General features: G+C 45.8%; 6 protein-coding genes and 1 long non-coding RNA gene across 13 annotated transcripts; 3 read left to right on the top strand and 4 right to left on the bottom strand.

The window, feature by feature from the left end:
• Positions 1–17,634: 17,634 nt before the first annotated feature.
• Positions 17,635–20,504, bottom strand: C1QL2 (complement C1q like 2). Of its 3 annotated transcripts, none has more exons than XM_054168780.1 (3): positions 20,335–20,504; positions 18,915–19,671; positions 17,635–18,435 (listed from the first exon to the last, which is right to left on the bottom strand). In XM_054168780.1, coding segments are annotated over exons 1-3 (939 nt in total). In that variant the 5' UTR covers positions 20,337–20,504; the 3' UTR covers positions 17,635–18,255. The 3 variants fall into 3 exon arrangements, with proteins under 3 accessions (XP_054024755.1, XP_054024769.1, XP_054024762.1); XM_054168794.1 differs by lacking the exon at positions 20,335–20,504 and adding an exon at positions 19,989–20,084; XM_054168787.1 differs by lacking the exon at positions 20,335–20,504 and having other exon boundaries at positions 18,915–19,925.
• A 4,887-nt stretch (positions 20,505–25,391) lies between these two features.
• LOC128897991 (uncharacterized) lies at positions 25,392–28,109 on the bottom strand. The gene is made up of 3 exons (XR_008462655.1): positions 28,008–28,109; positions 25,905–26,023; positions 25,392–25,782 (listed from the first exon to the last, which is right to left on the bottom strand). It is a non-coding gene; the product is annotated as an uncharacterized LOC128897991 (long non-coding RNA).
• Positions 28,110–53,866: 25,757 nt separating this feature from the next.
• STEAP3 (STEAP3 metalloreductase) lies at positions 53,867–77,081 on the top strand. Of its 2 annotated transcripts, XM_054176583.1 has the most exons (5): positions 53,867–53,925; positions 66,317–66,800; positions 67,261–67,788; positions 69,347–69,511; positions 76,407–77,081. In XM_054176583.1, the coding sequence occupies exons 2-5, from the start codon at positions 66,318–66,320 to the stop codon at positions 76,695–76,697; spliced, it is 1,467 nt and encodes a 488-aa protein (XP_054032558.1). In that variant the 5' UTR covers positions 53,867–53,925; position 66,317; the 3' UTR covers positions 76,698–77,081. The 2 variants fall into 2 exon arrangements, with proteins under 2 accessions (XP_054032558.1, XP_054032562.1); XM_054176587.1 differs by lacking the exon at positions 69,347–69,511.
• Positions 77,082–78,238: 1,157 nt separating this feature from the next.
• On the bottom strand, positions 78,239–100,138 carry C2H2orf76 (chromosome 2 C2orf76 homolog). 3 transcript variants are annotated; one of them, XM_054176665.1, is made up of 6 exons: positions 100,021–100,138; positions 97,932–98,084; positions 96,304–96,354; positions 92,724–92,761; positions 92,511–92,592; positions 78,239–78,953 (listed from the first exon to the last, which is right to left on the bottom strand). In XM_054176665.1, exons 2-6 carry the CDS (start codon positions 98,062–98,064, stop codon positions 78,877–78,879), a joined length of 381 nt encoding a protein of 126 aa, XP_054032640.1. In that variant the 5' UTR covers positions 98,065–98,084; positions 100,021–100,138; the 3' UTR covers positions 78,239–78,876. The 3 variants fall into 3 exon arrangements, with proteins under 3 accessions (XP_054032640.1, XP_009902711.1, XP_054032633.1); XM_009904409.2 differs by lacking the exon at positions 78,239–78,953 and adding an exon at positions 88,270–89,373 and having other exon boundaries at positions 100,021–100,132; XM_054176658.1 differs by lacking the exons at positions 78,239–78,953; positions 100,021–100,138 and adding exons at positions 88,270–89,373; positions 99,737–99,964.
• A 159-nt stretch (positions 100,139–100,297) lies between these two features.
• On the top strand, positions 100,298–103,729 carry DBI (diazepam binding inhibitor, acyl-CoA binding protein). Of its 2 annotated transcripts, XM_009904408.2 has the most exons (4): positions 100,298–100,422; positions 100,536–100,653; positions 102,606–102,668; positions 103,422–103,729. In XM_009904408.2, exons 1-4 carry the CDS (start codon positions 100,414–100,416, stop codon positions 103,493–103,495), a joined length of 264 nt encoding a protein of 87 aa, XP_009902710.1. In that variant the 5' UTR covers positions 100,298–100,413; the 3' UTR covers positions 103,496–103,729. The 2 variants fall into 2 exon arrangements, with proteins under 2 accessions (XP_009902710.1, XP_054032614.1); XM_054176639.1 differs by lacking the exons at positions 102,606–102,668; positions 103,422–103,729 and having other exon boundaries at positions 100,536–100,922.
• Positions 103,730–111,233: 7,504 nt separating this feature from the next.
• TMEM37 (transmembrane protein 37) lies at positions 111,234–113,106 on the top strand. The gene is made up of 2 exons (XM_054176629.1): positions 111,234–111,306; positions 112,217–113,106. The coding sequence occupies exons 1-2, from the start codon at positions 111,286–111,288 to the stop codon at positions 112,787–112,789; spliced, it is 594 nt and encodes a 197-aa protein (XP_054032604.1). The 5' UTR covers positions 111,234–111,285; the 3' UTR covers positions 112,790–113,106.
• Positions 113,107–119,963: 6,857 nt separating this feature from the next.
• Positions 119,964–141,270, bottom strand: SCTR (secretin receptor). Its single transcript, XM_009904406.2, is given in 15 exon segments — positions 119,964–120,195; positions 121,267–121,308; positions 121,487–121,625; positions 121,713–121,804; positions 124,488–124,557; positions 125,105–125,165; positions 125,257–125,410; positions 126,568–126,700; positions 127,677–127,774; positions 128,070–128,173; positions 132,075–132,185; positions 135,828–135,954; positions 141,043–141,144; positions 141,147–141,206; positions 141,208–141,270. Coding segments are annotated over 15 exon segments (1,542 nt in total). The 3' UTR covers positions 119,964–120,009.
• Positions 141,271–141,731: the final 461 nt, after the last annotated feature.

The raw sequence follows: 141,731 nt of genomic DNA, 5'->3' as shown, positions 1-141,731 counted from the left end.
GGAGATTTAGCAAATTTCCTTATCTTATATCTAACATCTTCCCTGTTTAGGTAAAGCAGCTGAGGGGAAGGAAGGAAGGGTGGAAGTGCAAGAACCTGGCAAGAAAGCTACTATTGTAAACCTAGGTAGTGAGTGCTGCTGTCTTGATCACAAAGGGGAGCACTCAAAAGCAGAAATGATATAATCACTGAGCCCCCCATCAACTAAGTGCCACTTTCCTTTTTTAAGCTATTCTGGTTACAGTTGTCTTCAGAAAAGGGAAATAAAATATTCATTAAGAAAGACCCACAATCACAAATGAGGAATAGGACATTGCAAAGAGGACAAACACCACAATCTAAGTCACTTTCTTTGTTACAATCCTGGGATAAACAAAGCTGCTTAATAAATATTGATATTGTTTGTACATCCTGCCCTTAGAAATGAACAGCAGAGCAATGCTCTTGCACCTTTCCCTCTCTGGAGAGACACTAAGCTCTACATACATGCATGTATACACACTCCAAATTATTTTACAGAGAAAGGTGGGAAAATAAGTTGACAGCACCATTAAAATATCCATAATGGATTTTGGAAGTGTTTAGCAAACATCACTCTTTTCTCAGCTGTCTGTGTGACACCTAGGAAAACCAAGCTTTCCCAGAACAGAATAATCACCTTTCTTATGCTGGGACCAAACTTTTGCCCAAGGAGTTAACATAAGGTGGCTCTGGGGGTCCTCTTGGATAATCATTTTTGGCAGGACAGGGCTGCTCCTGGTCAGGGTGTACTGCTGTATCTCTAGAGGCTCCTTGGTAGACCTGAAGCCTGTTTGGTTTCCATCCCAAACTCATCTTTGCTTTCCTTGGGACATGCCTAGCAAGGCCGGTCAAGCTGGGCCTTAGTTTCATGTTTCAAGCAAGTGCCACAAATCCAAACATCCCTGTTTCTTGAAAAGTCCAAGATTCTTCAGTCACAGAATCATAGAATCAATAAGGTTGGAAAAGACCTCAAAGATCATCAGGTCCAACCTGTCACCCAACACCTCATGACTACTAAACCATCGCTTTAAGTGCCACGTCCAAACCTTTTTTGAACACCTCCAGGGATGGTGACTCCACCACCTCCCTGGGCAGCACATTCCAATGGATAACAACTCTGTGAAGAACTTTCTCCTCAATTCAAGCCTAAACTTCCCCTGGTGCAGTTTGAGACTGTGTCCTCTTGTTCCAGTGATGGTTGCTTGGGAGAAGAGACCAATCCCCTCCTGGCTACAATCCCCCTTCAGGTAGTTGTAGACAGCAATAAGGTCTCCCCTGAGCCTCCTCTTCTCCAGGTTAAACAATCCCAGCTCCCTCAACCTCTCCTCTTCTCTGTCTCCCACCTCTGTCCCATATAAAAGCTCATTCATTGCTACAGACTTGTCTTTGCTTAAAACTACTCTTCTCCAAAGGAGCTCTGCACCAGTCATCCCCCTATGCCGCCTCTACAAGAGGACACGGTGACATTCCTCCAGCAGTGTTTGGTCTTGCTCATTCCAGCTGAAGCTTTTTAAACATGTGTCAATGTTTATGTAAATATTGAAGCAGAGCTCCAAGGCAGGGAGGCTGAGCACCTCCCCTGCAGCCACAGAGCCGGGATGCAATGAGATCCCACTCACCAGACCGCCTCATCTGACGTCCTAGCACAGTGTTTCTTAATTCACAGCATGACCAGGAACACACAGACACCACCACAGCGGAGGCAAAGGCACAGTTAAACCACCTCCAGGCTCCACTCCTGCTGCCATCATGAGCCATCAAGCCAGTCCTAACTCCAGCAGGCATCTCCAGCACAGCCCTTGGGAGCAGTGGCTTCTTTCCCTCCTGTCTCTGCAAGCAAGGACAATGGTCCCCTGGCATCAAGGGTACTGCTACCATGTCAGATGGCTGTCTGCTGTCTGGACTCAGCTTTTTCCTTCATGCTGTCTTCTGCTGAGCTCCTGCTGTAGAAACCTGTGAAACAAGAGGGCAGGTGACACAGTGTTTCACAGGTTTCTACTGCAGGGGCTCGGCAGAAGATAGTATGAGGAGAAAATACTTGATCTGACAGAGGAATTGATCATTTCTTCAAGGATTTAAAAATAATGAGCATAATTCTGTCAAAGTCTATTGTCCCAAATGATGATGAAGTGCTGGATTTGGCAAGGTCCCATCAGGTCAGCATTAATGCAGCAACCTAGTCGTGAACAGGGGATGGTCACCAACAGGGTGACTTTATTGGACTTCAGTATGTGTGGAGCAGGTTTCCAGCACTCCTCCAAGGTCATTAGCCATTTTGAGTCTCAGGACCATGCCCTGATCTTCAGCAAACAGTTACATCTCAGCCATCAGCTCCAGCATCTGTGTCACAGCAGGGACAGCAGCTTTGGCTGGTTGCTCTTCACCCAGTGCCTCCTCATCAGGGGAGAAACTTGGCTGGTGAGTGAGGACACTCAGGACCACAGGCCTAGTTGCCCTTTGTCAGTCTGCTCTGATGGAAGTAGAGCAAGAGAGTGAGTTACACCAATCGGGACAGGGAAGGAGAGCAGAAAGCATTGGCTTGAAACACGCTGACATCCTTGCACAAACACATCTGGAGCTAGGAGCAAGGCACCTCCCACAGTCATCATGCAAATGACAGTACTGGAAAGTGGAAGCATTAGATAGGAATTCAGTGTTAAACCATGAATAAATCCAGTGGCACTCACTCAGTCCTGCCAAGGCTTTGCTGGGTACTGGAGACACTGGCACTTCCTCCCTGCTCCCCATCGGAGGAGGACGAAGCATTAATTTGTGAAGCAACTTTGTTCTCCTTCCACGTCTTTTTCTTCAGTACATGCCACATCTGTTTGCTTTCTCTGCCAGCGAGATGATGACATGAACAACTGAAAACTATCTTCTAAATGTGCACATCTCATTTAAACTACCTGGAGGTGTTTAATTATGGCTTAGCTCTGGCACACACTGCCACTGTTCCTGCATCTTATTTTATATAAGTGCCTGAGTGAAGCCCAAGGCTCTGTGCCCTCTCCTCTTCTGCACGATGGGGATTACACAGGGATGTAGGTAAAGGATATTTACAGTGCCCTCTGCCTCCTCTCATTCTCTCTAGCAAAATGCATTGCTTTGCATCATTTATTCTGTATACTTTTTGTCATCACTGTAGCAGCTTCTCTGGTGGTGGAAAGGTAATTTGCATTTAGCAGCCTCCCTTGAAGACAAAGCAAAAATTAACATACAGGTGTAGGTAGTACAAGAGGTAGAAGATAATATAACACTTTTCTCTCACACACTGACCATGCATCATTCCTCCTCAAGTTTTTGTCTGCAAAGCATTGGCAGAAGCCACGTGTGGATTTCCTCTGAAACAACAGCTGAGGGCAAAACCCCTGAGCCCAGTCTGTGTGCACAAAGCATGACATGAGCAAGTCCAGTGAGTGTCTGCACTGGCAGGCAATGCTTGATGCACCCCTCTTCCCCATCCCTATCCATGCTCTTCAGCGCTCTTCGTGCACAGGGCATTATTTGCTTTAGACCGATTTTTTGCAGGTCACAAACTCCACTGCTCTGATCTCTCCAGATCATGCTGGCTAGCCTCAATCTCAATGTGTTTGTTATCTCTCTAATTTTGGGGTGAGATCAAGGATGAAATTACACCTGAGAGATATGCACCATGAAGCCTAAGCACTGAAAACAGGGGTGGGGTTTTTCCTCTGGTTTAGTTTATCTGGCCAGAACCCTAGTGGGAATATTTTAAAAGGCTTTACCCTGAGGGCTGCCATGAACAGTTGGTTTTCCTACTCTGCACCAAAATTCAAGAATCACAAGGCTAGGACAGCATCAAATCTTTGCCTTTTTTTTCCCTCCCTCCCTGCTCCATTGCAATGTGGAACAGGCTAATGATGTTTTGAATGACAATCATTTTAATCAACAGACCATGTGGACTCCTTTTGAAGTAGGTGGGAGTCCTGCCAGGGGTTTGCCCACTCTGTCCAAAGCACAGCCTCACTTCCTCACTGTCTGTCTACAGGGACTCCCACTGCCCACACAGGCTAAAATAAAATCCTTTATCAGGGAATGTAATGACAGGAAGAGGGGCAAAGGTTTTAAACTGAAGAAGGATAGACTTAGATTAAATATTAGGAAAAAATTCTTCACTGTCAGAGTGGTGAGGCACTGAAAGAGGTTGTGGATATAGAATAGAATAGAATAGAATAGAATTAACCAGGTTGGAAGAGACCTTCGAGATCATCAAGTCCAACCTATCATCCAACACTAACTAATCAACTAAACCATGGCACCAAGCACCCCATGCCGACTCTTCCTAAACACCTCCAGTGATGGTGACTCCACCACCTCCCCAGGCAGCCCATTCCAATGGCAAACAATTCTTTCTGTGAAGAACTTCTTCCTAACATCCAGCCTAAACCTCCCCTGGTGCAGCTTGAGACTGTGTCCTCTTGTTCTGGTGCTGGTTGCCTGGGAGAAGAGACCAACCCCCACCTGGCTACAACCTCCCTTCAGGTAGTTGTAGGGAGCAAGAAGGTCTGCCCTGAGCCTCCTCTTCTCTAGGCTAAGCAACCCCAGCTCCCTCAGCCTTTCCTCATAGGGCTTGTGCTCCAAACCCCTCACCAGCTTTGTTGCCCTTCTCTGGACATGTATCCTCTCCCCTGAAGTGCCAAGCTGGAGCTTTGAGCAACCTGGTCTAGTGGAAGGTGTCCCTGTCTATGACAGAGGGAGTGGAACTAGATGATCTTTAAAGTCCTTTCCAGCTGAAACCATTCTGTGATTCTAAAACCATCCCATGGAGATCACACCCCTGCAGCCACTCCTGTATGGCCAAAGCTGCACCAAAAAAAAAGCAAATTTGCAGTGTGGTTATATGGGGCTGGAGATGCTTCCACTTCTCTGTTACAGATATATTCCTTTTACAGACACTGTAGTACTTGTACAGGCAGGGTTCAGTTGCTTGAACCAAAGCATGGGCTGCAGCAAAGGGTTCCCCTAACACAGAGCAAAGTGACTTGTGTTGCTCTTCAGGTACATGCTTACAGACACTCTTTGTCCCCAGGAGCTAAGGAGGAGAGTATGAGAAAGCTGGAAAAACCCAGGGGCAGGTGGCTGTGTCCCATTCTACAGAAGGAGGCAAGCAGCTAATGAAGCAATTGGGTAGCAGCTTGGATAGAGAGGAAGAGGAACTGCTGTGTGCAACAGATACCAAGTCTGGGAAATTCATCACTGCAGGACAATGGTGTGGACACCAGCTCCACACATGGTTTGGGAAGCATATGAATTCATGGAGGAAACTGAACAAAGTCATCATCTCAGGCTTAGAGCATCTGAGCCATGTCCCAGCAGGCTGGGAGTGGGTTTGGGAAGGTATCCCAAAGGCACACTCACTCTCCAAGGCCTCCAGAGGTTTGTTGTGACAGTCAGAGACCCAAATTCTGCTGTCTAAGACACAATAGCAGTCCAACCCCACCCAACTCCATAACTTCTGTACAGTAACCCTGCGTCATGGTCCCATCACATGCCAATGCAGGCAGCAAGGGATAGCAGTGAGCTGGGTACCCTCCCTCCAGTCACATTTTCATGGACACCAGAGCACAGAGGACAAAACCGGTATATGGTGGAGGAGGTGAGATGAGTGACCTAGCCAAAGAAAGGGTGATTTTTCTTCCTAGTGACACATATGGATCATGTTTTATTTCAGTTAGAGGTGGAAAGTCCAAATAGCTCTGTGAGTTATGAATAGCTCTACAGCAATGCATGCTGTTATCATCAAAATAAATGCGGTCCCTGTCAGGCAGGAGAGAAGCTTCCCAGAGGAGGCTGGTGGAGAACCCTTCACTGGGCAGAAAAGGCAAGCACCAACCAGTGACTGCTGTTACACCTCTGCTCTGCTAGTGTATTGCAAGACAATCAGCTGTGAACTACCCAAGCTACACATCCCATTCTGAATCTCGATGAGTGTCACTACTGGGCCATGAGGACGAGCTGCCAGTAGATCAGAAAAGCCTGCTGTTGGTCACTGCAAGTGACAACAGACCTGAGGTGCACAGGGGAAGCAGAAGAATCTGATAAGCTATTTCCCTGTGCCAAGCCTAACTCCTTCTTTCTGTGGCTCACCTTACTGACGCATCTAATAAGTTCACAAATCCAATCAATCATCAGGGAAGAGCCAAGTATTGCAAAACCACCAGGTGAGGAACTAAGAGGAAAAATAAACTTTCTTTTCTCCTTTTTCTTTTTTAATTTAAGCTCAGAGTCAATCTGGGAGAGAGATGTAATAAATATATTAACCAGCTGTACAGTGAGCCCAGCAATGGGCTGCTGGTTCTGCAGCACCTCTGCCAGCTTCATCTGCCGTGAATTCCTAATGCAATTGAATCTGATTTCACTTCCCAATGATCTCATTTCAGCCGCTGTCACATACCCCACCGCCACCCCACCGCGCGAAGCCGGTGACGGCAGTTCAGCCGAACGTCGAGCCAGCGGTGGCTGATAGCACTACATCCTCCTCTGGTGGGCTCGGCTCTGCCAGGCGCTCAGCTCCGCTCAGTTCAGCTGCGAGAAGCGCGGGTCCTCGTGGTGGCCATTGCATTGCCGGAGTCGGTTTGTGACTCTTAATGAAGTGTGAGTCAGCACGGGCACTCTAAACTGCGTCCTGAGGAGGATTAAATATAGAAACGCCAGCCCAGGATGGAAACGAGGATAGTCACACTGTTGTGAATGAAGTAAAAGCAAACTCAAGCTGAGACTTGAAAAACATGAACTTTCTAACAGTGGGATTTTCGGTTTTTCTCTTGAAAAAAATGATCGTTTTTCCCCCTTTGTGATCTCATCTGATAGGAAGGAAAATGAACAAAATCCACAACCACAATTATGCTGTGTTCACCTCTTTCTTTTTTTATATTTCAAGGCTTTTCTTTCAATGAATATTATTCTTTTTCACACGTAGAACTGGCGCATCTGGAAGAGCATTAGGACTTGGAGACCTCAGAAAGAGCCCCTCCAAAAAAAAGAGAGGTGCTGGGCAAAGGGGCTACAGGTAATTAAAGTGACAGGGATCCAGGGAGTCAGAGCTTTGAGATAAGCCTCTGAATCACTCACACACAGCCACTACTGGTGAATTACATGGGGGAAAAGCTTGGGGTTATGTTGGTTGTTTTTAAGAGATAACCTGCAGGTTATAAAGATGAAAAATACAGTAAAAAGTTCTGAAGCATCTTCACTGGTGGGGAGGGGTGGTGAAAGCAGTGAGTGTTAAGCTCTTCTCAGGCTCAGCCTCACAGTGCTGTGCTCTGGTACACCAGGCACATACATGCAGGGCTCCTGCAGCTCAGAGATATGTTTCTTGCATCTGTGGACTTCAAAGGGACCTGAATGCTAGATTCCTTTAGAAACCTGAACAGCACATCCAGGTTTCCATCTTCCTACCATACATGCAAAAATAACGTGCTCAGATTTGTAGAGGCCATGCCAAAAGAGCATTCAGAGTGCTGATAACACCTATGCACAGTCACCCAATAGGATTTGGGCAGGGATCCTGGGCAGCATGAGCTGTAGCAGCCTGGAGATACAAAAATAGGGATGATGCAGGGCTTAGCTGTAGAGACTCACTCCCTGCAAAAGCTCTTCCACCAGTACACCCTGCCTGCACTTCATTACCTTGTACACCTCCATCTCCTCCTCACCCCTACAAGGAAAGCTACTTGCCACGTGGCTTCTGTGCCACCACACCAAAGCAGACAGCCAAGCAGAGATGAGCACCAGCAGGAACATTTCCTGCACTCCATCCTCCAGCAGCAGCTGGCACCTCCCAGCCCCACTGACAGTGTCTACACTGGCAGCCCAGCCTGGCAGCACTTCCATTTCTTGTGGAGTGACCCTCAAGGCCATTGGTCTTGTCCAGGAGAAGCAAGATGGAAAAATCTAATAGGAAAATCTAACTATTCCAAAATGGCCTTAACAGAGATGCAGTCACTCCAGTCTGCAGAAAGTATCACCTGGGTCATGGAAACACACTAAACTTCATGTTTAGAGGGCTGTATTAGAGGCAAGCAGATGTGTATGTACAGAAGTCTGCAGACACACAGAGAAAGAAAGAGTGATAGAAAATCAATAGTGCATATGATCTTGAGGAGTCATCTGGCTTGGCTCCCCACCCCACCCCAGCCATGCTACAGCCAAATCTGATGGATGTCTAATACACTTTTAGAAATCTTCTGTGCTGGAGACTCACAGCCTTCTGAGGCAGCCTGCTCCCATGCTGCACCATCTGAAAGCTTCTCTTTCTGTGTGACCTTGCTACTGCATCTCAAGGCCATCTTTCTTCCTATCCAAGTGAGCAAAGAGAACACATTTCCCTCTCTCTCTTGCCATTAAGGACTATCCCCCTGTGCTCCCCACACCCCGTTCTTCAGGATGAGCAGTCCAATCCATCCCTCTTTCCTCTCAGGAGGAAAGCCCAGGAGGGGCCCTTAGAGGCTCTTCTCCAGATAGCACAGCAAAATATGTGCACACCTCAATATGTACACTGGCTTTTCTGGCACACACAGTTACCTCATGTTTAGTCAGTGATCCTCCATATCCTGAGAAACAGCTTCCTACCTACTGTTCTCAGGCATTCCCACATCTCCTCCATCTTCTGGGGACACATCCATGCCAGAGAGTGCCTCCAGGTCTCTGGGTAGACCTCTGGAATTTTCTCCTGTTTTTTCACATCCCTTTCCTCTTTTTTCGTCAAGGTCATTCTGATTTCAATCCCCTTCTCTGTCGTCGTGTCATCCACAGAGTTAACAGACAGGACTTTGACTTCGTCAGTCCCAGCACTAGCAATGACACTGAACACAGCACAGGACACACTTTGGCATCATCCCACTGTCCTGGCAACACACCATCCACAACTGGTCTCAGAGTACGTTACCCAACGGGCTTTGTAACCGCTGTACAAGAGATTCATACGTGAGAGTCATATGACTGATATTTGCAATATTCCCCCCATTGTTTTGAATGTAATCTGCTGCAGTTGCAGATCATTTTCTTATTTATCAGCAGTAAAAGAGAGAAAGGAAGTGGACAACTCCACATCTGTTACATTTGCAGCTCTCTCTTCATTACCTGATGCTGACTTTGGCACCTGCCCAAGGGATTGCTACCAACAGAGAAACCCGCAGGGAAACACATGGGAAATTACCAGGCCCTTCTGCCCCCCGAAGTCTTCTGTTCAAACCTTGTAGATATGGTGAGTTTAAACTGCCCAAGGGCAGTAACTGACCTCACTTTGCAGATAGGGGCCATCACTCAGTGTTACCCCAAAAAACTCTGTGAACCACAAGCCTTATTCAGAATACAGAATTAACTAGGTTGGAAAAGAACTTCAAGATCATTGAGTCCAACCTATCACCCAACACCCTCTAATCAACTAAACCATGGCACCAAGTGCCTCATCCAGTCTCATTCTAAACACTTCCAGTGATGGGGACTCCACCACCTCCCTGGGCAGCCTGCTCCAATGGCCAATCGCTCTTCCTGGGAAGAACTTCTTCCTAACATCCAGCCTAAACCTCCCCTGGTGCAGCTTGAGACTGTGTCCTCTCGTTCTGTCACAGGTCCCTCCCACCACCACTCTATGACAGCTAAGACAAATTTTCAAGAGCTCAGCTCTGCTGCTATTGATACTTCTTTTTCACACACAGTTCATGGATTTTCCAGGCCAGAAGGAGACTGTGATATTCACTTTTTTTGACCTCCTTAAGCAATCCAGATTCTTGTAGTTCACTCAGTGATTTCCAGGAGTGAATCAGCTGTTAAACACTTACAAATACTTCAGAATTTAGCTATTGCAGTGAATCCCTGCCTACCTGACAAGTTTGCTTTGCTATTGCTTGGAGAAAGTAGTTTGAGAAATCTGGTATGAGAAGCAAGGTCCATTTTCTAATTTAAAGTCTGCTGGAACACAGAGGTTTCCAGGGACTACAAGCCAATGGCTTAAATTCATTCCCCAAGCATCTTGCTCCCATGAAACAAACTACTTCCCATTTAAGACCCATTTAAGAAAGTAAAACTTGGCAATCCTATTAGTCCACTAACAGAAAAGTAAAAGGACTGCTTGTGGTTAGTTGTATGTATGTAGGTAGTGCAGTAACTCAAAAGATTAGCTTGGACCAGCTATCAAGGATTCTGCTTCCTTTGGAATTGTGCCTGGAATCGAAGATGCTATCTTCCAAAGATGAGATCTTCCAAAGATGAAATCTTCCATTCTCCAAAGCCACCATGCAGCTTCTGCACACACAGGGATCACAGTAGACTACAGTGCTCTCAACTGTACCTCCCTAGTAGGAAACGGAAGAGGAAATCTGAGTTGCAGTTCTCAGAAAACACCAACCACAAGTCGATTCAGTGGCTCTGTATTTGATTTGTACTGTTCTGAAGTAAAAGCACATCCATCCCATGCTCTGCTCCGAAGACCATACATATCAATACAGAGGCTCATTGATTATGCCAAGGCCAAATCAAATAACTTCACTGGAATTAAGAACAGTAACAAAAAAGCTCACCACCACGACATGCCAAGAAAAGACTAAACCTAACCTTGCTCCCACCCCACTAAAGCCACCTGCACCTGCTTTGAGGGAGATCAGACCAACCCCATAAAGAACACCTAGTAAAAGAGACCAGAGCTGTTACAGACCTGGGGAGGCTAACAAGTCCAAATGTAAGGAAAAACAGACAACAAAATCTCAATTAAGTATTATGAGGCAAAAAGACAATTATTCCTTACAATCTCCCCCTGATTTTGCTGCCCTAGGGAAAGGTGTTGGAAAGTACTTGAGCAGAACTTATTTTGATGTTGCAAATGGCAATTTTAGGCAAGGAGTCACTGCAGGGTTCAGTGGTCATGGACTCCTTTTTCCTGTCTTAGGCTGCCAAAACAGCCTGTTCTCTGGAAGAGAAAACATTACATCTCTGAGTAGCCTTCCTGTCTGTCTCATCTCCCTTCTCACAGCTTTGAACAACCTTTCTTTGAAAGATTATTTAGATTACCCCATCAGAAGTGACTTCAAGCTAAGACTTTTTAAAGACCTGCCTTGCTTTGATCTAAATAGACATTTTCTTTTACAATTATTTTCTCTTCATATCAGTTTGAGCCTTTTTTATCATAGAATCAATAAGGCTGGAAAAGACCTCAGAGATCATCGAGTCCAACCTGTCACCCAAGACCTCATGACTACTAAACCATGGCACCAAGTGCCATGTCCAATCCCTTTTTGAACATCTCTAGGGACAGTTACTCCACCACCTCCCTGGGAAGCCGATTCCAAAGGCCAATAACTCTTTCTGTGAAGAGTTGTGAACAGCTGTAACAACTTTCCTCTTTCCCACCATAATTTTGAAAGCAATAGAAAGTGCAAATAGCCATTGAGACACAGTGTATGCTGAACTGAGACATATTTCTGTGTGGCCTTCCTACCCCTCACTGCCAGCCAAGGCTTTGGTAGAACCTGATGCATGCAGCACTGTGACTCACCCAGCCTGTGACTGTTTAACTGGGATCACAGCAGTATTCCTACTATGCACAGCAGTGTCTTTTGAAGACGTCATAGTGTACACTGTCAACATGTAACAACACTATGCATTGTGAATTATGGAATTGCTGGAGTCAATGGGATTTTGCATATTAATGGCCAACACACCCAAAAAAAAAGACAAAGGAATTTATTGGCTTAATTAGTGTTTCAGCTGTAATAGCATTCAAGCTTCATTCTCATACAAATTGATAAACAGCAGCACAGTGCTGCTCCTTGAGGATGCTTTGCCTTTTGAGAGGGCTAAAGTTTATCATCCAAACTCTCTCAGCCGCAGCAATGCACTCAGCAGGATCTTGGAGGTGCTAAGCTTCAGAGGTATTTGACACCTCTCTTTCCTAGGCAGGTTGCTATATGATGGCAAAAGAAGCTCCTCCATCCTCTCTGCAGATGCTAAAGGTGTTTTCCCTGAAAGGTATTTATGTAGTGAAACTTACTGGACAGGACACAAATTGGAGCTGGACCATCTCCATCTCTAGGGTACAAAGACTGAGATTCATTATAATGCATCCCCAATAACAGGAACCAAATGCCACACCAGCAGTTTGAGGGTAGCTACATGTAATGTAATTAAGGATTGATTCTGACACATGAATGTTGAGAAAAACCAAGGCTGAGAAGAATTAGATCAGTGTACCTGGAAAGCAGACTTTGGCCCTCAGGCTCCCAGCTCCTGGGAAGGACAGTTCCATGAAAAATAAGATGCCAGGAGAAGGAGAAGCAAACATCAAGAATTCAACTGTATACCAAAACAAAACAGAAAGAAACCCACCTGGATCTGATCTCCATCACCTCACACATTCACATGCTGCAGCACAGCACGGCTGATGCAAAGTTTCAGGAACAGCATTACAATAATGAGGGAAGAGCAAGACACTGCCTGAAAGGCAGCTTCCTCCCCAAGGAGTTAAAACACTTTCTGCATTATCACACCATCGAAGCTGCATCTTCAAACTGTGATTGGACAAAGACTCGTTGTTCTTAAAGCCCGTGCTCACATCTTCAAACAAGGTATTCTCTTGGGCATGTTTCTCCCCCATCCTCAGCAGCAAACCTCTCATCTTTAGGATGGGGATCACATCAAAACACATCAGCAATAAGCAATTTGTTGACAAAAAGAAATGGCACCAAGAAAACATTCCAGCTGCATTCAGGACTGGGGGTGGATATTTGTTTGTTTGTTTGTTTGTTTGCTTTTCTAGATATGATCTGGCAGCTGCAAGCAAAGAGAAGAGCCAGGATCATGTGAATGTCCCCTCGCTGAGAGAAGCACAGCCAAAGGCTGCAGGCAAGCCACGCTCTCCATGTCACCGTGCTCACAGCACGCTGGGGGACATAATCCTGCATTAATAGGGAAGCAGATCACAGGGATCAAATAGGCCTTTTCTGTTTTCATCCTAGCTCATGCCAAAAACCAAACCAGGAGCAAACGCAACAGGGAGAGGGATACGCCATCAGCCCTCTGTGAAGAAAATTTGTTAGAATGCAGAGCTGTGCCAAACAGGGTAATGGTTAGTTCAGGCTACTTTTTAACTGGAAGAACCCAAAGAAGATGGGCATTTATGGCTCCTTCAAAGAGGAAACAGGGCCGTAAGTCACAGCTCCTTCCAAATTTCACTCTGCAAAACCTTGAGAGCAAGATCCTGGTGAGATCTCTGTGGCAATGGCCAAAACAGAGTGTCTCAGCACCTTCTGGGCTGTGACCTGAAACAACCAGCTGTCAGGACTTCAACCTGAAATAAGGGGAGAGAAGGGTCATTTCGATGTATGTTCAAGCCTGCAACAGCTTTTTGCCTACCCAGGAGGTAACGCCTCTGTCCCCCAGGCCTTTCCAGGGAACCAGCATTGCCCTCTACTGGCCTCTTCCAACTCATCCTTAAGGCCAGTAAGAAACGATCTGGTCATAAACCAAGAGGAAAGGGCTTAGATCCCTGCTGTAATCCCTCCTGTAGCCTTCAGAAGTGAATCTTGCTCAAGGGAGAATGGTAGGCTCAAGAAATAGTAAAGACCCTAATTCTCTTGTGGATTAACTTATGAACTAGCATGGGCTTGGTCTAGACAAATAGGCCTTCATTTGATGTTATCCATAGCTTATAATCAAGCTGAACCTCTTTCTGCCATTAGACATGAAACCAGCTGCAAGCAGGTTCTCATCTGTAAGTGCCAGGGTGTCCACACAGTCACAGTTTACCTCTCTCATCTGCAATTAATCTTCCAAGTCTCTGCATGATGCAGACATTCACAGCAAAAATGACCAACCTCCTTGTAGTCTCAAAGTCAGTGAAGATTCAGTTAGTCTTTATTTTATTCTGAGAGGCTCCTTTATCCCAGAAACAACACTAAGACACAGGATCTTAGCACTTTTTTTTTTCCCCAGAGTTCAGGAGAATCACAATAAAAGGAAAGGGAAAAAAAAGGAATTGGCATGCTACAAAAGGAAAAAAAAAAGGAAAGGAAAAAAGTATTTAACACAAACATATTACTTTAAATACATATTTACATTTTGCCTCTATTTGCCACTGGCCCCTTTAATATAATCAGTTTCTGGCATAAAGAGAAAAAATCATATGAGCATCCACCAAAACCACCCTTTGTACTTTGAGCTCACATATTAAATCCATCCAAGCACCGTAAGCCACTGAAGGAGAAAAGCAAGGAAATAAGCAACCATTAATTCACCAAGAAAAGTGCCCAGGACCAAAGCAGGGCTCAATGCACATGTGTAAAGCCATGAAGCACAAAGAGGAGCACTTTGCTTTTCTAACAGCAGAAGGAAGAGAACCCAAATGTGGGGCTCTGTTGCCCTGCTGCAGGGACCAGTGTGGCCACATCAACCCAGGTATCACACTACAAATGGATGGATGAGCATTAAGGAGAAAATGACAGGTCCAGGTCCGGGAAAATACAGACACCAAACTTTGTGTGGGGCATCAGACATCTAGCTGCTCTTGCAGCACAGGTATCCTCAAAAAACTCTTTCTGGGCATTGACTGGTGAAAACGTAACCCTAGCAGCTAACCTGCTTCACTCATTCCAAAGCAGGATTTCCTCACCCATCTTCTAGAGACTTGCCAGGAGCTCCCCAAGACAATGAAGGTCAGAAAAGAAGAACTGCCCAGCCACTAGCCCACTGGCTTGCAGGAGGGGAGAGAAACCTAAACAACCTTCTCCAGGGAATGGCCACAGACAAGGAATGTTTGACACCCCTCTCAGGTCTCTCAGCAGCTCCCCTATTTCCCTTTCCACAGTGTTTTATGGCTGTGTTCAATGTCTTTCCACTCCGTCTCTTGCAGGGATCCCTTTCACAGCCAGCGCTGCCAGTACACAGTACAAGGGTCAAGGATTCACATTAGTAACACAAAGATCAGGGATTTGCTGCTGCAATATCTGAATTGCTTTGCAAATATGAACCACATCTAGGGGTTTTTTTACCTTAACTTTTTTATTATTATTTTAACTTAGGCATGCAGCTAGGTACAAAATAGAAGCATCTTGTTGTCTAATATGCTGACCTTCCACTCCTTTCAGGGAGGTTTTCACATCACACCTGATCACCTCACTATTTTTAAAAGCACTTTCTTTACTCATCATGTAGAATAGCCACTCTGAGGGGTCTGACCTCCTGAGCAGACACTGGCTAATGGCTGTTTGAGAGGTCAGTGTCATTTGTGAAAGATGGTCCCAAAGCCAACCTCTGAGTACACATTCATTCTCCCCTAATGCAAACCACACAATCAGGGTATCCCCACTACAGATAGCCCCTTCGTTTTGTGCCATGAAACATACAGAACACATGGACCCCATCTAAGCAGAAGAGAGCCCAGCTGAAGCCCAGAGGGTCAGAAGCCCACTGAGGGTTACTTACTAGGCTCCTGCTCTCACTCACAGCCACCTGCAGCACAGGGACTGCCATCCCCATCTGCAGTGCTGCCTCTGCTTTCCTGGACAGCAGCACCACCAAGCACTAAAGTTTTTCATCTTCCCATTGCTTTTCCCTAGGTTACTTCAAACCAACCAACCCACACACTGAGCTAGTACCACGATGACCGGGATGGAGGAGCCTGTCCAAGCAGCAACCGCTGCAGATGCTGGGTGAGAGCCATCAACCCCCCACAGAGGCAACCTTAGAGGTCTCTGCAATGAGGAGAGGAAACAAAAAAGCCTGCGAGCAGCTGAGGGAGACATTCATTCTATCGATTGTGTAAACTGTCAGTGGAGTAGCAACGGGCACTTTTTTTTTGTTGTTTCTATCCTGGGGAATTATCCAGCCTGATAATTAGTACATAAGAGATAAGTGGAAAATGAGACATCTAGTGAGGGTGGTTCAAGCCTCCTCATGACATTGATAATGTGCAGATACATAGATCACTGTCGGGGCAAACCGCCACTGTGAGCCTGTGTCTTCCCATTGCCTCATCAATCCATCATCCGCTTAGCTCCTGACACCTTGGCAGGCACACACCACCAGCCCTGCATTTGAATTGCGAGGAGCAGGCTCCACCAGGGAATACAGATTTAAAAATCTAAGATTCAAATTTGTTTAAGTATTGTGAACAGCAATTCCCTTGCAAGGCATCTTCATTGCCCTTTTGCCAAGGGGGAACAGTTGGGTCTTTGTTAGAAGTACAAATTGCTTCTTAATGCAAAGGATAAAGCAGAGCCCAGGCACCTCCTTAGAATTCCTCCTGGCTCCTGCTAATGCTGCTGCATGTCAATTTTAATTTTTTGAAATTTAAACCGAGGGCTTTGTGTCTAAGCTCCATTTCATCGGAGGGGAGGGGAGGAATAGTCAAAAAGGATTACAGATCTGGGGGGAATTGAGGATCCATAGCAATTATACTTCATTTGGGCCTCAAACACTGGTTTTAATCATATTCTAAATAGTACAAATGGACAAGACATTAGAGATTGATAAGCGTCTGACACAAGCACCTGGTTATGAACTCTGCTTCCCTCAGCTGGGGGATGTTTGAGGATGGGATGAAGGGAGGATTTGTTTTTTCTCTCTGACCCTCCTCTTCCAGCCAACAAGAAGACAATACCCAGTGAGGATTAGGCAGGAGACAGAAGAGACTGTAAGAACTTGATCATCACTGAGCTGCCCCAAAGTGGGGCTGAACAAGCTCATCCTGGACGTGATTCCCCTTTCCCCTGTAGTGCAAGGGCAGGGGCAAAGCTCCAGCCCTGGCAGAGCCATCGCATCCTGGCTCCTGTCTCTTACCTGTGAAACTGCACTAACACTGCAAAAGGCAGTAAGCTGATAGGGAGGCAAGACCTTCAGGAGAGAAAAATTAAGTTGCAAGGCATTAAAATGAAAGTGCTTTTGTAAATCAACTTAGCTCTTTATCTTCAGCAGAGCAACCCAAATTTACCCATCCTGAGGAGGTTACCTGCTGGGGGGGATGAGGATAGATGCATCTCCTCCACCAAAGGCTCAGAACCACTCACACTAGTTACACATCCTTGTGCTTTTAAAAGGACACAGAGTGCCTGGAACTTACTGAAGGCCAGCAGGAGAAAACTTTTCCAAGTGATCTGTCAGTCTTGTTGAGCTTTCTCACCCAGCCTGTGAGGACCGACCTACAGTCAGGTATAGTTTCCAACCCACATATGCATGGCATGTGCAGGGGTTTAGACAGAGTCTTTGCCCTACTGCCTTCTTACATTTGTCAAGTGTTACAGACACACAGCTTTCCATAATCACTGATTAAACCACTTTTCCTGTACTGCACTAACCCCTGGATCAGGCTCAAACCCAGTAAATCTGTTTAGGAGATCCGCTCCACACCCCCACTTTCACCTCTGGATGACTGTGTGCCTTCTTTTTACAAAACCACATCAAGGTGAAGCTTTTTTTCCTCTCCTGCTCCTTGCCAGCCTCCTTGAACCGTAATCAAGACCAAGGCAAGGTGCCCCATCCTAACTTTAAATATTCCTGCAAAACCTAATGGACCAAAGTGACCCTCTGTTTCACCTCCCACCCTCCAGTGGCACCACCACAGCATTCCTTTGTGACACTGGAAGAGACAGACAGCAAGAAGGCATTGTCTAAAAACATAATTTAATGTGGTATTTGGGTGATTGTGGTCAATGACTGAATTCTTTTGCAGACAGGAACAGGTCTGACGTTAATGACACCGTCATTCACACGAGCATTGCATTGCACAGAAAAGAAAAGTTTACACTTGACCCCATACAAACAAAGCAGCAGAATTAAAAACAGTTATGGTTCGGTCCCACTTCATGAGTAGTTGATCTGAAAATTCATCATCGTAATTAATACTCATTGATGAAAAATTGTGACTGGTTCAAATTCCACGTGAGGCACAGTCCAAACTCTGGGCCCTCTTTCACCCCCAGGAACCACTTCAAGCTGCCGAGTTCCTCATGTGACACACAAAACACCAAGGCTGACAAAGGGGAGGAGGGTCAGAGCAATTGAGGGAGAGTAAGGGAGGGGATTGCTTTGTTTCACTTCTGTTTCATTTCCACAGGAGTAAAAAACAAACAAACAAACAAAAAAGTACAAAATGACAATGAAGCTAAAGTGACCTGTGGAGACATTGGACGCCAGCAGGAACAGCGGCACAACGGGGTACAGAAACACCAGCCAGCCCTACAAGTATCAGTGGTAGGGCCAGATGTGTGGTGTTGCTTGTTTTATGTTAATCAGGGTATAAAAGAAAGCCAGAGAAAGTGCTGTACTTATTGTTGTTGCCTCCATGTGCTTTGCCTCCATCCAGCTTGACATACACCTCATCGCCAGAGTCCAGGTGCAGCACCACACTGTTGCTGGCGTAGTCATAGTTCTGGTCTGCGTCCTGGGCGATGGCACTGGCCCGCACCTGGCGACACAGCCACAGGGCACATCAGCCCTCCAAGCCCCTCCATCAGTCCCCCAAGCCCCTGTTCCCCAGTGCCTCCATCAGTCCCCCGATCACCTCCTCCCCAGCACCCCCAACCCTTCTTCCCCAGTCCCTTCATCAGCCCCCCCCCCCCCAAGCATTTCTTCCCCAGCACCTCCATCAGCACCCCCAGAATCTCCACTACCTCCTGTGCCCTCCCTCCCACCCCATTTCTCGCTTCTTTTATGCTATCTCCTTTGCCCCATCCCGCTAAGAAAGTTTGCAAGCCGGTGGCTTGTAATCTGTGGCGGCTCTGAAGCTGCTCCCTGCCGCGCACCACCCCCGCTCCGACGGCGGGGAGGATGCTCCGGCTACTTCTTTCCCCGGAATCGGCGACGGCCGGTACCCGCGGGCGGCATCGGGGCCGGGGTGCGGATTGGGTGTACCTGGGGCGGGGAGGACGAGCGGCGGGGACTCACCTGCCCATTCTTGCAGAGGTCGGCCCACATGCTGGTGCCGTCGCCGCCGCGCATGAGGATGTGGTAGGTGAAGAAATAGATGCCGCGCACCTGGCAGGTAAACTTGCCGCTGGTCGGGTCGTAGTGGTTGCCCAAGTTGGTCACCACGTCGTCGAACTTGAGGACCTCGTAGCCTTCGTGGGGGCTCTTCAGCCCCACGTAGAAGGCGATGCGCGGCCCGCTGAAGGCGGCGCTCAGCCCGCCCGCCGCCTCGCCGCCCGCCGCCGCCCCGCCGCCGCTCCCACCGCCCGCGCCCGCCAGCGCCAGCCCAGGCAGCCCTGGCTTCCCCGCGTCGCCCCGCTCCCCCGGCGGGCCCCGCGGACCCGGCGGGCCCGGCTCTCCGGGGGGTCCGCGGGGGCCCGGCTTGCCCGGCCTCCCCGGCTCTCCCTTAGGTCCCTGGACGAAGGGCGGCGGGGGGTTGGCGCCCAGGTCCTGCAGGGCCTCCACGGCGGCTGTGCTGCCGGGACCAGGCGGTCGCCCGCCGCTGTACGGGTCGCAGATCATGCGGCAGGTGCCCATCATCTCGTAGTGGGCACCGCTCTCGGCGGGTGCCTGCATTAGAAGCAGGGGCACGGCGACGAGCAGGGCGACGGCCATGGCCAGGGCGAGCCCGGCGGCGGCCAGCAGCCGCCTCCTCCGCTGCCAGAGCCGGGCGGCGACGGCGCGCAGGTCCTCCTTACCGTGCGAGGCAATGGTGGCGCGGGGGACCGGCCGCTCCCTGCGGGGGACGGCAAGAAAAGGCGGTGAACCCCCCGCCGCCGGCGCCTCCCCGCCCGGCCCCCGCCTCAGCCCGCCCGCCGGCCGGCCGCTCGCCCCGCCATGCTGCTGCCGAGAGACGCCACCACCCCGCTCCGCTCCGAGGGGACGCGGCGCCCCGTCCGCCCGGCGGGGCTGGGCCGGCTCGGGGGCGTCGCCGCGGCGAGCGGGGGCCCGGCTCTGCCCCTCGTCCCCAAGGGAGGGACGGGCTCGCCCGCCCCTGTCACCGCCCCGACGTGTGGGGCACGGAGCCGAGCGGGGCGGGACGGGCGGACCCACCTGCGGGGCCGGGGCGGAGCCGCCTGGAGAACCTCGGGGGTCCGCCGCCGCTGCGGCCCACGATGCACCCGTCAGCCGCCACCAGCCCGCCCGCCGAGTCGGAGGGGAGGGGAGAAGCGGCGGGGCGTCCCGCACATGACCGGGTTCTCCAGCCCCGCGATGGCTGGCACTGGGAGGGGTGGGGAAATCCACCCCGCCCCACTGTCACCGGCGCTGGAGGAGTCCCTGCAGATACCGCCCAAACTGCGTCCCACTGAAACTGGGACAGTGAGGGGAGCGTCGCATTGTCCCGTTCACCTGTCACCCGAAACCCCTTTCTCCCTCCATCCCTTTCCCTGTGCCTTACATCCCGCGGCGGGACGGCCCCTGGGCGAATGCCCGGGCCGCGGCCGGACTCCCCGACGCGCCGGGGTGAGGTGCCCGCCGCCACCAAGCTCTGTCGGGCAGGCAGCAGTGTTTCCCGGGGCTTCCTCAGCCTCCCCCCGTCCAGCCTCGGCGGCACAAAGACAAACAGGACGGCATCGCGGGTGATTCTTGCTCCTCAGCGCATTCAAGTGCAATTCAAGTTTGCTACAGTCCCGGGTTCAGAATGGCAGGCAGAGACCGTCAGGTGGAAGTGGCACTCTGACGAGAAATGCCTTTAGCAGAGTTTAGGTTGGATCACAGCACTATATTTTGTAGCTTTCCCTGCCTAGTAATGGGTCCAAATCAAGGGGGGGTCGGGGGGCGTGGTGGTGGTGGGTGTTTCCCCCCAGTCGAGAATTCGTGATTAAATTGCCTTTGATTTTCAGAGTAAACGGTGCAAGTACCGCGGGAGCTCTCGCATCCTTCACTGCCTGCAGGGATCTCCCCTCTAGAGAGTAAGCTGTGATCATACCCACGCATCTTACAGCGGTGGGTTAAGCTTCGGTGCAGGGGAGGGAAAAAAAAAATTTAAAAATTAGTACAGTGATATTTCCTAAGGGCAACATTTCGGGGTCTCCCGCTTCCTTGGTGCATAAGGAGGGTGAATTTCCAGCGGGTTCACCGCGGCTGAAAGCAGTCTGTCTTATCTTAAAACAGGCAAAACTGCAGGTCGGAGGAAGCGAGCCGCTGTGCTTGATCCAGCGCTTGTTGAAGCTGATGGCCTGGAGGCATCGTATGCAAATAGTGACACACAGGCTTCTTCCAAGAACTGCAGAAATGCCCTGAAAGGACTTAGGACTCTTTTGTCAGCTCTCCTTGAAATTTAAGGAGAGGACATCAAGGCTTTCCCATCAGGAATGCAAGCACTTCTTGACCAGATCTCATCTCAGTTACATCCCGCTGCACATCCAGCATTTTTTCCTGGAATCATTCGGGGTTTGTTCTGCCGCTGAGATCAGGACTCATCCCTACCCCTCCAAGTCTCTGATTTTTACTTTTTTCCCCTTATCTACATATTTGACTCTCGAAGGGAAATTAATCTTGCAAATAACAACCTTTCCCTCAGAACTGTATAGACAGTCGTGTTAGAGCAACCATCTCTGTTACTTAGCACAATGCAGCTGAATGTTTTAGGAGATGAGATTGTGACAAAGATGTAAGTCCTCTTCCTCTCCTCTGAATTACCACTTGTATCCCACAGCGTTATTATAAGCCCCCACACTTGTCTAAAGCCTTGTAAAATTATTTCTGATAGCTGTTTCCGTTAACAGCCCTAGTATAATTTTCCATATATTAACTGTGCTAAGTACAAATAAATTCACAAATAAATTACACCGCTTCGCCGATGATCCCTACTTAACCTTCTGTTAATTTCCCTTTTGTTCTGGTATTTGTCACTAGCTCGGCTCTCCCCGTGTTTGTGAATCCTCACCATTCCCCCAGAGCTCTGCAAACCCCCCTAAAGTGGCTTTTTTAATCTCCTGTTTTCCGAAGGCAGCAGCTACAATGTAGCTTTTCTAACCCTTTTCTGAATAATTAAGTTCTTGTATCATTTGGGCCCTGTTTGCAACTTCCCTATTTGCATCAGCACACTTTTATAATGAGGTGACTGGTGCTGGGAACTATGTTCCAAATGGAGGCTCATCAGCCCCTTCTGCAAAGCCAGAATAATTTTCTGCGTCGGGGTCGGTTATACCCACGGATCAACAAGGACAGATGAAGAAGAAATGTGTTCTAACTTTCAGCAGGGCAAAATTGACACAATTCATATGTAAGGACAGCTGAGCACTTCAGCGAGCATGCAGACTGCAGAGATAACAGCAGTTAGGTTAGGTGTCAGATTCTAGCAGTTTTTGTTTGGGAATAATTTAATTGCTCCTTTGTGATGCAGGGAGAAGGAGTGATCACCTAGTTAATCCCCCCCATCAGATTGCTGTAAGACAAACACAGTGTGACTTTAATATATAACTCTGGTAGGATCTATGCTCCTGGAGACCTGGAGTTATGGGCTGATGCATCTTGCTCCCCAAGTAGCACCATGATCGATGAGGCAGCTGGCACCAATATACCAGTAAGTGTTAGGAACATGACAACACTCAGCTTACAAATTTGATACAGGCTGCCACCGTGCTGTTAGGTGCCTGCTTTGGGATGCACCACAGCAGCACAAGGAGCAGGAAATTACCAAATCAGCTAATCAGGCAGTGTCTGAAGTACTGCTTGCTCAGCAAGGAGGTACCTTTCTTCATTTGAGGTGACAAGCACCAGAACTCCTCTTAGAGTTAGGTGTTCCAAGTCTTTCAACAAGTGAGTCAGGTGGTGTTCCATTGCAGGCTGCTGAAGGATGGCAAGACTCAAGTGCTTCTGGGTGTACCCAGAGATAAAGGCATTCACAGAACACCCCTAGTGAAACACAAAGAGTGTCTGGACCTCAGTATTAGGTGATGGCTGAGCAGGAGTTTTGGAGGTTGCTGCCGTTAACTCAGAATTCCATTTTCAGCTGTGGTGCAAGGACTCAAGAACCTGACCACTGAGGGGAGTGTCAGGCACAATTCCAAAATTCAGACAGTGAAGAGCCCACACAGTTCACACTGAAGCTCCAAAATTTCAGGGGAACATGAAGGTAACATTAGCTACCTTCTCCTTAATTTCTGCTTCAATCCACAGTCACCCAGTTCAGGTTGCTAGATGTTTCTGGCCCATCAAATCTATCAGATCCATCTCTCACAGTCATTTCCAGAGCATGTGATAGATCAGGCCTCTCCCAACTATTGCATGTACTTGCCAATACATACTGGTAGTGAACACCAACCTGAGATGTTTGAGATTTGTTCCACTCTTTCACCATTTACCAGATCTGGAGCAGCTTTTGAAAACTTACAATTCCAGTTTGCCAGGAGAATAGTCGCAGCCTTCTGAGACCTGCAGGGTGTTGTGAGTTGGATCTTCTTCAGCTTCTTCTGTAGGATTTATTCTGCTGTAAGATTAATGAAATATTCACAGGGCAGAGGAAGGAATGATAACTCCTTGGGCTGGTTAGGGCTCCCTTCTGAGAAACACAAAGAAAGGTGGTGACTGAAGGAGCTCAGGGCTGAGCTTTCAATCCACACCTACCCCCAGGGCTGAGCCACCTTACATGGTGTGACCAGAGGTCATGGTCCAGGAGGTAAACACAGAACACTCCTCCAGGCTGCCACTAGTCATCTCTACAGGGTGACAAGGAGCTCACTTTGCTGCCTAAGAAATCCCAACTTGTGTTCCCGGGGAGGCTGCCACAGTCTTCCAAGAAGCAAGGTACCCAGGGGAGATGTGAAGACCAGAGGAGGGCAATACATGTCCTTATGTTGAATCTATGACTCCTTGCTTAAAAAGAATTAAAAAAGAATTAAAGATTCATTGAGGGGAAGAGCAAAGGTGAGTATAATTTTTAGTTTAGTGGTGAGAGCACCTACTTGATTTGGAGTTTCAGTCTTCTTCCAAGAGCTGTTTGTGAATTCCAGCCAGGAAAGTGAGGTATCAATGCAGTGTGAAAGAGAGCGGGTAGTTCTGGCATGCACAATTCCCCTTCCTGAAGGACCATGCCAGCTGTGGAGCTAAAGCCCCTTCTGCACTGTCTCAACTTCTTTTCTCTCAGAAGGTTTGATTTTTCCCACCCTTTCTCAGCTACACATTCTCAGCACAAACTTAGCCTGTGACCTGCCACATGGTTTTCTCCACAACCAGCAAGACCTGGACCAAATTCATAACCCTGGCAGAACCCAGCAGGAGTAAGACCCACCATGGTGGTGAGGATTCTAGGCATGCACACAAGTTAATATTTCAGGTTCTGGGAGACTGAAGGTAGGTAACTCTTGAATTAGGTGTCTCTAGAATTGGACAGGAGCTATGAGAAGAGGACACAGTCTCAAGCTGCGCCAGGGGAGGTTTAGGTTGGATATTAGGAAAAAGTTCTTAATAGAGTGATTTGCCATTGGAATGGGCTGCCCAGGGAGGTGATGGAGTCACCATCACTGGAGGTGTTTAGGAAGAGACTGGATGGGGTGCTTGGTGCCGTGGTTTAGTTGATTAGGTGGTGTTGGATGAGAGGTTGGAGTCAATGATCTAAGAGGTCTTTTCCAACCTGGTAAATTCTATTCTATTCTACTCTATTCTATTCTATTCTATTCTATTCTATTCTATTCTATTCTATTCTATTCTATCCTATCCTATCCTATCCTATCCTATTCTATTCTATTCTATTCTATTTATTTCAATGCTGGGTTTACCTACCTAAACTCTTCCTTCAGTTCCATTTTGGATTTGCCCCTTAACTTGAAAATGTAAGAAGAGCTGTACCAACTCAGAGCTCTTATTTAGCAAAAGTGTCAAGATCAGAGTCTACAGTGATACTTCCCCAGCATTTCTGTCAACCTCCAGCAATACATGGCTTAAGGACTTCCTGAGCCATACTAAAATGCTTCTAAGAAGCTGAAATCAATATTACTGGGAGTAAAGGCACAGACCTTGGCTCAGTACTCTCACCCATCCCAGTGAGTAGCTTTGTTTTCCTATCTTTTGTTGTGATGGGTGGAAGTTATGGATAACAATACTCTCTGATCCTCTGAAATGCTTCCTTCGTTGCCTTCCTCACATCACACGACTCACAGATCTTTCTCATTGCCAGAATTAATTATCTGGAACTCTATGTATTCAACAGCTAGTAAAACATGATATGTATAGTCCTTACTTTAGTCTTGCTGAAAGAGAATTTGAATCTGTTAATGTTCAGAATGTGTGTAATATTCTTTCCATTCATAAAACATAAAAGATAATGATACTGATTATTTTTGCTTAATGGAGGGAAGAGTTTAGAAATGGGTGGGCTTAATGCATTAACTGCCATCATTCCCCACAAATACTGGGCACTTCTGAGTGGGGATTTCCAACAGTACTCATTTTTAACAGCAGGATGCTGAATTTACTCCCATTTCGTGGAGGCAGTGTGTACATGGGGTCCTGCATGTCAGAAAAACACACTGTATTACATCACTCAAGGATACGAGCTGGCTCTTGCCTTTCTGTCTGTAAGGCTGAGTTGCAACAGCCCATGGAAAGTTGTGCTGCTGTAGCAATACATAAAATTTGGTCAAAATAGCCAGAATCATGGCCCCTGCACTGATACAGTATCTATTACAGGTCCTGCAGAAGAGGTTTGTGTACAATCCAAACAGACATTGCAGTTGCATAGACTTTGTGGTATGTATTGATCACTGTGAACTGCTGCTATTTGCACTTTACCATATCCACTTGCTGTGCATGGAAGACAAATTCTGCTGGCTCTCTCTTTGCATGTGGGTGTTTGGGCAAGTATATTTAGCTGTGACAAGGCTGCAGTTCACAAACCCCAGGCCTGTTGGAGAAATATGTGGAAAAAAATTGTGGAGAGAATCAGTGAAAGCCGAACCACAGAATCATAGAATGCTTTCACATCCCCAAAACAGATGCTGTTTACCAAACTCAGGAGAAACCAACCTGTATTTTCTGGAAAAGGTCAATCAGAGCAACTGAGCCATGCTTTCCACTTCTGATCCAGGGGGACTTTTGCCCTTGCCCTCTCTCAAAAGCAGGGTCATGCTCTGAAGTCAATTCATCTGTGGGAACAGATAAACCTCAGACGATGACTGAAGCTGAAGATGCCTGGTCCAAACTCATGTGGCTGCTCGTGTTGCCAAGAAGCTGTTAGGAAATGTACAGGACCAGCAGCTGATACCTGGCCCTGGTAGCCAGGGTGATGGAGGAAACATTACAAGAGCCCCAGGCTGTTTGGGAGCTCCCTCTTCCCAGAGCAGGTATTCAGCCAGAGGTGCAGTAGGTTTAGAGAGAAACAGAACTGTCATTAACAAAAGGCAGGATCTGAGCAACATCACCTATCAAACTACCAGGGCAGAATAACATCTTTCCTAAAACAGCAAATGCAGATGCAAGAAGCCAAGCTGGCTTGCCCTTAACCAGCTGAAGGCTGGGATTTGTGTCACAGTGAGAGCAAATTCAAGTCTCCTTTCCTAATTCTATGCTTCACAGTATGTGTTTACAAAGTGCTTGAGGAGAAACAGGTTGGCCCCAGATTTGTCTTTTTCAATTTGTCTCCTTAGATAACTAATGTTTCTCCAGTGTGACTGCTGGAGTAACTCTGTGCTATCTCTAACAACTAAGCATCTGCTTTTTTAAATTGAGCTAGGGCCTTCTGTACAAGCTATAAAATAGTAGTTAAGCATATTTATGGCAAAAATTAGAGTAATCCAAGTTTGGAGGCCTAGTAGAAGGAAGAGATCCTTCCCTTGCCTTCTGAATATAGCTTGTGTATTTGGCCAAGTGGCTCAGCAATGTGTGTGTGTATAAAATCAAATCCCTGGCAGGGGTCAGCCTGACTCCTACTGAAAAGTCACCCTCTGAAATGCCCAGCAGGACTCAACTCCCAAACCTTCATGACTTCAGAAGAAGAAAGGGCAAGGTTGGAAAGTCAGAGAACTGAACTCAGACCATTTACCCAGATCCCTTGTCTTAATTTAGCAACATTTCCACACCCAGCTATGAGGCTGATTATTTCTATCCTGTGAGTAGAAAAAAATGCTGCAGGGAATTGATGTGCATGGGCAGCTGGTTCCACCAGGATGAAAGGCACACATTAAAAATGCTTTTGAAGCGCATTTGGGCTTCCCTTTGGGAGTTTACAAAACATGCAGTCAGGTACCAGAGAGAATTTGTCCCTTGAAGGCAAAGACAAGAATAAAATTAGTAAGAAATAATAGCCAAACCTATAGGTATGACAGATGGCATTGAATGGGCATCTGCTGGAATAACATTCAGTTACCATGATAAACTTGTACCTCACGTCCCCCAGAATTAAATTTGTTCTTCTGTTGATCATGTGGCATGAAGAGGAAGATGTGAGAATTGGAGACCCAAAGCTAAGGATGTTAGGAGTTGGCTTTACACCTCCACTGGGTGTAGAAAACACATGGTGAACAGGGTGTAAAGACAGAGGAAGACATATGGATGAGGTGGGGCAGATGGTCCAACTCCATGATCCTTTGCTCTGGTTTACCGGTGCCCAGTGGAGAAGAGTCACTCTGCTGAGAAGAGGCAGCTGTAAGGTTTGTAGAGAGACAAGTTGTTTTGTAATGTTCAGACAAACAGCCCCAGATGAAGAGTTCTGACTGCTCTTTATGGAGTAAGGGTAATTTGAGGTGCTGCTGGAGAGGAGACAGAGAACTGGAGACAAAGGTCAAGGAGAATCAGTGCTGGTGCAGTGGCACGGATCAGCTGGACCAGCTCCTGTACCTCTGGGATACTCAGGGATTTAATAACCAGACTAACTGTGACAATTGCTTTTGAGAAAGCCTGGTTAAGCTGGCAGAAAGAGTAACCATAAGAGAAAACCACAGATTTCTGTAAAAGCAAAGCTTTGCATAAGCACCAAGGCAGAGTAGGCAAGACGGCTTTGTGAGATTAAAATGAAATGTTTGATTAAAACATGGTGAAATTGTCCCCAAATATGTAGCCATCTATGATGACTCTTCAGTATAAACCCAAATTAAAAGCATGACAATGGGCTTTATTTAGAAATATCCTGACCTTTCTCATATGACTCTTGTCCTGCCTTCTCATTACTTGTCATTCTCAGTCACTGCATCTTGCTTTAAATGAGAAGTGTAAGCTCTCCAGGGCATGGGACTGCATCTCTCTCTTTCTTTCCTTTTTTTTTTTCATTTGCTCTGTATAACAATGCAAGCAGCAGAGAGACTCTTAGAACTGTTAAATAAACCACAAATAAAACATTTCATCTCCAACTTTGCAACTTTACTGAATTTCTTCACAAGAATAAAACCAAATCGACTCTAGCGTGGGTATTAGTATGAAGTCGTTTGTTCACGTAAGTAAAAGTTGGGCTAAATAATGATCACAGAAAAGCAGTGGTCTCCTTGGCAAGATGTTTGTTGAATCACAGAATGGTTCCTGAGGGAGAGCAGTGGAAGCCCATTGCTTGGGATTGTGTGAGTGAGGTTGGACAAAACCAGAGACCGCACTGCAGGGCTCGGTGCCCTGCTGGCAGGAAGACGAATGAGAAGCCCTAACAGTCTTCTCTATTTTGTTCTTCTATGATCCTTATAAGAGAGATTGATGCTGACAGCATCCAGGTGGTGCGTCCATGACTCAGCTGTCACGTCACTGCTTACGGCTTAGAGCCAGTGAGTCAAGGAATGAAAAACAGGTGGAAGGAGGAGGAGAGCCCTCCTGAAGTGCTCACCTCCAGCCATCTCTCGCTAAGCGAGCAGGGCCAATTGCAGACCACAGGGAGACAGAGGAGTAGAGGTAATGACAGAAGGAACGGCTGGTCACCTTCCTCCAAGGGCAGCAGGGTTGCAAGCCATTCTCCACGCCTTACGTGGTGTGGAAGAAAAGCCTGGTGTGAGTTAATGGACTTTTGTGAGCCAGAAGTGTCCACCCTATGTGGTAGGTCCAAGGCCTGCTGACTCTTGTAACTATGCTCTTTTGGCAAAGCTGTCGATGAAGTAAATACTAAATCCATTTAGTTTAGTTCATGCTAGACTGAAAAGATAACATCACAGGTGTCTGGCCACATATTTCCATCAATACAAAGTTCACCACTATGGGTCTGATTTCAAGTGGCATTCTAAATGCTGTTCTGAGAATGGGTCCTCAATGTGCTAGTGACTGTCACATCAGACACTACTTCTCTGAAAAGCCAGAAAGTCCTAGAAGACCAAAACAGGACTCATCGAGGCATATTTCTAGGGTCAGGTGGCTTCTAAGCTACTGCTGTCTGTCTAAGAAGGTCCACAAAAGAAATCTGCCACACTCAAAGTCTAAACTTGAATCTCAAATTTTTTTTGCCACTGCCTTGTACTTTACAGTAGCAGAAGGTCAACAGCATCTCTAGAAGGTGAGTACTCCACTGCTGTCTCTGACTTTGGGCAGGACCAAAATCTAACACATGGAAATCTCTCTAGGGGTGGAAACTTCATAACCTCCCCAAGAATCCTGTTGAAATGCTTCATAGTCTCACCCATTCAAAAAAAACATTTACCAGCAATTGGGTTTGGGGTTGGGTTTGGTTTGTTTTCACGTTTCAATGTTTGGTTTCATTTTAAGCCTCTAATTCCTTGTCTTATCTGTCACAGACAAAGAGAGCAGTTGATTCCCTCTCTTTTAATGGTAACCTTTCACACACTTGACGATTGCTACCTTGCTTCCTTCATCAGCCTGTCCTTCAGAAGGTCAATCCATGACACCTTTCCTCATCACTGTATTTTTTTCTATAGCTCTGGTCATCCTCACTGCTCCCCCTTGACATTCTGTCATGGTTTTCTGATACGCAGTGCTCAAGACTGAGCATAGGAGTCTCTGGCTGAACTTGTCTACTTGTCTGTTTCATAACAACACATCATTCTTGACTTGTATCCAGCTTGTGATCCCCATCACCCACAAATCCTTCTCAAAAGAGCAGTCAGCACCCTGTACATCCCTGAATGCATCACCTCCAAGCTGTCTCTGACAAATGACACTGATCTCCTCATGCTGTCTTTGATTTGCCACTATTATTTGGACTTCTGCTTCTCCTTCAGCCTGCCAGCTGTCATCACCTGCTTGTGAGTTTAATAAGTGTTCCCTATCCCTTTGTCAGTGTCTTTACTACCAACATGAGTAGTACCAGAACCCTAGAGTCCCACTTTCCCTTTTAGCAGTGACCAGGTGATACCTCCTTCTCTGTTCAGCTCAGATTTGTAGCCATCCTACAATGTTTTGGATGTTCCTACAATGTTAGGAACAATGTCCTCTAGTTCCCTTATCAGAATATAATGCCTAACAGTATTAAAAGCTTTTTTAAAGTCCAGATATATAGTACCTACTGCTTTGCTATACACACACACACGAAGAAGACTGCATTGATGCAACACAACCAGTTATTGCTGTAAAGAGAAGTGCACTGACTATCATTTACCCCTTTAATATAAGAGTTTTGCATGTTTTGGTAACTGCCAGGAAGGTTGTCTTGCATTGGCACCCTCTTGTGCAAAGTGCTATGCAAACTCAGAACCAAGAGATGTATCCTGTACTAACAAATTCACATTCTAATTATTTATTTCAAAAAAGAGAGGGAGAATGCCAGCTCCTTCCTTATCAAACCTTATATTGAAACATATAGAAAAGCAACAATATTCATTCAGCAAACCTGTTTTATCACAAAGTAACGTTCCAAGGAGTCCCAAACAGGTGCTAATTATTGACATCATAGAAGTCTCGATTTCAACTGCATTAAGTCTTGCTTAAGGCTAACATACATCACCTGTCTGCAATCCTCTCGCTGTCTGCTCACTCACTGTCTGCTCCACCTAGGATGCAAGTCAGGCAGTTCTTCGGTTTTCAAACCTGTCTGCTTCCAGTATGAGTGACACGTCTTATGGTGACACAACTGCTGCAGGGTCTGCAGGAATTGTCTGAAAGCCAAGAGTTCTGTCCAAAGGAAAGGGGGGAAATGGCAAGGATATAGTTATGTGAAGTGAATGAGTAAAAGGCATCAACTCCAAGACTGCAAGGCACAGCGAGTGAGAATGTGTCATTTCACACTGCTCCTGCCCTGCAAAGTAAACTAGTTTTTAAAAGTGCTAAATCATGGCACTGGTTTGTGGCAAGCAATGAAACTTGATCTTATTTTATGGCATTTTGATTTTCACAGACACAAGGAAGGTCGTTATTCAGCTAGAGTAGTCCAACCAGATGGTCTCTGTATGTTTGCAGAGCACCTATCACAGCAAAACATGGGCGCTGATGTTGCTTCTGGAGCCAAAGAGTTAGTAACAACTACTGTTGTTGATATGTGCAAAGCATTTGGAATTAATTAAAATTTTGAGCTCCATTTAAGTGTGCTTTTAATTACTTTTGATTAGGATAAAGAGGATCATTTTCTTTTACCAATTCTCAGGGTATTCAGAACATCTGGAAACTAAAGTAATTCTTTGCACACCAAGTCATTAGTGTAAACTTCAACACTTCCACAGAAAATGCTCCATGATGAGTAAGGAATGGCTGAGGCATCTGGCATGATAGGGATGACCTTGGTGCTGTGGAAACTGTGGGATGTGCAAACCTTTCTCTATAGCAGACAGACAAGATCTGTTGCCTGACTGTTCATGTTTGCCCAGCTTCTAGGTGTTTAGAGGCCAGAGTGGCAAAAATTACAAACTGGAAACATTTATTTCACCCATCAACTTTGCCTTCTCCCACACAGCAGCTCTTTGAGGTGAAGTGCTTATGAGCCTGAAATCACCTCCTGGCAGGTACCAGAAAGGAATAGGGGTCTGTTCTGGCAAACAGTGAGTCCATCTTCTTCACCATGGGGTCACAGCAAGCATATGATCTTTTCTCATGGAAGGACTGCATTACAGAGAGAGGTGAAGCCCAGCCAAGCAAGGCTCCACATAGGACCTACCACCGCCACATTGCCCCCGTGGATCCATGCTGATGGAATTGGGAGGCAGGCACAGATGCCAGTGATTTACAGAGAGCACAGGAGGCTGCTCACTTTAATATATGGCACATATGGCATGAGAGTGTTAATGGAATTTATACTATAAAAAAATTACCTCCACACAAAGTATGGAATTACTTGGGAGGATTTATGCAACAGACATAAAATCCAGTGGAAACAGTGTAACCTTTCTGAGGCTTATTAAGTTTTGTCTTTATTTATGGAAATGTCTTAATTTATGCAAGGTGAATGCCAGGAAAAAAAAAATCCTATAGATTTAGTCAGAACCTAGCTCTTGCTGTTCATAGACCTCCCCAGATATATTCTGCTCTTGGTTACATCAGGAATAAAATTGTTTGAAGTCACTAGGCCCAATCTAAAACTATCTGCATGACTGTTGAATGGATACCCGCACTATGGTATCAGTTGACCCCTAAATGATGCTAATAATGAGGGGGGGAAAATGAGAAGAAAAAACAAATCAGCAAAAAAAGAACATTAGAAAAGCTTACTTTGTATCCTGCTTACCCTTGTTGTATATGTTACATTAAATATACATCAAAGTAACGCTCTTCTATCCTTGTCCGTGCCAAAGCAGTAAGATGCACAACTCCCTGAGGACAAGGGGGTTTCCTTGGGGCCTGCAGGACAGGATGGTGCTGGCTCCTTGGTGCCAAGGAGAATTTTAGCCAGGTTACTAAAGAAAAGATGACACTGCAGTGACCACGCTGCCTCTCCATCAGTGCTGACCCCATACCCACAATTTCAACCAAACCATGACAACGTCCTCCAAAAGGTTGTGTTCCTACGAGGAGGCATAAATTGGTGCTCTGGTGAGAGGGGAGTTTCCCCAAGCGCTACACCATCTCTGGCAGGACTGGCCCGCCAGGGAGGCCACTTTCAATCAGCTAATGGGAATGTCAAACACAAGGCAGCATTTGTAGCACAGAGTAGGGAGGTGGGTAGAGGTGGGGGGGGGAAATGCACAAATCCATTAAAAAACAGGTTTCTGTTCTTCATCAATCAACACATCTTACTTGGTGCATCTAAATACTGCACAAATTTCATCCTGTACTTTTCCACAGCTGTATCACTGGAGCATCTTAATTTCTTGCAGACATTAAAAACCACAACCTTAAAATACCCCTCTGAGGTCAGCTGGGGTTATTAACTGGAGGTGACAGTAAATGAGCTCGAATAAATCTTGCTCTGGTAGCTTTCAACATCATCACCCCAGTCCTCTGCTTCAACTTCTCCCCAAAGTCACTGCCATGCAGGGGGCAAAAGGGAACCAGCAAACGGCTCCCCACTGCCTCCAGCTTCCCAGCCCACATCCCAAAACCAGGCAAAACAGCATTGGCAGAGGCTGGCATCTTGCAAAAGAAACTTGGTAAGTCAGCATCCCTGAGGCCCAGCACATAATGCAAACACAGGGAGAAATCAGATGGCATTGGGCAGAGAGTCTCTGGCCTGGCCTTTGGAGATCTTGCCCCTAGAAATGGGTTTGAGGTGAAATAGTGTGTGTTTTCCTCTCATTTGTAAAAGCCAAGGATTTTTAAAGTTCCTGGATGAGGAGTTGCCATGACCCCACTGAGCAGGGGAGAGTCCAGGCTGGGGCAGCCAGCAGCAGGGATAGTATGTGCCTCAGACCCCAGATTTTGTCACTCTGGGTGATGATGAGCACATCCAGCCAGAGAGCACAGATACAGCCAATTTCCCTGTTTCCTCCAGCCAAGGCAAATAAGGGTCAGTTCCAGACTTTGAAGAGCATTCTCTGCTAGGCTTTTGGACCATCTCCTCCACCTTCACCAGCACCACATCTGCTTTTTTTGCTGTTAACACACACCCACCTCCCATCCAGTGCCTTTTCCCCCCACCTGTCTCACTCCTGTTTTCCCTTCTCCATCCTCTGCTCCAAGTCTGTCTTGCTCCTCTCATACCCTAATTCCCATTGCAGCTCTTCAGGCTCCACACTTCTCCCCACCGTATCCAAATCCACCGAGGTCTATCCCCTACACCAAATCTAACCCACAAATATCATTTAACACTTTTATCCCTCTGCTCCACACACCTCCCTACAGCAGCATCTCAGCACAGTCCCTTCCTCATGAATCCACCCTGGGAGCACAGAGAGCACTGAGAGGCAGTCCCCAGGCTGTACCAAACATCCCAGTGGGATGGGCAGCCACAGAGAGAGACTGCCCAATGAAGGTCTTTCACATCTGTCCCCTGCCCAATGAAAGTCTTTCCCATCACCCTCCAGACCAGTGCACACAACGCACAGGGGCTGTGCTGGGCACTGACAGAATCCCTCAAGGCAGGAGCTGCTGGCCCCTCTGTCACCCTGCTGTGAACTGAGACTTCTCAGGCTTATCAATTCACCCAGTCTGGGGTTTTAGATAGGGGTGATACAGCCTGGAGAGCACTTCTGCCATCAAACTTAGAGCTTCCAATCCAAAGTATAGAGTTTCTTCTAGGCAAACCATCCGTGGTGATTTTTTTCAGCTCGTGGACAGTACACATGCATGTTCAAATTGCATTTGCTCCTTTTAGGCTGGATGTGAGGAAGAAATTCTTCCCAGAAAGAGAAATTTGCCATTGGAATGTGCTGCCCAGGGAGGTGGTGGAGTCACCATCCCTGAAGTACTTAAAAAGAGACTGAATAAGGCTCTCAGTGCCATGGTTTAGTTGATTAGATGGTGTTGGGTGATAGGATGGACTTGATGATCTTGGAGGTCTTTTCCAACCTGGTTAATTCTGTGAGTCTGTGAGTCTGTGAGTCTATGCAGCAATGCAAATTTTCAGCTAACAAAATGCAGTTATTCTTGGGAATAAATTGTCTGGGGTCCCCAAGAATTAATTGCATTCTGTTAGCTGAAAATGTGCATTACTACATATGAGCAAAGACCAGTATGTATCAGTCCACAGCTGAAAAAGGTTCTGTGCAAAGTGCTAATGTTTGATAAAGTTATAATCAAATTAAAACCACACTCTTACAATGAGAAATGTTTAGAAATCTTAACCATAGACATCATAGTCTCTCTTACTTGCAACAGGATAAACACTTATCTCTGCATCATTCTGTATCACAGGGAAATCTGAAAACAGCATTCATATTTCGTTTATTCTTCAGGCCACCAAAACTCCCTTTCAAATCAAATCAGTGTTAGCTGAAAGCAATGTTTTTTTCACACACACACAAAAAAGGATCTTCACATTTGTTCTGCTTCCATCAATTCAGTCATACTTTTCACAGTTGTTTTTAATGATGCCCTGCAAATCCTTCCTTGTGCTGCAAAACCATTTCAGCATCTCCCACCTCCCATCTCTCTGAACTCATCTGTTTTCCCAGTGCCATTATCTCATCAAACTGTGCAACACAGTCATCTCTGCCTCTGCTCTAATTCACATTCACCCAGAATAAATAGAGGGAAAATAACAGTAAGTGTGATTCTTTCAACCAGGATCTTACACGTGCTTTCCAAACAGTGTCTGATGTGGTGTGTGGGTAGATGTGCCTTTGAAAGTGCCACTTAGGGGAGATGCCTAGAGGATTCCCATCCTCCTAGTCTGCCAACACCACCAGCGTTTCCCTACAAGCACATTTAGACAGATGGATGGGCAGAGCAGCTTTTACAAACTCCCAGCCAGGACTTCTGCAGAAGCTGTGTTTGCCTGCTTAACAGTTATATAAATGGAAAAGAAGAGGGTGGGGAACGTAAGAAGCGATCAGTCTGCGCTACTGAGCAGCTTTAATTGCTGGTGCACAGCGGCTGGTGTGGAGGCACAGCCCTGAGCGGGGACAGAGGGGGCTTGGTGATGCAGAAGCACGATCACTGAGCCCTGCAGAGCTGCCACAAAATCCCACCTCAATTCCAGTCCCCATTAACAGCAAAATATGTAGAACAAAGGTGCTGAAAGGATAGAGTGGGCTTTTCTCATGGACCTGTCAGAGGGGTTGTATGCTACACATTGTAAAAATCAGGTTCAGCTATTTCAGGGTGGTAGGATCAGGTCGTCGTGTCAGGTCTGCCTTGTCCCAGCTGCTGTGCTCCCAGGTTCAGCTGATGCTTTGCTCATGTGCTGACAGCCCAGCCCATGGAGACCTCCTGGCTGATTTCAGCACCACCCTTGTTACTCAACTGTACACAGTTTTAGACTCGAGCCAACAGACCTGTCCCAGTTAAGGCAGGGGCTAAGAGCCTGCAACCACTGAATACCATCACTCAGTGACTCCAGCAAGGGGCTAGGCAAGTGATAATTTGGATAAGGGCTCTACAGCACAAGGATCTGACTCCTTGAACCCTCCTCACATTCCTATATTATATTCACATACATTGTATGAAAACATATATTGTATATTCACATTGTCTTATTCACCCATGGCTGAATTACCTAGCCCAGCTCAGCCTCTACAGCAAGGCATGTGCCGTGCCTTGACCTGCCAGGGCTCTTGGTGCTGGTGTGGATGAATCCACCTCCCAAAAACAACAAGCCAAATCCTGCTCCTGATTCATTGTGGCATTTCCTGTGGAACTCAAAAGTATCAAAGCAAAAGCCAAGCATGGCAGCAGGGCTGACACCAGCAGCTGCAGCCACACCAGAGGGCACAAAAGAGGAGCAATTCAGCACAGACAAAAGAATAACAAAGCGCGGGACAATACTGTGCAGCCAAAAGCAGCAGCAACTCACAGGAGAGTGTAATCAGTGCCTTTGGCTCCTTACAACCTCCAGGCTCTGCCTTGCACCCCACTGCAATTTGCCACTGTTGGATTATTCAGACCCCTCTCTGTGAGCACTCTGGCTACCAGGCTGTGTGGTGATCCTGCTGCAGCTGCTTGCTTGTAGGTGCTGCAACACAAAGGGGCAAACCTACATTGCTTACTTCTTCCATGTATAGTGCTTGTGGTTTGGGATGGGTGGAACTGCCCTTGTCTTTGGTCAAAGAAAGACACAAGTCCAGTTACCATTCTCCAGGCAGGGTGATGTATGTGCTTGACAAATCTTAGTTTAAGTCCCTCAGCATCAGAATGAGAAATATCTTTAAGCAATCATCCTAACTAATGATGGAGTAATGGGGAAAATTTAAAAGACCTCCAAAATTTGAGAGTATGTCTTTCTAAGGCAGTGTCCAAACATTTAGATGGCCACTTTTGTGAATCACTCACAACAGTAAAACTATAGGAGAGTGAGAAAGAAAGAAAGAAAGAAAGAAAGAAAGAAAGAAAGAAAGAAAGAAAGAAAGAAAGAAAGAAAGAAAGAAAGAAAGAAAGAAAGAAAGAAAGAAAGAAAGAAAGAAAGAAAGAAAGAAAGAAAGAAAGAAAGAAAGAAAGAAAGAAAGAAAGAAAGAAAGAAAGAGAAAGAAAGAAAGAAAAGTGCTGCTGCAGTGACAAGATATTTCGCTGGCCACTTCAGCTTTGCGACCTCGTGCTCAACCCCACAGCCAGGCACGTACAGGAAACAAAGGCTGGGACGAAGGGAAGGGAAGGGAAGGGAAGGGAAGGGAAGGGAAGGGAAGGGAAGGGAAGGGAAGGGAAGGGAAGGGAAGGGAAGGGAAGGGAAGGGAAGGGAAGGGAAGGGAAGGGAAGGGAAGGGAAGGGAAGGGAAGGGAAGGGAAGGGAAGGGAAGGGAAGGGAAGGGAAGGGAAGGGAAGGGAAGGGAAGGGAAGGGAAGGGAAGGGAAGGGAAGGGAAGGGAAAGGAAGGGAAGGGAAGGGAAGGGAAGGGAAGGGAAGGGAAGGGAAGGGAAGGGAAGGGAAGGGAAGGGAAGGGAAGGGAAGGGAAGGGAAGGGAAGGGAAGGGAAGGGAAGGGAAGGGAAGGGAAGGGAAGGGAAGGGAAGGGAAGGGAAGGGAAGGGAAGGGAAGGGAAGGGAAGGGAAGGGAAGGGAAGGGAAGGGAAGGGAAGGGAAGGGAAGGGAAGGGAAGGGAAGGGAAGGGAAGGGAAGGGAAGGGAAGGGAAGGGAAGGGAAGGGAAGGGAAGGGAAGGGGATTTTATGCAAGTTCCCCATATTTCATCTTCCTGGCACACTGGTTAGCAGTGAGTGGCTGAGGTGCACAGGGCACACAGAAAGCTGCTCCAGACAAGAGGGACCTGAGCACAGTAAGCACAAATCACCTATGGTGGTTGCAAGATGCCACAGAAGGACAAAATCCTGCTGTCAAGCCAGCACTGGGAAACTTCTCCTGGACTTGAATGCTGTTTTAAGAGACCAGACCCCCTGTATCAGTGCTCAGGCGACCGTGACGTGTCCAAAGGCTGGCAGCAGCACCGGTCGCATGTCACTCAGCCCAGACGCAGAGCCGCGCGAGGCTCCCTTTGAGCGACAGCTCTGCAGTGGGAGCTGAGCTGCACAACCCGTCCTCGACAAAGATAAAAAAAGAGAGAAACAAAGCACTTCAAATTTGTCATTGCCTGTTTTTCATCTGTGCAATTCAGCTCATGCTTTTCTTGAGCACAGCAATATCCTCCAGAGTCTCCTTATAAATGTCCCTGGGAAGCCATGCCTCCTGCACCATGGCTGTTCCCACCCCACATCTCCAGCACCCACAGCAGTACCACTGCAGTGCCTCTGGCCCCAAATCCTCCTCTCCTCCTCCTCATTACCCAGAAGAGACGTTTTCCTTAAATCAGTGCTGACTTAAACATTTTAATCACCCATATAGAGTTGTTCCTCTCAGTTTTATTAAGTCATTGACAATTTGGGATGTTTTGCATATTAACATCAGCACTACCTTGCACAGTGGCCATCAGAGGTTGAACCTGTCACAGCTGCATTCCAGTGTCACACCAGTAATCCTTTTCCAAGTTAATTGGCCCAGGCATGCTGCACATATCACTGTATAAAGCTCTGGCTTTATCTCTCTGGCAGCGTGAACCAGAAGCTGGCTTTGCTCCTGGGCTGCTGTCCTGATGCTAGCAGCACAGAGATTCCCAGGCTCATGTCAGACACACTGGCACACTCATATCACCTGAACCGAGCACAGTGAGGGGAGCCTGGAGGGCTGGGTACCAGAGTAAGGGCACGTAGCTAAAAATAGATCAGAAACTGTGAAACCAGGGCAGCCAGGACACTAAGGAAGCAAGTTTCATAGAATCATAGAATCAATAAGGTTGGAAAAGACCTCGAAGATCATCAAGTCCACAATGCTCAGCCATGAAAATCCAGCACAGGTTAATGGGCTTCCCATGCTACCGAATCCTCATGCCAAGAAGGATTATTAGCCCCAATGAAGGTTGTGCTCTATCAGGGCTCCCTGCTTCTTGCATTGAAATTTCTGACCTGCCACTAATCTCAATTGCTCTGCAACTATTTTTCCCAGGAATCTCCATTTATTCCCCTATCATCTTTCAGTCAAGTCACTTCCTTGTCCTTTGATTCTCTTGTTCCCTCTTCCAGGTGCAGGTTGTGATGCCTTACGTCTTTGCTGGCACAGAGGTCCCATTCTCATGCAGTAGCAGCGCTGCTTGTGTGGAGTGCTGGTGACATATTGTGGCTGGGCTGCTTAATCACATGTATTCCCAAGAGCTACCAAAGCTGGCTGGATCCGAAATCTGATCTAACATAAAACACTCCCACTGCTCCTCAAACCCCATGCAAGTCAGCAAGGGCTGGGGTTATCTGTCTGCTACAGGTTTAGCTGTTCTGGTATGGTAAAATGTTGAGGTCTGACAGATTCTACACTACTAATGTGTAAGTCTACACATGCATGGAGTACTATTTAACACAATATCTTGACTTCAAAAATATTCTGATTTGAGTTTGAAACTGATTATATTTGCATATAAAATTCTCAGCTTAAAGTCTCAGGGCTGGCAGGCCCTATAGTCCAGAAACACTCTTAATTAAGGCTCTTTTGGGGCTCAGTATTTAAGGCTATGCTTAAATCTATTGACTTAATAAAATTAAACATGCCTAATTATTTACTGCTGACTAGTGCAGTCACATGTGTGTAACTTACTCCATTCACACTCACCCTGTGCGCTTCTGGGGGCAAATCACAGGATCCCAGGATGTTAGGGGCTGGAAGGGACCTCTGGAGATCTTTGAGTTCAACCCCCCTGCCAGAGTAGACCATAGAATCTACACACAGGAATGTATCCAGAGGGGTCTTGAAAGTGTCCAGAGAAGGATCCTGGCTTTGTGTCTAATTTGCATGTCCTCAAACAAAATCTTAGGCACCATAAGTAAGATAATTGCTTAAACTGACATCATTACACTGATTTGAGAAGAAAGGACTTCCTGCATGCTAAAGCACATGCATAAATTGGTCAGGTTATGTATTAATTGTTATACATTGATCAAGCCTGTATTTATGAGCTTTACCAACCCAGAGCCTAAACAGACCCCCATGTCAGCAGGTCAAGGGCAGCCACAGCAGCTGTGAGCACTTGCAGCAGAAAGTGTTCCACCTACAGCATAGCTGCACAGAAATACCCAGAAAATATTCTGGTCCTTCCTCATGCCAAACTGACATTTCAGAACTCCAATATCAAGTCATTTAAATACTGCCAGTTTATGCAGCATCTCAGTTTAACAGTACACTTACTTTTTCCTCAGAAGAGAGTGGTGTCTAATCATGTCAGGATTTTCTTAAGTAATTCTGCCTCAGGGTAAAGAGTATTTTTTTGCACAACAGCAATGGATCTATATGGCTTTAAGAGGCAGATTCTCCTAACGCTCAGGGCCTGGCTTACAGGAGGCTCCTGAACTGATTCTGTCAGAAAGTGTTTGCATTTTCTTCAGGGCGAGTTAGAAAAGGGAAAAAACCTAAATGCGTTTTGACATTTGTATTTCGAGTGTTATCTGTCAAAGATGCCAGGACCAGATCACAAATTTCCCAAAGATTGCCATGGCTATCCAGCCTATCAATAGCAATCTGGAGCTCATATGTGATCCAGGCAGAAAAGCACACTGATAGAGTGCAATGACAGATTTTGCATTAAGGTGGAGGAGAAACAGGGGCCAGCTAACAGCATCTTTAAAATCATGACTAGGCCTTCTCAGTAAGTGAGGTCTGACAGGCAGTTTGCAAAAACCAGAGAGGGAGCAGAAACCAGAAGGTAGCCCAAGGCCATGGCCATGCTACCTGGAGCTGATCAGTGGCTTCATCACACAAGTTTTTCATCCCTTATGTTTTTTGCTGCTGTGGGCAAAATTACTCCACGGGAAACCTTGACCTTTCACTTCCTATTTATACTTTAATTTGGAGCAAAGAGTCTTTTGCAGTATCTACTTCTCTGAAACAAGCTAGGGACTGAGAGACTATACAAGGAAAGGCAAGAAATGTCACAGGGAGATGAGGAATGCTGAGGAGCGTAGCTGTCCCAGGACAGGTATCCTTACCTCCTGCAAAGCCCTGCTCTGACACCAGGACTGCTCTGGCAGGACAATCAGCAGTTACTGAGGACATCCAAAAGCAGCCTTCCATATGCCCATTCATAATCAGCGGCAGCAGAGGACAGAGGCTGTTTAGGCTTTACATTGTTTCATCTATTTAGTCCCCCAGGTTCACTATTGATTCCACCTGTGACAGCAGGCGAAAGCCCCCATTGACTACCGGACCATTTAGGATGATTTCTGATACTCCAGCAGCATCAAATTATATCTGCTTCAAGGTGATCTGCTAGCTCTGCCTCTCCATCACACAGCACATGGCCGTTCCTAAAGCACCCAATTTCAATACCCTGTGGAGAGGAGCTCTGCAGGTCCCGTTATTACATGAAATTAAAATGCCTTGTGCTGGTTACGTTCCTGGGGATAACGTATTGGCGCCTCTAGCAAACCATTGAGAGCTCCCTGAATGTGAGATGCTGCAGGTTGTACTAGCTGCAGTGATTTGTAGACCAGCCATGCACCAATGGATGGTACACTGTACACTAACGACACCGCGAAAATGCCAACAAAATGGAATGCTGTGTAGAGAGATGCGAGCTGCTCCCAGGTGTATTAATAGAGCAAGCTGAACTGAGGGGGAAAGGTAGAATAGAATAGGATAGGATAGGATAGGATAGGATAGGATAGGATAGGATAGGATGGAATGGAATGGAATGGAATGGAATGGAATGGGATGGAATGGAATGGAATGGAATGGAATGGAATGGAATGGAATGGAATGGAATGGAATGGAATGGAATAGACCAGGTTGAAAGAGACCTTCAAGATCATCGCGTCCAACCCCATCATCCCACACCATCTAATCAACTAAACCATGGCACTAAGCACCCCATCAAGTCTCCTCCTAAACACCTTCAATGATGGTGACTCCACCACCTCTCTGGGCAGCCCATTCCAATACCAAATCACTCTCTCTATGAAGAATTTCTTCCTAATATCCAGTCTAAACCTCCCCTGGCACAGCTTGAGACTGTGTCCTCTTGTTCTGGTGCTGGTTGCCTGGGAGAAGAGACCAGCCCCCACCTGTCTACAACCTCCCTTCAGGTAGTGTTGGTGTGTTTGTTGCTGAATGTTCTTGAGAGCCCATGTGGTAAAGTGAGGCTGACCTGTTTGACCGCAGATGACGTTATCCTTACTGAAAGCGTGCCTGTCCCAAGATTTTCCAGGGATCATCAATACCCTGATTCCTGCTGCAGATGCTGTCAACCATTTAATTATGGATGCTTAATCACTGGTGGTGGATTAGCCCCTGGTCTCCTCCAAACACAAGCATGTACGTGCGGCAAAAGCTGAGTTTCAGAGCCCAGGCAGCTTTGATTTCCCATAAGGTTGTCCCTGCACAATGAATATCTTTCAATCACATCCAAGCGGATGGGCACAGACTTCAGTAGGTGTTTGCTTCTCACATAGCAAATCCTTCTTCAGAGCAAGGGCAGAGTCCACAGGAAATTCTCAGCAGTGCACTGCATTTTTGCAGGGTTTGAGAGATCGTTTGTGTACAGGATGACCTGAGGAACCAGTTCAACATATAGTATTGCAGGATTCCCTCTGTGCCATATGACAAGGACCATATGTGCCATATTCATCTCACCTGCCCCAAGGTTTCTGGGAAGGATGCTCTGTAAAGCTCCAAATCTTAAAACAGTTGACACTAGGTACCAGACCCTCTTTTCCCTCTCAGTTTAATTCCATCCAGGCCCTGCTAGCTTCTACCCCCACAACCTCTAACTTACACTGCACACAACCAGTGCTAAGCTTTTGTAATCCTTCCTCTCCAGCAGGTCAAGATATTAATCACTGACACTATGAACAGGAATCATTGGCCACCACAAGATTGATGGAGTCTCTGGAGGGTAGGTGGGATGGTGAGATGGCACACAGAATGACTCTCAAAATATAGCTACCATCCATTTCATAGTATTGATAGATCTGAATATCAGCTGTGTACCTGTTAGGAATAGTATACAAAAATTAAGGGACTTTTAATACCCATGTTAGAGCTGTAATTCCACTTTCCTACCAAAATGTAATGTCTTCTGAATTCTGTGTCAGTGCTGACAAAACCAGCTCCTGTTTCTTCATTCCAAAGAGGCAGAAACAACCTATTAATAATAAGAAATATAAAGGGTAGATTCATTTTTTTAGCATCATCAAGGTGGCAGAACCAGGATATAGAAACAGATGTGAATGCTGGGGCATGGGGCCATCACAGGAGCATCACTGAAGAACAGAATAGAAATGTATCTCTCTCTTTTTTAATTTATTTTGTAATCAGAGGGGTTTACAGGCGTCAGAACCACTGGGAATAAACCATACAGGGCAGTAAGGGGCAGTTTGGTGACTCAGCAGCAGCAGCCCGGGAAGAGCAGCAGGGACACTCACCAAAATAGCCAGACTGTGCCAGGCAGCCCAAGCCCTCAGCCCTGGAAGAAAATGCATTTCTCCTGCTCTGAAAACCTCCCAATGCATCTCAGCACAGCCAGAAAGCCCCAGGCAGGGCTGCCTGGACATCAGCCTAGTGCTGGCCTCCAGGCTCATCCAAACAAAAGATTTGTTCTGATCTCCAGAGAGATGTGTCAGTGGTGGGGAGTGCACTGACAGCCTAATGGTAAAAACAGGGCTAGAGATGGACATTTTGGGACATCTTATGATCACTTGACCCAAATTTTATCTTCTACCAACTGCAGAAATGGCCTCTTGTCTGAGATCCCAGGGTGAAAACCCTGAGGAGCAAGACAGCTCCTGTAACTTCAGGAACTCGCTTCTGTCAGAGCATCAACCAGGCTGAAAGGGATGCTGACCACCATAAATGCTCTGAGCCTCCTTCTGCCCAGATGCAAATACACACAATGCAGTTTCCCTTTAGCAAAAAAATCATGTCAATAAGACAACTCCAGAAATTCTCAGTAAGGTCATGCCAGGACAATCCATAACCACTCATCCCTCGTTAACAGATCAGATAAACATTTAAATCACATGTTAACTTTCTCACCAGCCACTTGCAAAACACTCAGATCAGCAGGAAATGGCTTCCATAGCCCATCAGGGAGATGTCACCCTGCCAGTCGGCACGGAGCTTGTTCCTGATGATGAAGAGGAGGAACAGGCACCTTGTGGGATGAAGGTATGTCCAGCAGAGTGCCAAGAGATGGATGCTCAGCACCCTCTGCCAGTGCAGGACTGACCTCATGGGCTGGGACACTGTTCTCCATCCTGCTCTGCTACTGCTGAGCCGAGCTGGGGAGGCACAGAAATACTTTGGTATCCACTTGAAAATGCAATAAAACCCTCGCTCTTGATGGACACATTTGCAGTATAAATAGTTATGTCCTCTTTATTTCACTCTGAGGTTTAATTAATATATAAATCAAATGCTTATAAAGCTCACAAATGCTTGGGAAGATGTAAAATTTAATTAGTTTGCCCACACAACTCCATATGTCAACTGTTAGCTCAATTACTCTTCGCCATGAAATACTGACTGCACTTTCCCATATTAGTAATTTTCCTCTATCTCAGAGTCATGGTTAATCAACACCCTGAACTCAACACACATGCTCCTGTTAAATTAAATATTGAGCACAAGGAGCAAGAGCCTCTTTAATGAAATCACAGCTGGATTTTGTTCAGAAATTAGATTCTCCTGCAATATTGGGGCAAATTGTGAACTCTAGGGTGCGAGGCAGGTTATCACCCCACGCTGGGATGCGCTGCTGGACCAGCTCACAGGAGGTGCACCGCAATGCTCATGATCTCACATGGGACACTGGAGGAAGTGCATCCCTGTCTGAGTTTTCTTGGAGCAAGAGAGGGACAGAGAAGCTGCTGGTTGGGCAGAGTACATCTCTGAGTTTTCTTGGAGTGAGAGGGGGACAGAGAAGCTGCTGGTTGGGCAGGCACTGGAGGACATGAGGGGAGGCTGGGGATGAGTGAGAAGGGGCAGGCAATAGATGTGCTGTCATTAGCTCATGCACGTGCAAAGTGCAGATTTGCAGCAGCTAAAAGACAATGACAAGCCACCAGTGCGTATGTTAAATACACATTAAAGCACGTTTGTGTCACAGCCCCCAGCCTGGCAGCAAGATTCAGTACAAATGAGCACCACCACTGCACTTACTCCAATTTCAAAACTGTCAAGTGACAACGAAATACCAAATCTATCATCTGCAAAAGGGTCAACAAACCCACCACCCTCCCGGGCCCCCCCCCCTGCTCCTGTTTACCATCCCCAGCAGAAGGTCTCATGCCCAGGCTTTCTCCCCAGCCAGGCACGCCAAGGGGTGACTTGGACGTGACCTTCGCTGGCTTGGCTGCAGCGCCCAGCACGATTGGTTGCTCCTGGCACAACCGCCAGCCGGCAGCATGGTGTGGACTCCCAGCCGGGCCCTTGCTGCCGAGGTCAGACCCTGCCTGCCTGTGGGAAGCAGGGGGGGGATGTGGTCATGGCTGTGACACTGTGGCCGATGGGATTGTTTGGCGGCAGTGAGGATGCCGGGGGCTGGATACACTGTAGTGGAGAGTGTCACGGCCAAGTGGAAATTAAGAAAGCTGGGGAGATGCACTAAACCATTTTTCTGCCTTAAGGAGGACTCCCTTGGAATAAAGATGCCTTTAACACTGAAAAATACTTCAAATTATGCTCTTATTTTTCTCATTTCTACTGCCTGTCTGTATATCATTTTCCTGTTTGTGCTGTGAATACAGACTATTCATTTTCCCTAAAACCATTTGCTTACCCACGTTGCTTTCAAAAGCTGGTGCAGGTGCAGATCCTGTCCATGACCATCGTGCCTGAGCCACCAGTGCTGCCCAAAACTCTGCTCAGAGCTGTTTGCATCAGGCTTTTGCAGCCCTGCAAACATTTCCCCTCGCTGTGGTTGCCAAGGCAAAGGCCTGCTTGTCACTGACCTCCTGGTTTGCCCCAGGAATTTGGGTTTTGGGCCCTCACCTATAATGAGGGAGCTGCAGACCCTGCTACCAAACCTGAGATGCTGCCGGGAAGCCGTAATCCTTGGATCAAGCTCTCCCATTTTACCATAGACAGTACAAATCTCCCCTAAGCCCATGAGATCAAGTGAGAGCCCCATTTCCCTGTTCACTGTGACCATCATCAAAAAAAATTACAATTTCAAGCATAAAACCACTTTGGAGTGCGGTTGTTGAGTTGGGGTTTTTTTTAAGCCATGCTGATATAAAAAGAGCTGAAATTCAGATTCAAAATAAAACAATTTTCATCCTCTAACTTCTTTCTTCAGGCAATCAGCTTGCTTCTTTAATTGCAATTAGCTCTTCATATTCGAGTCCCATTTTATTTAATCATATTTTTTCAATTAAATTCAATTGTCTGTGATCTTCTTTACTTTCTATGCTTCCCTGCATGTCTAATGCTGACAAACTTTGCGTTTGCTCCTTTTGTTTTCCTTTTATTTTTCAAGCTTGTGACATTTGGCTTAACCAAACAATCTTCTGGCTGAGCCATGGCTTGGTCCAATGCTGAGGTACATCTGTGTTGCCCAAACACAAGCAGTGGCTACTAAAACCACGCTGCTGGGAGGGGGATGTATATCCCAGCAGCTGGCTGTCCGTGCTTGATATTGGGGCATTCCTACTCCCCATAGACAGGGAGGATACTCAGAGCCATTGGGCACAAGGCTGGGGCAGGCTTCCCACCTTCATTGGCCAGCACTGGGTCAGAGGAAAAGGATTGTTCTTTTGCTTTTTGAAGTGCCTCTTCAAAACGCAGCCTTTATTTCTTTAGATGTTTTGAAGGGATAAAGCGTGGTGTTAAATGTGGGTTACAAGTACCTGGGGGAGTTCAGACCAAGTCAGGCTCTTGATTTCAAGTGTCAAATATTCAATGCCTGCACTGGATCTGCAGTGTAGCTCCAAGCTATACATAAGACTGATTTTTTTTTCTTAAGAAGCTCTTTCACAGAGCTTTCCCAGGTACGCCCAGCACTCCAGGCACATAAGCACGGCCCACTGCCCCACACTGGGTCCAAACTCATCCCTCTTGCAAGCTGTGCATCAACTCTGAAGGCCCACACAGGTTTCCACAGCCAGCCCCTACCCCTGGTCAGGATGAAGGAAAGCTGGGGAAAACCAAGGCTATTCAACAGAGAGGAAAAGCAGCGGTCAGCAACAGGGAGAATTCTGGGGGAGTTTTGTCCATAGCTGTGAAGCACCCATGGAGCAGAACTGCATTGGAGATGGTAAAGCTGCCACCCACCAAGAAAGCTGTTGGCAGTGGGCACACTTGAGACAACTCTCAGAAAAGGGATAAACTCAGAAAAGCTGCAGCAGCCACAGGATAAACCTCACCGTATACAGAAACAATGTAGATTGTCAGCTACATCTTTATCTGGCCACTTCTCCAGCGCAAGATTGTAAAAGGCATCTGGGAGCATCCTTCCCTGCCCAGTGGCCACCAGACCTGGCATTTGCAGGGGAGCCTGTGGGGCTTGCTCAGTTATTGAATTGGGGGTGCTTTGCCTCTTTTAGGCTGTAGCATAGTCTGTTTCATCATCATCAGTGGCACCACGATGCTCCCAGGGCTTCTGGAAAGGTTACAGGAACCAGAGGACCAGAGATCAGGTGAGAAATTCCATTTCCACCACCTTTTTTAAATACTAATAAATGCTTAGTCTCTGTGGTTATGATAAAAAGCTTGAAGCAGCCCCCAAGTGTGTTTCAAAGATGGAAGGACCAGAAGGCAAAGGAAAAAGGCCCCCAAATTTTATTATTTTGTATAATCAGAGTGTAATTGGAGAGCAGACGCTGTCTGTAGCATGCTGCCTTTGGGGACGCAGGATTTCTAATAAGAAATCTGGGGGGGAATTAGACCTTGTCTCGGTGGTGTTATGGCTGATTTACAGGGATGCACCTGGAGCCAGAAACCATGCTCCAAGTCACTGCACTTCAGCAAAAGCAAAAAAGAATACAGGCACCATTTGTAAATCCTTGCAAAAACTGGGTCTGCCGTGGAAACAGCGATAGCCCCTTAATTATAGCAGCGCTTGTGGGAGCTCTGATAATTAGGAGTTTCTGGTGTTCTGGAAATCAAAGTGGTTTCTATTCTCTTCTTTAATTAATTCAGGCTTTTATCTGTGAAAGTGGAGATGAATTAAGGTCCTGCTCTGGGCGAAGTGCAATGATGCAGTCCCTGGCAGGGTGAAGCCATTGGACCTCAGGACTCAGGCAACACCCCTCACACTGCAGCATCCCTGACCTCCAGGTCTCAATAGTTTGGGAAAATGAAGGGGAAGGGCCAGTGGGAGACACACTCCAGGCAGGGCTTGCCACATCACACACATGTCACAGGGACCTGCTGCATGAGGCTGTGTGTCCGTGTATCCAAAGCACAGAACAGATGCCTGCTGATGGGAATTCATGGGAGGCAGATTACAGACACCCAGTGTCATCACCTCCCCATGCTGGAAAAAGTGAGTCAAACTCTGCAGAAATCATAGAAGTGGTATAAAATCATGACTGCTTGTCTGCTTGTTTGTTCAAAGTAAATTAATGTCCCTTTTATTTCACCCTGGGATGGGTTGATTTTGGAAGGTTTTCCCTGGCAAACCCCTAGGCCTGTGAAATCAATTTGAAAATCCATGTGACTGTTAGAAGCTGACAAGAGCAGTATTTGCTTTATGGTAAGGACATACAGTATGATTAGATGCCTTTGTGATGTGAAATTGCATGTGTGGATGGTAGAGAGAAGTTTTTAGCAGTAGGCAAAACCTCAAGCTGATGGGACAACCACAGTGCTGGAAACAGCAGCATCTGCCACCCACCAGAGCTGAAGGCAGCAACCCAAGCCAGTATATTGCAATTAACCCCCACAGCTAATTAATCAAACCCAGCCCTGTCAGTGTTATCAGGGAGCTGACTGGAAATGATCCTTTATGTCAAAATCTGGTTTTAGATCTAATAAATCAGGACCTATCCTGGACAAGCCATGCTCCGGTTTGGGGCATCTCCATCCCCTCATCATTTGCCACACAGTGAATTCTGCTGCAGGTTTCCAAACCACAGGCTCAGCACTAGAGCTGTGCCCCAGCACAGCTTTGTGTTGAATTAAACTGTTCCACCCAGAAAGAAACTGCACTTCGACATCCACCTCGTTTTATTTTAGGTCTTTTTCTGGTTTATCCTACTAGATGGCGCCTGCACGACAGGCGGAGATGAGCCAGGCAGCGCCAGCGCCGAGCATCTCTACCAGGTCTCCTCCGTGAAGGGCTGGCTGATAAATGATATTTTTTTTCTCTGAAAGCCAGGAGCTGTGAAAGTGATAACCTGCCGGGAGCTGATTAGCAGCAGAAGACCGTTTTCTGGTAGAGCTGTGTTAACTGTGTTTTCCCACTGGCTTCCCCGGGAAAGCCTCCGAGGGGGCATGAGGCTCAGCCAGAAGCTGAAGCCTGGGCGTGTGTGAGCCCTGTACAGACACTTTCAGCCCGAGCATCCTCCTGGGCATCCTGGATGCATACCTGTGCTGCCAGAGTGCTTAGGAGGGTGCTCAGTCTGGAAGTGTCTGACACTGCTATGCCACTACCCATACCTGGGCATATCTCACCTAAATAGCCTGTTCCACAATCGAAGCATTTCACCAGTATTTACGGGTCATCAGCAGGAGACATGCAGCCGATGGGGAGGAGCAGGCAATCAGTGTGGATGCAGACTCCCATTGACGTCTCTGCACTGCACAGCCACCATCACCCCTGCACAGCCATTGGGTGGAAGAGGGCTGTGGGGGTACAGCCCATTTCTCCCCATCTGGGATGCTCAGGGAAGGACATTGCAATGTCTTGTCCTGCCTGCAACTTGCCCACAAGCTGCTCCCCTCTGCCTGCTCCCTCCTCACAGCTCCATGAGAATACAGCCAGATCTGTCCCCAGGACCATCAGGATTCAATGTTACCCCAGTATTTCCAGAAAACCCCAGCAGAGTCAAGGGGCAACACAAGGTTCTTTACCCAACAAAGGCACTATTTGTCCAACTCTGGCTTCACAGAGCCATCACAGCTTGCCCCACACCCACTTTTGCAGCCTGCAGCTCATTCCCCCCTGCACACACCCTCTGTTTCACAACTGCACTGAATTAATTTCTGGTCTTCATTTGCTGTCAATAATTAACCACACGTTATCAATTCCACCTTGCTTCCATTGTACATGCACCATTCCAGCCCCTCAGCTCCTCTCTGGGCTCTAATGATTTTGGCACAGCCAGACCACATGCCAGCCTGGAGCATTGTACTGGTGAACCCACCTAAAGTTCCTGTTGTCCTTCTGACCCATTTCCCAACACAGTATCACAGGGCCCCAGAAATGCAGCTGCCAGCCCAAAACTCAGCTCTGGAAAGGCTGGAGGAGCTACAATTACTGACTGCCTTGCCAGATAGGTTTGGATTGCAAATGCTAAGTTTTCCACTTACTGCCCCTGGGGTTCAGGGGAAAGTGGAGCCATTGTGGGTGGCAGGGTAAGATGGTGCCCTCAGGCTCTGTTACCTGAATTTGCTGCTGCTACCCAGTGCTGCCACATCTCCCCCAGGCCACTGGTGCACACTAGCCCTTGGGCTGGCACATGGACCTCTGTAATGCATCCAAGGGATGTGGCAAGGGGAAAGTGCATTGGTGGGGCTGGTCAACCACTGCCTTGGTGTCTGGGTACACACTCTGGAACAGGACCTTATTGATGAGGTGCAGGGCAGGCAGGAGGCAAGCTGGCCTGGTACACCCTTCCATGTGGCCACCTCAGATGGTTTGAGCATCCCAGCATGAGCCCCAAGATTCAGTGTGGGAGGTGGAGACTCTCCACAACTCCCTGGCCTGGCAGCCAGGATCTGCCGAGGTTCATCTGCTCACCCTTGCCACACTGTGCTGGCACATGGGCATTGGCAAAGCCTGCCAGTGCCAGCCCTGAGCAGCTCCAAAGCAACTGCCCAGCCCCACGGCAGGGAAGGAGAGGGATGACAGGACACAGGTGGCACCATGGCTGAGGGGACAGCAGGGGCACAGCCAGCTGGACAGAGGGGCACAGATGGTGCTGCCAGAGAGCCACAGCTCCAACCACCGAGTGATAGGCCAGGAAAGACAACTGCTGGGAGAAGAAGGGTCCAGCTGACACAGGGAAAACCTTTGCTCAGGACCAGCAAAGAGAAAGGAAAGCAAATAAGCAAACAAGCAACCAACATACAAACACTCTGGGTAGATGAGGAATTAAGCCACTTTGCAAGCACGCATCAAGTCACCTCATCAGGAAGGCAGTTCCTAAAGACATTTCCTGAGCAGCCAACAAAGCCTGCCATGGACCAGGAGCTGGGGAGGTTTTAGCTACCTACTGAGATAGCTGCAGGCAAAATGGAGCTGCAGGACTCAAACCATTCAGCAAACAGGTGACCCAGACAGAGCTGGCCACTGGTTTGAGAAGCGGGAGATAGGCATAAAACATGTGTTCATTTTGAGGCAATTCTTTGTGACAGAAAGGTGGGAAAGCAGAAGATATTTTGTTAAAAATGATGGGAATAAAGAGCAAAAATTGTTATTTGAAAAGGAAGTGGAATCTTGGGGGAAAAAAAAAAGTAGAATTCAGTGCTTTGGGATAAAGAAACCCCAGAAGACTGGAAATGGTCATAAACCCATAACAGTAGTCTTGCCCCAAGCAAGGGAAAAGTACAGAGGGAGACCCACATGCTGCAGCCACAGCATTACAGAGACCTGAAAGATCAAAGAAGAATCATGTAAAATGAATCTTAATGGCCAAGGCAAACAAGGTCTTGACTATGAGCTCTATAAATAAATTTAAACAAACAAAAATCTCCTTTACATAATGCAAGAGTGCAGGCAAAAAGATACAGAAAGCACAGGAGAGTTCAACGATTTCAGGAAGGAAAACTTCAGTTGCCACAAAGGGCTGATCACAGCATACAAACTGTTGTTAAGATATGCATGAGGAGACAGAGACCACCACAGCGAAGGTGGGGTAAGGACTAATCTGGGTCACTCAGCTGCGTTCAGTCACAGATGGACTTCACAGAGGCATGATGAAGTACAGATATGCCAATGATCCTCCTTCTCCTAACCTTGCCAACAGGTTTTCTCACCTCTCCAGTATTCCCCAATATCCAGGGAACTCTCAGCATCTCAAAGTTAGCAGTTTCAACATCCCTAGCTTCTGAAGCTTGCTCTTGTCCAAGGTCCAGCCACCAATGCAAGTTTCACCCAGCAATCCCATGTCTTCTCTGCAGCCTCCCCATATCAGCAGGTTTTTGTGCCTCTTACCCTATGGATGTGAGAATGGATGTGAGAAGCAGTGGGTACCCCCTCAAGCTGAGAGGACCCTAGCTACACCCCCTCAATCCCAAATAGCCCTGGTTGACAGCTGGCCCCATTTTCAGGAAACAGAGAGAAGGAAGAGGGGGAATGTCTGTGGAGGACAACAAAGAGAATGGGCTGGGATCATCCAGAAGAAGGGCTGTTCAAGATGGGTGCAGAGGGGATGACATCAAAGATCAGGAGATTAGAAAAATCATCTTAACTGCAGAGGCATCAGGCTTGGATCTGTGGGGCTGCACATCCCTCCTTGCAGGCTTCAGACTCAGATCCAACCAGCACCTCCGCAGCTACGCCACAGTTCAGGGACGCATGAGACAATCCCTTCAGGTCCATCCTCTCCGTGCTTCTCTCTTCCACTGGCTGAATGAACCAAAGCCCCAGAGGGATTTTTTTGTTGTTTTTTTTTTTTAAATCCCTGTGGGTTTGACCCGGTGTTTTTTCCTGAAAACACTACTTTCAGTGCCAGCTCTCGGCAGCTTGACAGTGCACTGTTGATGGTGTATCAGTGCGGAGCCAGGCGGCTGTGTGAGGGCTGGTTCCAACCGGACAGCTCCTTGCCAGAGCAGGGGTAAGAACCATTATCTGCTACACACCCCATGGCACAGCTTTTAAGAGAAAGCGTGCAGTCCCTGATAGCGTGCACCAAGCCACACCCTTCCATTAAAATGAAACGCTGGCTGGCTCTGAAATGCACTTATAAATAGAAAATTAAGTCTGCCTCCGACTCCTGCCTGTAATGGATACCGCGTCCCTGCAGCCTCGGCGGTGATGCCCTCCTGCCCCTGCGTGTTTAACCTCGGCACGGCAATGCCACCTCGGGAGGGCAACGGGGCTTGTGGTGGGGCCAAGGGTGGAGGGCTCAGGGCTCCCACACCCTCTTCACCCCCGGGTCAGGCGGTGCTGGGCCACAGCCTGGCTGTGTAGAACCCTGCTGGGCCCGGGATGCCGTGCTAGGCTATACCGAGCCGGGATAGATGATGCCGAGCCACGCTGTACTGTATTGAGCTGCGCCGTACTGGGCTATGTGGTCAGCCTGGCTATGTAGAACCGCGCTGGGCCGGGCCGTGCCGTGCCGAGACCAGTCGGACTATGCTGTGCTGTTCTAGGCCATGCCATGTCGCGTCGTTCCGCGCCGTACCGAGCCGAGCGGAGCCGAGCTGAGCTGCCGCCGGCAGGCACATGGGCAGGGGGGCGGAGCCCGCGGCCTGACATCACCGCCCCTGCCTCACCGCTACCGGACGGCTCTGCTCGCCCTCCCGCCGTCCGCCGCCGCGCAGAGGTGAGCACCGCGGGGGGGACGGGCACAGCGGGATTCGTCCTTCGGGGCCGGAGCCGTACGGTTGCCCCATAGCCCAGGCCGGCGCCGGCGGGGCTCGAACTTACAATCTTGTGGCCGCGCCGGGAGTGCAGTGCAGTGCCGGGCGGGGGTGGTTCGGCTCGGCTCGGAGGCGCCGCCGGAGTGCCTCCGCTCGGGGTGACCGTCCTGGGTCTTCGCCGCACAGCGCTCGGCCACGGGGCTTGGCCACGGGATTCCAGGCCGGTGGCCGGAGCGGTTCCTGGGGCAGTCTCGGCCGTGGCCGCCACAGTGCGAGTGTTGGGTTTGGGGCTGCAGCCAGATGCCGGCCAGGAATTTCCGAGTGGGCCGGCGTGGGCCGGTGATCCCCAGGGAGAAGCCAGTGGGATGCAGGATAGGGGCTGCGATGGGGAGTGTCAGCTGGAAGTACTTCCCGTGGCTTCAGGATACGTCCGTGCAGGTACGGGAAACTACCTGGCACCGGGCACAAACTCGCCTGCGACGGGGCGGGTTTTGCTCTTCAGAGTAGATTCGTAATGTCTTCGAGCGCGATTGGGTGGCGAGGTATGGGTGGATGCACAAGTCAGGTTGTGTTCCTCAGAGAGCAATTTGTGCTCTGGTTTCACTTCTTCATTCTCTACTTGCCAGATGCTTTGAGAAGGCAAGTGGCTTCTTCCAGCCAGCGCTGGTTTCCCAGCACTGAGATACGAAAAATCCCGAGGAAAGTCATGGCCAGGGCCCACAGCCCCTCAGCAGCAAGAGGGAAGCAGCTGTGTGGTTTATGTGCTGATGCAGCGACTTACCAAAGGTGCAAGGGCTGGAGGCTTTATCGGGGGGACACCGAGTAAAGAAGGGTGAAAACTGAAGGAATGGGATAGATGGCTTTGTAGTAGGCCCATGTCATAGGTGATGTGACCTGGGGTGGAACTGTCCCTGTTCAGTGAACTTGTCTGAGGTGTAACTTCTGCCAGGGGGTGCATGGGGCCAGGACAGCCCCTTTGCTGGACAAGAGGGAGCCTGGGTGAGCATTCATGTTTGTGAAGCCTTCACCCTGCTGAGCCCAGTGGAAGAAAGATGGACACTGAGGATCCCAAATCATTTCCCTTGGTATAGTCCCAATGAAATTAACACACAGAAAATTGCCTCCCATGGCAAGAAACCAAAACTCAGAGACAGCAGGAAAGGAAGGCCGTCACCCACAGCATCAAAACTCCTGTGGGCTGGCATCCTGAGGAGATGGAGGACTAATAAGATTTAAATGCTACATCAAGCTTAAGTTTTCTTCTTTTGTAAAATCACATTTGCTGTGAAACAAATGCACAGTAATACAAGATCCCAGAGTCAGTGCACATATTTAATTTCCTCCATGACTGTAAAGAGGAAAATGCTGATGACTCAACAAGTCTTTGTTTAAACAACAACAAAAACCCCACCAGACCAAACCCCAGGAAAACAAGCTTTTGGAAAGCATAATCATTTTTTGTTGTTCTTTGCTTTCTTTTTTTTTTTGGGGGGGGGGGGGGGATGTGTGTGTGTTTTGCTTTTATTGTTAGGAACTCTGCTTTGACTGTGACCTTGTAACATCACATTCATAAATGGAAGCAGGTTTAGATTCAGGGGAAACACATTTTTTCTGATGGTGGAAAACGTAGGCCTGCCCCACCAGCTCTCTTGAGAAGTGGGAAAGGCACTGGCAGCTGTGGTTAGAGATGTCACAAACCAAGAATTAGATACCACCAATTTGTTATCCATAAGATTCCCATCACTAATTAGAATTAGCTTTCTGTCAACCCCATGATGGAGGAAAATGCTGATTATCTTCAACTTTTTGTTTACTGCTTCTTCAAAGTGTAGATTTCCCTGCAGCCCTTCAGTGGATTAAGCGGCTTCCCATCTTCATCTAAGGTCGAGTGAAATGTAGCTTAACTGAAAGGATAAAACATTTTGAAAGCATGTGAGTGATGTGGGAGCCTGAATCCCATTCCCAAAAGCTCTTAGGTACTTGAACATTTTGCCCAGGGTTTAAGGAACTGAGACAGAAATTCCTCCCATCCTTTTTCCAGGTTCTCTGATTTTCAGTGAGTCTGTCTAAAGCCTCGACTGCAGTAGCACGTGCATTTCCATTTAGCTTGTATGAACACACCATAGCAGTCTTTGGAAAAATGTCCTAGGAGCTCCCCATAGATCATAGGCTTCAAGAGTCATAGGCTTCAAGAGTCAGGATCTGCAGATAACATGTCCCCCGCTGAAGTATTCTGATGCCAACTACTGATTGTGTGCAGACACTAATACATCCCAACATGAATTGCTTTGGCTACTTAGCATAAGTTAACATCTCACTCCAAGGGTGTCCTCACCAAAGGTGAGTGCAGGAGGCAGCATTCCAGCAGAGCTGGCTTTAAAAAACACAATAAAGGTCATCTAAGAGGGATCCCAGCTGTTCAGAACCAACTGGACAGACAGCATCAGTTCTCTGCAGCAGCTGGTGTAGCTGGGCACAGCATAGCTCTCATAGCGGTGGAGAGCCATGTGGTATTTGTACTCTGGTGGTGTTTGTTCTCATCCAGCACACATGGCTCTCACCAAGTGGTTGGGGTCCTTGGAAGAAGGTGTGTGCTGTGCATACCTACACATGCACATGTGCTCACACATGCACCAGACTTCCCAGAGAAGGTACCCCTGAGTTGGAAGCTTCTCCTACTGCTTTAAACCAAGGTGTCCTGCTTCCCAGACACCTCACAGCTGCTCAGCACAGCAGGTACGTCCATAACATGCCTTGAACATGCCCTAAGGAATATAGTGTGCTCAGGCAAAACAAGTGCTATGTTCAGAAGGCAGAATGATCACTGTGGTCATCATCCTTCTGTGGTTCTTTCCTAGTGAAGGCACCTGCTACCTTCTCTTGCTTTTCTTCCAGCTCCTCCCAGATCAGAAACACTCTGTCTTCTTCCTCCTTTCCTGTTGGTCGCATTACCTGCTTGAAGGAGTGAAGAAAAATAGAAAGAAATGTAAAAGAGATGACCAAAAGAGCACACACAGAGAGCAAGATGTTAGTAGCTTGGTGTCCCTCAACAAAAGGGACCAAGTGAATTCACCTCCTGGACTGACCAGCACAAGCCCTGTGCTCCCTGGGCAAAAAGAGCTGGCTCTGCTCTCCGGGATGTCAGACCAAAGACACATTTCTGCCTGACACAGTAACTTATGGTGGAGAGGATCTGTCTCACACAGTAACTTATGGTGGAGAGGATCTGTCTCACACCTGTCTCTCATTCATCTGGATCCCTGAACAGGACTACCTGGTTGCATTTGCCCCATCTCTACCAGGAGCTGCTGGGAAAGGTAGGTGAGGAAGAGCATGGCCCGACACAAGCTTTGTTGCCTTTCCTGGGCAGAGCTTCCCATTTTCACCGCTGTACTTATTCAGGGCTGGCTCAGAGCCTCCATGTGCTGTGTGTCATGCCTGCACTCCAAAAGAGGAAAACAAGGGATCAGCAGGAGCTGAGCTGACCTTGACCTATTGGTTGTGTCTTCACTCCACCCCGTACTGCCTCCCAGGCCATCTACTCTCTCCATGTGGTCCTATGCATCCTCTGAGTCACTGTGAGAGGCAAAATCATAAAGGCGAGGGAGTGCTGATCTTGGAGACCCTTCTAACAGGCACTGCAGCATGGCAATAGCCAATCCAAATATTTTTCATGCACATGCAGTGCAATTTCTCCATGTCTTTCCTGGAAAGAAATAAAGAGGTTTTAAACAGTCAGAGCCTGCCAGCTCCCTGCGGTGACTGCTCAAGTCAGGTCTCGCTGTCTCCAAAACCTTTGAGCTCCCAGCAAAACAGCATACACTGCCTGGAGAGGAGCAGGAGATATTTTCTCCAGCTTGATTCAGAAAGGAGCACTTCCTCTCATTGTATCTGGCCACAGGGCATTATCAGATGTACCTGAGAAGGTTTCACCATCTGGGGTTTTTTTTTGCTGCTTCCCCATTCTCCTTGCACTTTGGGAAGGGGAAGGCTCAGCAATGTGTGAGTCACTGTGAGATAGTCTTTTATTTGGCTTCTTCTTGTTTGGTAAGAACAGCAAGCAAATGAAGACCCCCCCCCAAAAAAAAACAAGAGAAGCCACGCAAGACTTAAGTATAGCATCTGAAGTTGTAAACCATCCATTTGTGTCACTTAAGAACTGCAAGATGCTAAATAGGGAAAATAACCTTCTTATCCAGAGGCACATCAGCCAGGTAAAGTCCCATGTGCTGTGTCAGCATCTGCTTTACCAAAACTCTATCTGTGCTCTCCACAATCTTAATGCTGAAGCCTCTGGGTTTCTCAGACTTTTAGATTCCCGTTTTATCAAGTTTTACTAGAGGGAAGGTTCTTCTCAGGCTTCTCATTATTCTACTGACATAGCAGACACAGGCAGCAAGACCTTTCTTGCAGAGGAATTTCTTCAGATAGGGACTTTGCTGCAGTGAAGTGGCACTGCAAAGGCCCATGGTCCTTCAGCAACAAATCTGGGAGAAGCAAGTTTGGGGCTATTTTTGGCAGAACCTGTTGGTAACTGTGCTTTGAAGTGCATGAGCCAGGAGACCTAATTGTGGCCTTCCAGTATCTGAAGGGGGCCTACAAGAAAGCTGGGGAGGGACTTTTTAGGACTAGGGAGAATGGGAAAAAAAATAGAAATGGGTAGATTCAGATTGGATGTTAAGAAGTTCTTCACCATGAGGGTGGTGAGACACTGGAACAGGTTGCCCAGGGCCGTGGTAGAAGCCTCATGGAGGTTTTTAAGGCCAGGCTGGATGTGGCTCTGAACAACCTGATCTAGTGCGAGGACTCCCTGCCCATGGCAGGGAGGTTGGAACTAGATGATCCTTGAGGTCCCTTCCAAACCTAACAATTCTATGATTCTATGGGTCTGATGAAAAGACTGGGCCAAAAATTTGTTTTCTAATTCCATATCGTAGGCAGGTTATTTTTCTATTCAGCATTAACATTGTCCATTTAATCTTGGGAAAGGAAATCGTCCCTGGCAAGTGGCCATGGGCTGATGTATTTATATAGGCAAACTGTAACCAAAAATGTCTGAGCTTGTGTGGGAAAGAGAGACTATTCTGCCTACATGGGAAATTCTGCCAGCCCTTTCTCTTCACTGTCCCCTGTTTTGAAATATGCTTCTGAATTTTGTTTGTGGTGAAGAATATGTCACAGTCAGGGACATGCTTTGGCTTCACTGCTGGCTCTGAAACCAACATCCTCAACACTGATAAATGTTTAGACCAGAGGGTGTGCAGAGTGAGGAGGGTCAGTGCCTGTCAGCCTGTGTTTTCATTAGTGGGTGATGGAGTAGGGAGGCACATACTGAATTTGTAGGTGACACTAAGCTAGGAGAGACTGAAAACATTCTAGAGGAGAGACTAAGAATTGAAGATCATGACAAATTGGAGAGCTGCTTTTAAAATCCCCCAGGGGACGTGTTAGGTCCTGTGTGGTAGGACCAACTGACCGTGCGGGCACTGGGTGAGCGACCAGCCAGGCAGCGGCTGCAGGGAGCCAGAGGACAGGGTGATGGGCACCATGGCCCCTGAGTCAACAGTGTCACACAGTTGTGCAAAAGCAAACAGCCTGCTGAGATGAAGAAAGAGAAGTGGCACGTAGGGGAAGTGGTGTCTCTGCTCTAGCTGGTGCCTTTTGACGGTTGGACTCAATTACCTTAGCGGTCTGTTCTAAACAAAGCAATTCTACTATTCTATGGTTTTAGGAGCTTGGTTGGAAAACACCATTCTGGGCATTCCCCAGGAAAAAGGAGAACAAGGAAGAGAGGCTGATTTGTCAAACATTTGGCAGAAACATCTCTGAGAAAAGAGCTGGGTTTCACTTGTATAGGAAAAGCTGAACAGAGACAAGAAACTCATTCTCAGATGCAAATGTGTCTGCAGAGAGGGAGGGGGCAAATCATTTGCCATGTCCTTTGGGGGTAAGACAGGAAATGATGAGGCTAATTGGATTTAGAGATACAGAGGGGAGAAAGCTGCAGGAGCTTATGGAAGTGGTTTTAACAGGTAAACACCTGATAAATGAGATTATCAGATAAATACCTGCCCTGGGGCAGGGACAGTAATGAGGACCTGTTAATGCAAAGTGCATCAGAGTGGAGAGCAGGCTCCAGAGTCCCATGGCAGGTTTAAGGTGACAGCAACCCCACACCCTCAGCACCCAGCAATGCCTGCTCATGGCAAGACTGCCTCTCTCAGGGCAGGTGTTTGTGCCACCTCCCCACTCCAGAAGCAGCGGTGTGAGGTGAACAGCCTCCCTTCCTGATCAGTGCTCCCTCACTTTTGGGTGAAGGGGATGAAGAACAGTGGTGGGGGGAAGCCCAGCTCTCAGCATTTCCACATTCTGATATCCTTGGTAGGTTTGCAACATGGGTTTTGCGGATGAAGTAAAATCTATGGGTGATTTATTCCTTTTGCCAGTTCCTGGTTTACGCCATTGAGGTGTTAACTCTGCTTTGGAAGGAAAAAGGGGGGAAAGCAGCAGCAAGCCTGGTTTCCCCCCATTCCTTCCCCCCACATGAAGAGCAAAGGGGCTTTTTCAAGTCAGGCTGGGCAGGACTGAAAGGTCTCCTGAAGTGTGCACCAAAGCTGGAGTTAAAGCAGCTTTGGATAAGCCTTTTTCTTACTTAAATCTTTTCCACTCCCAACAGGTATGTGGCATTTGCTGTGCTCCTTGCAGGGGCACTCTGGGTGTGGGAAAGAGACTTAAATGGTTTATTTTCCCTGGAAACAAAATGGCTGTAGCCAAAAAATACACAAATGGAAACATCAGGCACCAAATGCTCCTCTCCATCTGGGGCTTCTGGAGGGTTAACAAAGCAGGCGATGCCAGCAGGCAGGACACTGAGCAGAGGGCTTTGCAAACAGAAGCTGTAGGGCTTTGGCTTCGTGGTTCAAAGGTCCCTCCATGAAGACTGAAAGTCCCCTGTGGGCAGAGATCAGCTCTTTTCCTCTGGGATGTGTGTTTGTAGGACCATGCTCTATGGAGCTGGGCACCAGCTGCGGCTAGCAGAGCCCAAAGGGCCCATCCTGATGCAGAAAGCATGATGTTCCTCTGCCATGACTTGACCAAGGGCTCTGCAACATCGTTTGATTTCTCACGCAGTTTGCTGGTCTTTCAACCCACAGGGCTCATTAAAGGGTGTAGACAATAATCATGTGCTTTATCTGAAATAACATCCAACACAGAAGCTGAAGCACAGAGTAGGCTCTGTGATGACCTGCACCAAGTTGAATCCACAGCTACATAAGACTCAGTTGTGGTCAGGCTAAACATAAAACCTGACCTTGAGGGAAAACATAAAAGCAATTGTTCTAGCCACGGTTCTGCTGGCTCAGGCTCTGGCCATGAGGCTGAGCTCAGAGAAGCTTTTGTGCAAACAGGAACCAGTTTGGTTGCACATGAGATTTCTGCCCTGTTCTTTAGCATGTTTTGACTCAGCAATATGTTTAAAACATTGGTTGTTGTTGTTGTTTTCACTAGAGTTATTGTAAAGCCAAGTTGTCTTTTATCTGATAAATCTGAATACCAAGGCAGTGAAATGGGTCTTGATTTTTTTTCTTTTTGGCCAGCACTGAAGTGGAGCTTTGTGCTTTGCCACCACAGGTCCACCCTTCTTCAGGGTTTGCAATTCAAACATGGGCAGGCTGTGAGTTACAAGAACCAGCTAGGCTATCCTCCTGCACCAGGGGAAGTGAAAGGGGCCCAAAAAGATGGTCTTATTGTTAAAGATGTGGTCAAGGATATCAGAGTTGTCCCAGGCAAACTTGCTGACATCCTGTTATCATTGGTATCTTGGGCCCCCACGTCTGTCAAAAGAGGATAAGGATGGAGCCAGCTCCCTGCTAGTGGTGGGAGATGATCTGCTTGGCAGATTGACTCTGCTGTGAGCCCAGTGACACCTGAGTGAGCTCCTGCAGCCCAGCTCTGTCCAAAAAGGCTATCCTGCTGCAAAACCTGAGTGAGGCCATTCAGTGTGGGCAAAGAGGCAGAAAAACCTTGTTTGCCTGGCATTGAGCCTAAGCTAACAGCCTCTGCGCCTCTGCCAAGTCTCAGGTGCAAAACACGTTGAATTATCCATGTTTTTCTTCTGCGAGAGCCCCCTCCCTCTGCCTGGACAACAGAGATTTGACTGCTTCGTTTCACCCAGCTATTGCCTGTCTGATCCTATTCTTTTGGGCAGGAGTGGCCTCTGGCCAGTTTTGGTAGGGTGCCTGGCAGAGGGGCGCTCCCCGTCTTGCTTGTTGCCCATCACTGCTATTCTCCTGCAAATAACAGCAGTAACTGCAATGCTGTCAGTGGACTGGAGACAGGAACAAGCATGTTACAGCTAGGCACTTCATCCCCACTCAGTGATATAAGGGTGTCATTCATAGTCTAGCTGAACTGCTGTTCAGCTTTACAATGTATTAGATATTTTAATTTGGCAAGTGCTTCCCAGTTAGCTTTGAAACTAGTTTACTTCCACTAGGCTGTGCTTTAAATCATCTTGTAGCTTCCTTAGTAAGAAACTGATCTCCTTGAAGTGCAGGTGCCGTAACTCAGCAGGGGAGCCATTCCCTTGGTGGGGAAGATCAATAAATGAGGCTTATGCTAGGCTTCAGCACGCTACAGTTGTGTCCGAGCAGAGGTCTCCTCTGCCTCTGGGTGACTCCACGGTGTCCTAGCCACAGTGCTTTGCACTGACCTTGGGTGGGTTGACCTTGCCATGAAGAATTAGCTTTGGGAGGGAGAGTTTTAAGGAGGTAACACATTGTCCATAGATGCAGGAAAAGTATGAGCATGGTAAGTCAGGGTGGTGCTGGGAGGTAGGGGGGGTTTGCATGCTCCACAGAGATACAGAAGTGCAAAAAACTGTTGCCTAATCACATTCCATTTCCAGGCATCTGTGAGGCAGAGACCACAGTGTTCCTGTGGGTGAAATGGGTTTATGGTGAAAGAGGGATTTCCTCCCTGTTTCTTAGGGGAATTTCAGTGTGTGGCAGTGACGGCAATGAGACCTGCAACAGTAGGCAGCAGTCAGTGGCAGGGACCAAGCGGCCATCCCTCTAAGGGCTGTGCAGCAGGGACAGATCCTGCTCCAAAGCTATGACAGTCAGAGCATGACTGAAATAATCAAACCAAAATCCACAGAAAAGGTTCTGAGGCTTGGTACTTTTTAACTATCCTGCTGGCTTCAAAGGCCATTTAATTCTGTCATCCTTTTTAATTACAATAACTGGAGACAGCAAAGCTGTTTATCTCCAAACATTGCCAACATCTCTCTCTGCATGTTCAGTGGCAGTTACAGGACAGAGAAAACACACAAGAAAATTTGCTTGCAGCAAAATTCATGTCCCAGTGGGAGCACAGAGAGAGCTTTTGAGGTGCTTTTGATTGATTATGAAATGAGTCTGTGGGTGACAACTGCTTTGTCACCCTGAATGTTGATTTCTCCCCTTGGCTGAAAGCCAAAGATGCTTCTATTTCAGGATAACATTTTGTGTGTACAGGTGGTGGAAAAGGGGAGGGGGGGGGAAGTGGTATAGGAAAGAAATCTCATCAGGCTGAACAATAGCATTGGCTCCAGAACAAATAGTTCTGACCACAAATACATTTAGGCAGAGCACTGCTTTACTTGGTAAAAAGTAAAGCAATGTGCTTTTGAAAAAACGTCTGATTAACAGGGGCCAGGAGATAAACCCCAACATCTTTGAGATGCTTTCCTTTACGTTAGGGATTTAGCAGCACAGCTAGTTGTGGTTGAAGAAGACTGGTGTTTCCATTTTGCTCTCCAGCATTCCCATTGGCCTGAGCTCCACCTTGAGGCTGATCTTCAGCTCTTCAATCCCAAGTGGTCCCTTCACCCTACTCCCCCATGTGTTTCCCCTTTCTAGGTTTTATTCCCTTTTTTTTTGCAGTGTGCTCTTTGATCTATGGATGTATACAGTGGTATAGTAGTCTTGGTTTGTATCCTTTCCCAATAATTCCTGGATGAAACATCTTATTGACTATGATACACATGGAATATACCATGCAGGGGAGTGTGCACCAGCAGCAGCCTGGCACAGCCAGTGTGACCAAATCAGTCTTGCAGCACACAAAGCTTTCTACAGGTCTGGAACAGAAACAAAATCCTTCAGAGGCCAGCATGAGTAATTCTGAATTTAACAGGACCCTCAAAGCATGAAAGAAAGTCTATGTGCTATATGGGGAGCAGGGAAAAGGTGTTATTAAAGGGAACTCAGTGTGCCTTTCTTTGTCTCATGCTTTCTCCTGAGAGCACTTCTTCCATGAACATGCATCTTTAGTCTCTGGGACAAGGGGGTGTTTGGTGAGAGGCAAGGAGAGCAGCCATAGAAACAGTATTGTTAGCAAAGCTGTGATTTTTTTTGTATCCAAGACAGTGAATTATAATTTCAAGGTCCAGCTTTCCAGGAGGAACAGGACTGAGAAATCATGGTTGCTGTGTGAAAGATCTTCTCTCCCAGTAACTCAGGCTCTGTTTGATGTCATTTTTCTGAGTGGTTTTAACAAATTTACAGCTCATTAAAGCATACAAATAGTTAGGGGGCTGATGCCTGTAGGCAGCTCTTGCGGTGTGTCAGTGAATTTTGGTGCTCAGGCACTTTGAATGAGGAGATCCTTCTGCAGAATCTTCACAATAAAGATTGGCTGTCCTAAATGACCATCATGCAGAAGCTCCACTTCTCAATATTCCTTCCCTTTCTCAACACAGGTCCTCAGGGAAATCCTTTCCCATTATGAAAATTATTTACTTCTTATCCTTTGTTTCCTACTGTTAACTATCAATGCAGAAGTGCCCTTCCTCTTTGCACAGCTACTGTGCCAATCCCAGGAAAGCTTTGGGTCAAGGTCACTTCCAAAAGTCTATGAAAAACACAGCCTGCACTGGGGACCAGCTCACCCCATCAGAATGGTCACCTTTGAAAGAATTTGACTAAGTATAAGGCAAGACTGTGTTCTGCCACGACCAAGTCATCTTGGTTCCCAGTATGTCACAGGTTTGTTAATCGTGGTCTTTATTATCTCTACCAGTATGCCCAATACAAAACCCAGATGTCGTGGTGTGTAAATTCCCTGGGTGATCTCCTGAGCCCTTTAAAAATCTGCCTTTCAGGAATTTGCCATTCCTTAAGGGCAAATTTGCCATTCCTAAAGTCAGGAGTCAGATCTGAGCTGCTGGTGGCACAGTCTGTGAGCAACCTGGCAGTTTCCTCCTTGAGTTTCTCCTGACCTCCAGGGCTGGCTTGTGTACTGCTTGTAAATTTATTGATCTGCTTAAAGCCTCTCCACGGCCTCAATATCTAATCTGTTACAGAGAGCAGAATGATACAGGGCAAAATTCATTAACGTTTGTAAAGCTTATCAAGATCTTTCGTGAGCAAATCCCATCATGTTTTAATACATATTTTTAAATGTCACAAGTGTGTTCTCATTACTCCTCATTGGAGGAGGAGCTAAAGCAGCTTGCCAGACCCAAATATTGTAACAGGCAAAGGCTGCATTTACCACTCTTCATTTACCACTTTTAAGACACTTCCATTTCAACTCAAACTCCCTGCCTTGCTTCTGCTCTTGCAAATCAGAAGCACCTTTTGTCTTTTCTAAATGTAGGCTCAGGGTTCCCCATGGACCCCTGGCCCTGGGATTTTCAGAAGATACCTGGTAGTTCCATGGTGTGTCTGAGAGTTATTGATTCTTGTTGCTGGTAGCATTGACCTGGCTTCCTAGTGTGAGATACCAGCACGAAGAACAGCATAGTGTGGATGAGTTCATCCAGCAGACGTGGATCACAGAAACCTGGGAAACCCTTTGCCTTCCAACCCAGTGTGGTGTTTTGGCCCCCTCCGATGGTGCTTGTGCATTACTGCACACGTGGTGGGTTTGTCAGGTGGGTCCTGGGCTACTGGGCTCTGTTCAAGCAATGTAAGTGGCATTTAGAGGACACAGTCTCAAGCTGCACCAGGGGAGGTTTAGGCTGGATGTTAGGAAGAAGTCCTTCACAAAAAGAGTGACTGGCCATTGGAATGGGCTGCCCAGGGAGGTGGTGGAGTCATCATCACTGGAGGTATTTAGGAAGAGACTGGATGGGGCACTTGGTGCCATGGTTTAGTTTATTAGCTAGTGTTGGATGACAGGTTGGATTTGATGATCTCAAAGGTCTTTTACAACCTGGTCTGGTCTGGTCTGGTCTGGTCTGGTCTGGTCTGGTCTATTCTATTCTATTCTATTCTATTCTGTTCTCCCCCATGACCACAAACATGGTCTGGGACTCTGTGAGAGCTCCACAATGAATTTGCATTTCCACCTGTTTTTTCTTCCCAGGATGTCCAGAGGAGACATGGCCAAACCTCTCCTGGGCCATCGGAGCATGGAGGGTGACCCCAGCACCAGGCCCGCGGCTGGCCGCACCATTGGGGTGCTGGGGAGCGGGGACTTTGCACGGTCGTTGGCCATCCGACTGGTGTGCTCCGGCTTCAAGGTGGTGGTTGGCAGCCGCAACCCCAAGCGGAAAGCCAGCCTCTTCCCTTCAGCAGCAGAAGTCACCTTCCAGGCCGAGGCGGTGAAGAAGACAGATGTCATTTTTGTGGCGGTTTTCAGGGAACATTACTCCACCCTCTGTGACCTGGCTGATGTGCTGGCAGGCAAGATCCTGGTGGACGTTAGTAACAACACCGAGATCAACTATCACAAGGAATCCAATGCCGAGTACTTGGCTTCCCTCTTCCCAGCCTGCACCGTGGTCAAGGGGTTTAATGTGCTTTCTGCATGGACGCTGCAGTCGGGTGCCAGGGATGGAAATAAGCAGGTATTGTTTTCTTCTGACAGGGGCCAAATCCCAGCTGTTTCAGCAGCTGAGGTCTGTCAGCATCAGCAAATGGGCTTAAGCTCCAGAAGAAGGGGTTTGAGTGCTGGCTGTGGCATCCAAAGACCACCCCATAGCTTCTGCATTTCTCTGCTAAGAAATTAAGTACTTTGATTTACTTCACACTTTGCAGGTTTGGGGCCTCTGCCTAAGTGAAGAGTCTTGTTTAATTATCTGTTTATCTAAACACAGCCAGTAAAAGAAACTGGTGGTGCAGACATGGAAGGAAACTTGTGCAGGAGAGAGCCATGGTAAATGCCCATCAGAAAGCTTGACAGGAAGCATGATGCTCAGTGGAATAACATAGGCTCCCTTTAACACAGGGAATGTGGCCCTCCTGACACACTCTTTCCCAGCAGTCTCACCTCTCTTTGCCCTGTGTGTATCTTTCTGGTCATTGCAGGTTCTGCTTTGCTCAAATAACCAAGAAGCCAAGCGTGCTGTAGCAGAAATTGCTCAAGTCATGGGATTCACCCCTGTGGACATGGGATGCATGTCATCAGCCTGCGAGATTGAGAACATTCCTCTGCGCCTCTTGCCAGCCTGGAAGATCCCCATCTTGTTGTCTCTGGGGCTCTTTCTTTGTTTCTTCACTTACAACCTGATCCGGCAGGTCATCCACCCTTACATCAGGGAGCAGAAGAACAAGTTGTACAAGATCCCCATCGAGGTGGTCAACACAACGCTGCCTTGTGTGGCTTACGTCATGCTGAGCCTTGTCTACCTGCCTGGGGTGGTGGCAGCCTGCTCGCAGCTCTACTATGGCACCAAATACAGGCGCTTCCCGGATTGGCTGGACCAGTGGCTCCAGCACCGAAAGCAGATCGGTCTCCTCAGCTTCTTCTGTGCAGCTCTGCATGCTGTGTACAGCCTCTGTCTTCCCATGCGCCGTTCCCACCGCTACCAGCTCATTGAGATGGCTGTCAAGCAGGTAATGTGGGTCAGCACCTGTAGTAATCTTCTGTACACATCCAAGAGGTCAGGTAGCAGGCTTAGTATCTTGGCTTTTGTGTGTGAGACAATGGGAATAAGCTGCTCTCTGTGTGAGCACTTCCCCCACGGGGCAACCACACACCACATACCAGGCACGCACCCATACACACTGGGGACCAGTCCCTCTAGCAGCGTGTTTTCTGTGCATTTACAGCCAGGGCTAGGATCAAATTCCTCTATGCCATTGCTCCCCAGGAGCACAGACACACCTGTAAAAGCAGCCTTTCCCAGCAGTTGGCATGTCTGAGACTAGGGCAGAGAGAGAAAAAATGTTAGGAGGGAATAAATACAGTAATGGTGGGAGCAGAGTTACCTTCAGCCTTTCTCCCTAGATTTTGGAAGATCCCTGTTTGCTCACATTGACCTTCACAGTGACTACATCATAACCCCAGGGGGTTTGTTTTGTGGAAGGTGTATCCTCATCACAATGTGCCTCCAGGAGTTTAACAAAATGATGGCAAAGAACTGGTCATAGTCTAAGAGAACAAGGAAATGGAAAAGGACTTTATTGCCTTATTGAGATTCTTGGCAGTGTTTATCAAGCACGAGATTGCTACCTTCTGGCAACTCAGCCAACTCTAACTTGGCAGTGCCATGAGAAAATGTGATTCTACCCTTCTGCCTCTGGCTTCTAGCTGCTCTGTCCTGCTCCCTCCTGGGATGGTAGAAGCTTCATGAAGCTGAGTGGGGAATCTGATCAAGGAATTGTCCCACAACCAATCTGCTTTCTGTGCCAGGGTATCTTCCCTAGTGCTTCCAAATGCTTGTCCCAACAGAGAGAAAGGCAGGGACTGTTGAGGCAGAGGGGAGCAAGGTGGCTCATTTCAGCTGCAGTGCCTGTTCAAAGCATCCATCAAACAACATCCCCAGCCTCTGAGCTCCAGCATGGAGCAGGTCCTTCTCACATTGCCACAGTCGCACATTAATTTCAGGCAAGCATCCTGTGTTCATTTCCTCTCTATCTCCTGTTTTATAGCAGCATCTTTGTTTAGTAAATTAAACCCATTTAATGGGCTAAAGAGGGTGGTTTTAAATGTTCCTCTTTGCCATGCAGCATAAACCCCATCATCCCTTCCATTAGTATGAACAATTTCCCCACTAAATGCACTTAAAACAAAGGTTATTAGGAGACTACTGCATATTCAAGCATCTGTATTTGTTTTCTTTGCTTTAAATGAACTTCTCATTCTGTCCTACCAAATGCAACTTTGGGGCTTGCTGCTGTGGTTCAGGGCTGTGGAAGCTGGGAGCATTCAGCAGTTCTTCTCAGCAGTTCTTCCCAGCAGGCTTCAGATCAGATCTAGCTTTGGCCAAATGGAGGTGGGGATGAGATAACATTTCCACACACCTGCAAACAGGCAGATAGCACAGAAGGTGTGACTAGGACCCAGTGACCATCCAGGAAACCTGCTTCCAAACCCAACCCAAATACAGATAAAGTTCAGTCCCTCTATTTCTAAGTGCTCTGTTTTAACAAACATTCATTGTCGTGCCAGGCTGTCGAGAAGAAGATGAGTGTCTGGGTAGAGGAGGAAGTCTGGAGGATGGAGATTTATATCTCTGTTGGAATAATTGCCCTGGGCTTGCTGTCGTTACTTGCCATCACTTCACTTCCATCCATCGCAAACTCTCTCAACTGGAGGGAATTCAGTTTCATCCAGGTAAAATTGACATTTGTTGATGCCAGCAGTCAGAGTCAGGCCCTCACGCAGACCATGGAGGGCAGAGGTTGACCTGCTGTCCCAGAACATCACTGTTCTGGCACAGCAACTGCAAGAAACACACTTGTATAAGGACCAAACCCTGCCACTCCATACCTCCCTGTGCACCCTGAAGGCATAGACCACCCCGAAGAAGGTGATACCAAGTGGCAATGACAGTGGGATGTGGTGTGTCCCACGAGAGCCATGATGCTTTCACTCAGAGCTTGTCCAGTCTGCTGAGGGTGCTGCTGTCTTGGGGGGAAGGGAAAATGCAATGTGTCATGAGCATCCACGTGAAGATTAGTTGCAGGCTTTCCAGAAGGGAGTCTTTAATGTCTTGGCTGAAGTTCTTTCCCATCCTGCAATTAGCAGCATTAGTTTGAGATCATGAGAGAAAAACAGGCAGGACTTTGCCCGCCTGACACACCTCTGCGGGGTCCTTCCCTCCTCGCTTGGTGTCCAGGAGCAGCCCAGCCACTCACAGCTCAACACCTTCTGAAGGTAGAAAGGCAGAAAGCCTTGGAGTCATTTTGAAAGGGCAGGGTTGTTCACTTCCATGGGCAAGAGCCACCCTGAAGCCAGTCACATGTCAGTCACACACAAAATGTCAGAGCTGCTGTGAGGAGTTTGCACCAGGCTGTGGAGGGCAGGTAGGTAACCCACCATTGAGAGCTGTCTGCAGGACACAGATCTGCCCTTGCATGTCACAAGGAATGAGCTTCTGAAAATAAAAGAATGTGAGAGGGCAGTGCAGGGGAAGGTCAGGTTTGACAGAGCTTGCATGCACACAGATATTCAATAGACAGGTTCAAAAAAGGCTTAGACTGGTCTATAAAAATGCCAGAGCCCAAGAAACAGAGAACTGGGTGTGATTTCCATGAAAGGTCCATGTCTGTTTCTATCGAGTGAATTAGGAATGCAATTTTTCTATCTCCAAAGTCATTCAGCGGTTTAGACACCTTCTTGCCACTTGTAGCAATGTCCAAGTTCCCAAGAGCCAAATTCCTGTAGTGATTTGACTCCACCATGTGGGATATTCACAAACCCCAAACTCAGGGGCTGTAACATTCTTAGGGATGCAATTGGAGTGAGTCTTAGGCTAACTAATGTGGATATCAAGTAATGAACCTTCAAGCATTCTCTGCACATTAGAGCTGATTTTGAGGCCAAATTCCACTCACCATTCCACTGTCATATCCCATAGCCCTTAAACCCCTCATTGCTTTTGTCTCCTACATCACTGCTGCTTAGTGTGCACCAGGCTTCAGGTCCTGCAGCAGTGATCCATGTGTCACTCTGACATGGATGAGCTCCTGTGGGACTCTGTCCCCCTTCACCTCCCTTGCAGAGACTCTTCATGCACAGCAGTGCACACCTAACCCTTCAAGAGGGGAGGGGAGGGTCTGGGGATGTAGGAGTGAATATCTATCATCCAGCCTCTCCTGTTGAAGCTCTTCAGCAACATATAAATAATTCAGTATTTGTTAGAGCAGAAGTTGGAAACTTGCTCCATAGCTTCCTTCACAAGTGCCCCAAAGATCTAGTCAGTTTGTATTTTTCCCTCTCTTCCTGTGGACTAGTGAGGAATTATTTACATTGAGTAGAAAAGCCTCACCAGGAAAGCTTGACCACAAGAAATCATCCCTTGGGGAGAAGGAACACCTGGCTTTAAACCTTTCTTTCAGAGCAGACAACAGGAGCATATTAATTCTCACCACCATTTCTCATGGGAGGGCTGCAGCCACCAGGGCATTGGATAAGTGATCCTGCCTTAGGCATCTCATACTAAGAATCCCAGGTGAAGGAAAGTATCTCCTTGCAGCCTGGAAGGAGTCTTTGAAACCCCTTGCTTTCCCTTTTGGCTTCCCAAACAGCCTGGCAGTTGTCCTGGAAGGTGCTGGCATTGTGTGATGTAACATATACATCACAGCAGGGAGCGCTGAGGTCTCCTACCAGTGCACATCATGATGTTATTGCTTGTGCCCTTTGGGACCTCTTCCTGCAGCATTCTGAAGGTATATCAGCACTGGGACCAGACAAGTACATGATGATCGGCTCTAAAATAGCCTTTGGCTGCCCCACATGGGAACTGGCTGGCTTAGTTCATGGAAAGACAGACCTATTTCTGTCCGTGTGGGATAAAGCATGACAGCGCGACGCAAGCTCCCAGCTGATCACATGCAGCAGAGGCACGGCTGGTTTGTGCCCTGCTGTGGAAATACCATATCAAAAGTGCAGGTTACAAATCTCCCAGCATGCTAGCTTCTGTTTTTTTGTTTTGTTTTGTTTTAAATGAGGACTCTTAAGTTATTTTCTCCTCAATAAGTTGAAGATGCTTTTCTTGAGGCAGTTAGGAGCAGGTGGAGCTACTGCTCCCAGGCTCCAGAGGTTAACACCTGACACAGTGCAGTGTGATCCTCTCAGCATTAATGCACAGCAGCACAATGTAAATACAAGGGGTGAAGCATGAGGCTGATTTCTCAAATATTTGGGATGTTGAGCACTTGACCCTTTTACAGCACATTAGAGGCATCATGACTTGCCATACCTGGGAAGACTAAAAGAGGGAAAATGCGGAGTGCAGCCACCCGGGCAGATGTCTGCCGGAAAATGCAGCGATTCATTGCCATCCCAGTTGAACTGGCTGGTGTGTTTGAGAGATGCTGCACCAAAAGCTTCATTCGAGACAGGGGTTTGTTACAAATTCAGGACCACTCTGGTCCCCTCCTTACCCAGCTTCCAAGTCTGACCTTTTCCAGCAGCAGTGTGTGCACCTGTATTAATGTTGCTGGATACTGCCACACTCTTAAAATACACACCTGTAGCCTGACAAGCCAAAAATCCCATTTAGGTTGCTGCTAAGGCTTGAGGAATAAAACAGTTATTTTTTATTCCTTGAATATACAAATTTCAATTAAATATAGTTAAATTGGATACACAGTTCCCCTGTATGTCCAGTTTTGATTAGCAGAAAATGTAGAGGATCTAGACACTGGATAGCAGGACTGATTCATATCTAATTCAGTTTATGGGAGACATGTTTTATAGTCCCTAGTGCTTTACAAATCAGCTCTAATTGGCTGAGGAGTACAAATGTGTGTGATTGCCTTTACCTTCCCATCCTGAGAAGTCCTCCTGGAATTTGAAGGTTGAATTGACCTGGTTTCTTTCTTAGCTTGTGCATCACACGATAGAAAGAATCTGTCATCAGACCTTTTCTAACCCTCCCGTCAATGAAGTGTGAGCCAAAGCTTCTTCCATGGAGCTAATGACTTCACAGGACTGACGGCAGCAGAAGTCAGACACATAGTTGGGTCGGGAAGGGGCCGTTTGCTTTGGATGCTGCCCAGACATTTGTAAATGAGCCACATGTGACTGAATCACCTTGGCTGATGCATTACTGGGAGCCTCACAGACACCAAGGAGGTAGGGAGAAGTAAGAGTTAACACAGGGCAGAAAATCTGTGCAAAGCCTGCATCAGGAACACACCATCTTCATACAGCTGTCTTTCAGGGGGGCTTTACCACCTTATACATGGGTGGTGAACCCACATTCCCCATGCTGTGACAGTGCAAAAGAAACCTCTGCCACTGCTGGGGGGGGGCGGAAAAAAAGAGAGAGAGAGAAGGGGGGAAAAAAAAGAAAGAAACGAAACAAGAAAGGAAAAAAAAAGAACAAAGGACAAAAAAAAAAGAAAAGGGGGGAAGAAAATAATAAAAATAAAAAGGAAAAAAGGGGGGGGGGGGAAAGGAAAAAGGGGAAAAAAAGGAAAAAGGAAAAACAAGAAGAAAAAGACAAAACCCAAACAAACAAAAAGTTTTATAGCCAGGAACTGCATTGAAAGTATAAATGAGAGCAGAGCTTCAAAACTCAGTGTGGTATCTAGGCTAAGTATGGTGGCCAATCAACCCCCACTGGGCGTTCAGCAGGTTCTGCATTGTACTGCACGGAGTATATGTTGAGCTGTATGTACTGAGCCAAGCTGCTAACAGCAGAATGTTTTAGTGCAGACCAAGCTGTACTCAACTGACAGCTTGCCTAGCGAGTGCACCCATCGAGCCCTGCTGACCACGGGTCCTTCAGCCAGCATCAGCACTGGGACCCGCCAGGCACCCCTGCTCACCAGACAGCCCCTTGCATGTTCCAAGTGGATCAGCCCACTGCTGCTCTCTGAGGAGCTGCCAGCAGTGTTTCCAGCCACCAGCAGCTTATCCATGCTTTTTTTTTGCCAATTAGCTTTTTTGTTTCTAGCACCCTGCTGTCTGCACACAAAGGTGGGTCACTGAGTGCCTGTGATGGTTTGTCACCTTTTGTCCTACTAATTTCCATTCCTACTTTTCCTCAGTACCAGCAGCACTTGAAAGAGAACCTGTAGAGGAACAAACTCATTATCTCCAGCTCCGACATCTCTGCCATGCACAAAGCCCTGCTCAGGCTGACTCCAAAAGCACCCTCCACCCAGGGTCAAAAGCATCTCCTGCCCCTGGACTTCATACTGCCCCCTTTACCTTTGCCTTGCTTTACATCTCCACTCTGCTAGATGAGTCTCAAGTTGGCATTTCCAACCTTTTGCCACTCAAGGATTTTTTTTGTCTGTTGGAGAGAATCTCAGAGCCAATAAATTATGTTTGAGCTATGGATTAGATTGTGCTGTTAGGTTCAACTGTGATTATGGCATATTGCAGCAAACTCCTCCTTAATTTTCCAAGTGAAACCAGTCTTGACCCTATTCAGGTTTCCTGCTTGTTACCACCCTGGTTTAGGAATTGTATGTGGCTTCTGGTAAGGACAGTTGTTCCTGCAAGAAAGGATAGCTGTGGGGATACCTGCAGGACTGAGGTTCAGTTCAGAGGTCGGCTCCTGACACAACACTGAGTAATTAATGCTCAGCTGTAACACAGGAGAGAGTTCCCTACCTTGGCAGGGGGATGAAGTCTTGGCAGAAGTCAGCAACACCCACATAACTGCCTAATAGGTGCTGAAAAAGTGAAGTATCAAGATCTGGTAGCATGCTTTGGAGCTTTCCTCTTCCACTCAGTCCTTTCAGCTGTCTAAATTATTAGCTCTGAAGCTTAGAAGCATCTTGGTCTAGATGTTGGTAACAACATGGTACATTTTTAAAAAGCTGTCTGGATTTTTTAATGGTTTCCCAATAATCAAAAATGGGAAGAGATGCTTTGAACTGAGTAGTTTTGCAGCTGAGAGAGAAAATGAGTAGCCCTTCCTCCTGTCTTGCCCTAGTCCCTTATTCCCCTGCTGTGTCCTCTTTCCTGGACATACCTTCAGGAAGACCATGTGTCTTGCTGATTTCTGATTAGCTGCACCAAGGCAGATATTTTGACTTGTAAAGGCTTCCTTCTCTAAGGTAAGGACAGCAGCAGCAAGCTTTTCCCTGTCTAGGCATCTTGAAATTTGGTTATTACAGTATCACAGTATAGTCAAGGCTGGAAGAGACCCCAAGGATCATCAAGTCCAACCTGTCTCCACAGACCCCACAACTAGACCATGGCACCAAGTGCCATGTCCAATCTCCTCTTGAACACCTCCAGGGACAGTGACTCCACCACCTCCCTGGGCAGCACATTCCAATGACGAATGACTTGCTCAGTGAAGAACTTTCTCCTCACTTTGAGTCTAAACTTCCCCTGGCGCAGCTTGAGACTGTGTCCCCTTGTTCTGGTGCTGGTTACCTGGGAGAAGAGACCAACCCCTTCCCGGCTACAACCACCTTTCAGGTAGTTGTAGAGGGCAATGAGGTCACCCCTGAGCCTTCTCTTCTCCAGGCTAAACAATCCCAGCTCCCTCAGCCTCTCCTCTGCTTAGACCAAGCATTCAAAGTGGGGCAGCAGTTATACCTGTGCTTTTCTTCAAAAACACAGCAGCAAAGGCTTGTACTTCAGATGCCTCCAGGACTGAGTGCCCAGCTCAGGAGGAGTGCCAGCGGGCAGAGGGAGCTGGCATGATCGGGAGCCTCCACTTCTGATCCTGACAACAAAGCATCAGTGAAGGGACCACAGTTTAAAACCCCTCTTGAGAGCAACTCTCAGAGGGATCTCAAAATATTGAGGCACATTGTTATCTCTGTAGGTGCTTGGGAGCCACAGTCTCAGCTGAAAATGGGGAAAGTTCTTGCCTCCAGGACAGCGGATGAGTTCTTGCTGCCTCCCTGAGTGGATAAAGTGCTCTTGATTCCCCATTTCAAGGACCTAGTCCATCATACAACCTGATTCTCTGGCTCACAAACCAACACAGGTCTCTACAGAACAGAGAAGGAAACCTTCAGGGCTGTTGCTCACCTCAGAACAGAGCATTTGTCCCCACAGTCTCATTTTCCTGTAGATGATGGCAGTTACCCAAAGGTATCTGCTCTGTGTGAAGCTACAGCTTCACTGACTTCTGATGGTGCCAAATGCTGGTCTGGAACTGCTGCTTCACCCCACCAGTCAGCAGCCTCTCATCAGCCATGGACCAGCAGGCAGTGGAGCTGGCAGATGTGGCTTGGGAGGTGCATTTGTGAGCTGCCTGCAGTTACAAGCTCAGCAGGGGCTGGGATCTGCTGATTCACATGAAGGCAGGAGCCCACCTCTCAGCTGAGTTGGCAGCATCTTCTGGGAAACTCCTGCTGCGTTTCTAATATCACACTTAACCTCTGATTAGCAAAAGAAAAATGCAGTCTGGCACACCACCCAGGGAAGGTTTCCAGCCATGTTTGATTCTGTCCAAGACACACAGGAATACTCCTTGCTTTCTCTGTGCTTTGTGCACTTTAAAAACCATACATATAAGACTCTACAGTAAAGTAGCCAGACACAAGGTCCTCTGCTAACTGGTGTGTGTTTCTCTTCTTTTCAGTCCACCCTTGGATTCATTGCCTTGGTAATCAGCACTCTGCACACACTCACATATGGATGGTCAAGGGCTTTTGATGAGAACCAGTACAAATTCTACCTGCCTCCGACCTACACCCTCACGCTGCTCGTCCCATGTACTGTGATCATAGCAAAAGTCATCTTCAGCTTGCCCTGCATCCAGCACAGACTTCTGCGGATCAGGAGGGGCTGGGAGAAGGGCAGATACGTGAAGTTTGTCCTGCCCAGTGCAACTGGGGAATTTTCAAGCGGAGAGACCTCTAGCAACGTCTAACAGAGCCCCAGCTGTGAAAGAGGATATCAAAGCACTATCAACATTTCTATAAAGGTGTTTCTTTTGGTTAAACACATGTATGTTTTGGTATAATTGTATAGTGGGCAAATAATAAAATTTGATGGCTTTAGGAAATGGATGACCACGAAACTAGTTTAGATTGTAGTAGCAGTTAAATTATATTGCTGATTTGCTAGGACATTTATTGCCTTAAAAATGACTGTGAAAGCCAAGCCGGCAGCACTGATATTTATGGGGAAACTGAAGGACTCTGTTAGTCAGATCAGTCACTGGAGGTGCTGGCTGGCAGCTCCCCTGACCAGTACTTTTTGATTGCTTTCCTAGCTGCTCTCAACAATTTCAGTGGGGGTTTTGTTATTGTTGTTGTTGTTGGGGGGCGGGGGGGGTAATATTAATTGGGGGGTTTATGACAGCAAAAATGTCCTGCCTGTTGAACATCTAGATCAATCAAGGCAGGGAAGTTTAGAAAGATGGATTGTCTTTGGTCTTGGGTCTCCTCAGTGAACTCTATGACAAGTAAGAACAGCAATATCTACAGGATGTAGCATCTGCAGATTTTACTAAAAGCATCCAAACCTGACAGCAAGGCCAAGTATCCTGATTCTCTCAGATACAGACAGCACTTCTGGTCCTCTAAACTGTTCCTGGTGCGCTTTCAGAAGCCACAAAACTAAAGCACCTTTTCCAGCAGTAGAAAAGCACTTGAAGAGAGCTATCCCTAACATTACACATCTGGTCTGCACTGCAGGCTCTGCAATGAAAGCTGCTGCTCTATGTTCTGTGTTTTACTAAGCCAAAGTTTCCAGCAGCACTGGATGGAAATAGAGCGAAGGTAATTATCAGACAGTCCTGCTGCCTCACAAAATTACATGGAGAAAATCAAGGCCTTCCAGCTGGCCTTATATCATATAATAGGGTGAAGCTTTTAGAAGCCATTGTCACCTTAACATGTCCATTTACACAGACAAAACAGCAGCTTTGTATGGTCTTGCAAAAGGATCAGCAAGTTTTGACCACAGCATGAAAATATAGCAGTTGTACATTCTGGGCAGAGTCCTTTATTGCCTTGACCTTAAAAAGTCATTTGCTACATCACATCAAGCAGGTATCAAATGCTCTTCTGACTTCACACTCACTTTGGACATGGTACAGGGCAATGAAGGTTTCTGTCCTAATTTCATTTTCCACCCGTCACTTTCTATTCCTTCAAGCTCTTGCTCTTTATCAGAATAATTCTTTAGGTTCTGGACATCCAAATCACCAAACAGAGAAGGTACAGCCATTCACAAAAGCTCATTTAAAAGCAAGCAACTGGGGTGACACAAGAAGTCTACCTCAGTAAGGTCAGGCACAAGGACATGGCTAGAACAGCCTCATTTCCCTACAGTTAAGTAAAAGACACAACTCAAGTGTTCAGTATTGCTTTGAAAAACAATAGCTGTCAGCATCAAATGAGTCATGGTTGTGAGACAAGAAAATACCTGCTACTGGACCAGTTAACATAAATGAAATTCAGAGGGCCAAATGATCAACTTTGGGGTGCATAAGCCCTTCTACAAGCAAACTTTGCTTTTGTAGCCTGGATGATTTCTACACAGAAAACCTTAGAAATTCCCTGTATGGCTTCAAAATTTACAGCAGCATTCTCCAAATATTGCTAATGCTGTCAGTGATGATATTGAGGGATTTTAGTTTTCTTGCTTAAGGCTTACAGTAAAGTCTCCAAACACCACTTCATTTCATTGACTAGAGAGAAATGGACATGAGGGAAATGCTTAGATTTCATAATCAGCTGGACTTTCTGGTTTGTGGATGGGGTTTTTTGGCAACACAGGGGAGGTACCATTCTTCTCCACTATCCTCTTCATCAAGCTGTGGTTATTCAGGTTTCCCCACCTACCTCCACAACCTAGCCCAGATCAGCACCTGATCAAATCACTCAGCAAACAGACTGACTACCCAGCACTTTCCATTTGTGCTTGAATGGTAGCTTAAGTTTCTGCATGGATTTGAGACAGTTTCACCTGAGTGTAATTGCACCAGTATAATTCTAGTTTAATTCATACTTCAGGGAACACTGGATTCAGAAAGCTTGTTCTTTAAGTCTTCTCCTGCATTTCATCATCAACATAGAAGCACCAGCTTACACATTTTCTGGTTACAGCAGTGTATTCCAATGCCTCTTTTTTCCACCTAAGGTTCTTTTCACATCTTTAGGATAGACAAGACCACTGCCTGGTGGAAGAAAACAGAAACAAAACATAAGAAGGACTAGGAGACAAGTAAAGAACATTACCCAAACTTGCAGGCTTTGTCTTGAAGGGGAAAGGTGTGGTTTTAGTGTGAGTCACACAAGGTTGAGGACTTACCTTTCTGCCCAGCAGAAGTAAGATTTGCACCTTTGTTTAGATGACTTTCTTACACACATGCCCTTTCCCAACGATGGCAAAGGGACAGTTTCCATGAGCAGGAGCAGAGTAAGGCACCTGGGCCTTCCTGGGGAGCTGGTTCTGTTAGTGAGCCAGCATGGTCCCTTTCAGATGGGCACAAGCCCAGATGGACAGATGAGCCAGCTCAAAATCCCCACAGCTACTGCAGCCCCATGGAGTCTAAAAAAAGGCTGTTCAAGTGTCTCCAGGTACTGCCTGTGCCAACAGACTGTCCAGCCAGCCACCATCTCTTTTAGAGACTGAGACTGGCTCCTACAAACGCACAACACCATTTCAGATGGTGCCCTCTGTAGGCATCTGGTCCTGAAAACGTTTGACACAGTTTGCCTAATATCTTCAGATTCTGGAGTGCTGAGAAGTAGGTTGAGAAATTTTTCAGTTACCTTCTCCCTACACCTTTATTTTTTTTGGATGTGAATAGGGGGTTTAGTGAGGTTAGCTTACAATTTACCTTTTAACTGGTTTTGTACCTGGAGTTTCTTTCTCTGTATATTTGTACACACACACACACACATATATATATATATAATATTGCAGAATATATAGCTGGAATGTAAATTCTTTATACTTTTATTTTCTGTATTGCCTCCTATGTGCCTCTGGGATATGTAAGAACCAACTGAAAAGCTGTAAGAGTAAAGCCAGTTTTAATCACTGGCATCTGTTGTTACATAAAAGATATTCTGAACAGGTCAAGATAATACCAGAAATCGTTTGAGTCTTTTCTCACTCTTTCCACTAAACAACACCATGACTTTAATGGCAGTAGTAAAGCGGTGTGATTACCTAAAATTTAACCACTAGGAAATAAAACCTACTACAGCCAGCAGCTAATGGAGTCTGGTTATCAAGCTAATAGCTGAAAATGGTCATTGCTGTGACCTACGGTGCCAGGGCCTCAATTACAGAGTTCCTATGCACGTGGGAGGGCACAAGAGTGTACAGACACACCTTCCATTACAAGAAGCTAGTGATATGACACAGTACTTGTACCACAGGATCAAACAAGCTTAATTCACTAAAGAGAAAGTGCTGTTGATACAGAGTTCAAGAAAGTGGGAATTCCAAATGAGAGTTTATAGGACTGGAAAAAGAGTTTTAATACTATCAATTCGTTCTCTGTCTCTTAAGTCACTTCTTCATAGAAGTGTCATGCCAGATCAACCAACTTCTAGATCTGCAGTGCAGCATTTTAATGAGCTAATTTGTAAGCTGATTTTAACAACTCCATTTAAATTCCTGTGCTGAAGATTAACCTCTGCAGGTACAGTTCTCTCACTCCTCCTGTTTCATAATACAAGGCTTTTAACAGTACAGTTAGTTTCTCACTCCTCAGGGATTTACTTACAAAGTCATATATCAACCTACAGTTACATCTCTGCAGGGGATGCAGTTGCTTCAGCAACTCTGTACTCCCCCCAGTCTTTCTGAGATGGCCAGTGCAACTGCATGACCTGCTACAGGCTCTGCTGCATGACCTGCTACAGGCTCTGCTACATGACCTGCCACAAAACTCTGGTGTTACCCTTGAGCTCAACATCTCACACACAGAGGTAGCAGGACCTGCAGACCACGCTTCAGATTCAAGGAACTAGATAGAACAGAATAGAGTAGAAGAATAGAATAGAGTGGAATGGAATAGAGTAGAAGAATAGAGTGGAATAGAATAGCAGAATCACAGAATCACAGAATCAACCAGGTTGGAAAAGACCTCAGTGATCATCAAGTCCAACCTATCACCCAACACTATTCCAATGGCCAATCTCTCTTTCTGTGAAGAATTTCTTCCTCACATCCAGCCTAAACTGCAAGATTGTTTTAGAATCATAGAATTGTTGGGGTTGGAGGGGACCTCAAGGATCACCCAGTTTCAACCCCCTGCCATGGCCAGGGACACCTCACACTACAGCAGGCTGCCCAAAGTCACATCCAGCCTGGCCTTAAAATCTCCTAGGGATGAGGCTTCCACCAACTCCCTGGGCAACCTGTGCCAGTGTCTCACCACCCTCATGGGGAAGAACTTCTTCCTAATATCCAATCTGAATCTACCCATTTCTAGTTATTTTTCCATTCCCCCCTGTCCTATCACTTCCTGACACCCTAGAAGCCCCTCACCTGCCCCATCAAATCCCAGAGCACCTGGGCTCTATTGGAGTCTCCTCCCACTCCAGGTGTGGTCACTTGGCCCTCCCCACCCACTGCCCTATTTAATCCCCCCCAGGAAGGGCAGAAGCCCTAAGCTGAGCCCATCTGGGCTGAGGATCCTCCTCTCATCTCTGGTGAGTGCCCCTGGTGCACACTGGGTGATGGTGGTGGTGACAACAAAGGCCGGGGGGCCTGGTGGCCCCCCGGTTGTTAGGGCAATGATTGATGACTACTCCACTATCATCCATGGGTGCTGGCTGAAGAGCTCCAAGTTCCTGATCACTTTTGTGGGGAGATTGAGCTCTAGGTGAGCAGCTGGACTTGGTGGTCTCTAAGGTTTCTTCCAAACTTCTATGATTCTATGAAGTCATTCATTGGGAGATTGGCCATCAAGCTACCATTGAGGCCATTACAGCCTCTGGCATGATGCCCAGCAGAGGACAAGGCATCATAGGGCACTCAGATCCTCTGCCTTTAAATTAAACACCCTGACCTGGCCTCAAAGGAGGTAGTACAGTTGCCTTCCCTCTGTTCCTAACATCCAGCCTAAACCTCCCCTGGTGCAGCTTGAGACTGGTTAGACTAGGACAGTTTTCTCCTATCTATTTGATTCAATGAACAGCATCAGTTTTGCAGAATTTCTTCATAAGGTTTGTTTTTTTTAGTGGAAGTCAGAACCATGCTTAATTTAAAGCTGAGCATACAACATGCAGCAGGAAGATACCATCTATGATTAGGGACAGTTCTTGTGTGCAGGACTTTCATAATCAAAGACTAAAAATAACTGGTGCGTGTGTCTAGCCAGGAGGATCACTTGTTGCAAGGTATAGTACTACCAGAACCTTTTGAAGACTTAAAGTGGCACTACTGTATTCCTCCTAGAAAGATCATTTGCTTTAAATTCAGAAACCTCAGCGCTGGAGGATCCACTACAGCTGCTGTTCAGCTGCTGAATTACTCATGTTATCTGTTTCCTATATCTGGTCTGCAATTAGCTAGCTTCAGCTGCTGCAAGCCAGCTTGCTGGCTTAAAGAGCTATCCACAATCAGAGGTTTAAGTATCTGTCTCGCTCAGCACTCTAGAAAACAAAGTTGCTGTGCAAGGTTCAAGTTTGGTCTTGCAAAACCAAGCTTATTTAATTTGGGTGGGATAGGGAAAGAGAGCACTGTGAAGCAATGTCCATGATGCCAACTACTAGAATGTAAGGCTTTAATTTCTAGATTGCTGCTTTGACTCTAAAATCAGCTGATGTCCTCCAGTTGCATGGATGCAAATACATGCAGAGAGCCAAAGATGTGACCTTGAAGTAGTATGAAAAAAAAAGCCAGCCTAACACCACACCTTCCATTTTGGAAGTCTCAGTTCACTGAATAAAATAAGATGTTCCCTAGGCTTCAGCTAGAGAGCAGAATTAAGCTTTCCCAAGGTGTGGAATGCGAGCTGACAGCTGAAGTTCTTACAGCACTTGTTGCCATTCCTGGTACACAACACTGTGAGTCACCTGCCAGAGAGCAGAAACGGACATAGAAAGGTAAATCCTTATGCTCTCTGTCATACTGAACTCTTGAATATATTCACTACCATGTGAAACTCTCACTCTTCTGGCTAGCTGCTCTTGGCCTGCTACAAAGGAAAGAAGATGTTGCTATGAGAAAGAGAGTGAGGATGTTAGCAAAGACGAGGTACAATCCTTATAAAAAATATCCTATCTCTGGGAAGCCAAAAGCTCTGGCCCCATTCTCTCACCCACTGCATCACCAGCCTAAACATTCACCTCTCAGCTATCTGCCATGCTTCAAGACAGGGTGCTGATCCCCAGAGAAGCAGGACTGGGTGCTGCCCAAAGGAAGAGAAGCAAGAATATCACCTCCCAGACAAGCTGCACCACCATGCTGGCTGCACCCATTCACACAGTAGGTCTTCCCCTGCAAAGAGCACAGCTGCAGTTTTCCATGCATCACCTATAGATTGTGACTAGTGTTTGAGGTTTATGATAGTTAGGAATCAATAAGCAGTTCTCATAAACAGTAAGCTCTGGTGAGACCCTAGCATGACAGCAGTGCTATGAGGCTAGAAGAAAGGAAGTAAAGCAGCAGCCCAAAACAGAAGCAAGCAAGAATTCAGGTCAGCCAGGCTCTACCTGCCACTTAACTTCCTTCTCTTCAATAGTCTCCCTGGCACCTGCAAGCTGCTGCAAGAAAAGTGACAGGAATCTCAGCAGAAAGCCCTGTTGCACCTTGTCCCTGTGCAACAATTCAAATTTACTCTTTTAACCAGGCAGCATCCAGGCATGCTTCAATCATTGACAGCATTAAGCTGTGCATGGTGCTTGGGTTTGGGCTCTGAAACTCGTATCCCATCTCAGCTCGTGACCGCTCAGAAAGCATGGCCCAGAGAACACAGTGCCAGGTTCTCCTCAGCCCTCGCTCTACAAGGAAGAAATAGCAGAAGCTTAGAATCAGAAGCATGGAGGATACATTTGTTGTGTGCTTAAGCTCTGTTGCTGAAGATGCTTTGCTCTGCATGTGTGTCTGCTCTGGGTGGTTTTCCTTGTGTTAAAAATAGGGGAGGGGGAGGGAAGGGCACATTGAAAGTCTACTTTACAAATCCTCAGCAAATTAACACTGATCTTTTCCAGACAATTCTTCAAATGAATGTTCTGCAAATGCCTCCTCGCAGCATGCAAAGATTTAGATATGCTGGCACTGGCTCTGCAGAGGATGCGCTCCAACAAGAGGAATTTAAGCGCTGATACCAGTTCAATTTGCCGCTTTTTGATTTTAATATAAAAAGAAATTCTTTCTGCAAGGAAAGATTCAGCTTTCATCACCCCAGCCCTAGTACAGCATTTGCAGGCTAAGCCAATTCACAGATAAGCACTCTTCATAAACATTACATATTTCTTGGCTGACGCAGGTTCTGGAGAGCGAAAGAACAGGCTGTGCTGACATCTGGTGGCTTTCTCTGCAGACAGTTTATGGCAATAGGTTTGGGCTTTTCACTGCTTTGGATTTTATGTGGGGTTGTTTTTTTTTTTCATTCCTGATGTAATTTCTCTCATTTCCTTCCAAGATACAAAGCATTCTGATTAAAAACATTTTTGTTTCTACTCGACCGGTGGACTGTGCTGTCCTGTGCCAAATCCTCCTGTAAAGCAAGAAAGGATCCTTTGTTGTGCACTATCAGTGACTGTAGAAAAAAGACTTCTCTTTATTTCAATGCATATTTCTTCTTGAATACAAACAAAAAAAGGCATGTTCTGTCACAGGAAATAGAATAGAACAAACCAGGTTGGAAGAGACCTTCAAGATCATCGCGTCCAACCCATCAACCAATCCAACACCACCTAAACAACTAACCCATGGCACCAAGCACCCCATCAAGTCTTCTCCTGAACACCTCCAATGATGGTGACTCCACCACCTCCCTGGGCAGCCCATTCCAATGGGCAATCACTCTCTCCGTATAGAACTTCTTCCTAACATCCAGCCTAAACCTCCCCTGGCACAGCCTGAGACTGTGTCCTCTTGTTCTGGTACTGGCTGCCTGGGAGAAGAGACAAACATCTGCCTGTCTACAACCTACCTTAAGGTAGTTGTAGAGAGTAATAAGGTCTCCCCTGAGTCTCCTCTTCTCCAGGCTAAGCAACCCCAGCTCCCTCAGCCTCTCCTCGTAGGGCTTGTGTTCTAAACCCCTCACCAACTTTGTTGCCCTTCTCTGGACATGTTCCAGCAAGTCAACAAACGTTCCAGCAAGTCAAATGCTGCCATTGCATATCAGGAGGTGCAAACCTAATCATTAAAACAACACAAATCAGCAGAGGTGTCAGCAAGAAGCACAGGGAAGTGGCTGGGAAAACATGCAAAGGTGTGTCTGTTTCTCTAACTCAATAGGAAAAGTCAACATCCTGATTGTATGAAAAGTAGCAAAGCTGTCTACTGGGCATCATTGCCTGACTCATTCATCATTTGCAAACCTGTGCCAAGTAGTACTATGCAAAGGAAGTCCTAGAAAGAGTATCAGGTGCCAACCAGCAAGACTGAGCTCAGTCTAGACTGTTCACTAAGCAAAAGTGTGCACTTGCTTTAAGCATTTGTAATGCCTCCAGCCAGCTGCTGTCATAAGACACCAAGAATGAGTTTCACATGTTCTGGTTTTTCCCTCTTGACTTCTGGACACTCAGGATTTCTGTGGCTATTAGCTTCCAAGGCCAGGACCCGAGGATGCCCTGGCACGGCTGTGGTAGCTCTTGGATTGTTACCTGCAAGCTTATTTTAAGTCAGTGATCTGTCAGGGCATGTGCTGAATACTCCCAAAGAGTGAAAGAGAAAACCACAACTTATATCTTATTGCCAGATCACCTTTAAGACAGCATGTTTGCATCAAATAAAGCAGCTCCACAACTTTAACACTGGTACATATCAGATCTTTGAGACTCCTTTATGCCATTAGTAACTGTCAACATTTAACTCGGCTATCCATGTGTAGCAGTCTTCACAGCTCTTGCTGCTTTGAGAGGATACATCACTACCTCCAGACATAAAAATACACAACCTGTTACATGCAGAGGGTATAACATGACAAAAACAGAAAGAAAACAACCAAGACACCTACTCCAGCAGTTTGAGAGTTCAATTAAAAAATCATTAAAATGCACCAATTTCATAGCTTTGGTGCTGTAAAAGACAGCACTACTTCAGCATTTCTTTGCCAAGAGTGTTGTACATTCAAGATTTTACATCCTCAGTAGTTGCACTGTTACCACTTCTTCATCTTCAGAACAATTCCTCTCCTAATTTCCTCTTTTTTCTTTTAGTATCTATTCTTCCACACTCCCTAAGCAAAACTTCAGCCTCTCTGAAGTCATGCTTTCTCCAAGAAACACACACACCCTTGGCTTGCAGTTTGACTGCCCCTCCCTGTTGCTGTGATACAACCCAGGAGAAGCTGTATTCATCAGCTTGCACTCTGGATGCTGCTCTTATTTTTTTTGGTAAGTCAGTAAACAAACAAATAAATAAATAATGGTACATCACACTGAAAGATGACTCCTCACTAACCCCATGATGTCTAAGAACACTAGCAAAACTATGATTTATCCCACTATACATCATGGAGAAGCCAACTTCTGGAGGTTAGGAAGAAATTCTACACAGAGAGAGTGATTGGCCATTGGAATGGGCTGCCTGGGGAGGTGGTGGAGTCACCATCATTGGAGGTGTTCAGGAGGAGACTTGATGGGGTGCTTGGTTGCATGGTTTAGTTGTTTAGGTGGGTTGGATAATAGGTTGGTCTCTTCCAACCTGGTCTATTCCATTCTACTTGGATTAACAGTAATTGTGAACCAATGCAACAGTTCATGTCCATGTTGTTTGGTACCAAACATGGTACCAACTCTGCAGGTGGTTTCCTTCATTAGAAAGGCAATTTCATAACAACATGGGCAAAGACATCTCAGTCTTTAGTAATTTATTAGCCAGTGTTGACAGATTTCATTGAGTACTCAACAATCTTGGAATCAAACCTGCTGTGACACAATTATATATTATCACACAATTATATATGACACAATTATATGTAATATCCCACCAAAAACTGTTGGAACAGCATCTATCTTAAATTGTCAATTGTTATCTATGGCTTTGTGGGGCTTACTTGAAAGAAGCACTATTAAAGGTCCAATTAAAAAAAAAAAAAAGTAGAAAAACACTTCAGGAACAACCCAGTTTACCAAGTAGAGCTATTGAGAGCACTACAAAAGGCTCTACTGTGCTGATGTAGAAAGAAGCCAATGAAGTGCTCCTGCCAGAGAGAACTGAGCTCACAAAGCAGCAGCTTAACTCTTCCCTTGGTAAGAGAAGCTAAACCACAGTGCCAGAAACAGCACTCTTGAATATTTGCATTAAAACATTTACCATCTTCTCACTGATCCTGTAGAATTGCTCTGCCACAGTGCCACACTCAATGTGGTAGTGAACATTTGTAATAGTACTAGACCAGAAAGGGTAGTTGCTGAAATTTGGTGACTCTTTCAAACACAAATGCCTTAAAGAGATCACAAAACCCATTCAAGTCTGTCTGAAAGGCATAGAGATAAAATTCAAATCCCCAGAACAGGAGGGGGAAAAATGATAGTGTTTGCTCAGTCTGAGAGCCTGAGTGCATTGACAGACATCACCCAGATGCCTTGGTAGGACAGTCTGAGACACTGATCTCTCCAGTATGCCATCTACTTCCTACAGCATTACTTTCATGATGGTAAATATGGCTGAACACAGCTGGTATACTCTGGAGTGCAATGCATTAGCTTAAACTGTCTGAGAAGATGAGTACAAACTCTTTTTAGCCAGATTAATCTGCAAACAAGACAGAGAGTATAAGAAGGTAGCTGAGATGCAGGCCCGTGCTTGGGGAGAAGGCACCAGCAACAGAATGGCAGCTTGGACAGGAGGAGGAAGCAAGTGGTAAATTCTCCTCATAAATTCATCAGAGCATGTACAAGAGCATCCAAATTCCAAAAGAACACAGGTGACTCCAGCAACAGAGGACTTCTCCTTACAAGATGAAGATACAATCAGCCTTTTAATTGCAGATGACAAAAGGGTAGACTACTTTCACAAGAGATCAAAGCTCTGCTTGAAGCAAAGCTACCAGTAACACCAGCTACCAAAATCAGTCTAAATCAGCGAATTGTCAGGAAGAATGGAGGAACTGAGGTGGGAACAATACATGGAGATTTCTTGGGCTCTACATCTGAAGTACTCCACTTCTTTTTAGATATTCTGGAAATCACCCATTTGTTTTCACTATCACATGACAACAGATGGCATGCATACATAAATAAATACATAAAAATCAAAGCTCTAGAAAATTACAAGCTTACTTCTCTGGAAAGAGTCTGATTTGATTTAGCAAAGCCTATGCCCAAACAGCGTGCTAGGGCAGACAGCCAGCATCACTTTTATCACGGTCAAGAGAGGCTTAAAGGCACAGTGCCCCATCCTGGTACCCCTAAAAAGCAGTTTCATAAGCAGTATCTATCTAAAGGTACTTTATTGAATGCATGTTTATTTCTCATTATTCTTGACTTAGTTAATGTAGTAGGAAAGCCTGGGATCACCAAGAACTAACATACAGCAACAGAATATTTGGCTCTTGGAAAGCATGAAAAAATCAATTCCAGTCTTGGCTCTCAGACAGGGCCTCTCCTTGCAAAAATGCAACTATTCTAGTTTTATTCTTAAATCTGAAATCATAAGCTTTCCCTCCATCTGGAAAAGAGCCCAGTTCTTACTTCCACACACTGATGTCCTGGCAGAACTCAAATTGCTATCTCTTACATTAAGGTGTCTCCATGAAGTAAAGCTAGACAGAAGCGAGCTGGTCCTCGAACACAAAAGCCTCCTAACAGTCATCTGTCCCCTCCAGAATGCTAAAGAGGGCTAGAAGAGAATATAAAGGAAAGCATTCACTAGTGAAGAGCATGAAACACTTGCCAGTCTGCACCATTTAAACAAAAGCAATCAAACATAAAATGAGAGAAGTAAAGCAATGGCTTAAAACAGAGATTCTCTTCTCCAGCCCTCCTAAACACCCAGTGGCTTGGTCATAAAACTTTTCCATTTTCATTAGAAGCCAGCACTGTGATGGCATCTTACTGTGCATTGTATAATCTCCATACATAGCTAATGTCTGCTATAGGATCCAAGAACATGTGTCACAGGTCAGAGATGGCACTGTGTGCACTGAAAGAGGCAAGCAAAGTAAAAAGAAATGCAAGAAAGAAGACAAGTCATTTCTGTCCTCCACTTTTCCTTCTCTCAGTCTTTTCATATTGACAGAAATTAATTTCTATAGGAAGGGAATTGCACTGTTTGCAAAGCAATCCTCTAGGATTTATTGATCTTTAAGCAAAATCTCATTAAGCAGAATAAGGAAAATTCACAACAGGTACGGGAAAACAAAACAATCTCTTGGGATCTTCACCAGGCTGAAACAGGATTAGCTTTGTAGATTCTGTAATCTTCCTCACAGAAGAATGCTAATTCAGTCTCATTTGCTAGGAAAAAAAAAAAACAAAACAGAAAAATAAAAATACTTAGCATACTAGCAAATGAACCAGCCAACAGCCAGCTCTTTCAAATCACAGAAGACAATCGGCAACTTCTTGGTCAAAGATAATTGCAAGTCACCACACACTTCCCCTCCCATCCTCAGAGCTTTGCAACGGAGATGCTGCTATCAAAGATGTTGTTCAACCTTGTTAAAAACAAACAAACAGGAAAAAAAGACAAAAAAAACCAACCCAACCAAACAACCAACCAAAACCCCACAGAAAAAACCCCAAACAAAACTCAAGAACCTGAATGCATAGAAGTAAATGCGTACACCACCCCCTCAAGATTTAATGCAGCTTTCAGAGTTGTTTCTACAAGCATTCAGCAAATTAAGTGATTGTATTTCTAATGTCTTCAAACACCAAAAAAAAACAATGCAGCTTGGTTTTCCCTCTTTTTGTGTGTGTGTGCATTTTGCTGTTAGGAAAAGGGGGAAAGAAACTATTTTTTTTCCCATTAAATTAGCCTGTAGGTATAATAATTTAATACTTAGTGGATCAGTAGAATATTTTACAGATCACTTTACATTCTCCCTCATGACCCATCAAAATATGTGTCTGAAGAAGTTAATTTTTTGCCCTGCTGATGATTAATTCATGAGGCTTCAACAATATGCAAAGTGAAAGACACAAATTGGCTTCTCCAGCAATACCTTCAAATACCTCTAATTATTCACAGGGGATATGGCAGAGCTAAAGGACCCACAAAGGTTCAGAGCAGTCACAATTCTTTCAACCCAGTAGGTCAAGGACTTCCTCTTCTAAAACAGTAAGTCAGCAACATTACTAATTCAGAAGAGAGACAAATCTGATGGAAAGCCTTCACAATTATTAAACATCGAATTCTTTAAGGTGCTGAGCCAATAAGTTCCACACTCGTTTTTGAAATTAAACCTGAAGTTAATGAAGTCTGCCTGTCTTGTAAAAAAGAAGGGGGGCAGGGGGAAGAGTGGAAAGGGTTTTAGAATCCCAAGTAGAAAACAGACAAGACTTTGCAATGAATACTGAATGCTTTATTAACACACATCCTGCTCTTAAAAGAAAAGGGGGGAAAAAAAACCAACAAAACAAAGCAGGCAAACATTAACTTTGCTGACTAGATAATAGCTGTAATAATAATCACTACCACAGAGGCTTTCCCGAGGACACTTACCTAATGTCCTCATCATTTACTCTCTAACCCAACCCTATGAAGTGCCATGGGCAATCAACAGCAGCACAGGAAAAAGTGTCCCGCATGTCTCAGAATTTCCCATGTTTTCTAACAGCACTTCTCTGTTTTACTTGAGTAAATCTTGTCCAGACTAGGCACTGGAAAAAATGGAATATGCCAATAGGACATTTCAACTCTTCCTACTGATTTAAATGAAAACATATGAAATGAGGGCTAGCTGGTGTATGTTATCATACTTCACTTCCTTGGTTTCCTTTTTGCCATTTCTTGTTAAAGAAGGAGGGCTTCTGCAAGGTTTGACTAGAAAGATCCCGCTCCTAACTCAGCTAATTTTCACATCAAGACATGCTGGAAGATAGCAACATTCAAAATGGCATAATGGCACACTGCACTTCACAAAGCAAGAGGTTTTATTTTGTCATGAATGCCCACTGCATAGTAATGAGGAACTGCTGTTAGTTGCTCTGAAAAAAAAATAAATAAAAACAAAAGCAGCCTTAAATTATCTTCCCTGAATAAGCCACCCTTCTTTGTACAGAGACACAGAACAAGCGGGTTCATTGCTGTTTTCTTTCGCTGTCGCATTTACTCTGGGATTTTGACACTTGGTTGCTGAGGTTGTATCTAACTGTTTCAGTCCTGTAGCTAACAAACCTCGTTTCAAAGACCCATAGCACATAAAACTATCAATGCCTGTTTTAAAGCAGGCAGCTCTGGAGAAGGCTGCTTCTAATTCAACACTTGACGCTGTCATCAGTCCCTTTCCTGAACGGCATTGCCTCTTTGGTGTTAAGTATGTAAAAATCGTGCTCAAATCTATCTTCTGCTAAATAAATTACCAATCTGTAAGACTTGAGAGGCAGATTCCCAAGGAATCTTTTTTTCCCCCACATAAAAAGGCCTGGTTTAGTGCAAATAGCCAGAGAATAACTATAATTCACATTACAGGAACGCCCGAAGACCTTTAGGAAATGTATACTGAGGCCAGTTGCAGTGCATTCCAGAGAAATACATTAAAGAGTCATCCCACGGCACTTAAAACCAGGAAGTGGCAGGAAACAAAAGAGTCAAGAAACCTAGGAGAAAGAAATCCCATTCACTAGCTGGGAAGCAGTGGGAGGGTGTGGGAAGCAGCAGGGAGCTTTCTCCTCGACTCCCCTGCACTTAGAGCACAGGCAGTTACTCGTTCCAGCGAGGCAAATCAGATTCAAATGAGTGAATGTCCATATCAAGGTGGAATGCAACTACATCCCCTAAGTACCCTGCTGCCACAAAGTCATTCAGCCACATTTATGAGAAGCCCAAAGGACATCCAGGGACCATCAATTTTATCATGACAGACATTTCTTTACATTACCAAAAGACATGCCCTATATGTAGTCCCCTGTCAAAATGTGAGAAATCAGGTCAAGTTTCAGCTCTTTGCTATGTTCAGCACATTCTCTAAATGAAACTGCCTGAGCTTTCCTGAGCAGGCTGGCTATCATGCAGCATACAGTGCCTATTAAACAAATGTAATCTTACTTCATTATTCTGTGCTGGTTCCACCACTTACATTTCTAACCAAAACATCAGTTTAAATGTTACTGATAAGACTAAGCAGGCACGGTACTAATAACCTATCTGCCAATCATTTAAAATTACTCTCAGCAGAATTAGAAGCATACCCTCTAAAAATCACAATTTGCATTCTGAGCATTTGGAGTGCAGATACCTGCTGCCCTCAGCCCAATGATTTGAATGTACATTATCCCCCTCTTCTTCCCTGAATAATTATCAGGTAGTGTAAAGAGCATCAGCAATAGCATTTACTTTGCAGCAGGCTATCCAAACATAATCAGCCAGTTATCAGTTTAATGACAACCACAATGAACAGCACCTTCAGTCAATACAAATGTGCTCCTACCTACTCCAGCTGCTTTCAGCGTACTGCCTTCTTTCAAAATCAGTTTGTCATCGTCCTCCAAACCCACTACAAGTTCACCAGTCTACAAATCAGAGAACAAGAATACAAAGAGTTAGAATTTACTGACTGTCTCTGCCCTGGTCTTGTTTGACAGTGCAGAGATCACCCCTATTGAAGCACCGAAAAGGGGAAGAATATAGCTAATTATCATACCTTAGATTTGTGTGGCTGGTGAATAATCTTCATTGTATCTGAAAGAAAATACAATGTTTTCCTAAAATAAGGCTTAATAGGCAGTCAACACTGACAACTGTACTTGGGGAAAGGAGACAAAGGGGTAAGGTTCACAATCTATTATTAGTAATAATTTTGTGTACTCAACCTAAAAGAGAAGAAAACCTCTTAATTCCCCACTCCTGCAGCCACAGTCTTAAATCAGTCAATCCAGCATTAAGACACCACATTCTGTTGGACTTCCGTCTGGTGGCTGAATCACAAGAACTAATGACCAGTCCAACTGCCAGTCAAAACATATCCATCTAAATGCCAGTTAGGATGTTTAAACTAGCAGGTTTCACACAGGCAATAGGGGCAGGACAAAACACTTATGCACTGCCAACTACTACAGCTAAGTTGGTAGGCAGCAAATGATTAAGACAGACTAACTTGACCACTTCAGATCATTCCTCAAAACTTCCCTTCTCAGGAAGAAAGCAACCATGGTTGAAATTTCAAACATGCACAGCCTCTCCTCTTTTTAGTGCTATTCCCTCTTCTATAACATTTCTCTCTGATATGTTTGTGCAGTGTTGAACTTTAAGAAATTAAGCTATACAAAAGAGGGGGGAAAAATTATCCCTTTCCTCTGGGAATATGGGCAGGGCTCTGTTAACAGAAGGGAAAAATGGGGGAAAATAATGTGGTCACTAAAACAAGTAGATGAGTGCAAAGATCCAGAGAAAATGGAAGTCACAAGATGCCCATGAAGGACTTTAAAAAATGAGAAACAAACAAATAAGTATAAAAATTGAACTTTGAAGCCTCATTGGGGAAAAAAAAAATGACAGTAACATATCAATCCCTTCCCAGCAAAGAAGCAAAAAATAGTTCTGCTTGCCTGATCATTTTCTGTTCTATTTATGCACTAACTGAGCACTCTATGTTGAAATAGCTTGGTAAGAGAATTATGCAAGAAAGTTAAATATAGGATAAATCAGCTTTCAAACTACTAAGAGCAAGTATCCAGGTATTCAGAATAACAGAAATCACATTCTCATTCTGGAGTTTGCTTACATACTACTATAACCTCTTTAACATTTTAAATCTTATATAAGGTAAAAAAAAATACTCTGCATTCCCACTGCAGAGGTCACTGAGAAGGCAGCTTTGGTGTGCTGTTAATAAGTGTGATGTTACAAGACATATATTGCAATAAATTGCAATTACCAGGCTCCATCTTGCATAGAAACATTGCAAAAAGACCAAGCACTCACAGCAAAAATAGACTGCAGTATGAGACCTTTCTACCACAACAAATAAACATTCTTTGCCTATTAGATTTAAGCTCCTCCACTACTGTGGCACATTCGCTTACCTCTCTTCTTGCCCAGTCATACTTTGAACTATTGTTTCAATTTCACTTGTTCACAACTTCACCACTGGCACCCAGCAGTTTACTCTGTCTTCATCTCAGCTACTAAATGGCTTCTCTGTTAAAAATGAAATTGCAGCCTCTTCTCATCCTAACTGAAGCTTTATGTTCTCTCAACAGACTTTGCTGTTTCAACCCCATTTATTCCCACTCGATCATATTCTGAAATTTTTATCTTTCCTTTTCTTGTGATAGATCTTCTGTGACAATAGATAAGAAATCACTTTCTCAGTCTGATTCTGTGAAGTACCTACCATATTGCTCTACATTAATGAAGGAAAAAAACCCACGTGAAGCAGTTTATGAAACAAGTTGACACCTAGGCTGACATCACTACTGAAAAGACAGCAATGACAGGAGATTCACTGAGGAGAGTTCTCAAGCAAGAATGACTTGTCCAAAGAAATTAGAAGAAAATGAAAGTCGTAAGCTTTGAGATGCAAGGTAGAGCACCAAGCCAAGAAGACAAATGTGACATCACACATGATGCTGAGAGAACAAAGCAGTGCTGCATTCTGGAGAGAAGGAAGCTGAAATAGGCAAGGTGAGAGACAGCCAGGTCCAAGTGAGATTTATTTTGGCACTGCCAAACAAAGCAGAAAGAAAAATCTCTTACTTCATGCAGAACTATTACTGCCCTTTCATCACCAAAATACTCTCATACACAAAAGAGAGTAAAGCACACAGGAGATGCCAAAAAAATGAACCTGGATGGTTCGCAGCCTGAGGGGAGGGTGAGGAACTGGGCTTTGATTTTTTGCTGTGAAAATTTCCACACAGCTAGCACCATCCCAATACAAGCAGACCTCCACAAACTGGTGTAACAGGTTTTAAAGTTCTGCAGTGTTTTTCATCCACATTATGCTCTGTCCCACACATCACCATCACACAACATATGCCTTGGGAAAAAATAAATCAATGCTCTAAGCAATGAAACTAGCAGCAGGGATAGGACCCCCTCATCTAGCCAAAGCCATAGATATTAGAGGCTGAAAGGGCACTTCCAAATTCAAATTTATAGTTACCTAGATTTCAAGACCTTAAGTAATACATTAAAAGTAATAGCAACATTCAAGTCCTTCCCACTGACAGAGCACAGATCTTAATTGTTAATGCTTTTCCTGCTTTCATTTTGCAGTATCTGTTTGACCATCAGCAATAACTCAAAATGAAATGCATGGCTTTTTCCACACACACACCCACCCCCTTACAAACAGGCAAATAGACTGTCACCATTCACATGCATCAAGCAGTTTCCTCATTCAATTATTTGAGTCACTGTAGAGGAAGGAGTCTGTCAACTCCAGGAACACAGGAGACAGGGGATCACTTGCAGTGAAACTCCAAGGGAACTTTCTGAATTGGCCAGTTTAGGAAAAGGTATGTTACTGACAGCTGATTTAACAAACTCCAAGACAGGAAGTAACTCAGTCTGTTTTGAAAGTGTATTCTGTCCCAAACAGATGAGCTGCACATGTTCACTACAATCTTCAGGAAAAGGAAATATACACCTGGCTTTACATTAGAGGATAAAGTCAGCCTAAATTTCACACCAGGCCATTTCATTCCATCAGCTTGTATTTAAGAGCTTTCATAATGACTTTGAGCAGAGTTCTCCTGCTTCTTTTATATCATGTAAATTATTTAAGTATGTCTTCAGCATTTTCCATTTACTGCCTTCATCTCCCACTTCACCATCCTTTCTGACTTCGTAATTAGTAAATAGATATTGAAATACATAAGCCCATGGAGAGCTACAATTTCAAAGTGTTTAAGATCACAAGCTGCTCCCTAGAGTAAAAAAAAAAAAAACACAGAGTTAAAAGGCACTTATAAAAGCAATAAAAAATTAATAGCAAAACCCATCAGCACCAATTAGCAAATGATGTGTAACAGGCAGCCTAATTCAGAACTTCAAAATAATGGTCAAGTTCAGTAGACACGATCCCAGCGGCATAACACCTGCTACAAGACCTGGATAGAGTTGCAAGGGTAGGCAGGCACTGCCACCAGCATGAGTATTCTACAGCAGCTGTGTTCTGAATGTTATAGAAACTGGTATAGGATATTATGTCTGCATTTTAGAGGAACTAAAACAAGAAAAGCAAGCAAAAATAAACAAATAAATGAATGACCACATACCATACTTGTAATTCTTGAAAGGAGGAGGAAGTCCTGCTCTTGAAGGCACATCTTTTAAAACAAAAGCACTGAGTTAAAACAAAGTTGTCACTTTTATTTATTTATTTCCCTTGGTTTATTTCCCATTGGGTCCATGCATGCACCCTGGACACCCTTTATATCAAAATTGATTAAAAACGCAGGAGACTCATTTGAACATAAGAACCTTTGGCTCAGATTCTATAGCTGATCGACTTCACTTGGGCATGAAGTCCCTCTGAACAAAATGACCTACAGGGAGAGTGAGTCAGTGCAAGTAGATGTGATCACAGGAGTCTGAGCCTTCAGAAATCTGCCAGGAGCACCCTGTTAATGGTTTGCACAGCACCTCGATCCACCTTATACAAACATCTGACAACTGTCATTGGTAACTATTCAGTAAACACAGCCATGGGAACCAGACACAAAAAGGAAGCCAAACTGTACAAAGTTAACTCTTCAGCCACAGGAAGGACACAGCCCAAACTCTCCCATTAAACAGATTATGGTGAAAGATGGAACACAGTTTTTTTAGACCAGGAACAGCAGTATCCATCTGTGGAACAAGTTTCCAAGAAGCTTTTATCAAGGCACTAGCTTTGTCTCAAATAACATCAACTTGCAGCACTACACACATCAAAAGCAAGTTTCTTAGTATTGGTTTTTCATTTTCATAGGCTTCATAGTAGCAGCTGTGCCATATGTTCTGAAAGTGCTTGTAGTTTCCTAAAAGGCATCCTAAGATCTTGCCATGCCCATCTCTGTATGGAAGCTGCTAAAAACACAACACAGCCATAAGGCCCAGGGCAATGTTCCAGGAGCTGCTCAAATGTTATCAGCTGTAACAGTTTGAGATTTGTTTAAGTTGATTCCATGAAAAAAAAAAAAATAAACTAAAAATCCCATGGGGTTAGACTGCACCCTTTGGAAGTCTCCATTTAGGTGTGAGGAAATAGACCTGCAAGATTAGGGTAACACCCAAACTACTGCCTCCCTGCGTGGGCTGGGCCACATTAATTAACATTTAGACACACTGTCACTTTCAACCAGGCTTCTAAAACATAAAGCCCATAGATGAATAAATCTGCACCACAAAGCTCAAGATGGAAAGAGAAACTCGAAGCAAACATGCACGGTGAGACCTCACAGTGTCAGAAACAATTTTTCAAGGTCCTCTTTTCTCACAAATAGCAAACAGACTCGAGTTCCCACATTCCACATATTGGTGTAGCTCCTAAGGATCAAAGGCTCTCCTAAATTCTATTAATTTATTCCCATTAATTTGTGAATAGCTGCCTGACAGCACCACTCAAGGAGCCTGAGGCACTGAGCCAAATGCAGCAAAGCCCTCATCTCTTTTTGACTAGACATGGGGATTTGGGCAGGGGGAGCAGTCTACCCAAATTTAGGCATGGCACACTAGCCATGGAAGCTCTTATTAACTCCAGACCTCTCATCCAAGAGAGGAGAGCAACACAGGAGATGTAAACACAAATCTGGCATCTCTACCAAAGCCAGAGAATTCTCTCTCATTCGTTCCTCTCCACTTTCTTGTGCAGAGACAGCAACACATTGGACTGAAACGAATGAATAAGACAACCACCCCTTACCCTTCTGCACAAAAGTAATGAACTGCTTTACTGTCTGATCCAAGTTAACTCCATGATACACCACAGGTCTGAAATTCCGGTGTTCAAAAGAGCGAACAAGGCGAACTGTGATGGTTGAGCTTTCTGCTGACATGAGAATTAATTCTGAATAACCTGGAAAACATTAAAGAAAGAATTATTGCCTTTCCTCTGTGTACCAGCACAGCTAGAAAACAAGGTGCAGGCAGGCCTCATGCAAAGATTAAAACCTGGCGATAAATTCAATATTATTATGTCTTTCAGGACTCCACTTTTCATATTTCTACAGAAGCAGGATCTTACAACAAAAAGGATTGCCTAGGACATTATTGACTGTGTGCATCAAATAGTCCAGTATTTGTACCTGTGCACCAGACTCCCTATTAAAGACACAAAAATGTTATGAATAAATGAAAGCATGCAATGTGGGTTTTAAGTGCCTGAAGACTTCACCTGCTGGATGAGTAACCTTATGTTCTAAAAGAATGTACTAACATGAACAAAATTAAACCCTTTTTTATATACTTGTGTTGTAGAGAGCATAATACCCTGAAAAATGCCTACATTTTTACACAATGCTCATTTTCACTTCCCTACAGAAAGTGGAAAACCCTCCCCCATATACACGTCAATAATTCTCCTGGCACAGTGCTACCTAATTAAGGGGGTTCATTTAATTTGTAATAATAGGTCTTCAGAATGGCTCTACAGGGTTTATGCTACTTTAAGAGTCAGTCAAACCTACAATGGAATTGCCTTATCAACCCAAGCCCCTCTTCAAACAAGCCCATGCATTGTTCCCTTGGGTTTTGGGGTTTTTCTCTCCACCAGAAAACCAGCTATTTCCCTACACCATCAATCTTCTCTGTTTTTGGTGACGGGTATTCCTCTACAACCTTGCTTTCTGGTCACACACTAAACTGCCATGGCTGCTGCAGCAACAAGGGAAAACTGCAGCAACATCAGCGAGGGCCACAGCATGACCTTTATATGTCCTATCCCTTTGGGTGTCTGTGGAGATTATTCAAGTGACCCAATGTTATATATGGGTAAACAGCTACCTCCCAGCATTTGCTGTATTTCTCCTGTCTGTGCCCTGGGCAAAGTTAACCAGCAATATTTTCATCTGCTTTCTGTAGAATAGAATAGAATAGAATAGAATAGAATAGAATAGAATAGAATAGAATAGAATAGAATAGAATAGAATAGAATAGAATAGAATAGAATAGAATAGAACAGAACAGAATAGAAATTAACCAAGTTGGAAAAGACCTTTGAGATCATCGAGTCCAACCTATCATCCAACATTATCTAACCAACTAAACCATGGCACCAAGCACCCCATCCAGTCTCTTCCTAAACACTCCAGTGATGGTGACTCCACCACCTCCCTGGGCAGCCCATTCCAATGGCCAATCACTCTCTCTGTGTAGAATTTCTTCCTAACATCCAGCCTAAACCTCCCCTGGCACAGCTTGAGACTGTGTCCTCTTGTTCTGGTGCTGGTTGCAGAGACCTTCCACTTCACTCGGTTAATAATTCACAGAGCTTTAACTGTAAATAAATGGTCACACACAAATAAAAGATACCAACTAGAAATGCATACTCTCCACATGAGAATGATTTAATTTATGTTAAACAGCAAGCAATCAGGATTTTCTCGATGCTATTCTATATAAGCTTCCAATCTGAAGGGGGTGGTGTTCATTTTCTTCTGAGCAGCATGAAAGAACACAATAGGGATACAGATTTGTGAGTACAGAAAATTACAAATGATCGATTTTCACCTTTCCTGTATAGCCCCAACAGACTGCTCCTACATGGGGCCAGGACCAGGCACTACCCAGCGCCTCCTCACAAGGACAACACGGCAGACTCTCCTCACATGGGGCATCAATAGTCAATATCTCTTGTGGTGAGGAACCTCTAGGGGCCTTCCCGGCCGCTGCGGGAAACGCCTCATCACCCCAGCACATCTACTCCAGACCGATCACCCTCCCGTCCACTTCCACACACACTCAACACCCCGCGCCACGCGAAAGAGGCCTTCAACAACCATCAGCCTTCCTACCGATTCCCCCGCGGGCACTTCCGGATCCCTGAGATTGTCGTGCCTCCAAAGCCCCACCAACCACGTCCTTTCGGTGCCACCCACCGCACCAAGGGATTGGCTGGTAGGACGCCCTGTCCCCGCCCCCTCAGCTCCGAGCCGCGGCGGCACTACCCAGGCTCAACCCTCGTGTCAGCGAGGGTCGCAAGTACCCCGAAACCCACCCACCTAGCACCGCCTCTGCATTGGCCCTTTTCCTGGCTTCTCCCCGCCCCCGGAAAGCGCCGATTGGCGGCCATGCTGCCCGTGGCGCTGTGATTGGCCAGCAGGCGGTCTGGCGAGGGGTGAAGTGGGCGAGTGGTGGGCGTGGCGTGGCAGACACCAGAGGGTTACGATTGTGCAGGGTTCGTCGCAATGTCTGAGGTACGGACTGCTATGGGAGGGGGCTGTAGGGAACCTGGGTGGGCGGCGGCGCTGGCACCGGCACCCTGCAGGTTCTCACCCCTACCCCGCTTTGGGGCCTTTCCCCACTTTAGGCTGCGTTCCAGAAGGCCGCTGAGGAGGTGAAGCAGCTCAAGTCCCAGCCGACAGACCAGGAGATGCTCGACATCTACAGCCACTACAAACAAGCCACGGTGGGCGACGTAAATACGGGTGGGTACTGTTGGAGGAGGAGGTGGTGGCAGCGACGGTCAGGCAGTGCTGCTCCGCACTCGCTCTTGGATCCTGTGCCGCTGCCAGCGTCCTCCGCGGCCGGGGGTGATGCTGTTGCGGCCTCAGTCTCAGCTGGCGGCACTGTGGGAAGCAGAACCTCTCCCCTAGTGCGTGCTTCGCTTTGTGCAATCCTGCATCTTAGCAATAATTACTCAATACCCACTTGGCACGTATTTATGTGCAGGCAGGCATAAGCTGACCTGATAAGGGTTTGTGTAACTTGCGGTTTTTTGATTAACCCAGCTGCAGCCATCTAAATCGTATAGCAATAATCTGAGAATCCTTTGCATTAGCTTTGTGCAAATATTTGGCTTGGGATTTTTTTGTTTGGTTGGTTTTTTTGAGACCTCTGTCAGTAAGCAGCTGCCTAGTTCAAGGGATACTGCTTTAATACAAACACTTCTTAGTTAAAGAGGCTTAAACAGCAAGGCAGGCTATACAAGTGTGGAATTGCAATACTTGAGAGGGAGACAATTTGTTCAAACTGGATTGGCTAAAAATAGTATTGGAAAGCCTAACCAGAACTTTTGTAAGAGCTGCAATTAAATATCATTACTTGGAAGGACTGCAGCAGAAGTATCTATGCAAAATCTTATCTTCTGCTTCTTTTAATGCACTTCTGTCACTGGCACCTCAGCCTAGTACATTTAGAATAAAGTCTGCCTCTGTTGATGTTGTGTAGTGTTACTTAAGTATCTAGAATTAGAAAGGAGGAAGGTCATTTGTTTGGAACACTGGCCTCCTGATTCAGTTGCTGGTGAAGCTTATTTGCTATTGGTTGAACTAATAGCTGGCAGTGAAGTGTACAGGTTATGGTACGTATGAGTGCTTTCAGTTTCTTTTTCCCAAGATGAGCAGCATGGAGAGAGAAAAGAACTGACTTTGGCTTTCATATACAATCCTTTTGGTGTGGCTGGGCCCTAGCATTATTAGTGTTTGCAAAAGCAAAATGGTGCTCCAGAGCTGTTAATGTGCCAACATTTCTGCAAGTTGCTGCATTCTTGTGAAGCAGTAGCTAACATGAGTTGGCTAGGAAAACCCTGGGTGTAGAAGCAAGCTAAATGGGGTTTTGTTGCACAGCCGTGGAGCTGCCAACTAGGTCTGAGGGTCATGTCGCCATGTGAGCAGTGCAAGGGTATTTTTGAGACTAGTGTACAGTTTCCTGTCCAGTTCCATTTGTCAATCCTAAGAATTGTGTTTAAGGAGACAGAGAGGAAGTGAAACACAGAGGAGGACTTTGTGACGTGTAACCATGTACACTGGTTGTTCTGGCAGCTGTCACTTTTGCCTAAAAGCAATAAAATTAATACACAAACATAATCTGAATTATACTATATCTGCAGTTTAGGTTCAGTCATTCAGTTTCATTTCTTCTCTTTGGCTGCAAGGTAGCCTACAATGAAGTGAGTTAAAATTCAGAGCTTGTACCCCCTAGAGGAAAGAACAAGTGAAGAAATTTGTTAGAAACATACCATTTATCTTGATGACAAGTTCCAAGCGGTAAGACCCTACTAGCTTTTGTTTTCCTGTGTCTGTGTACTGGACCTTAGTGTATTCCTGCTTTACTTTAGAGCTGATGTTCTTCAATCTCATAGCTGTGGTGCCACAGCAGTCTCCTCAGAAAGCCTAGCAAAACCAAATCACACTATTTGCTTTCCTGCTCAAATGCTGCTTTCTTAAGGGAAATTAACAGACGATGTCTCTGTTGCCACCAATAGGGTTCCCACATGCTCCCTTGAAGTGATCTCCTGACTGCAGGTTAGTAACTAACAGCTGCAAAGATGAAACACTGTATTTATTGTAGTTAAGAGCTAAACAGCCTTCAGGAAAGGAGTAGGTGTTACCTATATGCCATCACAAACCAATTCTGCATCTTATCCTGTCTGTTTCAGACCGCCCTGGTATGCTGGACTTTAAAGGCAAAGCAAAGTGGGATGCCTGGAATGCATTGAAAGGTAAAAGTGTCTGCTTAAAAAAACCAAACCCTATAAAATAAATTAAACCAGAGACAAACTAGGCAGAAAAGTGTATGTGGTTCAGCAAGAGATAAAAATAGTATTGCTTTACAAGACGGAAGTTCTAGAAGGCCAGAATGCTGTGATAATAAAATCTTACTTTTGATTAACTCTGCAGGGCAGAAATAATTCTGGAAAATGTAGCCTGTACAAAAGGGAATTAAAAGTGAAAAAATGTCCAGCTGGCCCAAGCAGAAACCTTTATCTGTTTGCCAGGTCCCATCCTAGTACCTCAGAGACTACGCTCTCCCTCCAATGGTTTCTCCTAAAGCTTTCCTAACTGGAAAATGCAACTGGGCTTTCTGCTCTAAATGTGTAAACAAGTGGCTTAATCTAAGAAAATGGGGGGAAGGGGGAATTTGATGTCTTAAGGAGCCAGCACTATATCTAAATGCAGTTTAAGTTGATTGAATAGCTTTCCTATAATAATTGGGAATGGTGCTGATAGAACCAACACGTTTTCTTGCTGTCTATACAAATATAACAGTGCTTTGAAATGCTCTTTTTGTCACAGCTGCTGAACATGTTTGTTTGAAACTTCAATACTAGACTCGCATTCAAGTGACCACCTTTAGCCTCTTTGGTCTCTGGTAGCATGCTGCTACATGCTCTAACAAGCAGTTGTGACATGCATGTAAAAAGTGTATTAATCTGTAGAAGGTATCTGACTGCTTCCTGTGTTCTGTCCATCAGGAACGTCCAAAGAAGATGCAATGAAAGCTTATGTAGCAAAAGTGGAAGAACTAAAGGGCAAATATGGCATCTGAGGACTGGATATAACAGCCACTTGCACGCCTGAAACATGCCTTATTTCTAATACTGTGGAAAACTGGTTTCTGAGAAGCATTTTAAATACCTAGTATATTATAGTTGGTTCTCCTCATGCCTGTAGTCCAGGAGAAATTGTACCCGCCTAATGTACTGACACGTTATAGATTCCTTCTGGGAACAAAATCTGGAACTCATTAAAGTGCATTTGGTACTTGAGGTGTTGTGGTGGTCGTCCCTTAGAGCTCATCCCTCCATTGCCGTGTGCAGCTGTCAAACCGGCAGCCTCCGGTCGTTGTACCACTAGAGGGGGCTCGGTACTCTGTTTTGGCGTGTGTCTCGTACTGCTTTGCCTCCTTTCTCGGGTAGACGAGTGGCAACCCAAAAAGCTGTATCACCAGCAAAGGTTATGGTGAAGAGGCCAGGTATAACGCTGTGTATACTGAGAACAAGGTGTGTGATATTTTTTGTCTCGGGCTTGAAGAGGCTTAGTCAGTAACTGCCAAATCATCTTCCATAAAACATTAATTGAAGATGCTATTCCTCAGTAATATTAGGCTTCTGGAGAGAAGTCAAATATTCAACCAGTGAACACAAACCCATCCCTGTGAAACAAAAGGTTCCACAGACCAAAGTTGTTGATGCCCTTGGTGCTGTACTGCTGTAAATACCAACTGCTGATGGTGTCGTGTACTGAGGCTGTAGTGAGAAGTGAATCAGTCATAGTCTGGCTTAACACTGGCAAGGCTGTTTAGACAAGAAGGCTTGTGATCACTGGCAAAAGTTTTATTACAAACCCCACAACTGTGACCATCTCTAGCAGGCTTTTACCTGTTTTGGTCTGCTTAACGTAGTCTTTTGGAGATGCACTGGAAGGGGAGACTTTGCTTTTTGAATGTGCCATTAAACAATTCCAACAGAGAGCATACAGGAACAAAGTCCAACCTTATACAAGCATAAGGCATTCTCATTCTTGCTGTACTGGTTAGCATACAATCAGGTGAGGACCTCAAATGATGCTCACATAAGCAATTGATTTATAGAAATATATAGGGGTAAAATCTATCTTTGCCTATTTGTCTAGCTATGTATGTTGTTCTAAGTTACACAGCATGTAGTATCCAGCTTGTATTTCTTTATGCTACTGGCAAGTGTTCCAGATAACTTTACTTCACATGCTTCCAAAAATTATGACTTGCTCCTTTGCTGTTTTTAATAGGAAATGCTCTTGGAGCTACCTGTTTGCCCTTTAAAATGTGTTCAGAATAATGAAGAGTGGTTTTTCCCCTTTCCCATAAGGAAAAATGTTTATTCTTTTTGTTCTAGGTGAGTAATATAGAAATTTTTTTGCCTCTTGTATCCTCTGTTAGTTATTTGAGATTGTGTTAATTACATGCAGTTTGCAAAAGAGGGTGAGAACAGATGTTCAGCACAAGAGGTGGTTTTAGCCCTTTGTCAGCCCTCCATTCTACAGCCAGCTCCATCTTCACAAGCATATTTTGTGAAGCTGGTTAGCCTTGGAGGATTCAGCCAGCCTGTAGCAGAATGTAGCTCATACTGGCAAATGCTCATTCACTGGATGCACTGTGAGCATGCTGTGCTGCACTAACATGCTTTCTGTCAAAGCAGGTGCTTTCAGGATTTTTGACTGCTAAAGCAGTGGAATTGGATTCTGTCTAAAGAATGGGCTGGTAGTAGCCAATTCTATGTCATAGTACTCATTTGGCTTTATTTCCCCTGAGAGACTTAACTAATTGTTAGAGTGCAGCTCTCCTTTCTCATACCTGTCTGGCATTAGGAAAACATAGCTATGTACACAGGGCTTATCCCAGAGAGGGCTGGATCTTGGCCAGGCTTTTACACGTTGCCTCATGCTTACAAATGATGCTGTTTGCCACTCAGCACAACTGGCTGAGAGAACTCTATCTTGGATGTCTTTATATAGGTACTTTATTTTGACTGTGGTAGCACCTTCCTGCTTGCAGCTTCACTTTCCCTAGGAAAGTAACATCTGTGGTCTCACTACTTACTTTGCCCTTTGGCAGTGAATCTGGCCTCAGGAGAGATGATCAAAATTCAAGCTATGGAAGTAAGAGACTGTATGAAAGGCACTAAGTACTGAAACAAAGGTACTGATGTTTGTGCAGCACTGGTAATGAGAGGCAGCAACACAGAATTTGACTGCACAGCTATTAACTGTGGGTACTGCCACTACAGGAAGAGCATTGAAAAAGACTGAGTTGTTTTGGATGTTTGGTAGCAGGATGTAGATCTGTAAATGCATGGGGTGTTGGGCTGCCTGAAAACATTGCTGACTTACTGTCCATGTAGTGCTTGCTGGTATGGAGTATGGGACTCCTGGATTGCATAAATAATACTTTGACAATAGTGATGCTAGGGCAGTGGTGGTTTAAGAACAACTATGAACAGATTTGTAGGTAGAGGTAAGTGCTTTTATTAAATGAATAAGGTGGTAAAACCAGACAATCATTAAGCTGTACAGCCTTGAGATTTAGAGCAAGGAGCAAGTCTCAAACCAAAATAAAACTCTAGAACCATTGCTCTGCCTGAAGTAGGAGGAGCAGTTCCTCTTGGTGGAGGGGCAGATGCTCCTCTTGGTGGCTGGGCAGTGCTGCAAAACAGGGAATTGTTCTGACACGTGTTTGGGGAGTTGCTGCTATTTCCTCTGTATTAGATCAAAGAAAGGCCAGCAACATCCTGATCCTTGGCATGCTTGCAGAGGGGAAAAGACGTGCACTGAGACAAGCCCAACACGGCAGAGGTCAGAGGCCAGCTGGCACACATGCACTCAGGTCTGGTTTGCTGAGTTTGCGGAGTGTGCAGGACAGAATCTGGACTTTGGATGTGGCAGTAATAAATGCTAACTTGTGTTTGATAAGACAGTGTACCTTCTCTTGTGCTCTTAGTTCCTGCACAGAGAAACAAGTTGATTGGCACCCAGTAAAACTGGAGATAAGTTGTAAAGGGGATGTTGTTTTCCTTGCTGTTTTATTTTTCTGGTGGATTTTGCTTGCACTTTGCAAACGTGAAGGTGCTGCGCTCCTAGCACAGATCTAACAAATCAGTATTTGTGTGCTGTTTAAGGCCCAGAATAGATTTTTCCATCTGACTGAAAAACACTCCAAGGCTGGCTGCAGTGTGCCACAGTTTGCCAAAATTCTTCAGTCCTTTTCTGGAGTGACCTAGTTTCACAATGCAAGTATTTTAACCTTTGAACTTATTTGACCCTGGTGATACTGCTAAAAATAAATGACAGCTGTATTTGCTGCTGTTTAAAGTGTTTGCTCTGCCCCCCCGAATGCTCAGAGAAAACAATATGGGGCAATAGCACTTTGGGGTGACTGGGCATCTGAGAAGTCTTGTGGGATTGGTTGTAAATTGGAGGAAACGAAAAAGAAAATGCATTTTGTCTTGAATAGGTTTCTTAGCACCACAGGTGTCACCCAAACAGGGTTATGCAGTCTTCCAAGTTGTCAAAGCTGCCTAGAGGTAAGATAAGTTGGTATTACGAATGTGTTGTGGTACAACAGATTTGAGTGAGAGTCATGGTAATAAACTCAGAAGTGTGAAAACTGATAGAACACAACAAAAGAAAGAATCTGATTTAATTTACTTTTTTTTAGTATCTTCAAACCTGGATCTATAAACTAGCCAATCATCAGCTGCTCAGTCTTCATCTGCTCATTTTGACTGTAAATAACATTAATCTATTCTGGGCATGAATCTCACCATCTAAAGGGGGAGTTTGTATTTCCTCTAGAATCAGCATATCTGTGAAAGTTAAACATAGCTTGGTTATGTTAACTCTAGAATTGAAAATTCACACAAAGTTTGGCTGCAGTGATCTTTTAACTCTTATTCCCATTTCTACCAGTGGCCACTGGATTTTGCTTGTTAGACTGAGTACATGTATATTTATTTCTCAAGGTCTGGCACTCAACGCTTTAGGAATCTCCCAAAGTCTCAGTCTGCAATACAGTGAAGATCTGTTTGTCTCCAAAATCAGGTCTTCTGTCTGGAAAGACACCTTGAAATAAAGGTCTGACAAAAATGAGCTTTTAAATGTCAGATCAGTTCCTACACCAACACCAAGAATAAAGGACATGATCAGAAAGAATTTTATTCAATAGGCAAATGAATTTACTGAAGTAACCAACTTGATCAGATGAACCTGGACTGGTTGTGCCCCAGTCACTTGTGTTATATGATTCAAAGTGAAATACTTAAGATAATGTTCCTTATTGTCTCTGGTGACCCTCAGACTTCAGTCCTGAACCTTCTCTGGACTTCTGCAGGAGAAAAAGCTGTTAAACTTTTTGTGGTTTTAAGTAAACCAGATGAAACTCTTTCCACGTTTTACAACAGTCTCTGGTAATTTCCATTATTTATGAACACATTTCCCTGAAAACTTTCTCTCCAGGGATAGGATGTGAAATACTCTCTTAAACAATAGAGAAAAGAGACTTTCTAAACAAAATAATGAAACTGGCAACATCCCAAGAAACTTACATTAACACAGCTGAACAAAAAAATACATCTGAAGTTCTTTAAAGGTCATTTATTGTGTTACCATGTAGGTGATGTGTTTTTCAGGGGGAGGAAAATATCTTATCTTTCTTTTTAACAGGCTGAACTCTTTTTATTGTAAAAGACTGTTTTCACATGAGATTGTTCAAAATAACCTCAAGGTATTCTTTCCATGATTCTCTTCAAGTGATTCTGTTGGGATTTGGGGGTTGGGTCTCACAGTTTTGGGGGAGGGTGGTTTGTTTGGGGTAGGGTTGTGGGTTTTTTTGGTGGGGGAAGGAAGAGGTTGATTTTGGTTGGTTGTTGTGGTTTGGTGGGGCTTTTTTTTTGGGGGGGGGGTGTTTGGGTTTTTATGTATCTTTTGGGGCTTTTATATATCTTTAAAAGATGGAGAATTTTTTTACTTGTTTTGTTGTGAGACAATGAAAATTAATCAATTTATCCATTTGGAAAAGGTGCACAAGTTCTAGGAGGCTTCATGAATCCAGATGTCTTTAGCAGAAGGTATCTCTAGCCAAGCAACGACAGAAACAAAGTGCTCATAAACTGCTAGTAACCATTCTGTTTGCATAACTGTTACAATCACCCTTCTCACCCCTGACTTTAGCAAGGAGTGAATCTGAAAGTGCGAATCTAGTGCTGCTATTAATTACAAGTCCAGTTTCATTGTGGCTTATATCTGGGAAAACTAAATATAAAATATTGAAGAAATTTTGGGTTTGCAGCAAAAGTGCCATCAGGAAACTGTCCTTTTCCTCTATGAAACAGCTTGGCAGGTAACTGTCTCTACTGAAGGATCCAAATGTCAGCTTTGTAACCATTTCTCCAATACGAGTGTGACACGGATCAGTTTTGGTTTCAAAAGTAACCCCTTTAAGTTTCTCATTCTACAAAGCTTTTTGTGCACATGTTTATTCATGTGAGCCTTAATATTAGGGGGGGAAGGGAGGGAAGGGGTGGAATGAATATATATATATATAAAAAAAATCAGCAGGATGCACCTCACTATTAAAAATTATTTTTTGAACTTACTAAAGTCATTATAGTGACTCACACATTTTAAAGGCTGATCTATGCTTAACAATTTTACTAATTAGGGGCCAAATTGCCTAATGCTTTACAGGATTGAGCCTATGTTACAGAAAGTGTAAGTCCTGAGGGTTTTGGCAGGTAAAAGTTGGTTTATTTTGTCTGGCCCAAACCTGCATCTCCTTGGCATGGTTTGTGCAAGCAGTGTTTGTTCAGTTCATGCAGCAAATGAGACAAAGCATGCCGGTGCTTTTTGAGATGAAAATGCATGAATACTGTTAAATTTAGAACTTAGAAGTGAAAGGGTAGGGTCAGTCTGAATGCTGCAATATGGAAATGCTGCTTAACCCATGGAATAAATAGTCACGGATGTTCATAAAGCTCATATCATCTGATGAAGCTAAAATGAAAGTGGTGGCAAGCACTAAGTTTGCTAGCTTGGACAACACGCCTAGAAAACAAAAAAACAAAACAAAAAGTTGCAGATCACAAACCCACAGAAGATTTAAGAGCAGACCTTGCAAAAATTTTCTGTGTGTTGCAAAACTGGAAAATCCCCATTGAGTGTTTGATAGGAATAGAATCTAATATTGTGTACAGCTTTGAAGAGAAACAAACAGAAGGGTTTGCAGGAAGAGAGAACAGAAAAAAAAGGGTCATAATTTATCACTAAAATGTGAAGTGCAAAACATGAATATACTGTTCAGAACACTCACTAGGTAGAGAAAATGCCTGCAGCCAAATCACAGCAGATATATTTGTATTTTTAAAGGAAACACAGAAAGTTCTCATGCAATTGTGTAGAGATTGAAACAGTGAGACAATCTGTGTAGACAACTTGTTTTGTTCAGAAATGGAAGCTGGAAAAAAGGGCCAAGTTACAGTAACTTCTACCCCCCCATGGTGGAGAAGGAGACCCTTCCAACTCCTTTTGGCTAGAAAGGGAGTGGTTGAGTCTTGATCCCATCTTTGTGAGGGAGGCCCACAACAGGAGCCCACGAGTCTATTCACGGTAGCCTGTGGAGTCACTGCAGACCTCTTCACTAGAATCAAAATCAGAATTTGGCAGTAACCCAAGAGTTTCTGATGACACAGCAAAATGCAATGCCCTTGGATTGTTGTTTTTTTCCCCCAAGTTGTTGCTAACCCCTTCCCCTCCCCCCCTTGCCCTCCCCCGCGGGAAAAAAAGGATAAAAAAATAAAAGGAAAAACCCACAAGCAGCATGCAATCAGTAATTCATTAGAGAATGTCAAAACAGGAGTTAGAAAAAAAGATCAAGGACATAAATCTTTATGAGCAGAGGAGGTTTTGCTGACGGTACAGGTAGAGATACATAAGGTTAAGTAGTCTGGTAAAAGATAAGAGAGCATGCACACAGCCCAAGGTGAGAGGCCACAATCACAGCGAGCAGGGAGGAGAACCAGTGTCTTAAGTGGCTTTGGAAACACAAACACTGGCAGCAGACACCGACAGGCAGTGGAAGGGGACGGGCGGGACAAGGGTGTTCGTGTTCTGTGACTGAAACTGCATAGCCCTGCACCTCCAAGAATGGTTCTGCAGGGGTTTCATTGTATTCTGAGGCTGGGTATGGCTGTGCACAGCTCTGCGACTCTAGAAACTGTTCTGGAGCGGTGTCACTGTGTTCTGAGACGCAGAGTACGGCTATGCACAGCCCTGTAACCACGGGAAAGGCTCTGGAGCCGTGCAGGGGGATTCCGCAACACACTTCTGCAGCACCCGCCTCCCAAAGGGCTGTGGGCGCCGCGGGTGGACGAACGGGTCTCAGGCTTGTTCCCTGTCCCACGAAAGTCTCCCATCGGAGTCATAAGCACAGCCTCGAGAAACAAGGCTGGAGCTCTTCAGCAGTCGGTAGCACGCGGGGAAGGGATGAGGCTGCAGCGCGGCGAGAGGAGCCGCTGCCTCCCGGGACACCATCTCCCAGAGCGGCCATACTCTAGGCCGGGCATGGGGTAGCCCGTGCCCCGGGCCAAGGCTGCGCTGCCTTCCTCCACTACGCCAGGCCACGTTGGGGAGCGGAGCAGCCCTGCCCGGCTCCGCCCGCCGGGGCTGCGCTGCTGACTCAGCCGCGGGGGGGCCCAGAGGGGGCCCCGGCCCCTCAGGCGTGGCGGGCGGGAGGGCTGCCCGCCGCCCTCCGGGGACATAAAAAGCCGCGGCCGGAGCCTGCCTTCGTCTTTTGGCGCTGCCGGCAGCATGACCGCCATCGGTGCGCAGGTACGTCGTTGCCCGGCCGAGACGGGGACTCTAGGAAGGCTCCGGTTAGCCAGACCGCGCACCGCGTGGTTCTACGGTTGTTGCTTCGGCTTGTCTCTGTGCGGCCGGAGTCGCCCCGACCCTCGCCACAGCTGTGGGCTCCAACCGGCCGGATTCCCCCTTGCCTCCCCTGACCGGCGGCGCCTCCCGCGGTCCGTGGCTCTTCCGTTCCCACCAGCGGGGCTGCAGCCGCTTTTCCCGCTGCACCTGGCTCCCTGAATACCGCCGTGCAGGGCTGGAGCAAGCTACGGGCTGCTTGACTTGGCCTTTAACTAGATTTCGGGCCCCTTTCTAGAGGCAGGGGAGCGTGCTTTCCCCGTACGGGTCAACAGGGGTTGCAGCCGGCGACCTGCGCCCGCGGGAAGCCGAGCTGTGAGGCTGAGGAGCCGAGTGCGCACCGCTGATGCTGCCGCCAAGAGCAGGGGAGCCCGGCTGGCTGCAGCCCAGGAAAGTTGTGGGAAAAGAAGGGCAGTGCTAGCAATTCGCTCCCCCCCCTCCCCCCCCGGCCGAGCCGTCGGTCTCCATCCTCCCAGGGGTCGGTGGTTTCCTCCAGCCCTGCCAGAGCAAGAGGCTGTACCGCGGGGGCCGTGGGGCAGGGATCTTTCCCAGCCTGGAGCCTTTGTGATCCCGAACCCGGTCCTTGACGTGGGAGCATTGTTTGTTCTGCCAGGGAACCGGGAGAGCTTCACCCACCCTTCCTTTCTTTTGGGTACGGCCTGTAACCACTGCCTTAGCCTGCAAGACGTTTTCGATGTGCAGAAGCAAACCACTTCAAACGCTGAAGTCCCACATTTTTGCCCCTCTGGCTGCATTTCACTCTTAAGTAGTGCAATTAACTCAAGGTTTTTTCTTCCCCCGGCTATCCTTTAAGGCGCAGAGGCTGCTGGCCCACCGGAGACCACAGAAATCCTTCTTTGAGACCCTCATCAGGAGCCTGATCATCTTGTGCGTGGCCATAGCAGTAGTCTTGTCATCCATCTCCATCTGCGATGGCCGCTGGCTCTTTGCAAGAGGTCAGCTCTTTGGACTGTGGCACTTCTGCACCGTCAACAACGGCAGTGTCCTGAAGTGTGTCACTGACTTCAGCCTCGCCAGGGTGGAGGGGCTGAGCGTGGGGGTGATTCCAATAAGAAGCATGGTGTCCTTTGCTGTTGTAGTAGCTATATTTGGCCTGGAGCTGCTGATGGTGTCTCAAGTCTGTGATGATGCCAATGCAAGGCGGAAGTGGTCAATGGGCTCAGTTCTCATCCTTGTCTCATTTTTACTGTCAGCCACTGGGGTTCTGAGCTTCTCCATCCTCATGAGGGATCACCTCACCTTCACAGGCTTCACACTGTCGTACTGGTGTGAATTCATTGCTGCCTTTCTCTTCTTCCTTAATGGAATCAGTGGACTTCACATCAACAGCCTCACACACCCCAGGAACAGGGTTTGCAAAATTTAGGCACAAAGGATGTACCTCTGCCTTTATGTAAACAGCTTTGCCAATTAGACTGGAAAAAGAAAAAGGGGGGAAGTCTAATGAAGTTTGAAAAGGACACCATGTTTTAAATTGTGTGCAAGGAGCAGAAGCATGAGTCAGTCTTGGTGCCTGTAGGAGACATACCCACCCACAGTATGGAGGTCTGCACAGCACAGGCAAAGAAGAGACCGGGACTGGCTGCCACTGCAACGTGCTTTCCTGGAAGAGTGGGTTGAAGAAGGAGGTGTCCTGTTAGACCTGCAGAGGGGTGACAGACTGATCTACACTCATGGACTGTTCTGTGGCTTTGCAGGAAGCCTGTACTGCTATGGGTTTGGTGTTGCTATGTTTTCTCCCATACGCTGGAACCTGCAAAGAGTATGGCACAACTTTGGTGTGTTTACAGCTTTGCTCTGCCTCAAGGGCAGATGATTTGTGGCTAGCCATGCTCACCGGTGAAAATCCTCACTAGATCTCACTCCTTCACTTCTCTTTCAAAAGAGAAGGCACACGGTTCTCAATATAGTCACTCATTTTGTTTCCTGTTGGCACATTCCCTGTATCTGTCCTTTCCTCTGTGTTATTCTGGGATGCTTCTGACAGAGGTGCAGCGAGACTTGGCTGTCTTGGGGCCAAGGGAAGATGCTGGTTGATGCAGGTCTACAGGAAAGGGTTGTGAAGGCTTCCTCGGGCAGGAGAGCATATTCCCGAGCTCGCCACCTCTATAAGACACAGCCTAGTCTGACTCCCTCACAGCCCTTGCAAAGTTCACAGTAATGGGGCATTGCTCTTGCCCTTTGAGGCAAGAGGGACAAGCTCTGCAAGGGCTTTAGGTGTGCATTGTGGGTGGGCAGACTGTGTTGACACCCCTGTGCCCCTCTGGAGTTGTTGGAATGTCCTACTGGGGCAATGGGAAATCTGCTCATCCTGTAGCTGAGTCTCCTGTAGCATTTTTTCTGGAGGAGAAAGCTCTAAATCCTCCTGAACAGACCAAGTCATTTTCTTCCTCTGATTAACAGTGGGCCTGGGAGGAGAAGCAGCCCATGATTGCATAAGGTGGGGGTGGGTTGATGAGGGCAGTACTAATATGCCACAGCTGATGGAAATACAAAGAAATTTGACCAAAATTATATTAAGACTGGCCTTCCTTCTGCCAATGCCTGAGTCAAGATCTCTACAATTACTGCAGCTTTGAAGTTCTCCACAGTATGCGATGTAAAATGAGAGAAGACTCGGCAGGAGACCTCAGAGGCTCATTGTCCTACATGTGTCCTCCCTGTCCAATTTACAGCGCTGGGTTGTTTTCTGAGCGTTTTGGAGTTCCTGGTTTATTGTTTACTATCTGCTGGTAAAGCTGCCTGCGCTCTTGTAGGACAAATGTATCTACTTGTTTCATCTCTGTAGCTTGCCTGATCGCTGTTGAGCGAGGTTTTGGGTTCCCTTGCAGCAGCAATACAACGTTCCAATGACACAATGTTTCACATGAAACAAAAGCATCGTAGCACAGAGGCTGAGAAGGCTGTGCAGACGAGCTATGAGTTTTGAGCTATGAGCTTTGTCTCTGAAAGCAAAGACTCTTCAAGTCCTGCCTGAGCATACCTGCACGCTTACTGTGGATGGTCTGACCTTCATGAAAATAGTCTCCATTCCTTCTCAGATTTCCATAACTTCTTAAGACAACACTCCTAAGCCTGTTTTGCAATGCAGTTTCAGACAAGGCTTGTTCTGGACTGTGGCAGTTTTGCTTTTGCACATGAATCTCTCCCTCCTTCTGACAAGATGGTGCCCAGAGCTCTACTATGCAGCCAACTCCTGAAACTGCAATTTTGGGGGCTCTGTCAGGGTTTCTTGATCCACTCTCAAGAACAAGGACTTGTGCCTTTAACCTGCCTCTGGAAAACTGCACTGTGATTGTGTCTCTTTGTGAAGGTGCTTGTGATTTGCTGAATTGGACTGTTGGAAGGAGTGCCAGTGGGCTGAACCTGCAGATGCGGGCATGAACAGGGCTGCTGCCTTTAGCAGAGCCACTTAGCCCAGAAAGAGACTGCAAAGTCCTGTCTGAAACAGTTGTACTTTGGTATTAGGAGGTGATCAAGTGCCTTGACTAACCAACAAATCAGTTGTGGTGCCTAGCGGTGCCCATTCCAGGCAGGACATGAGGTTAAGGGTGTCCATGGCTTGTCTAGAAACATGGATGTAATGAGTGCCTTGCTGGTGACATCCAAAACTGGAAATAAATTCTCTGTGTGCTCCTTTTAGTGCTCGTGGGAGGCTGTGCCCCAGACACTTCCCTGAGGAAGGCAGCATAGCCAGACTGAGTCCCAGGCTGGTGCTTCCCACTCGGGTTAGAGGGAGTCAGTGGACAATTGACTATTGAGTTCATACAAGACTTGGTGCAATTGTGAGCGATTTTAGGATGCCCTCTACTAGCTGAAGAAGCCTTTTGTTGGGGGAGGTAGGGAATCCTCTAGGGAAAATACAGTAACTTTCTTTCCAGCTGGCTTTGTGTAGTACTTCTTGACTAACTGATGCTGGGGGAAGATGCGTTTTGACAGCTAAATATTACAAAACAGGGTTGGTTGTCTTGTAGGCTGCCTTATATACAGCAGTCTGCCAGCAATGTGTAACTGTTCATTTTCTGAAGCCTGTGGAAAGTGTCAAGCAATATTCCTGAAGTTTGTTAAATAAATTTATTTCAAATGAGACAACTGTAATTCTTTTACCATTTAGATATTGGGGTGCAGATTAAGGGGATGAGTGGGGCTTACTTAATCTCCCAGGCACCGCTTTTGTGTGTTTACCCAGCTAGACTGATGAAGAAACAACTGCTTGGTGCTTTGCCAAGCTCTGATCAAGGAAGCTGGGTCTGCTCCACGCTCCCCTCTCCTTTCCCCTCCAACATGTCCACACCAACCCAAACAGCCAGCACTGCTTTCTTGTCTTGCAAAACAAGAGGAGCAGTCAGCTGTGCTGCTTCGTGGGAATTAGAGATAACCTTGTAGGCTCTTAATGATTTCCTGCTGTTGCATGTGCTCTGTTTACCAGCTAAAGAGCTCTTTCCTGTGTCCTTCACCTCCTTTTTCCCACACTGCACCCTATGTTTGAAGCATCCTTGCTCTTTCCCCAGCTCTGCTTATTTGGACTGCAGAAGTGGTATCTGAGTACAAATGTATTTATACAGGTTGGGTTTTTTCCAAGCTCACTGTAATAACAGCTTCAGTGAAATGTCAGGAAAACAAATTTCCAGCTTCACCACTGATTTTGTGTAATCTCAAAATTAATTAGCACCCGGTGTTTGCTTTATGATGGGAGAGGTCATGGGCCTGTCTCAGTTTAACATCTCTTAAAAGCAGGGTAATGGGTATAACCTCTTGTTAATTAACTGTTTGGACTTGCACAGCTAGTAACTTTAATTGGAAAGCAGTGCATGAAGTGTTGCTGTTGGGTGAGGAGAAGGAAATGTACATAGATAAATTTTTAGAAGTACAGAACCTGCTAGCTAGGGAGATACTGTGGACTGCTACAGGTATTTTGATTTCAAGTTTAAAGTACCTTAATCAGCTGCCCTTGGAAGGATACCTGGTCTGGGGGTTGAACTTTGCTTGCTTTTGTGAGTCAGAGGAAGGTGATCACAGAAGAGCAACTGTACTCCTCTGCTTTCTCCTTCCTTCTTCTGGGACCTATGGCAAACAGGTTATGACCCTTCTTCTAAACCTTCCATATCAACTTGCTTAGAAAGAAAGGTCTGCCCCGCGGGGGGTGTCCTAGAAGGGGTGTTAACTAGATTTCTGGGTCCTCTCACTTTCGAGTATATCCACCTCTGAACTGGAACCACCCTCTTCAGGAAAAAGTCCCATCTCAGCTCCTCCAGTGAGACATTGCACAATTTAATTATGATCTGTGCAACAACAGTGCTTTTTGCTTCTGATGGTCTTTCTTGGAACTTCATTGTTGCTGTGTTGGGAGAGAAAAACGTTAATAATTTCCTCTTAAATCCAGCCTTAGGTCTTAGATAATTGATGTTCAGGCTTCTGGAGCTGCTGCCTGCACTGCTGGCTTGCAGAGCTGCCACCGGCTTTTCGGGGCACTTTGAGTAGCCAGAGGCTGTGACCAGTGTCCCAGAACAATGATAGCAATGACTTGTCTGAAAGATGGTACTCAAGTCCTATTTACTGATAACAAAGGCCTGCTTTACATTGAATCCTGAGGAGCAAGTACAGATAAAATGGGTGAACTCTGAATAGGGAACCTGTCAGTAGTTTCAGGCCACTGAGTCTGAAATTTGCCTGCCTTGCACCGGTTTATCTGCTTTTAAGCATTAGTCATTGAGATTTACTTTCCTGTTCCTCTCCATCTGCTTATAAACACGTCAGCGTTCTCAGAGATGAGTAACTCTTTTCTTTAGTACTCTTCAGCACAGTTATTGAAGCAGTTACTCCAGCAGCAAAGTGTGGTTTTGCATTGCCTGCATAGAGGACAGGTAAGGTAAGCACCGGTCCCACTATGGTGGTGTTTGTCAGCAGGTTTCTACATCCAGGTCACAGCGTTGTAACTCCTGGGCCTGCCTGCTCTGGCACCTCTCCAAGTGGACTTGCTTTTCCCAAAGAGCCAAAGACTCCAAAGGGTTTTACGGAACCTCAGCCCTTCATACAGACCAGGCCAGCACTTGATGCGAGACGTAAATATGTAATGCAGAATCTGGGAGCACTGCTTGGTTTTGATTGTTTCAGGAAAGCCAAATTAAACCAAAATGGCCATATAAAACAATAAATTATACTAAAACTTTATAAATATATACGTAAAACTTAGAATAATTTTATTGTGGGGCTTGTGGCTCACCCTTGTTTCACAAGCGCTCCTGTACAAATGGGTATCACGTTCAGCCTGGGCTGCACCTGACTCAGCACTGCAGGGCTGAGCTCTTGCATTGGCTTGTGGGAGAGGCAGTAATTGCACCAGATCTAATTAATTATGTTATTGTATCTCTGAATCTGTATTTCTTCATTTATGCTGGAAGAAGGCACTAGCATTTAAAACAAACAGCTGCTTTGGCTCAGCTGATAAACGTTTAATTCTCAAACAGGGAACGTAAAAATTGTTTCACTGCTCTTGGTCTTACTTGTAGGCCAGAGGGAAAATTAGACTCATGGCTATATCTTTTGGGGAGTATCTGACTTGCTAGCTGTGCTGGGATGGAGTGAACCCTCAAGAAGGTTGCAGACTGCTTTGCTTGGGTAAGTCACCCAAATGTGCATGGATGGGCTTTCACTTATTCCTTGTTCACAGGACTGATCCTGCTCCTGCTCTTCCTTCCACTTGCTTTGGCTGAGTTTGAAAGGACAAAATAGACTCAAAACTTTGCATTTCCAAAAATGTGACTTTAAAATTAATTCATTTAAATGCTTAGCAGTTCACTGCTTTATACCTGATTTCCACACCCCCCCTCCCTGGTTTAAAAGAGGTTTCAACTCTCCCACTGCTGGGTGACCTGCATCAGCAGGTAAAGCAAAATGTGCAGGAGAGCCCAGAGCAAAGGCAAAAGCCTTCCTCCTGCCCAGGTACCCTTCCTTGCCTGGCTGCCATCAGTGGGGCTGCCACCTGCCTCACCAGGGAGGACACACTGCTGTCGACTGTCAGCACCACCTGAGAGAGAAAGATATTTTTGCTTTGAAAACAACGCTAATAGCACTCCAAAACCTGCTTCTACATAGGTAATTTAACTTTGAAAACAGTCCTTCTAATTTCTCTGCATGTTTGCCTTCTGGTAAAATGGCAGAAGTCTACCATGACAAAAGCTGATTGGGGCAGTTTTGGCAGAGCATTTGGGGAATGCCATGCGGGCAGTGTTTGACATACTATGCACATTTTCCCAATGTCTTGCAGGCAATTGAGGGAGAAATGTGATAAATGCCCCTCCATGTCTGTTTGGTTATCTTTGACCTTGAAGAAAACCAGGCAAGAATTTCCCCAGCTGGAGAAATGTCGATACAAAATTAAGCAGGAGGCTTGATGGTACATGCTAAATTAATTCTTTTATCCTTTCCCCATACAAACCAGGGAAATTTACTTAACGATTTTATCCTTAAGAACATAAGGTTGTAATAGAAGCATAGATACCTTGTGACAGCATATTATGGTGCACAGTCTTGCAGATTTCAGACACTGAGTGATCACAGAGATTTTTGACAGCTACTATGGTGGGTTTTTTACAAGATATATTGTAGTCCAGGTCAGCTGAGTTTTAAATGTCCAAAAGGCTTCCACTGATTCCATTTGAAGACGAGCTGGACAAGTCTCAGATACACACCCAAAAGGAAAGTGTCATCTCATCGAAGCTTTCTTGTCCACCTTGTAATATACTAAAATGGCTTTTTTACCATTTCAAAAATACATGAAGATCCAGTTTGGACCATTCTCAAGTCCATGGTCTCCACTGTTAGAACACAGAAAGGAAGAAAACTGTCTGAAACTGTCACTTGAGCATACCTGAGCAATCGATATGCAGTTGGAGAGGAAACAGGAGCTCAGCTGTGCTTTATGATCTCAGCAGCCATCATATATCACCACGAAAGAAAGACTTTGAATCTTGGTAAGTGTTAGAGATAAACTTTGCATTTCAAACCCATGGGCTGGGCCAAAGGATGGCTGCCCAGAGAGGTTGTGGAGTGTCTTTCTCTGGAGGCTTTCAAAACCCACCCAGGTGCATTCCTGTGTGACCTACTCTAGGTGACCCTGCTCTGGCAGGGAGGTTGTTGGACTAGATGATCTTTTGAGGTCCTTTCCAACCCCTAACATTCTGTGATAACCTTCATTGTACAAAATTCAATGTTCTCCAAGTTTCAAGAGTAGAAGGAATAAAGAACATCTAAAACTCACCAGACTGGCTTAGCCTGGAACATGTTGGAGAGCCACATGGAAAATGAAAGATCACATTTAGGGTAGAAATAGCAGCTGGAAAACATTGGTGTGGAAAGAAGCACAAATGACTGTGGCCAGGAACCCAAGGAAGAGCATGTTTTGGCCTATTTCACCTTGCAAAATAAGTGCTGCTACACAGGATACAAATGTGAACAGATGTGCCTCAAGAGCCATTGATCTGCAGCCAAGTCCTGCTCTCAGATACATACACAAGACTCCCAGCACGGTCCACGGGACTTAACCATGCACATCTCAGCACAGAGGTATCCTCCAGGCATGCAGCGTTAAAGCACGCTTGATCTTTGGAGGGTGCTCTGGTGCTCTCTCCCGTGCTCTGGTGGGCTTGACCTCGCCATCTGCATCTCTTGAGTCAAGCCACTTCCTCCATTGCTTGCTGAGGTGCTGAGATGCTGACGGAAGTGTTTGGTTAAACGCCACTGCCTCCATTTTCTCTTAATTTCCATCTGAACCTAGGTAGAAAGGTCACAAAATACTTAGTTCAGCTAGTTTACTTTGGAGCCCTGCATTGTGGAGAGCAGTATAACAGGAAAAGGAGAGCAGGTTACCTTTGCCAAGGTTTGGATTTATTTATTTAACCCCTGGTTTGAAGGGCTTGGGTAGGGCCTGTCTCTTGTCGTTTCTAATGATATTGTTGTTGCCACCACACCATTTTCTGTTAACCTGCTTTTCTGTTTTAATTGCCAGTGGATTTTTTTCAGAGGGTTTATCTGGCCTTAGAAAGTGTTTGGTTCAGATTTTTGAAGGTTTTTGTTTTACTTTACAAATAGGACAGTTTGGCACCCTAAGGTTAAAGAAGGGGTAAAAAAAAAACAAAACCAAAGGCAAATTTTCTCTTCCAAACTTTTTCTGTTAAAGGGTTAGTCAAAGTGTTTTGAACCCCTCCTCCATTTCAGTGAGACTTTTTCTTACAGCTTTAGGCACTAATGGTTAGGGGGTTTTCCTTCCAATAACTTCAGGATCTCCCAGGTTTGGATAACGTTTCCCTGCCCCCTCCTCTACCAGCAGCATTTCAGAGTATAAGTTCCTAGCCCAGAAGCCTGGGAGTTAACATATGACTACAAAGGAAACTGTCCTTCTTCCAAAAGCTTTACCTTGTGAGAGTCCTTACAAACTTGGACTGGATACAACTTTTGGCAAATTCCCTCTCAAGGATCAAGCAAAGAAAACAGCCAGGAGATGACAGATAATAGCACCATTCATCAGAACCAGTTGATTGCCAGTGTGACCCTGTGTGGGATGGTACTCCCACCCTCCGTTCCCAGACAGTAATAAGCTATCTGATTTATGAAAGGGCTGCAATAGTTGAGAGGTGAAGTTTGCATCTGGCATATAATTACTTAGGCTTGCCAAGTCTGGGAGGTATTTCACAAGTGACACGAGGTAGCTGGGAAGAAAACCCTTAGATAAAATGTGTAATCCATTGAAAAACTTATCCTACTGATTAATGAAGCATACTTGAGCAATAAAACTGAATGTTATAAACACAAAACTCAAATGAATGTCATACACACCAAACTCACCTCACCATTAAGGAAACAATAAAGTACAGCCACAACAAAGCCCTAAAAGATAAAAGAATTGTGGTCACAGAATTAGAACTGCAGTTTCATTTTTTGAATGAGGATGAGGCATCTCAAAGGAAATTGACAGCTTGCTTCTGCCATTGGGACTCTGCTCTGTTGCAGAGTTATGTGTTAAGTTTCTTTTTCTTGTTTTAAGTAACAGTTTGTCACATGTTACCTGGAATGATCCAAGAGCTAATTCAAAAAACAGCTGAATCTCCATTGTGCCGCTGCTTGCATCTTCAGGGAAAAAAGCAAAGATGATGTAGTGGATCCCAAAAAGAGGGATGAGGAGGAGTGTTGACTTTGCAAGTCTCCTGAGAACAGAAAAACAGAGGGGAAAGACAGCGTAGAAAGGAGCAAGAGGACATTGGGTGGGCTCACATGGCATGCAAAGAACATACTTGTATTGGTTGAAATCACTGCTCCGTCTTTCAGGTGAGCTGAGCTTCCTCATCAAAATTCTTAAAATATTGACAAAAAGAATGAAATTAATCTGAAAAAGAAAAAACAGAAGGAAGGACATGACAGATAAAATAATAACACCAAACAACAAAACCAGATACCCATTTGTGTAACTGCCAGGTATCAGCAGAGCCAGTTTGGTGGGGTTTGGCTGAGAAGACAGAATAGAGGGGCTGGCCTGCATCTGTCCCTGTCCCCATCCTAGTCCCTCTCTCTGTCCCTGCCTTTCCAGCCTGATTAGCCACCCTGTGCTTGAATTCTGTCTGCTTTCCTTACTGACTCACCACAGGGATGATCAGGGTTTATAACCCAGTCAGATCGTCAAAAAAGCAGGGAAGCCAGGTGCACCAGCAGGATCCCTTCTGGGCGTGTTTTTCAGACAGTCTCTGTGCAGTCTGGCCCCACTTTGGATGCCAACAAAAGGGCAGCACTGAAGCTTGTTAACTGGGACTGCAATCGCCATTTGCTCCCCACCAAGGGGTTTGGGACAGTGGAGGAAAAGTGGTTAGAAGTCGGCGTACAAAAGTCACACTGACATCTTCGTTTTGCATTCCCCCCAGGTGGATATCAGATAAAAACTTGTATCTGCTGCTGGGTTTGGGTGAAGGTGAAGCAATAGATGTTTCTGCTCTTTTGACCCTCAGGCAAGGAGCAGGAAGGCAGAGGAGGCAGAGCCGGCCTGAGCAAGCCTCTCCCACAACCAGCGGGGAGTAACCACTGGGGACTGACTTCAGGTTTATCTGCTTTTTGCCTCAGGGCTCCAGGCATCACCCTACGCTCCTCCTGCACCCACACAGCCCGACGACCAGTACCCACAGCCCTGTATAGTGGCAGGCCCTTAACCCTTCCCTACACCTGGAAGCACCATGGCAGCGGCACGTCCCCGTCGTGGTGGCTTGTACGTGCCTGTGGGTGATGCAGCAGGGCTCCGAGGTGCTAGGTTTGAATAAGAGAAGCAAGTCTGCTATTGATGGGACAGACTCGGCATGTCGTTAGGTTCCCTAAATTATTGGATGAAAAGGGAACAACTGGCTGCTGAGGGTGCCTGGAGAAGGCTGGCTGCTTGTGAGCTGGACAGGACTGAGGAAAGGAGCGGAGCTTGGGGTGAGGAACGTGAAGGAAAAACTGAAATGATTTATGTTGGTGGGGAAAAGGACTTTCAAGTCCGGAGATTCTGGGGTTTTTAAACCACTAGGCCAGGCATGAGCAATGTAGACTGACTAGGACTTTTTGCAGACCAAAACTACGGGGGGAAGGGGGATGGGGGAGGGGGGGGGGTGGGGGGGTGTGGGTTCCTGCTGGGAGGGATTTCCCGAGAGCAGTACAGCAATGAATGTTAGCCCAGAAGCACAAAGGACTTTATCGGTGTTGATTTTCTGCTCTTTGAACTGCTAAGGACCGTGTGCTGTGAGGAATAAAGAGATTAGATCTGAATTCTGAAGGGCTGGCAGTTTGTTTGTCTGTGGCTATGGGCTGGAGAAAAGCCTCTTTTAGGCAAAGAGGCAGAGTCACGCAGGCGGCTCCTGTCTTAAGTGGCTAAGCTGAGTGCGATCAAGTCTTTGAGGAAACTTTGAAGGGGATAGCGGGTGGTGGCCATCAAAAGATAAATTAAGATTGTGCTGTTTGCCTTGAAGAATGCCTGGGCCTTGATGGCATTTAAATATTGCTGAATGACCCCTGGAATTGTTTTATTAAATAAATATGGCCACGTTAAGTTGATTCTGAATCGATTGTGTGGTGTCCTGCTAGTCTTGTGGGCTTGAAGGATTGCTCGGTGGTAAATGGGAGCAGAACTTTTAACTCACCGTTTCTGCTGCTTGGGTTTCCAAGACAACGTGCAAGTGCTACAATTTTGTGTTTTGCAAACATAATGGCTCCTACTGGCAACACTGAAACCTCAGCGGACTTTTGGGTTCTCATTTGAAGTGTCAGGGGATTTCTTGACAGTAACCAGCAGATTGCATGTTTTCGTACTAGGGTTTCAGAAAGATCGTTGCAGAGTGGTCCGTCCCAGAGAATCTCTGCTGGGCAGAACTGCATAAAGCAGCTCCAGCCCCTTGGTTCTGAGCACCAGCAATAGCTCAAATCATAGGTGCTGAGCATCATATGTACCAAACTGTTCTTGATATCCTTACTCCCTTGTACTGAGCAAAATCACACTGAGTTTCAGTGCCTCTGCCCTATTTCAGTGAACAATGCCATAGTAGTCTAATTGCAGTCCACTAACACGGGGTGCATGCAGCCTGTGACCTGCTTTCATTGCTGAAAACAAAAGCTAGTGGTCGTGTAGCACAAGTTGGTTTTGGCTTTGCTAAGAGGGGCATTGACCGGGAGACACAAAGGCGATTGTACTGAAATGTACAGCCACTTCGTTTCTCCTCCAGAGCCTTCCTTCAAACAGTCCAAAACAAGCTTCCACAAGCCAGCCAAGTTCATATGAAATCAACAGGATGTGGAAACCTGATCTTGTTCAAGCTCTTGCTTCTTGGGAGGACATTCTAGCTTTCCTTGTGAACTTAGCTTCGGGGCATTAGTTACTGGCTAAATCCTGCTGAGCTGAAGTTGCTTAAGCAGTAATTCATGTGACACAAGTGCAGACACATGTCTAAGATCAGTTCATTAACACACTTCTAAACATGTTGAGTAGGTGATCTCTGACTTCACAATATTTGAAAATACAATTTAAATCTGCTTGTCCCAGGAAAAAGACTTACAAAAATAGAGAAAACTATAGGGCCTCTAATGATCCACCAGGTATTGGCATTAGTGTTAATGTCCCAACACCTGTAAAAATGGAAGAGAAGGTGCAGTCAGTTATCAAAACACTGGTGTCTTTTCAAAGAGGTTTAGTTTGTTTCACACTTCAGATAGGCTCCTATTCCCTTGTCCAACAAAATGAATTTCCCCATTCTCACTTAGCAATCCAGCATTTCTGACAGAAAACCGTCCACTTGCAGGGGACAAAAGTGTGTCCTGCCTTTAAAGTACAACTACCGTGCAACATTTTGTAAGGGAGAAGACAAAGAAACAAAGTTTCACTGTTAAGAAAGTCAAATGCAGACGCCGGAAACATCACGGGTTGAACTGATGCTTGAAGGCTATTTCCTACCCCTGAAAATGGCAAAATTAAATTCGAGGCCCTTTCCCAGGTGGCTCAGCTGGTTCTCTACTTCCACACACGCTAGGATCCAGGCTTGCACCACAGTAGCTGGGTGGCAGCTGCTTTGCTCGGCTGCCAGTGGTAAGAAACAAGCAGAATGCTGTGGAACAGCCTGTATGGGACTGCCTGCTTCCCTCGGCATGCCACCTTCCCCTGCCCCACACAACTTACCCAATGTTTTCATGGAGCTGCCTAGCAGTCGCCCATGCAGCCACAAATACAGCTGGAGCACCTGCAATTGGAAAAGCTAAGTTACTGCTTCACAAGTCCACCCCAAAGGCAAAACAAACCCCCAGTCATGCTTACTGAAATTAGAACCATACCCCATCCAAGGGCGATGAACCACCAGAGGAACTTCCTTTCCGAGAAGAAAGAAATAACCAGGAGAGTGTGGAGGTACAGTCCCTCCACAAGGAGCCAGCTGTAGTTAGACATGATGCAATACTGAAAGAAGACCATGGTGAGCTTACACCCAGCCTGAAGAGAGAGGATAATTAGCTGCAACCTGGGTTTGTGTCTACCTTCAGTAAGAGGGAGTGAGCTGTAGATAAATCTTGGAAAACAAAGAGTTTATAGCAATTAAAGGACTAAACAAATATTCTTAAGTCAGGCATTTTATGACAATAAAGCAGGACTGGCACTCCTAAACTCATTAATCAGCTGGCTCACTAGAAAGAACCAAATGTTTCATGGACACATTGGTTTGGGCTATTGGCTCTCTTAGAGGAATTTCACTACTACTACCTTATTAGTATCTGCAGCACTAACACCGTCTTAGAGAAGCACATGAATGTATTTGTCAGTCTTTTTTTCCCTATGACCAAGGGTCAACAATGACAAGTTAACATTTGCTCCAAAGATTGATTCTTTTCAGCATCAAAACCAGAGCAATATTGGGGGTGGGGTGGTGGGGTGGGGTGTGGACAAACAAACAAACAGCAAGCCCCTTTTTTGTATGTTTATTTCCCTCCCTAATTCTTCAGGGTTTGGTTTAAAGCATTGAACCAGTGCTCCTCCCTCACAGTTTTCAAGATATTTTGCTGTCAATAAAAAGAAAAAGGAAAAACAGTTCAAAATCTGGGAGGTTCCTTCTCCAGGCTCTCTGGGTGCAAACCATATCTTACTGCCAGACCTCAGACAGCACTATGTCAGCAATATTTAATGTGTTCTCTTACTTTTCCTGCCCCCTTCAGCTAAAATCCATGTAAGAATCTCCACTCTGCTTGTGCATGTGGTGTTCACAGTCTGTGACACCCATGTTTAGGCACTTCTGGGTCAATGTGTCTAGATAGTCAACACAATCAAGATGGTAAGTGCCTCCTTCAGACTAACCTAAATGCCTTCTGGTCCAATACTTGTAAAGGCATCTGTAGTCAGGAGGAACTGTGTCTGGGTTTCTGTGTGTACAATCCAGCCTGGGCTGCTTGTGTGCCCTCATGACACCATCGCCCACCTCAAACAGGGACATCTCAGCCAGGAACAACCAGCATGCAAGACAGAGCAGTGGAACTCCTCTCCCATAACCCCTCATGCTGAATGGAAAGCTGAGACAGATATTTCCTTCCCTGCACACTGCATCTGGGATCCTGCAGAGAAACTGAGGCATGGAGCAAGCTGGAAGGTGAGAGGGTTACCGTGTATGACCCGCAGTAATTTGTGTCTTCAGAAGAAAACAAAATGGCATCTTTGATGAAGTTGGATGAGGCTCTCAAAATGAATGATGTGAAGAGATGCATGTGGATGTAGTTCCTCGTACAGCGAAGTCTTCTGTTACAAAAAGAGACAGAGATCCTGTGAAGTGACATCTCTAGCCAACACAGACAGCTTGTGGTTGTAAACAGGAGGTTACAATCTTTGTTAGTACTAAACTGACTAATTAAGAAAGCTGTTCTCCTGTATGTGAAAGGAAGACTAAGGCATTTCCAAAGAGTAATATCCTAGAGGAGATCTTAAAAAGGCAAAGCCACCTCTGCTCCACTCAGGTATTAAATCAAGCTGAACATTGCCAGAACTGTGATTTCACACCAATATGCTCGACGTAGCCTCCCTCCCTCCCTTTTGGAGTAACATGAGCCCAAGGTGTTTTTCCACACCTTGGTGTATTTATTTGGTTTGCCTACACAATACACTTGTGCCTGCAGTGTTTTCTGCATTAAGCCTCCACGTAATCTGGGTCCAGAGGCCGTGCAGCCTGAGGATGAGTTTGCAAAGTAGCTGGCGTTCCCTCTGCCCAGGGGTGCCGCCCTGACACTTACTGTAAGGGGAATTAATTTCACTGAATAAGCAGCAAAGTACAAATTCCAGGTTATAAGGATGCGTAAAGATAAACTGACTGTCAAATCACTGCTCTAAGCCTGAAACGCCTTCCCAGAAATCAGCACAGTGGCACTTGGAGCAAAGTTTTAGCCAGAGTCTTAAGTGGAGAAAAGAACAGCAGGGGAAAAGACAGTGCCCAAGGGACACTGAAATCATGGGAAGACCTCAGAAGGGAGGTTGTGCAAATGCAAGTCAGCAAAATACATCCAGCTACATTTTGGGAAGGACAGGAGAGCACAATATGAGCATTAGCCCTGACATTTGCTAGGAGACAAAACTCCAAGGCAATATTTTGTGAGTGATTTCTGTGAAGGTTTTCAGAACTACTTAAATTTTTAACTTGCCCTGAAAGCCAACAGAAGAATCTGTGTCAGCTGAGGTGACCAGAAGTCCTGGCCAAACACAAAGCAGAGACGCTTCTTCTCACCTAAAAGAGAACAGGATTGCTAAGGCTATTGTCAGCGTCATGAGGGAGGTGCAGTATCCAATGGTGTACATGGTCTTCAAAGTCATGAAATAGGAACGCTGCAGGGGAACATATATGCACATCTTTACCTTTGACTGGCTGGTAGAAATCAACCCATACCAAGAGAAAGATGTCTCCTCTGATTTAACAAATGAAATTTCTTGTAAAACCAGCTACTGAAGTTTTACCCTGAGCACCCCATTCCGATCATTTGGAGGAAGCACTTACGCTGAAAAATACTTGTAACCCTAACCCCACCCCAGTTAAATCACAACATCATTCAGCCTCTGCTTAACATATTCCCCCTCCAGGACCCCAAAGCAGCATGTCGGTGATACAGGTGCTCAGACTCACTCTCGCCTCATTAGTCGTGTCATTGACATTGTAGCCACAAGCGATGTCAGGTCTTGGATATGGGTCTGACCAACCCTCCCTGGTACAGTTTCGGTAGACAAAACCTGTGTGATAACGACGACAACAACATCAAACAGACAAACCCAGGTGTAATAATTTCCAATTGCACCTTTGTTCTCCTCAGGGGTCAGTCACCAATATGTAGGCTTGCTCCAAGGCAAAAAGAATATTTTCCCCCAGGCAGTGCACTCTGCATAGCTAGAGGTGAAATGCAGCTGAGCTGATTATGTTGATACTTGCCCAGTGTACTTGTGTGGGTCATAATATTGTTTGCCAACTCAGGAATGACTGTGATGGATGTGTTTTTATTAATTGCAACATAAATAATACTGTTCAGTACATCTGGTGTTTCTTGGCCAGAATTCCAAGATCAGCAAACACATAACTTGTTCAATCACGGATTCATACTCCACTCAAATCTGATGCGTTCCTGAATGCTCCCACCTCCTTTCTGTGGTTTGTCACGGTTTGAAGAGAACACAGAACTTCAGATGGCCACATATTTTTCATAAGATTTAAATGAAAAATAAATGACTTGTCCCCAGAGGCAGGTCTAGACGCTATTTTAGACTGTTGACTTTCTTGCTTACTTGCAGAAGGGATTCCCCTTGCTTAAGTTAAACTTCTGATAGCTAAAGGCTGCAGTCCAACCGTGTTCCTCATGGCTGTCTTTCTAGTCAGTGGAGATAAAAGAGGCATTTGCAGAATTCATCTCATTTTGTGACAAACATTTGCAGAGGCCAGTTTATCCGACCCACTTCTCCTGATACCTCAGACTTTTAGGGTCCTAAGGCTGAGCGAGATGGCTCCTCAGCAAGTTGCACATGGTCAAATAGAGCAAGTTTTAAGATGTCCATATTAATATTTTGTTCTGAAGTAGTGGAAGAAAATGACCATAGCAGACATGTAGGTTATGTGCTGAAGAGAAGAGAAACTTACAAAGAAGTGAAACCACTGCTCGCTGTCCTAATCACAGTCATCTGTCAGGTAGGAGCCACACTTTGGAAACATGAGTGAGATCCTGGCCTTGCTACAGTAAAGGCAATACTGGCAAGGATTTATGGGGGACCTGAAATCAGCAGGTCTTCTTAGTGCCTTGCCAGAAGGCACCGTAAAGGTCTATTTTTGCCCACACATTTAGCCATGAGGAGTCTAGGGCATCCAGCTCCTGCAAAACATCCCTGCAGCACTCAGGGAATAGAGGTAGATTCATATGCAGTAGTGTTTGGCACTGGTTTATGCTCTTCAGAGCCCTGCTGAGACAGTCAGGACAAAGTCAGAGCTCCTGCTACCTCTGGGCTAATTCTGGTGACCTGACAGCATATCTGCACTTGATTTGAACTCACCTATCTCAAACTGAAAGGCACAGCAAACATGATGAGACCTCCACATGGGAAGAACTCTGGGTGTGTCAGTATCAAACTATTATTTTGATGCTTTTGTGCACATCTTGTTCCATCTTAGCATCTTTGAAAGGGCTGGGCTTGTTTTTCAAGCCACATTTTCTATGCCCTGCTGCAAGGTAGCAACAACAGGAGAGAAACAGCTCTCTGCAGCGGTTCTCCCCAGACTGCCTTGGGACTCAGCAAGGGAGTGGCATGGTGGTAAATTTTCTACTTCAGCTTCAATTATTAAGACACGTGTACTTAACTCAGAGCAGTGTTGTCCTTGTAAACATGCCTGTAACTGGTTTTTGGCCTGAGGATATCAAAGTGGATCAGACAAGAAGAGGTGCAGTTCTGTGTTGGTGTGTGCATGTGACTGTGTTATGTGCAAAGCATGGAAGATGTTGCAGGGCATGTTACACTGATGGATGTGAGCCCAAATTTAGCAAGGCATGGCCCACCCAGAACAGAATTGGGGTTTGCAGTCTGTCTAATGATTGGTGCTTGGTATTTACCAGTTCCTTGGAGGCTTTTGGGGTTGCCTAGGGAAGAGGGAACATTGTCTAAAGGGATAGCCTTGGAACAAGGGCCATCTGATGTGGCCTGCTCCTCTCTGCCTCTGAACCCCCACACTCTTCACACCTTTCCTCATTTCCTGCCTGAGACACAATGTGCAGGTCCAGTTGTGAACTTCAGTTATGTTACTTGGTTCCAGATTATTTTGTTTCTTTGGTCTGCTTTGTGGGAAGGGGCCAGACAGTCTGGGCTGCAAATCTAAGCCTAGATGTCAGCACAAAGCTCAGCAGCACAGAGACCAGGGCTTGGTCAGAACTCAGAGCTATCTGCATCCCTTAACGTATTGGTATGTGGCATTTGTGGCTGCCCATCTGCTTTGTAGGTGGTGAGGAGGGAAAACTTTCCCTTTCTTTTCAAGCAAACAAATCTTTGTTTTTCTTCTACAAAATTGCTTCCAACAGGGCAACAACTGCAGCAGTAATTAAATGCATGAGTCACAAGTCAACCACAGTATAGAATCAGAGAAGAATGTGGCTATGAGAATGAGAACAAACTATTGCTGACTTTGACCCAAAATGCCAGATAGGGAGACTGAAATAAGATGCAAATGCCAATGGACGATGTCTTGGGTTTTGAACACTGTCACTTTGATTATTGCTTATCAGAAGTAGCTCAGCTTGGCTTCCCGATAAGGAGGGCAACTAAAGTTTAAGGCTGCTAGACTATCTCCCCGATAATGCAAGCACATTTGAGATGTAATTATGACCTTTGGAAGTACAAATTCCTGTCCTTCCCACCCTGGTCAAAGCCCAGAGTCAGGGAGTAGTTCCCTCTAGCGGTTGTATCAGCACGTATTTCATTTAATGCATTTTAAGGGATGGTATCGCCATGCCAAAGATTTGCGAGTGCATGCCAGATGGATGATTTATTCAGCAAACTGTGGCTTTCAGTAGTTTATCCTCTGTCTTTAAACCAGATTACAGGATTCAGACGGCAGCTACTGTTTGTGTGTAGAAAAAGTAGCATGGTATTTAATTTAATCTGGATGGTCTAGATCTGATTTTATTTAAAGAGCACTAAGTGCTTCTTCTCTGACTTATCTAATATTTATTAGACAATCTAATACTTTGTCTCCTGTTCCTCCCTTCATAAAATGAATCTGTCTGCTTTCCTGTAAGTACTGGACCTCATTAATCCCTATCCTATAACTGAAGAATGCAAAAACCTCTTCTGATTTGAGTCATTAACTCACTAAAATGTAAGCACATTTCTTGGGCATTGCTGAAAAGTAGAAATTAACAGAAAGTAGGCAGAAACTCCTCCTTAATGGCTCATGATTGTGGTTACTGTAGCATACTGGGAATAAATTTCACCTCATTTCTAGGTTTTCCCTTTTTCATCTCAGAAAAAAAAATAATGACAACAAATGTTGCTTGAGCTCATCTGGGTTTGAGTAAGCTGTTTGGTAAGCCATGAAACCTGAACTCTCTTGAATTTGTGCCATTTGTGTGGAGTCAGTGACAGCCATGGGATGAACCCCCAGTGCAGATTTCCTCCCGATGGAGGCAAAAAGGAGTTGTTTCCCCTCACCGGGCTGGCTGCTTTGCCAAAACCTGTATGAACTTCACACTATGTGAAATTTTCTCCATGGCTAGCTCATCTGAGATCAGCCACTGGCTCAAGGAGAGACTAGAAGGGGAATGACAGAGAGAAACATAGAGCCTGAGTGGAGGAAACTCTCTCCCTTAAGAAACCATGCTAAAACTCTCTTCTTCAGGATAGTATTTACTTCTTGCACTTTTCTCCACATGGCTAAGAAAAACAAACACTTAAAATATCTTGCTATTTTGATTCCAGGCATTGCCATGTTTAGCTTAGTGTTGGAAATCGAGCTGCAAAGCAACTGCTGTTTTTTAAAAGAAGCAGGGACATCATTTTGCATCAGGTTCAGACCTGGAAGTGGCATCTTTGTAAATAACACACTTTAACATAAAATTACAATAAAAAAAACACCTGGGCAAGGAAAGCATCCTTTAAGTGTTACCTTTTTTCCCAGTCAGCATCTGGAAGAATTCAGGGCAGTGAGCATTGACAGTCTGCCCCACAGCTGAGGAAGGCCAGCAGCTCATGTTATCCCACATTCCAGCACATCTGCCTGGGAGAGCAAAAATGAAACACCATGCAGCATCTCCTAGTGACCGAACACCATGAAACTTCTCCAAGCAACAAAACACTGTGAAACGCTTCCAAGCAAGGCAATAACATGCAATGTCTCCCAAGGACCAAGGCAGCTACGAGAACAAAGATCTGGAAAGCCAGGTGGATGAGACAGAGCAAATCCTGCTCAGACCTGTTGAGACCTGGATTGGATGTAAGAGATTCTGCTTGCTTCAAATCAGCACTAGCAAGCTCCAGGCCTGTCCCATTCTACTAGCCAGAAAAAGAGCAACCTGGGGCATTGTGAACTTTGTGTCAGGCTGCCCATCAATCTTCTGGTAACTATTGAATGCCCTGAAAAGATGAAAGAAACCAGAGGTAAATTTTTTATCTCACTTTTTAATGGTTCCACTTTAAGTGACCCTAATATTTTCCTTATGTAATCCTTTTGTAAACAGAAAAAGATACAACTTGACTAGGAGTTTAAACAGCTTCAGAATGATACTGGGGAAAGCAGAGAGGAACAGCATCAGGGTCATCCTTGTATCACTATAAATATTCTTTGGTTTGTTCATCTCTCCCATCATGCCAAGACTGTGCTGCAGTGAAAAACTCCAACAGATCACTCACCAGGCTTGGCCAAGGGTCTCAGTGGCTTTTCTGCTACAGAAGAGTAAAACTTTGCCAAGCTCTGCCAGTCTTTGGGACCATAAAGTGAAAGTCATCACATTTACAGGCCAGAGCAAAACAATATTTTGACAAAATATGCCAGTACAGTTGTTCTTTCAAAGGCCATGCCTCTGACAGTGTGACATGCCTTTTGGAGGACCTACCTCAGAGCAGCCACTGAACCTGGAGTCCCTTCGGACTCTGCGTAGGCACAAGCCTGTGGCTCAATTGCCCTCCTTGCACTTTCTGCCACCTAAAGCCCCTAACAGCTGCAGGGACTGTCCAAAACTGCCCAGATTCACCCCATTTCCTTCAGTTAGGTGCAAGGGCTGCTTATTTCTAGGCTGGGCTTGTTGTGGTCCCTCACAGAGTCAGGTCGTGAGGGAGACTTTCCCAAATGCACTCTCAGCTTTACTGTGTTGCCCTCTGGGAGGGCTGGTGGAGATGCACCAGGGGGCCGATGGTCACTGGTGTCACAGCATGATAATGACCCCAGATTAGACATCTTGCTTAGGTGCCAGAAGCTGGATGGACAAATGCATGGATGGATTTTAGCTTGTACTACAGAGCATCAATGAAGAAGACCTACAGTTTGTGCCACAAAAAGTGTGACCCTGGCTTTTCTTACTTTGCTCTTCTCCAGACACAGGTGGAAATACTTCAGGCTGGTTCCTTTTTGCCTCTGCTCACTGCCACTGGTTTTAGCAAAGCCTTCTGTGTGGCTTTTGTAACATGGCAGGGGAAAAAGAGACCACTGGAGCATGCCAGGACCACCTTACACCTGGCAAGTTCCGGTGTGTGCCGAATGCCCTGCACACTCACGGAAAATGGAGGGGAGGAAGTGCCGAATGCCTTCTTCAAATGCTTCATGCTTTATAAGGCCAGCCTCCATTAGCCTGACACAAGTATTTACATTTCTAGAAATGTATTGATTTCCTCCTGCACAACAGTCCTAGTGCCTGGAAATACAGAGCTTTTCACAGCCCAGCACCTCAGCACTGGTGTCTTTCCTGAGCCAATGTTTATGTGGCTTGGTAACCATTTAAACCATTTACTTCAGAGCAACACTGTAATGGCAAATGAAGCATGACATTGGGTGTTATTTATGCCTTAGCCTTGCTGCATTGTTTGGATTATCAAGCCTTCATGCCAATGCCATGCCAAAGCATAAAACCCCCAAATCAGACTCAGTGCACAGAACGACCTGGCAAAACTATTATGTTAGCATTCAAATCATTCCTTCTGCAGGTGGGCTTCTTGCCATGCCTCACAGAGCAAAGACAGTGCCACCCACCCCTATCTAGCTAAAGAGCCTCCTGGGTGGAGGCAGAGCACAGCAGCAGCTCTCTGACATCCCTGTGATCTTTGGAAACTCCCTTGAATAGCCAACAGAGTATTCCCCCAGCAGCCACACATGGTGTCATCATGACCAGAGGTCCCAGGTCTCCAACAGCTTCCTTCCCATGCTACCTGCTCCTAAGTGAAGTATCCCATCTTCACTCATGCACAGAAGAGAGCATAACTATGAGTTGAGTTATGTTAATGTAATGCTTCCCCAAGCTAAAGGTATCACAAAGATGGAGTCCCCTTTTCTTTATCCTGCAGGAGGATGCGAAACACTTACTGCTCAGGTACTTTGTGCCTAATCCTACCACAACTAATCCTGTGTGTTTGTGTATTTTTCACAGAGATGTGAGCACTGCAGCAGAGATGGCATTGTGGAAGCCTGTCTCCTGATTTGCTTCTGAGTGGATGGAATATGGAAGGTGACCTACACCCTGTAAAGCCACCTTTCTTTCTCTCTGTGTGACCCACCAAGGGCTTTGTTTCTCTCCTCTTCAGATGGAAGTTCCTGCATGCAATTTTTTGCACGCAGACCTCAAGCACGCAGAAAATCGAAGACTGAAGGTATTTTCAGATGCATTATTTCTCAGAATAAAATAATTACTCCATAATTCACCAAGGTAACAACCCCCCTTGAATAAACACCAGCAGAAGGAAATTCCTGAGCTCTCCCCATCACTTGGGTAAAGGTGTGCATCTTACCCCTGGTTATTCTCTTGGGCTTTTACTGCCAGGAGAAGGTGCATTTACAGAGGTACAGAGAGGGGCTTAACTTTCTGCTACATGGATAGTCCTGAGCCCAGTATGTCTTGTTTAGAATAGAATAGAATAGAATAGAATAGAATAGACCAGACCAGGTTGGAAGAGACCTTCAAGATCATCGTGTCCAACCTATCATCCAACACTACCCAATCAACTAAACCATGGAACCAAGCATCCTGTCAAGCCTCGCCCTGAACACCCCCAGCAACGGCGACCCCACCACCTCCTCGGGCAGCCCATTCCAATGGGCAATCACTCTCTCTGTGTAAAACTTCCTCCTAACCTCCAGCCCAAACCTCCCCTGATGCAGCCTGAGACTGTGTCCTGTTGTTCTAGTACTGGTTGCCTGGGAGAAGAGACTAACCTCTGCCTGACTACAACCCCCCTTCAGGTAGTTGTAGAGAGCAATAAGGTCACCCCTGAGTCTCCTCCTCTCCAGGCTCAGCAACCCCAGCTCCCTCAGTCTCTCATAGGGCTTGTGCTCCAAGCCCCTCACCAACCTTGTCTGATCTGACTTGTAGTGTTACAAGAGCAATTTTGCTCTGTTCAAGATTTAACACAATCCTATCTATACTTTTAACTGATCTCTCAGTAGATTTGGGGAGCAGAGCACAAAGATAGAATTATCCTGTTTAAGAATTTCCAGTAGCAAAAGGCCTCAGGGGGAATTTCCAAGATTTGGATCCAACTTAAACTCTGCTGAGGAACTAGTAATTGCTTAATATGAAAATTATATTGTCTGTAAAATGTTGCTGCCTGCTAATGCTAATGCCTCCTACAGGAAGGAATGTGGAGATAACTGATTTTGAGGCCATCCAGTTCATCTGAGAGCAATTTTTACTGTGTGTGTTCATTTAGCCTTTACCTGAGCTCAGAAGCTGATCATTTTCAGGTGTTCTGTTCTTTGCCTCCAGGGACAACATCTTAGCACAGTTTTCCTCCTCCTTTTTCAGGACACTCAGGAGGTCACAGATGGGAGGGACAGCTGCAACCTGCAAATTTTAAAAGTAGTAGAGTAACTTCTTCTCTTAAAACTTATATCACCATTTGTATGCTCATATTCCCCATGCAACTCCATCAACTGGTTGTAGGTAGTATTTCCTTGTAATACAGTCCATTTACCCAATTAAGTCTGTGTTTTTTATAGTAGCAGCAGGCAAGCACAGACTGAGTTTCTGCCTTCTCCCTTTTGCTGACATTACTGTTATTGAGGAAAACGAATGTGTTATTCTGTTAAATTAAGTACATGGGTAGGATGCTGTTCCAAAAGATTGCAGAAACATCCAGGCCCTGCAACAGGGAATTAATTACTTGCCCCTGGCAGTGTTAAACCATAGACTTGGCAGGTTATTTTCCCAGGCAATAAGTGATTCAAATATGTCCACTGGTTGCAGACCACTGAATTCTGTTTCACTGATACTGATTAGGAAACTGCAGGAGATGACCTGAAAACAGAATCTTGCCTGATTTTGCAAGAACCTAGACAGTAATTTGTCCTAAGGTAATTTTCTCCTCTTCTTGTCCTGCCCCACACTCTTTTCTCACAAAGCAATGTGGAAATGTTACTCTTAATTCTGATTCAGCAATTAAAGGCACACTTTGTGTTAAATGTAGCTGGATCAAAATTAATATACAAAACAGTTACCAACCATTAAAATGGCATGCTTTAAAAAAATCCTTACAAAAATAATTTGCAGGACAAGGTCCAAGTTATCACAGAATTAACCAGCTTTGAAAAGACCTTCAAGATCATCAAGTCCAACCTATCACCCAACACCATCTAATCAACTAAACCATGGCACTAAGTGCCCAGTCTTATTTTAAACACTTCCAAGGATGCCCATCTCCCTGGGCAGCCCATTCTAATGGCCAATCACTCTTTCTGTGAAGCACTTCTTCCTAACATCCAGCCTAAACTGTAAAATTGTTTTAGAATCACAGAATCAATGAATTGTTGGGTTTGGAAGGGACCTCAAGGATCATCCAGTTCCAATCCCCCTACCATGGGCAGGGACCCCTCACACTAGATTAGGTTGCTTAGAGCTACATCCAGCCTCGCCTTAAAAATCTCCAGGGATGGGGCTTCAAACACCTCCCTGGGCAACTTGTTCCAGTGCTTCACCACCCTCATGATGAAGAATTTCTTCCTAACATCCAATCTGAATCTACCCATTTCTATTTTGTTTTCCATTCCCCCTCATCCTGTCATTACCTGACACCCTAAAAGTCTCTTATCCAGCCATTTTCCCCCTTTTTCCCCTCAAATCCCAGAGCACCTGGGCTCTTTTGGAGTCTCCTCCCACCCCAGGTGTGGCCACTTGCCCCTCCCTGCCCACTTCCCTTTTTAATCCCCCCCAGAAAAGGGCAAAGCCCCAAGCTGAGCCCATCTGGGCTGAGGGATCCTCCTCTCATCACTGGTGAGTGCCTGTGGTGCACACTGGGTGATGGTGGTGGTGACAACAACGGCCGGGGGGCCTGGTGGCCCCCCGGTTAGGTAGGAAGAGAGTTGATGGTCACTCCAATATCATCCGTGGGTGCTGCCTGGGCCTCCTTACTGGGGCTGAGCTCCTCTGTGTGGTATCTTGGCTGGTGAGAGTCTTGCCCCCAGCTCTGGGATGGACACAAAAATGGTGGTGGCAGAGCAGGAGCTGTTTAATCATATGATGTTATGCTAATTACACTATTTTTACCTGGAGGCCCCTTGAATCTGCTCTCATAATTCAATAAATCTCTGCTTCTGCGCCTCATTTACAGACCATTTCTTCCCCCTCACAGCTTCTTTTCAGAAATAAGGAAGGAAAGGAGGAGAAAAAAAAAAACAAAAACAATAAAGCATATGTGGAAAATGCATTCACTTATCAATCAGCTCTGAACAGGAAGCCTTCAGGAAGAGGGGCAGGTTGGAAAGTGAGAATCACTTCTTATGAATCACAAGACAAATTCTATAAAGAACAGACAGAAAAAGACAGGATCTTCTCCACTGTGGTTATGTTTCATGGTGGTAAATGCAGTACATGTTTTGTTTATGTCTTGCATTGAAAAAGTACTTTCACCATTTATGTTGTTTTACCAGTTTCTATAGCTTTTTGGCAAATGAAAAAAACCCAAACCAGAATAAATACAAGTGGATTCCCCTTATAACAAATTTGCTAATTCCTCCCTCATGAACAAAAGTGAAAATCTTTATAAATTCCCACTATGGAATTTAGATGTACATACATACGTTGATGTACACACATACTTGATACATCCTGATGACTTAGTTTTGATCTTTTATTTGAAAAGTATCAGCAGCATCATATTATTACTCAACCTAATGAATCTTGCAGCATTGCTGATCACTTGCAGATTAGAATAGAATAAACCAGGTTGGAAGAGACCTTCAAGATCATCGTGTCCAACCTATCATCCAACACCACCCAACTAACTAAACCATGCAACTGAGCACCCCATCAAGTCTCCTCCTGAGCACCTCCAGTGAGGGTGACTCCACCACCTCCTCGGGCAGCCCATTCCAATGGGCAATCACTCTCTCTGTGTAAAACTTCCTCCTAACCTCCAGCCTAAACCTCCCCTGGTGCAGCCTGAGACTGTGTCCTCTTGTTCTGGTGCTGGTTGCCTGGGACAAGAGACCAACCTCTGCCTCACTACAACCCCCCTTCAGGTAGTTGTAGAGAGCAATAAGGTCACTCCTGATTAGATTTAGGAGACAGAGTGGTCACTGAAAGCCTTGTAATGAGAATGATTAATTTTCTACTCTTACAAGCCTACTACTATTACAAAGCCTAACAAACATCAGTGACTGCATTTCCACAGATTTTGGCTCGAAGTATTCCGGGTATTGTATTTCTGAGCAAAGTTTGATCTCTCCAGCAGTGTATCTTGCCTCATCTATTTGGTTTGCTGTGTTTAACTTCAGCATCTTCCTCCCCTGTCTTTGTGCATCATGAAATAAATAAACTAAAAACTACTTGGCTTTGTTTAATGTAATGAGTTTTCTGGAATCACCACATGCAAAGAATTCAGATAAAATAAACTGTCCTCTGAGGCCAGGATTCAGATGCATTTTTAATCCACATATTGTCTGGAGGGAAAAAAAAATAAAATTAGATTTTAAAACTCCATTTAATTCTTGAGGAAAAATTGGAAATGTCTGACTGAAATGTAATTGCATTTTGATTCCACTTCAATTGTTAGCAGAAGGTTGAATTTAATGATTTCTAAATATTGACAGGTGTTTTTTAAACATGTATTGTTTATCATTCCCTGTTGTTAGCTATTTGATTACCAATAATAAAGCAGGTTAGTACATTTTCAGAGTTCACAACTACAAACGTTACACTGAAGACCTACAACATGCTTCTGCTGCATTATGTCTGTCCGAAAGTTGCCCTAAAAATACACTTAGAAACTGTATTAGCTGCATGTGGGTCACTCAAGATGAGACTGAACATATGTAAAAATAAATACTAGCTACCATTTTAGAAGTGGTGTTTGAAACAGGAATGTTTTTCACCTTACAAAAGGGTATACATCTTGTGGGCACTGTTTCCTTTGAAGAAATATAGGTTGTAAGAAAGGTTTTGGTTTAGAAAGAGATTTAAAGCCTATGTGATTTCTTTATTGCTAGGATGAGGGTGTGTGCTTTCAGAACATTTTGCTGTGAAGACCACCCTGATGATCTGGTACAGCATTATTTTCTGACATAAAATCTGTTGCAGGAATAGGGTGCAATTAATGCCTTCCAATTACTGTTTCATCCCACCAGGAGGTGTCCACAGTAACCTTCTGATACCGCTGCCTGGTAATAGTATTTTAAAGCCAGCAAAAAGAGAGACCTTCCAGGGGCTGGTTTAAGTATTTTGTTTTCCACAAAAGCATTGTGCCTTGGTTGGTCTTTGCCAACACTGGCATCTGATGGGACAGGCTGGGTGCAAGGGGGGCTGTCACAGGTCCACCACAGCTGTTCACCAAGCAACATGAAACCCCGCTTCCCATGCCACAGCCAGATAACCCCACACTGTTACCAACTGTGTTTGGTCTCGCTCCTGTTTACACCTGCAACTGGGAGCAAACAGCTGCCTCTGTGCCCTGAAATCACAGAGGAAAATGGGTTCCACTGTCTGCTGTTTCTTCACCTTTTCCTAAACAGTTTGCTAAACCAAGTTCCAGCTTGCAGGCTGTCTGGTTTTGATGTGGGGGCAAGACATCCTCATATTTTACTTAAAGACAAAATAAGATACCAAACCCATTCAAATAGAAACAGCTGTGATAGTGAGATGTCCATAACGGGCAGAAAGCTGCACTTTGTGGTATTGACAGCAACAGCCAGCTGGTTTTTAACATTCTGCAATTAAAATGTTTAGGCTGAACTCAGGGTTTCTCAAGAGTTTGAACCAAAACCCCTCCTGGGACAAACAGATTTAGTTTTCCATTTGCTACAACAACACAGTGACTTTTTTTTTTTTGACATTCGGTGAGAGTTTGATCCTTTCCCAACTTCTCACACTCAGACTGAACACATTTCAACCTTGGGTTTATATGCTTTCAAAATCTAAATAAGCTGAGCAGCACCTGGAGATCACAGCCGAAGTTCAGCTGTCCTTCCTGATGGGTCAGAACACTCAGAGCTCAGCCGTGGCTGTGTAAATTCCCAGCAAAGTGATAAAGCTAAAAGAAAGAATCCAAACTTTGTAGGTCAAACGTTGCTTTGTATTCTTTCTGTCCGAGTCAAGGGAGGCATTGGTAGCAGCGGGCACTCTCCCTTAGGAGATTGATTGCTGGTGTAAACTAGCAAAGCTTTTCTAAACGGCAGCAATCTTTTTCTTCTTCATCACAGAAACTGTTGTGTTTACCAAAGCAGGTAAGTAACACGGAAGTCTTCATACAGGTGGGTAAAAGGAGACATCCAGCATCAGCCATCTGACCACTGTCAATTAGTGCAGGAAGTGGCAGAAGTAAACATAAAATACCCCAAAATTCCCTTTTTAAACAAAGACATGATGACTTCATGGAATAGAGGTGCACTTAGACAACATGCGATTCCAAACATTTGGGAATAAATAGCTCTGAGTACCTACCAGAACAGCTGAAATCCAGAAGATGATTACCCAGATGGTCCACATAGTTAATCACGGTCTGTTTTCTTCATCCCTTGCACATCAGAGGTCACTGGACTATCTGTATGCTCTCCAGCGTGGCTCTTAGCTCCTTTCACTTCATCCCTTTCACTCCTTGCTTTTTTTCCTTCCCAGCTTTGACCATCCTCAGCCAATGTTTCTCTCTATCTGCTGAGCCTCAGAAAGCATCAGCAATGACAGGACCCCCCCATCCACCCTCCAAGCTCACCTCCTCCTCTGCAGAAGCCTTCTGTCCCAAGAATAACAGCACCTCTCTGTTGAGCATATCCCTACTATCGTCTGCCTCCCTTCCCAGCTATTATTCACTGCTATCAATGGGTGTCGCTGGGCAATGATCATTCCTCATGCTCCCATGATAAGGAACCAAGCAGGACTCCCATGTAAGATGTTAGTGCCACAATGGTAGAGGTAATCAATCAAGGGGAAATACAGCTCCAGAATACGTGCCCTGCTGAGAAACAGAGTTGGAGGAATGTGATTCAGGCTGCCTGCACTGCATCTGCTCTTGACAGCTCTGCACATGCCTCTCTCAGTGAGCTCAAATCTCGGAGAGGCAGAAATCAGGAGGATGTCGGTGCCTGCTGCAGGAACACTGGCCACCCCTGCCTCTCACCCATCCCAGGTGAGCA

Source organism: Dryobates pubescens, chromosome 2 (genome assembly GCF_014839835.1).
Source record: "Dryobates pubescens isolate bDryPub1 chromosome 2, bDryPub1.pri, whole genome shotgun sequence".
In the NCBI taxonomy this organism is placed as follows: Eukaryota; Metazoa; Chordata; class Aves; order Piciformes; family Picidae; genus Dryobates; species Dryobates pubescens.
The sequence above is the reverse complement of the archived record's forward strand: the minus strand, read 5'-3'. Positions and strand labels throughout refer to the sequence as shown.

Excerpts from the sequence above, each read along its gene's own strand:
- C2H2orf76 (XM_054176665.1), bottom strand. The coding sequence starts at position 98,064 with ATGTCAGCAGAAAGCTCAACCATCACAGTTCGCCTTGTTCGCTCTTTT. Across the intron at positions 92,762-96,303 it reads TTTCAAGAATTACAAGTATG|ATACAATGAAGATTATTCAC; the intron begins GTATGTGGTCAT and ends ATTTTCTTTCAG. Across the intron at positions 78,954-92,510 it reads GCTGAAAGCAGCTGGAGTAG|GCAGTGGTCTTGTCTATCCT; the intron begins GTAGGAGCACAT and ends TTCTTCCACCAG.
- STEAP3 (XM_054176583.1), top strand. The coding sequence starts at position 66,318 with ATGTCCAGAGGAGACATGGCCAAACCTCTCCTGGGCCATCGGAGCATG. Across the intron at positions 66,801-67,260 it reads CCAGGGATGGAAATAAGCAG|GTTCTGCTTTGCTCAAATAA; the intron begins GTATTGTTTTCT and ends TGGTCATTGCAG. Across the intron at positions 67,789-69,346 it reads TTGAGATGGCTGTCAAGCAG|GCTGTCGAGAAGAAGATGAG; the intron begins GTAATGTGGGTC and ends TTGTCGTGCCAG.
- C1QL2 (XM_054168780.1), bottom strand. Across the intron at positions 18,436-18,914 it reads ACCTCTGCAAGAATGGGCAG|GTGCGGGCCAGTGCCATCGC; the intron begins GTGAGTCCCCGC and ends CTGTGTCGCCAG.
- TMEM37 (XM_054176629.1), top strand. The coding sequence starts at position 111,286 with ATGACCGCCATCGGTGCGCAG. Across the intron at positions 111,307-112,216 it reads TGACCGCCATCGGTGCGCAG|GCGCAGAGGCTGCTGGCCCA; the intron begins GTACGTCGTTGC and ends CTATCCTTTAAG.